This window comes from Apodemus sylvaticus, chromosome 17, assembly GCF_947179515.1.
Source record: "Apodemus sylvaticus chromosome 17, mApoSyl1.1, whole genome shotgun sequence".
In the NCBI taxonomy this organism is placed as follows: domain Eukaryota; kingdom Metazoa; phylum Chordata; class Mammalia; order Rodentia; family Muridae; genus Apodemus; species Apodemus sylvaticus.
The window spans coordinates 69,507,513-69,648,514 of record NC_067488.1 but is presented as its reverse complement, the minus strand read 5'-3'; the positions used below and the strand labels follow the sequence as shown (position 1 = coordinate 69,648,514).

At 47.3% G+C, this 141,002-nt stretch overlaps 5 protein-coding genes, 1 long non-coding RNA gene and 1 other non-coding gene across 23 annotated transcripts; 2 read left to right on the top strand and 5 right to left on the bottom strand.

Annotated features, from left to right (window-relative positions):
* The first annotated feature begins 14,108 nt into the window (after positions 1 to 14,108).
* Positions 14,109 to 14,213, top strand: LOC127668299 (U6 spliceosomal RNA). The gene has a single exon (XR_007974070.1). It is a non-coding gene; the product is annotated as a U6 spliceosomal RNA (small nuclear RNA).
* Positions 14,214 to 18,427: 4,214 nt separating this feature from the next.
* On the bottom strand, positions 18,428 to 20,746 carry LOC127667396 (zinc finger protein 431-like). The gene is made up of 2 exons (XM_052160377.1): positions 20,708 to 20,746; positions 18,428 to 18,666 (listed from the first exon to the last, which is right to left on the bottom strand). The coding sequence occupies exons 1-2, from the start codon at positions 20,744 to 20,746 to the stop codon at positions 18,466 to 18,468; spliced, it is 240 nt and encodes a 79-aa protein (XP_052016337.1). The 3' UTR covers positions 18,428 to 18,465.
* Positions 20,747 to 26,468: 5,722 nt separating this feature from the next.
* On the top strand, positions 26,469 to 37,026 carry Letmd1 (LETM1 domain containing 1). Of its 5 annotated transcripts, XR_007973934.1 has the most exons (10): positions 26,469 to 26,884; positions 27,301 to 27,452; positions 29,493 to 29,608; positions 30,208 to 30,290; positions 33,045 to 33,231; positions 33,328 to 33,429; positions 33,525 to 33,677; positions 34,767 to 34,863; positions 35,659 to 35,953; positions 36,066 to 37,026. XR_007973934.1 is itself a non-coding variant. In XM_052161096.1 (9 exons), the coding sequence occupies exons 1-9, from the start codon at positions 26,763 to 26,765 to the stop codon at positions 35,727 to 35,729; spliced, it is 1,083 nt and encodes a 360-aa protein (XP_052017056.1). In that variant the 5' UTR covers positions 26,469 to 26,762; the 3' UTR covers positions 35,730 to 37,026. The 5 variants fall into 5 exon arrangements, 4 of the variants coding, with proteins under 4 accessions (XP_052017056.1, XP_052017059.1, XP_052017057.1 ...); XM_052161096.1 differs by having other exon boundaries at positions 35,659 to 37,026; XM_052161097.1 differs by having other exon boundaries at positions 26,472 to 26,777; positions 35,659 to 37,026.
* A 399-nt stretch (positions 37,027 to 37,425) lies between these two features.
* Positions 37,426 to 53,120, bottom strand: Csrnp2 (cysteine and serine rich nuclear protein 2). Of its 2 annotated transcripts, none has more exons than XM_052161087.1 (5): positions 52,878 to 53,120; positions 46,900 to 47,131; positions 45,629 to 45,888; positions 42,194 to 42,490; positions 37,426 to 40,559 (listed from the first exon to the last, which is right to left on the bottom strand). In XM_052161087.1, exons 2-5 carry the CDS (start codon positions 47,048 to 47,050, stop codon positions 39,660 to 39,662), a joined length of 1,608 nt encoding a protein of 535 aa, XP_052017047.1. In that variant the 5' UTR covers positions 47,051 to 47,131; positions 52,878 to 53,120; the 3' UTR covers positions 37,426 to 39,659. The 2 variants fall into 2 exon arrangements, with proteins under 2 accessions (XP_052017047.1, XP_052017046.1); XM_052161086.1 differs by having other exon boundaries at positions 52,934 to 53,120.
* Positions 53,121 to 59,606: 6,486 nt separating this feature from the next.
* Tfcp2 (transcription factor CP2) lies at positions 59,607 to 95,415 on the bottom strand. Of its 5 annotated transcripts, none has more exons than XM_052161092.1 (16): positions 95,365 to 95,415; positions 94,749 to 94,905; positions 83,234 to 83,385; positions 82,698 to 82,774; positions 80,710 to 80,815; positions 77,786 to 77,892; positions 75,873 to 76,025; positions 73,997 to 74,107; positions 73,661 to 73,749; positions 70,531 to 70,579; positions 69,892 to 69,985; positions 68,748 to 68,838; positions 67,816 to 67,940; positions 67,284 to 67,426; positions 63,511 to 63,562; positions 59,607 to 61,248 (listed from the first exon to the last, which is right to left on the bottom strand). In XM_052161092.1, the coding sequence occupies exons 2-16, from the start codon at positions 94,868 to 94,870 to the stop codon at positions 61,211 to 61,213; spliced, it is 1,509 nt and encodes a 502-aa protein (XP_052017052.1). In that variant the 5' UTR covers positions 94,871 to 94,905; positions 95,365 to 95,415; the 3' UTR covers positions 59,607 to 61,210. The 5 variants fall into 5 exon arrangements, with proteins under 5 accessions (XP_052017052.1, XP_052017055.1, XP_052017054.1 ...); XM_052161095.1 differs by lacking the exon at positions 95,365 to 95,415 and adding an exon at positions 95,315 to 95,363; XM_052161094.1 differs by lacking the exon at positions 95,365 to 95,415 and adding an exon at positions 94,998 to 95,304 and having other exon boundaries at positions 59,607 to 61,285.
* A 3,319-nt stretch (positions 95,416 to 98,734) lies between these two features.
* Positions 98,735 to 100,098, bottom strand: LOC127667784 (uncharacterized). The gene is made up of 3 exons (XR_007973935.1): positions 100,034 to 100,098; positions 99,584 to 99,655; positions 98,735 to 98,822 (listed from the first exon to the last, which is right to left on the bottom strand). It is a non-coding gene; the product is annotated as an uncharacterized LOC127667784 (long non-coding RNA).
* A 14,596-nt stretch (positions 100,099 to 114,694) lies between these two features.
* Pou6f1 (POU class 6 homeobox 1) lies at positions 114,695 to 140,533 on the bottom strand. Of its 8 annotated transcripts, none has more exons than XM_052160622.1 (11): positions 140,242 to 140,533; positions 135,238 to 135,402; positions 132,257 to 132,452; positions 126,154 to 126,275; positions 124,974 to 125,199; positions 124,248 to 124,507; positions 123,341 to 123,469; positions 122,237 to 122,440; positions 119,694 to 119,835; positions 118,690 to 118,858; positions 114,695 to 117,980 (listed from the first exon to the last, which is right to left on the bottom strand). In XM_052160622.1, the coding sequence occupies exons 2-11, from the start codon at positions 135,295 to 135,297 to the stop codon at positions 117,635 to 117,637; spliced, it is 1,854 nt and encodes a 617-aa protein (XP_052016582.1). In that variant the 5' UTR covers positions 135,298 to 135,402; positions 140,242 to 140,533; the 3' UTR covers positions 114,695 to 117,634. The 8 variants fall into 8 exon arrangements, with proteins under 8 accessions (XP_052016582.1, XP_052016583.1, XP_052016584.1 ...); XM_052160623.1 differs by having other exon boundaries at positions 135,238 to 135,343; XM_052160624.1 differs by having other exon boundaries at positions 135,250 to 135,402; positions 140,242 to 140,532.
* Between the last annotated feature and the right edge of the window lie 469 nt (positions 140,534 to 141,002).

The following is a 141,002-nucleotide window of genomic DNA, read 5'->3' as shown; positions in this document are numbered from 1 at the left end:
CCACAGTGAGACTGGATCTCAGCCTGGCTTTTCTCCAGGAGGATTAAATAGTGTGCTGAGTACTTGAGATAACGATGCTATACAAGCTTCATTTCTACGTCACCTTACAAGGTCTAATTATTCAGGGCTGGAGAGATGGGTCAGCAGTTCAGAGCACTGTCTGCCTTTGCAGAAGACCTGGATTCAGTTCTCAGCTCCCATATAGTAGCTCACAAACCCTGGATCTGCAGCCTCAGGGGCTCAGACGCCTTCTTCTGGCTTCCACAGGTACTGGGCATGCACACTGTACACAGGCATGCAGACAAAACTCCCAAATGCATAAAATAAGGCAAGTCACTTTAGATATTGTAAGAAAGTATCAGTAGCATTTGCTGTTGAGCTTAGTGTTTTGGAGACTGAACCTAGGGTCCCACAGATGCTGGGCAAATGCTCTGAGCTGCACCCCCCTTCCCCCTTTAAATTTCTTTATTTTATGAGAGGATTTCATCAAGTGCAGGCTGTCCTGAAACAGCTTGTCCTGACTACTGTTAGCAACAATAGCCCAGCCAGCACACCAGTCACTTTTTTTCGAGACAGGGTTTCTCTGTGTAGCCCTGGCTGTCCTGGAACTCACTCTGTAGACCAGGCTGACCTTGAACTCAGAAATCCACCTGCCTCTGCCTCCCCAGTGCTGGGATTAGAGGTGTGGGCCACCACTACCTGGCCCAGTAACTTTTAAAAACAAGTAAATGTTTTGTTTGCTTTGATACAAGGTCTCATTTAACTCAGGTTAGCCTTGAACTTACTAAATAGCCAAGGATAACCTTGAACTCCTGAGACCCTTCTTTCAGTCTTCCAAGTGCTGGGAGGACAAGTGTGGAACAGCTACTGTGTGTGTGTGTGTGTGTGTGTGTGAGAGAGAGAGAGAGAGAGAGAGAGAGAGAGAGCGCCTGTGTGTGTGTGTGCATGAGTGTGTATGAGCCTGTGTGTGTGAGCATGTGTGTATGAGTGTATGTGTGAGCATTTGTGTATGTGTATGAGCCCGTGTGTATGAGTGTATGTGTGAGCATGTGTGTGAGTGTATGTGTGAGTATGTGTGTTAGCCTGTGTGTATGAGTGTGTGAGTATATGTATATGAGTAGGTGTGTGAGCATGTGTGTATGTGTGTTAGCCTGTGAGTGTGTGTTAGCCTGTGAGCTTGTATGAGTGTGTGAGTATATGTATATGAATGTGTGTGAGCATGTGTGTGTATATGTGTGTTAGTTAGCCTGTGAGTGTGTGTGTTGGCCTGTGAATGTGCAAGTGTGTATGTGTGTATTTATGTTAGCCTGTGAGGGTATGAGTGTGTGAACCTGTGTGTATGAGTGTGTGAACCTGTGTGTATGAGTGTGTGAACCTGTGTGTGTGTGTGAACCTGTATGTATGAGTGTGTGAACCTGTGTGTATGAGTGTGTGTGAACCTGTGTATGTGTGTGTATGAGCATGTGTGTGTGACATATGTAGTAGGGCGTGAGTCACAGCATTCATGTGGAGGTCGGAAGCCCTCAGGTGTCTGTCTATACTCTGCATTTGGGCCTTTTTTGTTTCTTTTTGTTTTGGGGACAAGGCCTGTATCCCCTGGCTGTCCTGAAACTCACTCTGGCTAGCCTTGAACTCACAGAGATTCACCTGACTCAGCCTCCCAAGTGCTGGGAGGAAAGAGGCATACTCTGAGTTTGAGCCTGGTCTACGTCGTGAGTTCTAGGACAGCCACGGATACGTAGTGACACCCTACTTTTTAAAATATATATTAAAACTTCGAAGAATTCATGAAAAAAAAATGGGATGTTGAGTACAGTGGCACAAACCTTTAATCCCTGCATTACACATTTAATCCCTGCATTACACATTTAATCCCTGCATTACACATTTAATCCCTGCATTACACATTTAATCCCTGCATTACACAGAGAGGCCCTGTCTCAAAAAAAAAAGTAAAACAATTTTTTTCAGCTCAGCATGTCTGTGCACATGTAACACATGTGTTACATGCCTGTCATACAACAATAGGGAGTGGAGGTTGAGATAGGGAAATCCCTGAAGCCCATTGACTTGCTAGAGTGGTCAAATCTATGTGCTTTGGGTTGTCGAGAACTGTCTCTCAAAAAAATTAAGTCCAAGCCTTTGATCCCTACACTACAGCAGAGGCAGGCAGATCTCTGTGAGTTTGAGGCCAGCCTGGTCTACACAGAGAGTTCCAGGACAGCCAGGATTATGCAGAGAGACCCTGTATCAAAAAAAAGAAAAAGAAAAAAAGAAAGAAAGAAAAGAAAAAAGAAAAAAAGAAAAAGAAAAAGAAAAAAGACAGCAAACTTCATGTCTTCACATGTGTATTCATGACAAGAACATACACAACCTATACACAACACTCATGCATCAGTTCACCAACCCCAAAGAAAGCCCCGGCGAACCTCTGTGGGGATGGAAGCTCAGTGAGTGAGATGCTTGCCTTGTGAGCGTGAGTGTCGTCCCTGGACCCAACAGTACGATGCTGGCACGGTGGTGGCACATGCTTGCAGTCCCGGCACCCGGGGGCAGAGAGGGCTCACTGGCCAGCTGGCCCAAGCTGCTCTGTGAGTTCAGACGAGTGAGGTCCCATCTCGGAGAACAAGGCACTCTCATATCACTGTGAGGGAACAGGTGACCACGGCAACACAGAAGGTACGCTTGGGCTTATGGTCCTCAGGAGGGACAGCACAGTACTGAGCAAGGGCAGGCTGGGGGCTGCTGCAGGGAGTTAGGTCCTCACATCCCAAACTGAAGGAGACAGGGCTGTCATCCATAATGAGACCTGATGCCCTCTTCTGGTGTGTCTGAAGACAGCTACTGTGTCCTTACATATAATAATAAATAAATCTTTTTTAAAAAAGGGGTAGTTGGGCTGGAAAGATGGCACAGCGGTTAAGAGCAGATCCCAGCAACCACAGGGTAGCTCACAACCATCTGTAATGAGATCTGACGGCCTTTTCTGGAGTGTCTGAAGACAGCTACAGTGTACTTACATATAATAATAAATAAATTTTTGAGAGAGAGAGAGAGAGAGAGAGAGAGAGGGCTGTTTAGTTGCAAACCTGCTCCTCAGCAGTTCTGTGCCATCTGGGGACTGCGTATTCAAAATACCACATATGGCTTTGAGGAATGACACCTGGGGGTTGTTCTCTGGCTTCCATACACACATGCACACACACACACACACACACATGTACACACCTGTACACTCACACTCGTGCACACACACTATATACATCATTAAAAAACAAAAATAAAATCTCAATAAAATAACACTATGAATTTGCATAGGGACCATGCTTTTACCTTGAATATCCTTGCCACCTTAGTGCATGTGTTGCAGAGTACTCTAGTGTATTTATTTGTTTATTTTGGTTTTGATGAAACAGGTTTTCACTGTGTATCTCCAGCTGTCCTCAAACTCCTGAGTAGACCAGGCTGGCCTCAAACTCACAGAGATCCGCCTCCCTCCATCTCCTGAGTTCTGGGATTAAAGGTCTGCACCGCTGTGACAGGCAAAGCTTCACTCTTGATCCAGGGCAGGGATTTTCAAGCTGTGGGTCATGATCCCTTTGGGGATCCAACGACCCTTTCACAGGGGTGGGGGTGGGGGGTGGCCTAAGACCATTGGAAAATACAGATGTTTACATTACAATTTCTGTTATGAAGTAGCAACAAAAATAATTCTACAGTTGGGGTCACCACAGCATGAGGAAGTGTATTAAAGGGTCGCAGCTTTAGGGAGGTTGAGAACTAGGGATTTAGGGGGGGTTGCACAGAGACAGGAGATACACATGGTTTTTATTCTAGCACATGATAACTGTGTTTTTTCCCCATAGGCTAGGATAAGACCTCACAGTTAGTTTTTGTTTGTTTGTTTGTTTGTTTTGCTTTGCTTTGCTTTGTTTTGTTTTTTCAAGGCAGGATTTCTCTCTGTAGTCCTGACTGTCCTGGAACTCACTCTGTAGAAAGACCTCACAGTCTTATTTATTAGTCTTAAAAGAACTGTTGCAAAGGAATTGAAGGCAGAGAAAGAGGATTATAGACCTGGATTATAGATCCAGGTCATTGAGTTCCCAGAATGCAGCGGGGTCTGTCGTGTAAACAAAGATTTTACTGGGTAATGGGGATTAAATATGTGCACAAAAGTCCTGTGAGGTAAGAAAGAAGGTTTGAGTTCTTTGCCCTAAACACAAGTGTTATAATATTTGACGGAACATCACTAACGCTACTAACCGTGCGAACTGCTCAACAGCTGGTGAGCAGCCAAGGTTGTACTGAATTGCTGTTCCTGCAGCAATGAGACCGCGTCCCAGCATCAGATGACACTTACAGTGATCCAAGTAGTAATCGATTCTTACAGGTCAGATAAAATAGTGCATGCCCTCAATCCCAGCACTTTGGGAGACAGAGGCAGGCAGATCTCTGAGTTCAAGACCAGCCTGGTCTATACAGAGCAATCCAGAACTGCCAGGGCTATGTACAGAGATCCTGTCTCAAAGTGTATTACTTTGACATAGAACATGGAGACACAGTTTTCCCTGATGGTTTTCGGTCTCCCTTTGCTTTCTTTTGGAGTGGTAATGAATATATTCTGTGCCATTGTATGTTGGAAGTATGGAATCTGCTCTTTAATTTTGATTTTACAGAGGTTACAATTAAGAGTCTCAGAGCCAGGGGTGGTGGTAGCACATGCCTATAATTCCAGCACTCTGGGAGGCAGAGGCAGGCAGATTTCTGAGTTTGAGGCCAGCCTGATCTACAGAGTGAGTTCCAGGACAGCCAGGGCTATACAGAGAAACCCTGTCTATACAGAGAAACATTCTCTGCAAAACATACTGCCTTGAATTCTTTTTTGAATAGATTTGCTTTCTGTTTCTCTCTCTCTCTCTCTCTCTCTCTCTCTCTCTCTCTCTCTCTCTCTCTCTCATAGGTTCAGCTGGGTGGTGGCGGCACACACCTTTAATCCTAGCACTGAGGAGGCAGAGGCAGGTGGATCTCTGTGAGTTGGAGACCAGCTTGGTCTACAGAGTGAGTTCCAGGCCATCTGGGACTATGCAGAGAGGCCCCGATTCAAAACAAACAAAAGTTTTATGTTTGCATGTATATCTATATAGACATAGATATAAATATATGTGTAAGTACATACATGTGTTTTGTATATTTATATACAATATGTACATGTGCGACAGGATCTTCCCTTTAAGGGTGGAACCTCATTATATTCCTTGTTTACAAATGTTCTATGGCAGGAAATGCCTGCTTACTCTCTGTAACTTGGCCAAAGTATCTACCTGATTACAGTATCTCTAGATGATAACATTTTGCTACAGCTGGCGGCAGCGGGACAGCAATTGCCTTATCACTGGGGGAAAGAAAGAAAGTCTTTAAATAATGCCTTTGAGGCAAATCAGACCCATAACCCATTGCAGCTAACCCGCAGGCGGCTCAGTTTCCCTGTTCTGCTCCTCCGAAAGCCCTTCCCAGCAGCAGCCTAGACCTGCACGGCTTTAGTCTGAAAAGAAGAGCTACCAGTTGTGATGTGTAAGGATGCTTGTCACAGAGCGTACCTTAAACTACATGAAAGCTGATAAACAGCCCACATGGTGCTGCTGGGCACACTGTGTGTGTGTGTGAGAGAGAGAGAGAGAGAGAGACAGAGAGACAGAGAGAGACAGAGAGAGACAGAGAGAGGAAGGGAGGGCCGTTTGTGTGACCTATGTATGTGTACACAGGCACAGACTGGAGAAGGAAGCGGGTGCCCTACTCTACAGCCCCCTTACCTTATTTCCTTGAGACAGTCCCTCCCCCACTGACGGGGGATTGGCTGAGACAGTCCCTCCCCCACTGACGGGGATTGGCTGAGACAGTCCCTCCCCCACTGACGGGGGATTGGCTGAGACAGTCCCTCCACTGACCTGGGATTGGCTGGCAGGCAGCAAGCCTTCTCTTGCTCCTAAAGCCCACAAAGCAGGCTCTCAGGCATGCATAACCACGCCCAACTGTTTACACCGGTGCTGCAGACCGACTGGGTTTTACTGCCCATATTCACAGCAAGCCTTAACCTATTTTGGTCAGTCCTTGTCTAGAAACACCTCCACAGACACTGAAGTAAATAAAGTTCACTACAGCTTCTCGTATCCTGTATCCTAGACTAACTATTGCAGACTCTAACTAGCCTGCAGTTGCTCCTCTTAGCTGAAGCCTTGAAAGTCGTTTAGAAAACTTATCACATCAGCCACATCAGCATACCCAAGACCACTGCCTCCCAGCCCGTCTGCCTCTGCTGCGGAGGGGAGGGCGGTCTTTCCACTTCATTTTCTGCATGTTCAAGCGCAAACAAACAAGTGAACCGATATGCAAACAGAGCAAGGAGCATGCCTTCTTAAGAGGTATTACGTTTCCACACAAACAGAGAAGCCAGGCATTTAACAGTAATGCTGGAAAGGAATGTGGTATTCAAGGTCACAAGAAGTTTACAGAGTATTCAGAGTCCCCGGGGAACTAGACGGAAGTGGGGGTTGGTGGGGGGAACTAGACGGAAGTGGGGGTTGGTGGGGGGAACTAGACGGAAGTGGGGGTTGGTGGGGGGGACTAGACGGAAGTGAGGGTTGGTGGTGTTATGCCTGCCTGGAGCGTGTGGCACTGAAAACCCATCTTTGAGATATGGTTCCAGGCTGCTGCACTTGATGCAGGGATACAGGCCCATGTTGCAAACTGCTGGCTTTTACCTGGGTAAGTGCGATCAAACCTTCAGACATGGCTGGTGATACCTACGGACACCGCCTGCTCCCTGAGAGGACCTGGGTTTGATTCCTAGTACAACCCTCTGTCAGTCTGATATCAGGGGATCGCGTGCCTTCCTCTGGCTTCCTTGGACAAAATGTGCACAAGGTATCCAGACATACATCCAAGAAAAACACCCACAAAATAAAGAGGAAAAAAAAAAGAGAGAAAACCTACCAAACATTTAATCCTGTTTTTATTTGGTTGTTTATGGGATCATGGCTGTCTGGTGAGGGGCTTTCTTTTGTCAAGCCTGAGGTTTGCTTAGACAAGCGCTCTACAGCTGAGCTACTCTGTCTCAAAAGATTGTTTCTCCTTAAAAAAAAAAAAATCAATTGGTCACAACTTAAGGCCTGAAAACATTGAGTAATCAAAGTGAAGCCATGGTAGCCAGGTATAGCGGCACACACCAGGGGCTGGGGAGAGAGCATTGTGAGTTCAAGTCCACCCTGAGCTACAGCGCAGGGCACTGTCAAAACGTTACACTTTTTATTGTTGCTTTTGTGATACTAGGGTGTAAATTTGGCAGCACATTCATTCTTGGCAAGCACTCCACCACCAAATTACACCTGAGCGGTGGGCTGGAGAGACAGCTCAGCAGTTAAGAGCACCAACTGCTCTTCCAAAGGATCCTGAGTTCAAATCCCAGCAACCACATGGTGGCTCACAACCATCTGTGATGAGATCTGACGCCCTCTTCTGGTGTGGAGAGACTGGAGTGAGCTAGGCCCCCCAAGCTACAAGTCCTTGAGACCGTGGTAAATAATATTATTCACAGTGAAAACAGGAACTGGGTATAATTATATACCTATATTATATAGGAAATGTCATGATAAAATCTATTATTTTATACCAACTAAAGAATTAATAAAAATTATACTGTGCATGCATAGCTACAATAGCTGAGATTTCCCTAGGAACATATACTTACATAACTATTTCATCGTTTACTTGCTCATTAGAATTTCCTAAGGGACCAGGCACGAGATTCGTGCCTATAATCTCAGGACTTTCAAGTTGGAGGTAAGAAGACCAGAGTTCAAGGTCCTCCTTGACTTCATAGCGGTTCAAGGCTAGCCTCAGGGCTCATGAGATCTGCCGAAAATACACATAAAATGTCCCAAGGGAGAAGGAAACAAGTAAAAGGTCTGTAAGAGAGTAGAATAGGGCCAAGAGCTGGGATGCGGTGGGATGCAGCGTCACACCACCGCGCCTGATTTAGAGAATCCCTCTGATGAGAGAAGTGGAAACCGTGGAAACCATGCCGACAACTATGGGAGTCAATATGGAGATTTCTCAGCACAACCAGACACAGGAGCAATTTTTTAAAAACTTTTTGATTCAGCTGGGCAGTGGTGGCGCACGCCTTTAATCCCAGCACTCTGGAAGCAAAACCAGGGGGATTTCTGTGAGTCTGAGGCCAGTCTGGTCTACAGAGTGAGTTCCAGGACAGCCAGGGCTACACAGAGAAACCCTGTCTTGAAAAACCAAAATAAATAAATACATGAATAAATAAAATTTTGAGTCGAGTTCTTTCTGAGATAAGGTCCCCTATGTAATGAAGGCTGGCCTGGAACCTCCTATGCAGTCCAATGCTGGCTTCAAACCACAAACTCTCCTGCTTTGGCCTCACTGTACTGGGATTACAGGTGTGCATTGAGAACTGTATATTTTGGAGACAGGTGAGGTAACTCGGAGGTAAGAGTGCTTGTCACACAAGCCTGGCAACCTGGGTTCGATCCCTGGAACCCACGCAAAGATGGAAAAAGAAAACCAACCCCACAAACATACTATGGCACAGTTAACTGCACCCCCCCCCATTTTACATGCAAATAATAAACTAAAAAACTGTTTTAAAAGAAGTCTATATTTTTTAAAAAGAGGCAAACCATCTTGGCATGTAGCTGTAATCCCAGTAACTGAGAGGCTGAGGCAGGACAACCACGAGCTCCTGGCAGCCTAGGCTAGAGATAAAACTCATGTCCTGGGGCAGCTGGAGAGATGGCTCAGTGTCTAAGAGCACTGGCTTCTCATGCAGAGGACCTGGGTTTGATTCCCAGCATCCACGTGGTAGTTTACCAGGGTCTGTAACTACAATTTCAGAGGACTGGATGCCCTGTTCTGACCTCTGTGGGCACTAGACACACGTGCACATATATACTTGTAGGCAAAACACCCAGGAATAAGCTAGTAGAAAGATGATTATGCAAATGAGCACACATGTTATTACCTCTTAGCTATTCTGAGGGGAGGAACACAGAAGCTTCTATTCATTATCTAACAAAGCATCCAATCATTTTGTGTGTGTGGGGGGGGGGGGGTGCGCGTGCGCGCATGCCCGTGTGTGCTTGAGACAGGATTTTACTATGTAACTCTTGATGTTTTGGAACTTGCTCAGTTAACCATGTTGACAGCTCTTTGCCTGCCTCTGCCTCCTGAGTCCTGGGAAAAAAGGCAGGTACCACCACACCTGGCCTATACTCACCAATTTTACTACTTAGAAAAAAGCAAAAAAGTTAGTTTTCAAGTCGAAGTATGGTAATAATGTGATCTTATGAGTCTAGTTTATATGTTGCTAAATGTCCATTCAAATGTGTTAAAAGTCCGTTTGAACTATTGACACCTTTATTAGGGACTCATAGGAGCTCAGTACACTGGAGCAGGGCAGCCACCTCACATCACATTAATAACAAGGGCTAATCACAACTGTACATATGTGTGTATACATGTATGTGTGCATGTATGTATGTGTGTGAGTATATATACATGTATGTGTGTGTCTGTATGTGCATGTATGTGTGTGCATGCATGTGTGTGTGAGTATGCATGTGTGTATATACACATATGTATATGTGTGTATACATATGTGCATGCATGTATGTACAGGCATGTCTGTGTGCTTATCTGTGTGTGATTGCATGTGTGCATGTATATGTGTATATATACATATGTGTGAATGTATGAATATGCATATTTGTGTGCTTGTGCACTTATATACCTATGTATATATGTGTCTGAATGTGTATGTACATGTGTATACACATATGTGCATAGCGGTATATACATGTGTCTGTGAGTACATGTGTATATGTGTGTGTGCTTGTGTTTGCATGTATGTGTGTATATACATATTTGTGAATATTTATGTATATATATGCATGTCTGCATGCTTGTGTATAGATATATGTGTGTATGTATGTGTATGGATGTATCTACATATGTGTCTGTGGGTGCTTGTGTGTGTATATGTGTGTATGTATGTTGATATGTGTGTATGTATAGGTGTGTGTATGTGTGTGAGTGATATGTGTGTGTGTGTGTTTGTGTGTGTGTGTCTGTGTGTGTGTGTAGGAGACCCTATAGGGTCTCCCTATGTAGCCCTGGCTGGGTTGAACCTTGCTCTGTAGACCAGGTTGGCCTCGCATCTACAGAGATCCTCCTGCCTCAGCCTCCCCAGTGCTGGGATTAAAGGCGTGCTGTACCACAACTGGCACTTTTCACATTTAATTTTTTTCTATTATATTTTATGATTTTTAGACTCTTTTCAGTTCTATGTTTTTAGACATTTCACACGAGCACACCAGCAAAACCTGGCTTTACCTGCTGTCACTGGAGGACTTTCGTTCATGCAAACAATGTGTTGTGCCCAGAGTTCTCTCTTAGTGAATGCCAGGCAGGACACGGGGATGTTTTTGACAAAGTTGATGCTATACCTGTAATGGCTAGTTTTGTGTGTCAACTTGACACAGGCTGGAGTTATCACAGAGAAAAGAGCTTCAGTTGGGGAAGTGCCTCCATGAGATCCAGCTGTGGTACATTTTCTCAATTAGTGATCAAGTGGTGAGGGCCCCTTGTGGGTGGTACCACCTTTGGGCTGGTGCTCTTGGGTTCTATAAGAGAGCAGGCTGAGCAAGCCAGGGGAAGCAAGCCAGTAAGAAGCATCCCTCCATGGCCTCTGCATCAGCTCCTGCTTCCTGACCTGCTTGAGTTTCAGTCCTAACTTCCTTTAGTGATGAATTGCAATGTGGAAGTGTAAGCTCAATAAACCTTTTCCTCCCCAACTTGCTTCTTGGTCATGATGTTTGTGCAGGAATAGAAACCCCGACTAAGATAAATTGGTACCAGGAGTGGGGTATTCCTGTGACAACCTGACCATGTTTTGGGGAGGATTGTGGAAGGACTTTGGATCTTTGAGCTAGAAAAGCTGTGGGAAGTTCTGTAGGAGCTTGGAAGACAATGTTACAAACAGTGCAGAAGATGGAGGCCTGGCCTTTGAAATTTCAGAGGGAAGATTAAAGACTCTTAAAGTGGCCATGTTTTGATTGTGAAGATTCTATGGTTTTGGTTAGCTGGGGCTGAAGAATCAGCTGTGAGTAACAAGATACCAGAACCACTAAAGCAAACCATTGTGTTACTGTGACTATTGATGCTGGTTAGCTGGAGCTAAGAAATTAGCGGTGATTAAGAAGAGACCATCATCATTGAGATGAAATCTTCTTGGAAGTGTTTTCTGAGAGCACAGAGAGTGTGTTCCAGAGATAGCCACAGTTGTATTTTGTGCTGTGGTTGGACTTGGTACTGTGTAAGAGTCATCCAGATGGTACTGGTTTTGAAGGTATGAAGGGGTCATGAAGAGCAGCTGAGGCTCTTGGCACAGTGAGAGGCCACGGAAGGCCATTGGTGAAGGTGCAGCCTCAGTTGCAATTGATGGCCCAGGACTTGAAGGTGTCATGCATAGGAGCAGAGGCTTGTCACCCTGATGAGAGCCTATGAGAGGCTATTGGTGAAGCCTAATTACAGTGGAAGATAGCAGCATTTTGGAGATGCCAGTACCATGTGATGACCATCAAGAACAGCAGCAGCAGTGGAGTACAGGCAGCTGGAGCCTAGAAGACAAGCTGTGTGCTACAAATGGCACAGCTGGAGAAGTGACCCAAGCCCTTGGAGGAGCCCAGAAGATCGTGAGTTGGATCCCAGATATTGAACCATTGGAGTTTGAGTTTTGCTTTTGGTTGTGACTGTGCCCTGATATGTTTCCCTCTTGAAGCCCACAGTTAAAAGACTTTGAATTTTTAAAAGACTTTGAATTTTAAAGATATTGGACATTTTAAGGTGACTGGACATTTTAAGGTGATTGAACTTTTAATGTGTAAAGACTGTGGGACTTTTAAAGTAATTTAGATCTTGGGGATGAATAAGAAAGTAAGGGTTGAGGCTTAATAGTGATGTGTTTGTGTGTCAAGTTGACAAGGGGTCAATTGTACTGGCTAGTTTTGTGTGTCAACTTGACACAGGCTGGAGTTATCACAGAGAAAGGAGTTTCAGTTGGGGAAGTGCCTCCATGAGATCCAGCTGTGGAGCATTTTCTCAATTAGTGATCAAGTGGTGAGGGCCCCTTGTGGGTGGTGCCATCCCTGGACTGGTGCTCTTGGGTTCTATAAGAGAGCAGGCTGAGCAAGCCAGGGGAAGCAAGCCAGTAAGAAGCATCCCTCCATGGCCTCTGCATCAGCTCCTGCTTCCTGACCTGCTTGAGTTCCAGTCCTGACTTCCTTTGGTGATGAACTGCAATGTGGAAGTGTAAGCTCAATAAACCTTTTCCTCTCCAACTTGCTTCTTGTTCATGATGTTTGTGCAGGAATAGACACCCTGGCTAAGATAATACCCATAGAATAATGAAATGCCACACTGCTGGGAGGACAATTTCACCATTACAAATGCTCTGTTGAAGGAATGCTAGTGCCTTCCACCTGGGCCCCCGGTGAGAAGCTGAGAGGCCCGCTGGGCCAGCCTGGGCAAAGGCCAGTGCCACCTCAGCTGCTGTACAAGGAGTTTCCTTTTGCTCTTGTCTCTTCGGCCTTCTCCAGTCACAGCCAGAAAAACCTCAAGATGTCAGTCTCCTGACAGATCCTTGTCAGATCAGTTCTGGGGACAATGATGGTGGAGGAGGGCAGCTAAGAGGGACCCTGCAGGCAAAGTGCCACCTGCTATTTTGTGCTGTGTTAACTGGGGGGCTAAAGACAAAGTGGATTAGTGAGACACAGCACGTTTACCATTTATGCCCTATAATGTCCTGAAACTCACTCTGGTGACCAGGCTGGCCTCGAACTCAGAGATCTGCCTAGCTCTGCCTCCTGAGAGTTAAAGACGTGTGCCATCTCATCTGACATGACAGGCTGAGCTTTTGATTTTTTGAGCAAGATGGCAGTAAAAATGTCTTTAAGTGTGTGGAGGAACAGAAGTCATCCCTCAGCCAGAAGGAGAGCTGGCCGATCAGTACCCCCTCGGGGCTGTCCCTGCTGCTGCCTGATACTAACAGCTGCTCTAGAAGACTCTGACTAATTCATCTCCAGACTGGTGAGGTTTGGTAAGCACCAGCACCTCAGCATCCCCATAAATGGCTCTAAGAGCAGTCCGCTGACTTTACAACAGCGACACCTACCGACCCGCCGGAGTAGCGGGCGGAGGTGGCTCTAGGAGCGGTAACTAAAGAGACTTCTCCTAAGTCCCTTCCGATTGCCCGCCCTTCCCTCAGAGCCACATGAGAACATCCCATATTTTATTACTACCCTCTTAGAGGAATCAAATGATGGTCTAACACTTTGTTCTCAAAAGTGAGCATTAGGAATGCGCTGTGCTGACAGATACTGAATCTGAAGCTATTCTCTTCCGTGCTGATTTCTAGTACATTGTAGCAATCCAGTGGTGCCTAGTCTTTATTTTCTTTTAACTACATTATATCTATTTATCTATCCATCCATCCATCCGCCTGTCTGTCTGTCCGTCTGTCCATCTGTTCATCCATCCATTCGTCTGTGAGCAGTGTACACATGCTGTCGTGCATGGCCCTAGAACTCGGGAGCTGAGGAGTCACTCTCCACTGGATACTCGGGATTGAACCTGGGTCTTCAGGCTAGGAGGTTCATGCCTTTCCCCACTGAAGCATCTCTTGGGTCCCAGGTGGAGTCTTTTTTTTGGGGGGGGGGTTGGATTTGTTTTTTTTCAAGACAGGGTTTCTCTGTATATAGCCCTAGCTGTCCTGGAACTCACTCTGTAGACCAGGCTGGCCTCGAACTCAGAAATCTGCCTGCCTCTGCCTCTCAGAGTGCGGGATTACAGGCGTGCGCCACCACCACCCGGCTAGGTCGAGTCTTTTAAACATTCCACATACACATAACTGCCAAAGAGCACTCCGTGGGAGGACCTGAGCACACTGTTTACCATGTCTGGATAGTGCTTTTCAGTAGTGAATACTCAGCTGAAGACGGTACAGTTATATTCTACTATTACAAAATGCTGTGCTCTCTTCAGCAGTACATGTACTAAAATTGGAATGATACAGAAGATTAGCATGGCCCCTGCGCAAGGATGACATGCAAATTCGTAAAGCATTCCACATTTTTTCGGCCACCCAGACACCCCAGGACTCCCAGGGATGACTAAACCATCAACCAAGAGGTACACATGGTTCCATCCAAAAATGTGGCAGAGGAAGGTCTTGTGGGCATCAGTGGGAGGAGTGGTCCTTGGTCTTGTGAAGGCTCAATAGATGCCCCAACAAAGGGAAATGGGGGGGAGTGGGTCAGGGGGGAGGGACATATACTTGGAGGCAGGAGGTGAGGAGAGGGGTGGGAGTTTTGGGGGAGGGGGAAACCGGGAAAGGTTTTAGCATTTGAAATGTAAATGAAGATTATATTTTTAAAACAATGCCATTTAACAGGGATGAAAGCCTACGGTTTCAAGGACCCAAGAAAATGCTATGAAGCTTCCTCCTCTGAGGGAAGGCTTAAAAGGTGACTAGAGAGCACACAACCTATAGGTGGCACTGTGTGTCCATTTTCCCCCTTGTGGTGCTTCCTCATCCCTTTTAAGAAACCCCGAGCCTGGCAAAGATGAACATCTCTTAATTTCATTTTATTATGAATGGGAAAACCCTGAACAAACTAAACTTGACAGATCTGGAAAGATGTCTCAGTGGTCAAAGCACTTGCTGCTCTTGCAAAGTCCCTGAGTTTGGTTGCCAGCATTTATGTAACTCCAGCTCCAGGGTATCCAGCGGCCCCCTTCTGGCCTCCTAGGGTATCTGCACTCAGATGCACACACCCACACACCAGCAAAGAAGGGAAAATAAAATGAATCTTTACTGAAATAGTGTACATAAAAGTATTGCTCAAACTTTTATTCTTTTTTAATAAATTTTTTTGAGGGCATAGTAGTACACAGCTTAAATTCTAGCATTTGGTGGGCAGAGAGAAGCTGGTCTTCTGAGTCTGAGGCTACCTGGGGGTTTTGTCTGCAAGTATGTAAGTGTACCACATGTGTGCCTGGTACCTGAGGAGACCTGAGAACAAATCTAATCCCCTAGAATTGGAGTTGAAATTTATTGTGAGCTGCCACATGGGTATTGGAAATTGAGTCTGTGTCCTCTGGAGGAGCAGCTCGTGCTATCAATCACGGGACCATCTCTCCAGCCCCATGTTATCTCCTCTTCTTCCTCTTCCCCTTCCTCTTCCTCCTGCTTCTTTTTAAGACAAGATCTCTGTTTTTGTTTTTTATTTATTTATTTAGTTAGTTAGTTAGTTAGTTTTTTTAGAGACAGGGTTTCTCTGTGTAGCCTTGGCTGTCCTGGAACTCACTCTGTAGACCAAACTGTCCTCAAACTCAGAAATCCACCTGCCTCTGCCTTCCAAGTGCTGGGACTAAAGACATGTGCCACCATTGCCTGGCCCACCCTGGGATTTTTACTGAGTGCTGTAGATCTGAACTCAGTTCTGCACACTTGCTCAAGAAACAATTAACCAACTAAATAAACTCGCTAACCTTCCATTATCTATTCTGTGTGTATGGATGTTTTGTGTGCCAGTGTACTGTGTGCATGCAGGGTCCGTGAATGCTGAAAGAGGGCACTGAGTCCCGTGGAACTGGAGTTACAGACAGCTGTGAGCTGCCATGTGGGTGCTGGAACTGAACCTGGGTTCTCTGGAAGAGCAGCAGTGTCCCTAACCTCTGAGTCATCTCTCTCCCTCTGTCTTTTAGTAAAGATTTATTTATTTTATGTATATGAATACACTATAGCTATCTTCAGACTCACCAGAAGAGGGCGTCAGATCCTATTACAGATGGTTGTGAGCTACTATGTGGTTACTGGGAATTGAACTCAGGACCTCTGGAAGAGCAGTCAGTGCTCTTAATGGCTGAGCCATCTCTCCTGCCCCCACCATCTCTCTAAAATTATTTATCGTATGTGTGTGTGTGTGTGTGTGTGTGTGTGTGTGTGTGTATGTGCATGGACACTCAGAAGATTAAGACAGGAAGATCATGAGTTCAAGGCTATTCCAGGCTATATAGCAAGTTCTAGTCCAGCCTGAGCTATTCAGTAAGAACTGTCAAAGAAACAAAAGACAGGGGCTGGTGAGATGGCTCAGCAGTTAAGAGCACTGACTGCTCTTATGAAGGTCCTGAGTTCAAATCCCAGCAACCACATGGTGGCTCACAACCATCCGTAAAGTTATCTGATGCCCTCTTCTGGTGTGTCTGAAGACAGCTACAGTGTGCTTACATATAATAATAAATAAATCTTTTTTATTTTAAGATTTATTTATTATATGTATGAGTACACTGTAGTTGTCTTCAGACACACCAGAAGAGGGCATCAGATCTTATTATAGATGGTTGTGAGCCACCATGTGGTTGCTGGGATTTGAACTCAGGATCTTTGGAAGAGCAGTCAGTGCTCTTAACCACTGAGCCATCTCTCCAGCCCAATGAATAAATCTTTTTAAAAAAAAAAGAGCATTTACATTTGAGCTAATACAAAACTCAAGGTAAACACAGCCCAGAAATGTGTGACAGTCCTTTAAGAAAGAAAGAAAGAAAGAAAGAAAGAAAGAAAGAAAGAAAGAAAGAAAGAAGAGACAGAGAGAGAGAGAAAGAAAGAGAGAGAGAGAAAGAAAGAAAGAGAGAGAAAGAGAGAGAAAGAAAGAAAGAAGAAAAGAAAGAAAGAAGGAAAGAAAGAAAAGACAGGCCATGTCGGCTCGCACCGATAGCCCCACTAGCCAGGGGCTGAGGGAATAGGACTGCCGCTAGTTTGAAGCCAACCTGGATTTCACGTGTATTCCAGGCTTATGCAGCTACAGAGTGAAGCTTTGTGTAAAGACAAAACAAAACCCTGTAAATTCTAACCAAAAATACCAAAACTCTAACAAAACAAACAAGAAATGAATCAGAGGAGAAATGAATCGGGTAACACCAGTTCTGTCCCAACATGGAGTCTGCCTCACACCTCTCAGCCCTGGGTGAGACACTCAAGCAAGACACCTCTCACGCCTGCCCCCACAAACCAGCCAGCAGCCTTGGCAATGCTTGCGGGACTGTCCCTGACACTGACCAGGGTCTAAACAGATTATGTGGTGTCTGGAAGATCCTGCTGAACCTTGCAAAGAGAGCAGCTTTTACCACTGCAAACCCCTCACTAACGTAACCCTCTCGAGTGCTGACGTCATTGTGGTTTGTCTTTTAAAATGCTGGCTGTACCATGAGCTTGAGCACAAAGGGACTTCTCAGAGACAGGAGGGAGCCTGCTCTTGGTCTGGACATCAATTAGGAAAACAGCTCGAAACTTATAATTGGCTTAGTCACATGGTTGTCAATAGCTGTCTCCAGTTGATCATTTGATAAGCAATCCAGAAGAAACAGGTTTTAGAAAAAAAAAAAACTGGCTGTCCTCATCAGTTTCTGTTTTTCTTTTCCTTTTTTCTTTTTTCTTTTTGACTCCTCCCAGTCTGTGTCTAGCTCAAAGGTCAAAACCAGTAAGGTGAGCAGGAAGAGGCCTCCACAAGGAGACAGGAGGCTGCCAGAGGCCCGAGTAGGTAGGAGGCTGCCGGTAGGTCCAACCTGACAATAGGGCAAACCAGCAAAAGCTGGGATGGGTCCAGGCTGCCTCTGCCCCAGACTGACAGCTGACTGGGGTTTGGGGGGTGGTGGTGGGGGTGGGGGGAATGGGAGGTAGGATGGGGTGTTGAGGCTACAGATCTATTTCCTCTGGGCTTTGATTGTCACTGCTTTCTGCCCCACTCTTCAGTTTGCCCCAACATCCGAGATTACTTGTCACCTGGTTTATTCATTATTTGCTCCCTGGCTTTTCAGAAAGATGTTTGGGTGGAGATGGAGACAATGAAGATGCTGGCGACCAAGGGAATAAACAGAGCAGCCCACGTCAGCGGGAGGTTCTCGCGGTTTCTCCGACCTGCTGCTTACTGACCTGTCCAGACAGTAAAGCTAAGAGCTACTGTTCCCCACCAGTTCTAGAAAAACTCGTAAGGACTCAGGACTTTGAAGACAGCTGACAGATCAAGTGCGCAAACAACAAAAATACCAAAGGAGCCAACACCGACCTACATCCCAGCTTCCTAAGCAAGTACTCCTGGCCCCTAACGGTCCAGGTCACTGCTGGTTGCAGGGCATGGCACTTTCAGGCTGGAAGTGGGCTACAGACTTCCCCTATGTTTTGTTTGTTTTTTTTTACATGAATTTGGAAGAACTTAATAATCATCAATACACTTTCTGTTTACACTGTTGTTGTTTTTTTTAAAAAACAAACTTCCAGGACATTAACATTTCTTCAGAGGCATATTCACACCAACTTGCACATGAAAATTACCTTCCATGCTTTCTAGAACTTTGACAATGTTCTTCAATATTTTGGTCTTCCCAATTGTAGCCTATAGCAGTAAGGTTCTCCAGCATCATGTTGCTGTCAAGACTCTTCTGTGAAGGATCCAGCAAACCCCATTCTTGCCGAGTAAAGTCCACATGCACATCATCACAAGTCACTGCATTCGTGTCACAACTTCGGGGCTTGCATGAGTTGCCTCAGAGCTCTCAGCAGCGGGGCTCAAATCACAGAACATCTACCTAATCATTCAAGCACTTAGCTGCTCCCTGTGTTGTTTTTAAAGACAGAGATGGCTCAGCAGTTAAGAGTACCGATTGCTCTTCTGAAGGTCCTGAGTTCAAATCCCAGAAACCACATGGTGACTCACAGCGATCCTTAAAGAGATCTGATACTCTCTTCTAGTGTCTGAAGACAGTTACAGTGTACTTACATATGATAAATAAATAAGTCTTTAAAAGAAATTTAAAAAAACATAATTTCAAATGTTTGATTTTACCAACTGAAGACTTGGGAGTTAGACCCTGTGGTGGAAACCTGCTAGTTCAGAGAGGTAGAAAAAGCATCCAGTTGATCTTCTTCCTATACTACCATCGTCCCAGAAGGAAAAAGTTCCTTCTCCTTCTCCTCCATACTGTCTTAAATATCCTTCAACTGAATGACCCTCCTTTCTGTTTCCTGTCAGCTGGTTGCTGGCTTCACCTACAGTTGACTTCATTTAGTTCTTGGATTAAAGGCGTGTGCTGTATAGGATCAAAGGCTGTGCCACCGTTCGGGACAGGTTCTCACAGTCCACAGTGCGATGGCACACCCTGCACACTCTATGCCTGGCTGGCCCTCCCAGCCCTGGGATGGACTAAGCAGGCTGCTGGGGAGAACTGCCATCCACACTGTCAGTCAGCTGTTGGCCCTGCACACAGCCAGGCAAGAGCAAGACATGACTGTTTTAGGGGTAAGCAACCAATAACTTTCTGATTGGACTTGAGGCTTGCCCCACAGAAGGGCATTCGTGTCTGGTACAGTAAACATGGCCAGAATCTTGGAGGAGAAGCTACTGCTATTGTTTTGCTAAGAGGTTCCCGCCACATTGCCTTCCAAAGGTTTAGGGTTATGCCGGTAAGCTGGTAGTACTGTGAGGTTTCCAAGTGCACTGTGGTTACTGCAGAGACACACAAGTGACCTAGGTTCTGAGAATCGGAGCGGAGCCACACTGAGGCACTGACCTTGGGTCTTTCCCGAAAACTCAGGGATGTGCTTCTCCAAAGCAAAGCAGGTTCTGATCCAAGGTCCCCCATCACAGAGGGTCACAGAGGCCAGTCAAAAAATTACAAGCTCTGTGGGTTTCACTCTCTAGGAATGTACTCGAGCTGGCTAGATGGAGAAAATGGAAGCTCGCTGCTGCCCAGTACTTCAGTCCTGTGAGACATTCATCATGTATAAGCTTTTCCATTTGGTTTTTGGCTGTTGCTAACAAACACACAACACACAATCACCAGCCTTGCTGAGCCCTCTTACTCTCTGGAGGCTGAGTCCCTGAGTCCCTAGCTCTGCTGAGTGATGTCTGCTTTCTGGAGAGTCTCCGAGATTCACACCCAGCTGCCCTATTCCTCAACAAGAGGTGCTGGCACCATGCTCAGGAATTCCCCTTCTGAGTCCCACAGACCTTCCTGGAACGGGAGAGACCACGTGTACTGCAGTCACTGCCTTTTAAAAGGTCTGTGTCCAAAATAAATTGTCCACGCCTGTCGTCTCATCGCTGTGGAGGAGGGGCTAGAGTTCGTGGCCAATGTGGGTCACCTAGCAAAACCTTGTCTAAAAGCAGAACCCAACCCAAACAAACACTAAATGCATACACACACACTGCCTAGCGAGGCGGATAGAGAATATTATCTAACGAAGCTCAGACAGCCAGCGCTGTCTACAACGGTGCGGGAATGGCTACCAGAGGGGACGTCTCAGGCTAACGCTCCTTCCCAGCACTCAGCTCTGCGCCTCACCTCACCTGTAATTAGCTGCACTCGCAGACTAAATAGTGTGGCTAGATATAGTGTGGCCTGGGGGACCTCTGGCAACAGCCCAAGGGATTCAGGGCAAAGACTACTGAGAAGGTTAAAGTCTTTAAGGAAACAGCAGGCACAAGCAAGCAGCAGCAGCAGTAATAATAATAATAATAATAATAATAATAATAAAATGCCAGGTGGCAGGGGAGTGCCCTAAGCACTTTACCTGTATTAACAACACCAACAGCCCTGTCAGACCCGCCATCGCCCTCACTTTAAGTGCGCGGAACACAGGAAACCTTAAGGCACCCGAACAAAAAGTTAACATAGCCAAGAAGTGATGAGACTCGGTCAGGCTGGAGATGCCATGAGGGACAAGGTGGACAGCTTGCCACGGTTTCCTCACGGTCACGTAGAAGTCATATGTTTGCTTTTGCTGCCTTAAATCACGCCGTTGAAAAACAGAGGATAATGAAGTGTCTCCATTTTATACAGAGGAAACTCAACTCCTGTCCTGAGGATGCCCTCCCAAATATGATGTACCAAAGAAATGGACAAAGAGTCCAAAGGTGGACTACCAAACACAGCCAAGGTGGGTGTCTATATAGAAAGACACCCACCCCATGCCGCCCATCTAAAAGGAAGGAAAGGACCTGTAAAGCCAGAGATGAGGTGCATCCACGGTATGCAAGATAACCCTTAGAAATATCCCAGATGTAGTGTGAAAGGCACAGAGACCACCAACAGTCCAGAGACTCAGGAGGCGTTCAACCCCGAGACCCCACCCCAAGACCCCACCCCGAGACCCCCAGGTCTTCCCAGGAAGGGTTGGCTGCCGAGCAGCGACTCTGGCCTCTGAGGAGTTTTCTTAGGCTTGCTGCCGTCTGCTTGAGATGCCAGGAGTAAAGGCAGAGATGGGCTACATAATAACCAAGCCTGGGCTACAACAGTAAGACTCCGGCTCATAACAGAAACAAAGAAACGAAAGTGCCAGCCTTGACTCTGCGTCTTTGGAAGCTGTACCTTTAAAAATGCTGGACTGCCAGGCTCAGATCCCCGAGGACCCTCTCCTGCCCCTCGTACAATTACTCTCCAACAGCAGTTTTCTCTTCTGAGTTCTGAGTGTCAAGAGAGTGGCCAGCCTTGTATTTGCCTTTATTTTCCTGAAACCTAGCAGAATAGCTACAACATCTAGGTGAAAATCGAACAGCAAAAGCTCACGGTAACCCAGGGATGAGTAAATAGGTCTAAGGTAGCCTCCACTCAGCTACAGCCAAGGATGACCTTTAAAGTTCTCAGTATTTTTTATTTTTTGGAAGCTACAGCACATGCCACCCCACCTAGTGTGTAAGGTGCTGGGGATGGAACCCAGGCCTTCAATATCCTAGGCAAACACAGTCCTAACCCAGCTACTCACCAGCTGGTCCCCGTTTACTGAATCCTAAGTCTGGGACCATTTAAAGATACCACCTGGGGGCTGGAGAGATGGCTCAGTGTTTAAGAGCTTGGTGCTTTTGCAAAAAACCAGAGTTTGGTTCTTCACAGTGGATTACAATCTTCTAAAATTTAGTTCCAGGGGATCCGGCGCCCTCTTCTGGCCTCGCTGGGTACAAACATTCAGACTAGTGTGCTTGGGAGCGTCATGCCACAGTGCCCCCCCCTGCCAGATGGCTTTTTCCTTCCACCATGTGTATCTGGGAGAGAGAACTCCAGTGTCTTTACTCACTGATCCATCTTGTCGAGCTCTCTTTTTTATACTTTTGACCTTTGAGGCAGGGTCTGTGCGTTGCTGACTGACCAGGACCTTGGTTTGTAGATTAGGCTATCCTGGAACCCAGGTGCCTCTGTCTTCTGAATGCTGGGATTCAGGGTATGAACCCCCATACCCATCTCTCTTTCTTCTAAAAGCCTCTATTTGCTCATTAATTATTGAATTTTTATTTTTTCTCCATGTAACAGCCCTGGCTGTCCTGGAACTCTTTCTATAGACCAGGATGGCCTTGAACTCCAAGATCTGCCTCCCAACGGCTGGGATTGAAGGCATGTGCCACCACAGCCTGGCTTAATTTTTGTTATTTCTATTGATTTATTTGTAGGTGTGCATATGTGTATATGAGTGTGGTATCTATGCGTGTGCTTTAGTGTTCACCCGGGGACAGAGGAGAACGGCCCGTGTCTGTCTTTATCACTGACCATCGCCATACTTCTTTGAGGTACATCTCTTCCTGATCCTGATGATGACAGAGACACACACCCAACAAACAATGTATATAAAATACAAAAGATTTATTTATCGAAACAGGGTTTTACTATATAGTCTGGGCTAGCCTGGAATTCACTAGGAAGACCAGGCTGGCCTTGAAATGCTGAGATCCTCCTGCCTCTGCTTCCCTGGTGTGGTAGGATTAAAAGAATACACCCACCACAGTGGCACACACCTGTGGTTCCAGCTCTGGGGACACAGATATATATAGGCTACATATGGTCGGGGAGCCTAGGTCCAGCCTGTGTATGCTCTTTGATTGGTGTGTCAGTCTCTGAGATACCCAAGGATCCAGGTTAGTTGACTTTGTTGGTCTTCTGGGTGAGAGCCAGGATCAACTTGGGACCTCTAGGCATACCTGGGGTGGGGGTGGAGATTATCTTGATTAGGTTGATGTGGCAGGCCAGGGTCAGTCCTGGGTTGAGGTCATGGACTGTATAAAAAGGAGAAAGCGGCCCTGTGGGTGTGATGCACACCTTTGATCCCAGGACTGGGATCTCTGAGGTCAAGGCCAGTCTGGTCTACAGGGCTAGGGATACTTAGAGAAACCCTACCTGGGGTGGGGGTGGGGTGGTTGGCTGAAAACAAACAGTTGTCCCCTCTGTCTCCTCTCCTGTCGGTACCTCAAGCTCCCGTCCCGGACTTCCTTTCCAGAACAGACAGTAACTAAGCCAAAATAAATGATTTTTCCTCCTGTTGTATAGAGGGCATGAATGCTCACAGATAAGCATTAGAGAAACCAGGAATGTCGATCACACCAGGCTGACTCCTCAAACAGTATGCCTGTTTTCAACTTGGAAGGCTTGGCATAGACATTGTTTATGACGTTTGCTATCTGTGGGGCCAGACCTCACCCAAATCCCCAGAATGTTTATCCAACTCTCTATCCCTAGACCTTTATGTTTAGCTTTCTTGGTCAATAAGCCCCTTCTGTCTTAGGGTTTCCATCGCTGTAAAGAGACACCATGACTAAGGCAGTCTTATGAAGGGCATTTCACTGGGGCTGGCTTACTGGTTCTGAGGTTCAGCCCGTCATCATCATGTTGGGAAGCTTGGCGGCATCTAGGCAGGCATGACTCTGGAGGAGCTGAGAGTTCTACGTCTCGATCCAAAGGCTGCAAGGAGGAGACTGGCTTCCAGAAAACAGCCAGCAGGAGAGCCTCTCTTCTGCACTAGACAGAGCTTGAGCATTAGGAGGTCTCAAAGCCTGTCTACACAGCAACACAGTTCGTGTATACATATACGATATGTCTTCTAACTTATTTGAGACAAGGTCTCACTGTGCAGTCCTAGATGAACTTGATTTACTCTGTAGACCAAGCCAGTCTCAAACTCATAGAGGTCCTCCTGCCTCTGCCTCCCAGGTGCTGGGATGAAAGGCACACGCCACTACGCCTGGCCCCAGTTTCTATAGTTCCTTTAGCATGCAGTTCTATGGAAATAAATGCATCAGTATGTCACAAGTCAGCACGGTGTTGCCAAGAGACAAATCATCTGCCTTGTGTCTTATTAGCTTTGAAGTTCTGTACAGACGAGCCAGCCAATATTTTATTTTTTGTCCTTGCATCTACAATAAATTGTCCACTCCCCATTTATGACCTTTAGCTGCCAGACAGTGGTTTCACAATTCACCTAGAAGGAATGTTTTCCCTGATTGTAAATTTGTTCCAAGCCTGCTTTCTTTTCCTAGTGCAATTAACTCAGGCACATGAAGGTTTACAGAGCTCTAATTGCAAATTTTATTCTATAGAGGACTTGAAATTACTTATACCAATTTAGAAATTCAATAAAATAACCATCAGGATTATGAAATCACCAACTCGTCTACACAGCATTACTACATGAAAGTACATCTTTTTTTTTTTTTTTCTTGGCTGGAGAGACAGCCACGGGTGCTGGGAACCGAAGTGTATTTTTGGTTGTGAGCCTAGCCTTTAACAGCTGAGCCATCTCTCCAGCCCTGAAAGTGCATCTTCATATTGATCCTGTCCAATAGCGTGGGCTGATGCCCAGGAATCGTTAGGCTGTGTGACAGTGACAGAAAAGCATCTCAGCAGTGAGAAGCAACCCTGGGATGAAGTCTCAGAGGGCCCAGCTGTGGACATTCTCACTTTAAAAGCCTCAGCTCAGTGAATAGATCTCCAGTGTCTACAAGGCCTCTCAGCCGTCCTGACTCCGGCAGCTGGAGTTCCAGTTGTTCTCTAGCTCACGTTCAGCCATGCGTGCACACATTGTTCAGCCCTGAGCCCGGCCGGCTCAGCCCTGGCTTCCACCTCGCAGCTCTGTATTTCCTGTTTGTTTTAAATGTTTATCTTTGTGCATGTACGTGAGCATCCGTGTGTGTGTGTGTGTCCCCGTGTCCGACTGTATGTACTATGCCACATGTCAGTCAGAGGACAACCTGAGATGTCTATCCTGTCTGCCACTTTGAGAAAGGGTCTCTTCTCTCTCCTTTTCCCCTATAGGGTGTTCCAGACAAGCTCGCCTTTGAGATTCTGGAGATTTTCCTATTTCTACCTTCCATCTCCCCCATTTGAATGCTGGGACTATTTGGGGTTGGAGGGGCAGGGAAGGAAGGGAGGAAGGAGGAGAGGAAGGAAGGGAGTGAGGAGAGTGTGTGTGTGTTTACGTGCATGTGCACACTCAATACCTGTGTGTCAGTGGAAGGGAAAGGGAAGAAGAAATACTCAGCAGCTATGTGAGGAAATGAATCCCTGTCACGTTTTTTCCTTTTGTAGTTCATGTACATGTTTGCACATGCATGGTGCTAGATATGCTCATGTCTGGACTGCCTTTGTCAATCTCCTTTTTTGGACAGGGTCCCCTCTGCCCCTGGAACTTGCTAGTTTGGCTAGACTGGCTGGCTAGCAAGTGCCAGGCCTCCTCCTCCTGCCTGGACATCAGCTCCACAGAAGCTCCCCTTTGCCCTGCATGGGGGGGAGGGGGGGACGACACAGGCACACACCACTGTACCCAGCTTTTGGCATGAGAGTCAGGGATCAAACCCAGGTCCTTAGGCCTGCTCAGCACTTTACCCAGGATCCCCTCAGCCCCCCCACCACACAGAATGCCTTCCCTCTAGTTTGTCCTCCCAGGCAGTGCCTTTCCATTTCTCTTACAAAAACTGTCTGTGACTCTGTGCACTCTTGTCCCTGTGAGTTCTCCTGTTAGAAAGCCCAACTTTCTTGGAGGAGACACTGCAGTTGAGGGAATTAGAAGTTACCTGAAAACCGAGAGAACCCATCTTTTGGTCACTTTCTATCCTACCTCCCTCATCTACCCAGTCCTTGCAGAGAACAGCTCTGCAACTGTTAAAACCACCAGCCCTCCTAACACCAAGACATTCTACAGACAGTGGGAGCTTTTGCAAATATTTCATCCTTGGATCTTCACAGAATTCTATGACACACGTACACTCCTCAGGAAGTGCGCTGGAGTGACATGTCCAAGTCCCACATGCTAAACCTGACTTCAGACACATGGTTTCAGCATGCTTCAGGTCGGTTGGACACGAGACAGCAGTCAACTCTCGCGGACCGCTGGACGCTTAGAAACCCTGAGTTTCAAGTAGTCATTTATCCAAAAATATCCACCGGGCTCCTACTATGTGACAAGGGCGCATATCGGGTTCTACACCCGCAGCCCGATGGATGGAGAGCGGAGCCCGCCCACCGCCGCCACTAGAGGGCGCTGCGCAGCCCCGCGCCACCACCGTCACCGTCGGGGCCAAGGCGCCGGGCGCCCGCAGAGGTCAAGGGCAGCGCCCGAGGCCCCAGGGACCGAGGAGGGCACTGGGTCCCTCAAGGAGACGCCGTCCTCGGCTCATGATCGCTACCACCGGCTGGGCCCACGCGCGCGCTCCCTCGGGTCGGCCTGCTTCCGGTCCTGCGGGCGGAAGCTTCGCCGCGTCCAATCCGCGTTCCCCGCACGGGCTCGCACGGGGGGCGCCGGGCGGCGCGTGCGTGCTGCGGGGCGCACTCTGACCCGGAGACGACCTCCCCGCTCCCTCCCTGTGAAGATGGCGCTGTCCAGGGTGTGCTGGGCTCGGGCTGCTCTGTGGGGTTCGGCCGTCGCTCCTGGACCCTTTGTCACCCGGAGGCTGCAGCTGGGCCGCTCTGGCCCCGCGTGGCGAGCCCCTCGGTGAGGGCCCTGGAGAGAGAAGCCTTTGCAGCGGCTCCGCCTCCGCCTCCCGGGATCCCACGCCTTGGGCCCTGGGTTTTGCTTTTTTCCACGCAGGATCCCTACCGTGAACGCCTGTCCCTGACTCTCCCCGTGCTTCGTGCCCACCGATCGTCCCCGCACATCCCGAGCTCATCTTTCAGCTTCCCCTTCTCGCCTCTCCATGGCCTCAGCTTGCATTCTCCTGGCCCCGCAGGCCTGGCGCACACTCCACGCTCATCACTTTGCTGCATGATCTGCCCCGCCCTGACCAAAGAGCTTGGGTTTTCAGAAGAGTTCTGGCAGTCGCTCTCAGAAACTTGTGTTTTACAGTAGGGGCCCTAGGTACGAAGTGGCTTCTACTAGTTCGCAGATAGTCTCTTTGGTCTTCCTTGTAGGTCTTCAAAGCTTCACCTCTCTCCAAAGGCGGACGTGAAGAACTTGATTTCTTATGTGGTGACCAAGACAAGAGCGATTAACGGAACGTACCATCGTTTCTTGGGGCGTCATTTCCCCCGCTTCTATGCCTTATACACAACCTTCATGAAAGGTAAACGCTAATGTTAAAAACCCGGAAGATTGCAATATGCGGGGGTCGCTGCAGCGCTGTGAGTTGGAATGTCTTCTCTTCCATCAGTGTTTGGGCATTAATTCTTACAAATTGTCACTGTCACCTCTTAAATATCTAGAAGGATGTTATGGTAGACAAATTCTGACATTATAGGAGAGAACAGAGGACAGAACTACAATGTAATTTCCTTAGAAATTCCTTGTCCTGTCTAAGAGCAGGGAACTGTGGCAGTGCAGACCAGACCCAGGGATTGTTATACCAAATCTAAATGCTATGTTTTTAAACTCTAGCTCCTTAACACCAGGGCATCATGGCCAGTTAACCCTATGTGTTCCCCAGCCAGATGTTAACTTACTGCTTTCTGGGGCATGTTTATCACATGACCAGATTAGATAACTTGTGGAAATAGAACTATATACACTTGGTTTCTGAAAGTTTCGATTCAAAGTGGAGGTTCCTTAGCTATGTTGAAATGATACCTATTATGTCACATGACCACCCTGGAACCAAAATGCCGGATTCAGGTCCCATTTGTGACTTAGACTGTGCACTTGCACTAGTGACTTACATGGTTTGTCCCTTTGGTGTCTCATCTGTAAGGAAGTAATAGAACTTACCTACTGATTACCTAGTTATGAGTATTATTTAGTTATCTAGAAAGAATGTAACTCAAGCTGGCCTCAGACTTTCTGTGTAGTCGAGGATGACCTTGAATTTCTGGTCTCCCTGCCTCCACGTTCTAAGGGTGCTGGGATTATAATCCTGAGTCCCCACACCTAATGGTGAAAATTAAGTCAACATATATAAAATGCTTAGAACATGGCCTGATCTATTTTAGTATGGTTGCTTTATATTAAATGCCCAGTATGTGTTAGCTGTTACTATTATTGTATTCTATACTTTTATCCACTAATTTAAAAAATAGAATGTTGCCAACTTTGAATATATATAACTATTAACTTCATGAATTTAAAAAATTACCTATCTTTGTCTATAAAGTATCTAAAAAGCCATGCTGGTTCTGTGTCTACAGTCCCACAACCCAGCATTCCAAGGCAGGAGAATCAGGAGTTCTAGGCCAGCCCCAGCTACATAGCAAGATCCTGTAAAAACAAAAACAATAAACCCCCCTGAAACAAAATACTTAATGACCACCAATCATATATACACATTTATGCCCTGTATTATTTGAAGCCAATCTAGATAATATTTTGTCCATAAATATAGAAGCATTAAAAGTGACTTTATTCATTTTATGTGTGCGACTGCTTTGCCTGCATGTATACATGTGCGTACCTAGTTTCTCTGACATCAGAAAGCATTAGATGCCCTGGAGCATGAGTTCTAGATGGCTGTGAGCCACCATGTGGGTGCTGGGAACTCAGCTTAGGTCCTCTGTAAACACAGTAAATATTTTAAGCTTCTGACTCATCTCTCTAGCCCCAGAGGCATTTTTTAAAAAATAAATGCTGTATAAATATAAGGATTGTTATATAATGAAGGTCAGAATGGAGTCCTACCAATGTGTCAAAACATGCAACTTATAAACACCCCCCAGAAAGCAGTAAGTTAACATCTGGATGGGGAGCACACAGGGTTAACCGACCATGATGCCCTGGTGTTGAGGAGCTAGACTTTAAAACCAAGCAATGAAGCTGGGCGTAAGCCTGTAATCCCAGCACTCTGGGAGGCAGAGACAGGCAGATTTATGAGTTCGAGGCCAGCCTGGTCTACAGAGTGAGTTCCAGGGTAGCCAGGGCTATACAGAGAAACCCTGTCTCAAAAAAACCAAATCCAAAAAATCAAAAGAACTAAAACCAAGCAACGAGTCAGGAACTCCACAGTAGGTGGTAATTCAGCTGGGTAATATGCTGGGGGAAAGGATTGGGAGGTCCTCAAGGCACATGCTTCCTCATAGGTGGAGCAGGGGGGGGGCCGGTGTGTATGCATGAGCATGACCACGGTAGGAGATTCAAACCCGGATAACACCACGTTCTGTCCTCCACTTTAACGGGGCAGGAATACAGATGTTATGGGCTGATGGCAAAAAGGCTAGAAGAATAAAGGCAGACATGTGGAAACAAAATCTAAAGTTTCATCAACTCTCTTACCGGGAGATGGAGCATTTGAGACAGGTACGGGCCAGGGACAAACACCCAGAAGCTCTAGGTAAGGTAACTCACCCAGAGCTCAACTCTGCTTCTTTCCTTTACTGTTGATCACTGGTGTCACATCCCCCCTTTGCCACGTGGGCGTCCAGTTTCTGTCAGAACTGGGCTCTCTGAGAATGAAGTCCACAGCAGGGCTACATGTACTCCCCTGCGCACAGTACTCCCCTGCGCACACTCTGATTAAATCTCTAAGTAATAAAACCCAGTTTGGTTTTTAACACACAAAGCTCTGCATGGAGCCACAGCGAGCGAGGGCTTGGCAGCGACTGAGGGGCAGGCTGAAGCTGAGGGAAGAGCCCAGGAGACATTCTGCACACACGCCAAAGAGAGTTCACATGGGGTCTGATAAAAGGCCAGGCCTGTAACTCAGCATTTGGGAATGACAAAATTAACATCCGAGGTTCCACCTTCCCATTAGGAGGCGGAAGGAAGCATGGTCCTTTTGTAGGCGCTCCTGTAGACGCTCGCGGTGCAAGCTCATTTTAAGTGAGTGGGATGGAGGGATTGGCCACGTTATCAGGAACTCACTCAGGTTAAAAACGGGATCTGTTATTTCTGTTTAGTTCCGACGAGATATCACCAAGTGTCTCTTCGTGGGCCTCATCTCTATCCCGCCCTTTGCCAACTACCTGGTCTTCCTGCTAATGTGAGTATATGCTACCCGCAGCTTGAAACTATACATTTAAAAAGAATACCGTATTATTATTTTATGTGTATGGATGTTCTGTCTGCATATATGTCTGCACCACAAGTGTACCCGGTGCCCTTGGTGGCCAGAAGAGTGTGTCAGATTCTTTAGAACTGGAGTTATGGATGTGGGTACTAGGAATTGAACCCAGGTCCTCTAGAAGAGAAGCCAGTGCTCTTAACCTCTGAGCCATCTCTCCAGTCATTGAACTATAGATTTTTCATAAAAATTAAAAATCGTTTTGTCTGGTGTAGTGGCACATAATTCTGGGGCTTGGGAACTGGAGACAGAAGGTTGGGAGTTCGAGGCCAGGCAGGATTATAGGATGAGTCAGAGGCTAACCAGTGCTACACTACACGAAACCCTTCCCAAGCAAGCAAAGAAAAAAACAGGAGCCGAGGAAACTATGCACTTTTAGTTACTTTTTCATCTTTTATTTTTATGTATATGTGGTTGTGTGAGCATAATTATATGCATGCAGGATCCTGGGAGCAGAAGAGATACTGGGTCCCTGGACTGCAGTCACAGATGGTTGTGAGCCACCATGTAGGTGCTGGGAATTGAACCCGGGTCCTATGGAAGAGCAGATAGTGCTCTTAACCCCAGCGCCCAAGAAAATCATTTTAAAAACTTTTCATTTCCGAAGTTCAGAGGTCATTAAACTTACTGTTTTGGGTTCTTCTTTATCCCAAGTTTAAAAAAAAATAGATTTATTTATTTTATTCTATGTCTATGAGTGTTTGGTTTTGGTTTGTTTGTTTGGTTTTGGTTTTTCAAGACAGGGTTTCACTGTGTAGCCCTGGGTGTCCTGGAACTCACTGTGTAGACTAGGCTGGCCTCAAACTCAGAAACCCACTTGCCTCTGCCTCCCAAGTGCTGGGATCATAGGTGTGCTCCACCGCTGCCCAGCTGGCCATGAGTACTTTTCCTGCATGCATGTATATGCAGCATGCAAGGGCCTACAGACTACCGTATGCCATCACGTGGTGCTGAGAACTGAACCTGGATCCTCTGTAAGGACGGCGTGTGCCGTTAGCTGCTGAGCCACCCACCAACCCTAGTCCCAAAGTTCCTTGGAAATACTCAGTGACAGCACAGTGACAGGTGTAGGTGGCTCAGCTGGGTGTGGTGAAGTAACCTTCGTGTCTTCTCCACCCTATGCACAGCGTCTCACTCTCCAAGACAAATGGCACAGTGGAAAATGTTTTCAGCAAAATAATCATTTTCACATTCCGATACAATGGCGTCAGTATTTGATAGCCAGAGATGACCCTTGTAAACTGGAACCCTGTGTGGTGTCTGAGCCATTGACTGCTGGGTAACAGCAGAGTAGATGAAAACCACTCTTCAGCCAGGGGGGGGGGGGTGGCGCACGCCTGTAATCCCAGCACATGGGAGGCAGAGGCAGGCGGATTTCTGAGTTTGAGGCCAGCCTGGGCTACAGAGTGAGTTCCAGGACAGCCAGGGCTACACAGAGAAACCCTGTCATGAAGAACCAAAAAAAGAAAAAAAGAAAAAAAGAAGAAAACCACTCTTCACAATTTCAGGGCCTGAGAGCCCAAGTCTGCTTTCCAGCGAGATTCCAGGGATCTGACACCCTATTCCCGACTTTGAACAGCTGCACTCACATGCACAACAATCAAAAATAAAATAAATATACTAAGACTTTAAAGATAGTATTTGGATAGGGCTCAGGAAAGTGATTGATTTTTCTCATTTGGGCGATGTTATCAGGTTCAACAATGACGTTTGGCTGTTGAGTGAGCCAGGTGGAGGGCCCAGGGTCCCTCAGTTTGGTGCTGTGATGTGGATGGTTGAGAGATGGATGGGCTTGCCTCTTCAGGATGGCAGTCTGGAGTGGTGGAGCTCCTTCCAGCACAGCCAGAGCTCGAATGAGTATGTGACCTTCTTAGAAAACAAAACAAAACAAAACCCAAGGTCTCACCGTATAGACCTGGCTGTCTTGGAACTAAGTGAGAGAGAGCGGCTTGCCTCTGCCTCCCCGTGGTACTGCAAAGGTGTGTGCCTTCTCACACCTAGCCTGGCCTTGTGATCTTTGTCTTAGAGGTCATAGACTCATCTCTGTTGTTGTATGAATTAATCACCCAGAGTGGAAAAAGAAGAGGTAAACAAACCTCGCCTGCCCATCAAAGTAGTACCAGAAGATTCTTAGCGAAACTAGCTGAGTTAAAGAGCACATCACAGGGCTGGAGAGATGACTCAGCGGTTAAGAGCACTGACTGCTCTCCCAAAGGTCCTGAGTTCAAATCCCAGCACCCACATGGTGGCTCACAAGTGAGATCTGACTCTGACGCCCTCTTCTGGTGTGTCTGAAGACAGTGACAGTGTACTCACATATAATAAATAAATAAATCTGATAAAAAACACAAAAAACAAAAAGCACATCATGGCTTTTTCCAGACCATGTGACTGCGCCGCAGTAGGTGGTCCGCATTACACACGGCATCTAGCTCCATATTGAAACTCTCCAGAGCATGTACTTGACTGCTGCACACCAAACTCCCTTTCCATCACATCTCAGTAATACCGCTTGCAGCTGTGGGAGACATGGGTGAGACTCACAGGAGAGACTGCTGAGTGCAGAACAGTCTCTGCCGGCTTCCTAGGATCCTTGACCGCTGTGTGCCCAGCTAGCCCGCCCTGAAAGATGCCACTGTCAGACAGCAACTTTATGGTTCTTTTTCCTTTTAGGTACCTGTTTCCTAGGCAACTGCTTGTCAAGCATTTCTGGACGCCCAAACAACAAATTGATTTCTTGGACATTTATCATGGTCTCAGGAGGCGGTCCCACTCGGCAATCATCACACATCTAAGAAGGGCCAGCGCTTTTGTTTCTCATGAGAAGCTCCGGTGGCATCTGACAGACCTGTGCACCAAGGTATCTCTCCATCTAGGGCTCCGGAGGTCCTGGGCTCTAAAGCCAGTTCCGAGCAACTAGTCTGGGTCTTTCTAAAATCTACTCATTTCTTGCAAGGTGCAGAATGGCACCCACCCAACAGCACACGACATCCTGGCCCTCAGAGACTGCTTCTCCTCCTATCCCTTGGGCCTCAGCCAGCTCCAGGCTTCTCAAATGGTGAGCACCTCGAGACCTTTTGCATCCACAGACTCACCATGTTTGAGGCTGTGAAGTAAAACTTGTCCCCTGTCCTCCCCGCCCTGCTGCCACAGAGAGCCTTGAGTCAGGCCCTGCTCCTCACTCCTTACCTGCCTCCGCCCTTGCTGAGATGGCGTCTGAGGAGCCACACCACTGTGCTTCACCAGCTGGACCGCGCTCTGGCAAAGCTAGGGGTTAGCCAGCTGACCACCCAGGAAGTGAGATCGGTAAGAGGCTGACTGCTGTGTCAAGCAGGGTTCCGGGCAGGGCTGGAAGCTTACTGGGCTCCTTATCTTGCTCAGATCAAAACGCAAGCTCTGTGTCTGGGTTGCTTTAGTTGTTCTGATACAGGATCTCCCCATGTGGCCCTGGCTGGCCTCAAACTCTTTGTAGATGAGGCTAGCCTCAAACTAAGTGCTAGAATGACAGGCTCAGGGTGACATTCTGAGACCTCCCTCGCATTCCATGTAGTATAGGCTGGCCTCAGACTTAAAGCAATCCTCCTGCCTCAATCTTCCAAGTGTTGGGATTATAGGCAGAGCCACTACACCTGGCTCTTGTTTTATTTCTGGGGACTTTTTCTTAGTGAACATAGATAGTGTGGATGAATTTAAGAAGCAGGGACCGGGCAGGGTAAGATGGCACAGGCCTGTGACTCTAGCACTTGGGGTGAGCCCCAGGACCTGTTTAAAAAATGTCAAGGACAATATATTTTAAGCCTGCTGTTTTAGACTATAAAGGAAGTTTCCTTAAAAAAGAGGAAAGTGGGTTTTTTGTTCTGGCTCACAGTCTAGGAGGGTTTAGTATTGATCAGTTGGCCCTGTTGGCTGCGGGGCCATAATGAAGCAGAGCATCCTGGGAGTGTGTGGTAAAGCAAAGCTGCCCATCTCCTGTCAGCTGGGAAGCAGGCCTGGAAGAGGGCTGGTGTCGGCAGTGCCTTTCAGGGGCACCTCTCACAGGCTTCATGTCTTAGCTCCGCCCCTCCTTCCTGGTAGAGCACAGAGCAGGGAAAGAGCCTCCTGACTCACACGCCAAGCTGAGGCTGTTGGTGACCTGGCCTAGGCCCACACTGGGACGTGTGTGCAGGCCTCGTGCAGGCTGCTCAAGCACTCTCCCTGGGACTAAGCCTCGAGCGTGTGGGCCTTGGCAGGACATGTAGCAGTGGGCACACTAACGCCATCTACAGTGGACACTGCATGCTGGGGCTTTCCTGTGGGGATGAGGTGATGGCTTCTTCAGGAGATCCAGTCAGTTGTGGAGTGCACTTCTGTGGCATACTCTGATTCTTAAGGACGTCTCTCTTCTGAGTGCTACAGGCTTGCTATCTTCGTGGCTTGAACTCTAACCACATTGCTGACGACAGGTGTCGAACCTGGCTGGGGGAATGGTTGCACATCTCCTGCAGCCTGAAAGGTAAGGCAGCCTCTGCGGCCAGCCGCTGAGATCTAAGCTTTAAAACAAAACAAAAACCACAATAAGAACCAACCAAACAAAGAACAGGGGCCCATGGTCCAGTTCTGGCTGGTGTGGAACTATGTCCAAGATTGGCTTTGAGCTTGTAGCCATCCTCCTGCCTCTGCCTCCTGATTGCTAGGATTATAGGCAGTGCACCACCACACCTAGTTCATTTGTTACTTTGTGGGTTACTCCGGTATTATGAAGTTTTTATCTAACATAATACGTATACGTGTATGTATATATATAGTTCAAAGGGCACAAACTCAGGAGCCTACTGCATGTGCAGGCACAGCCTGGCCTGTAAGACAGGGGCCTGCTTCCTGCTTTGAGGCAGCGCCTCACAGCCTGGGTGCTGTTGGCACTTGTCTGGGGCACTCCCTGTACACAGCAGGGTATTTAACACGTACCCTTGCCTAGGCCCATTCCATGCCAGCCACGGCCCTGATACTTGCAGACACTGCCAGGCGTTCCTGAGTTGGAGTGGTGGGGGAGGGACAGGTGTCTGGGGTGAGACGTAGTCTTGAAGCTGAGAAATGGTCTTAGAGCAGCAACTTCTACCATGAGGTAGGCGATTGCCATTGTGAGAACCAAGGCGTAGTGGATAAACAGTGGAAGCAAGAAGAGTGTGCTTTCAGGGCCTGGGGTGAAGCAGAGACTGGAGAACAGCCTGACGCTGCTGTCCTCCCTGTCCCTGGCTCTGTTAGAAGGTGGCTGTCCCCTAGCAACCACTAACTCTGATGGTGTTTTCAGAACCTGAGCTGTCCCTCTTGCTGCACAACGTGGTCCTGCTCTCCACCAACTACCTTGAGACAAGGCGCTGAGCCACGGAAGGGATGCAGTGTCCTGCAGTCTTCCTGCAGCCGCGTAGTGTAGTGGTGTGGGACCAAGGAGCACTTACCAGCGCCTGTGTGCACCGCTAGTGTGGGAGGCAGAGGAGCACGCTACCCATCTGGGAGCTATAGACATTCCTTCACAGCTTGAACCTAACAAGCCCTGCGCTGCCATCCCCTTATGCTAACCTGGGGCTGGCAAGCACCTCTACCTGGTACTAGACTTTTACTGTGATGTAATCCTATAAAGTCAGCATTTGCCCAGGTGGGAATCATGTGGCCTAAAACTCACGACTGCCATGTTTTTGTTTTTGTCTTTGTTTTGAGATGAGTCTATGTTGCCTGGGCTGGCCTCAGATTCCTGTGCTCAAAGGATCCTCCTGCTCCCGGCTCGGGTGCTGGGGTGGCACGTCCAGATCGTACCGGCCTCACTGCCATGCTCTCTCCTGCATCCCGTGTAGCTGCGGAGGACCTGGAAATCAAATCTGGTCTTCCCACTTCCACCCCCTAGGTGCTGGGACACGGGCATGCAGCTCCACAGAGCTCTGGGGTGTTGTCTGGGAAACTAGGTGAGTGCTCCTCACTGAGTCTTCTGCACTAGAGATCTCTGGTGCCCAGAACAGTGCAGCTTAGCCTGGAGTGAGGGCACCTGTGCCTGGCCCTGGCCACGCCCTGGCAGCGACTCTTCTTACACACACCCCTTTTCTTTTGTTGGCCTTTTTGAGTCTTACTATGTAACCCAGGCTGGCCTTTGATTCCTGGCAATCCTGACAATTCTGCCACAGCCTCCTGGGGACTGAAAATAAGCATGAGCCACACCCATCCTTTCTGGTGAGACCAAAAGTAGGGGTGTTTTCCCCATCACTATCATGGACTAACTTCTACCCCTCCTCTCAGTATTCTCTGGATGCTTTTTTTTTTTTAAGTAATTTATGGGAACATTCAAAGGAGGTGTGAAGAAAGAATGGCTGCTGGCCCCTCCCTGCGTTTGTTCCCAGCGTCTTACTTTCCAGGCTGTGTCACAGCCCCTGAGGACCTTACATGTTTGCTACCTCCGCTGTGTTACACGAGGCCCTCACTGTAACCAGCAGTGGCCGCCTTCTCTAGGCTGTGGGTCAAAACGCACAAGGTACTAATTACTGCCCAGCCCTGGGAGACCAGATTTGCACCGAGATAGTAAGTTGGGCTTAACTGCTGTGTGTCCATCTATGCCCTGTCGTTTTGTAATAATTTACTGTAAATGCATGAAGCACTGTTTTTAAACCCAAGTAAAGACTGCCTGAAACCAGTTTTTGGCAATTACTTATGCATATTCTACTTACTTTCCTAAGGCTTTGTTTATAAGAGTGATGTAACCTAACTAATGGATACTTAACTGGTTGGAACAGACCTTTCTGATGGAAGGGAAGGAAACATTGAAGGATCAGACATGCTAGAATGAATGGTAACCAGGGTTAGAGAAAAGTGTAACCATAGACAGCAGGGGTCTAACAGGCCAAGTCTGTCTGAAGTGGAATAAGGAAACCTCACAGGACAGGTTTTCAAAGGCAATGATCTGCATTTCTGTCACAAACTGTTCCTGTTATTGGCACTATCTCCTAAATGACCTGGTTGGTTCTAGATACACAATGAGTGAAGTGCCCTCTCTCTTACCTGCAGTAACATAAAGAACCCCACACCATTCTTTCCAATATTTCTTTAATATTACATTTAAATATTCTCTTTAAATACAGCATTATTACAATGTAAAGAACCTAAAGAACAAAAGTTGTTTTCAGAGAGCCAGATGAGCTTTGGGTTCACACTGAGAGTCTGACCTGTGTGTAGAATCCGAGGGGATGATGTGTACAGGGGCTGCAGCAGTGCACCACAGTTCTAGGCCTGGACTGAGGCCCAGCCCTCCCGGCAACCAGGAACCATGAATCCTGTCCGACTCAGGTAGCACCAGAGCTGAGGCGGACCAAGTTGTACAAGGGGTTCCTTGCTTGACATCAGTCAGCACTAAGTTCAGCACTCAGATGTTGGGGTCAGTTTGAATCAACATGGAATTAATGAAATGCATTTAGAATAAGAAATTAGTTATAGAGAAGTATCAAATATCTTGGGGTTGACTAATCTTTATGTTTCTTAATGAAAACCCAAATCTAAGAGCTAAGAAAGTTGGAGTCTTAAGGAGGGAAGGGGCTGAGTCCCCTCCTGTCCAAGAAACTTTCAAAGGGTCTTCTTTCCATCAACACGTCTCAGCTAAGCTTGAGTCTTTGAGTCTGAGAGTTCTAGCTAGGGGTCAGAACACCTTGACCTCTTCAGATAACTAGTGAGACTGGAGAGAGGGCTTATGCACTCACTTAAGAACCCCAACAAAAAACCTAAGCAAACTCAAGAAGGGACAGTGGCAGAATGGGCTAAACACCAGCACCTGCATTAACTACAAGGTCCTCCGGCTTGGGATTTAGGGATTTTTCAGGTGTTTCTGCTGCCACATACACTAAAGTTTGTTTATGACACCAGGGCTTTATTATCTCACCAAAAAGAAGTAAATAGATAAAGCTGAGTAAAGAGATGCATACCTGCAGTCCCAACACTCAGGATGCATGATTAGGATGCATGATTAGGAGGCCACCACAGGTTGGAGGCCAGCCTGGTCTACATAGCAAGTCCCAGGCCAGCCAGGGCTATTTAGGAACACACTGTCTCAAAAAAATAAAATAAAATAAAATAAAAAAATCAATACAAGTTTGTTTTCTTTCCTGGTTAGTAGAGAATGGTAAAGAAAAGAAAGTGTTTTGTTCCTTTGCTCCTTCTGCCTCCATTTAACCAGGAGGCAGAGGGTAACATTGCCAATAAAAAGGTCAGTGCTAGGATTGGACCTTGGAACTCCCCGAGCTCATGGAAGCAGCACTTCTGCTGAGGTAAGTGTTGAGTCTGAGTCCCAGGCATCCATTTCATTATTATAATGAGGTCCTGAATCCTCTGGAATGTGGGACTCCTATGTCCTAACTAAGAAGCAGTTTGATTTCCAGTTCTCATGAACCTCCAAGATGGAAGGTTCCAATAAACACCTGCCACTCTTGGGGTTCAACTGTAAACTCTAAAGAGCTTTCTAACCCCACACAACCAAGAATGGCTGTGAGGGCAGGTACAGAGGAGAGTCCTCAGTCACGATGACCCGTAGTGCTGTGTTCAGAGCAGAATCAAGATCTCCTAAAAAGAGAGAGTGTGTGTGTTTGTGAGTGTGTGTGTGTTGCACTAGGTGAGAGAGCAAACTCGACAAAGCCATCTTCCAGACTGAACCCCGCCTGATGCACAAGTCTCCCTCTGTACCACATCCCTACCCAGCCTGCATTTCCCCTTCCAAGACAGAAGTTTCACTGTCGTACCAAAGCACATATGAAAGAAAGATCCCAGGTATAGACCAGGGATCCCCAGTTTGCAGATCAGGTCAGGGAACACCAAACTCATTGGAAATTAACTTATTATCAGTTAAGGGGGCAGGGAAAAGGCAGAATCAACGTCTAGAACTCCTGGGAGTTTTATACAGAAGCAGCAACTCTTCTGGAACCTCCCCTCCGTCCTACACTCAGCTGAGTGGCTTTGCACTAGTGTGGCTGCTACAAGAAGACGGCTGTCTGAGGAGCCAGTGTGTAGTGCGGGGAGCTGCTCGCATCCTTGGTCCTGGCACTAAGCATGAGGAGCTGCTTGAGCTGCGCAGCTCTGTGATTGACATCTTTGTTCTGGTGGCCCAAAGAGCAGTCATGGATACTGCAGCTGGGGCTGGTCTCCTGGGAACGCTCTCTCAGAAAACACGTGACTAACAATCCTTTCCTACCCATTTCCTAAGACTTCCAACAAAGTAACCTGGGAGCAGCAGTCTTGTTCTGAAATGGCATTAGATAATAAATAGAGAATGGACACTGTCTCAGGTCACACTGCCAGAGGGAGTTCCGGGGCTGAGTCTTCAGGGGTCCGGTCCTCACTCTGCTGGGAGTTGTGCACTCCACAGCCTTCTTCATTGTCCGTTCGGAAGGGTAGGCTTGAGGGAGACCACGAGGGGTGCGAGCCTTCCCTCTCGGGCTCCTTACGGTTACAGTCGTCGGGCAAGAGTTTGTTGAGACTGGGTGTTTTCCCCACCTCTGATTTGCAGAGAGCAGCTGAGTCAGAAGGGCTGCAAGCCACCAGTGAGGTAACAGGGAGGGAGAAAGCACTCAGATCTTTCTCCCTGGGGAAGGAGGCTGTGCCTTCCTCTGAACCAGACTCTGCTTTCGCTCCCAGGACTGGCCTCTGCTCTACCTGGTAGTACAGCAGAGGCCCGCTGTTGAAGTAAGCCGGGCTGCTCATCGGGGAGGCAGCCGGGTGTTCCGAGCTCTCAGTAAAGCACAGGACAGAGGAGCCTGGGGGCAGCTGAGCCTGGATGAGAACAGGGGCTGCGAGGCCCGGGCACAGCTCCTGGGGAACAGCCAGGGGCTCCTCCAGGATGCACACGCCCAGGCTCTCCATGCTGGAGTCCAGGCTCGCGCTGGAGCCGCTCGAGTCCTCCTCAGCCTTGAGCCGCTCCAGTTCCTCGGCACTCTGCAGATGCATCACCGCAGTCTCATTCTCAGCGATGAACTCCTGGAAGTCCTGTGTCTCCGAGCTCCGTGCTCCCGGCAGGGGCTCGTCCTCGGCGGCTGCTGGGCGGCTCCCCTGCCGCTTGCTCTCGAGTTCCAGCTTCATGATGGTGTGGAGGTAGTGAGTCCGCACTCGGATCGGGTTAAACTCAATTCGCCCAGCCATGTTCCCACAGCCATCCCTGGAGCAGCCACAAGGGAAGGACATTCGATCCACCTGAGGGGGGCACACGAGGGTGTGGCAAGGTCAGACCAGAGCTCTGACAGTATAGATAGATGGTGGCCTTAGTTGGCACACACAGGCGGCTGGGACTTGAGACGCCACCAATTCACAACATACCATGCAGCTCAAGCTAACAGCACTAGGCTTGGTTATCAGACTATCTGCATTTCAGCTTCAGCGCAGCCATTAATTAGTGGTGGCATCTCAAGAGAGTCATTTATTTTCTCCCCTGGGATTTGTTTCCTTTTCTAAATAAAAAAGAATCACATCAAAGGCTCCTTCCAGTTAGAAAGTCTAGTGCTCCCTCTGAATGCTGAGGTCTCAGGGCAGAAGAGGTTTGTGCCTTCCAGAACTTACCTGGTTCACTGAGACAAAAGGCTGGGCCAAGCCTTCTGCACGACAGGCATGGAAAGTGAGTGGAGATCTTGCTACTTCAATGCAATACACTCTAGGGAAACTAAACAAAGGTGCCTTAGTGCTCAGGTGCTAACTTGAAGGCTCACACTGTGACCAGCACCTCACCAACTGCTTCTCCCTGGAGATCAACCAGCGTAGTTTTGAAGCAGTGGCCAAGATAATTACTTACTGCCAGGGATCTTTAGAAAGGAGATGTGCTGGTGCGGTGGCACATGCCTTTAATCCCAGCACAGGGTGGGAGAAGGCTGAGGCGGTTGAATGTAAGTTCCAGACCAGTCTGGGCTACACAGTTTTAAAAAAGAAAAGAGAGAAAAAAAGAAAGGAAGAAAGGAAAGAAGGAAGAAAGGTGCTATCTGTTTCTTTCTCTCTCCTTAATATCAAAACAAAACTCAGAAAAATTACACAGCAAACAGTAAGAACACACCTTCTACGATATCACCTTATTAAGCTCTTCCCCGAGACCTGAGGCATGGCGAATTTGGAGGTGGAAGCAGGACCAAGAGTTCAAATTCCTTGGTTATAAAGCAAATTCAGTTCCCAGACCAGACTGGTTCCCCTCCCCCAGAAGAAAGCTTCCCCAGTCCCACCAATTCCTAGGACTCTTCTCAGTTTGTCAATAACAGGCTGAACATGAGACTTCGGGAAAGAAATGTTGGCTAGATCTACTACAGCTTTCTTACGGAATAAAGCCAAGGAGAGGAGTTGAAGGGTTCAACAGCAGGCTCCTCAGCAGGAAGTTCACGTAGTTCATTGTCTGGGCACTGAGGGCTTCCAGGGAAATGGGAATTCCAAACAGTCTCTTAGAATGCCAACAAGAAGATTCATTGAGGAAACTAAGGATTTAAGTGCCAGCTCAGGTCTGGTCCTGAATTAGAGAATCTCAAAGCTATTCTGATTTTTATAAAATTGGAAAAAGATGCCACATTGCAAAGTGAGTGCACAGGCTACCTCATTTCTGTCCTCTTACCTAACGGAACCCCTACTAACCGGACACTTGGCAAATGTAAGCATAGTGGCCCTGCTCTTCCTTCTGCTGCTGCTGCTTGTCTCCTCTGAGGCAGACAACAGCAAAGACAGCAGTCACGTCCACAGCTGAAGGACCCACTCTGCTTGTTTCTCTGAGGGCTGTGGATCCCTCACCCCTGATGAGAAGGAAGCTTTCTATCTTGCCTGGCACCCAATCACACCCCCGACCTTGGTGTATGACTGACCTGGCATTTAATCCCAGCCTGGCTACAGGCACATGCTTCAGGGTCACAGTACAGCCGACAGTCACAGCCACACTCCTCCCGAGACAGACGGATGGCTCTAAGTTCCTGCTTCTCTTCGGCATCAATCCGGTGGACCCCAGAAGCCCTCAGCAGCGCCCGCCGCCGTTTGGTGGGCAGGGGCTGAAGGAAGAAGTAGTCGTCCACCTCCACGTTTTCCACATCAATATCTTCATCTGAGACGTCATCAAGTGTCAAGCCGTCGGCCTCCACTGACTCCACGGTCCCATTCTTCGTCAGCTGCCGGGAGACAGACAAGGTCAGCTCTGGAGCATCAGCAACCGTGACTAGAGGGTCCCGAGTGCTGCAGTGACGGGAGCTGTGCTGTCCCGTAGCTGAGCACCACAAGTGTGGAGACCGAGGAACTGATTTTATTTAATTTTATATTTAAGTAGCCAAAATAATTAATGGTTGCCATACTGGATGCCCTCACCTTTCTGAGTTCTAGGTCCTCAAAAACCAGTCTCTGCCAGGTGTGGCAGCAGAGAGCTGCCAACCCAGCTGCTCAGGCCCCTGAGCACCACAGCAAGAGCCTGTCTAGAGGGTGTGAAACACGCCTCCGCTTAACATTTCCACAACGTTCCCTCCATTTCTCAACTGTCACCTGCACTGGAGCCAGTGGTGGACCAACGGCTGGGTGTTCCGCGGCGGACAGTGGCAACCTTGCAAAACACCCTCAATGTGAACCCTGTAGAACCCGAAACTACCTTCAAAGAAAAAGGGTACACTGGAGGCAGCACCAGCCCCCCCCAGGTGCTTGTCACTGGGGTCCCCACACTGTAGATCATCATCTGTGCTCAGAAGAACTGCATCTATCTCAGTGCTGAGGAGGCAGCTGCCATTAACATTACGAACACCACTCCAGCACAGCTCTAGAGAAGTATACTCCCTCCTCCTCCTAATCCTTGTTTATATGACATCAAAGAAAACAGTGTGAGGCAGGGCGGTGTGACCAACACCATGTGTGCCATCTAGGAGCAGAAAGCTGGGTTTTCTACACCAAAGTGGACAGAAAGGCAGGCAGGATTCGTAGAAGGACAGGCTGGCGACAGTTTCTGGCTGAATGAGTTCTTCAAGCTCACTAGAGTATCTAAGTAAAGAAAATGAGGCCCAGCCCTGGGGCTCTGGAAGCTGCTAGCAAGCTGAGAGCTCAGCAGCTGGAGCCTTCAGCTTATTTCATCAGACACCTCAGTGCTGGGCAGGACCAGCTCCTGAGAGAGGTGACGCAACAGGCCTGAGCCGAGCTGAGCACAGTGAGCGGTGCACCTCACTGTTCCTGCGAAGCACTGAGTGGGGCACACAGGCTTTTAGTCTTGTTTCCTACACACCAGGCAAGCAACTGCCAGGCTCCCTTCTGTAGACCTTAGGATTGTTCCCATTTGTGTCACAAAACTGGCTCGTCCCCAGCACTCCAGCCGTTCCCAAAGGAAAGCCCTCAGGAAGAGGAGAGACTTCAGGTCTCCACAGGAGCACTTCAGAGCAATGCGTCCAGTCATCAGACGGTGCTGGGACAGCTAGATATTTCTGGGGAGAGAAGAGTAAGGGCAGGTGTGGGTGGCTCATGTTTAACATGCCAGCACTCAGGAAGTGGTAGAGGCAAGAGCGCTCGGCAGAAGGGCAGAAGTTCGAAGCCATCCCCTGCTCCACAGCAAGTCCGAGGCTGGCTTGGACTCCAGGAGACCCACCTCCAAACAAAACCTGACAAACACCCACCACCCAATCCAAACCACTTACAGTAATAAATCCCATATGGACAAGCAAAACTGAAATATTAGAAAATTATATGTAAACCGGGCAGTGGTGGCGCACGCCTGTAATCCCAGCACTCTGGGAGGCAGAGGAGGCGGATTTCTGAGTTCGAGGCCAGCCTGGTCTATAGAGTGAGTTCCAGGATAGCCAGGACTATACAGAGAAACCCTGTCTCAGAAAAAAAAAGAAAGAAAGAAAGAAAGAAAGTTATATGTAGTAAAGGCTACAGTGCTCTAACAGATGACTGAAAGGGCCCCAAAGGGAAAGAACTATTGAATGACACCAAGACACACGGTATGTATGTAATTCCAAGACTGTGCCCTTATAGGTGCTGAGGACAGGACGCCTTGCTGGGGAGGAAGGCAGGTTCCCGCCCTCCTCTGCCAGTGCACTCAGTGTGGCCTGCTCAGGAGGCATCCCTCCCCTGCCTCCCGTGGGGGAGCTGTCTTCTAGGAAAGGGGCAGAGGAACTTCACTGCAAAGCACAAGCATGTTTATTTGTCTAGCTGTTGCTATAGAAACAGAAAGGTGACAAGGTCAGTGAATTCCTCAGAAGAAAGGGAAGGCCGAATGTCACTGTTGTTGAGGAACAGGTGTAAGGACTTAGGAGCAGACTGAGAGCTTGCAAGGAGTGAAATTAGTGAGGCCTGGTGTCTACCCTCTCCTGCCATGGTGGTCCTACTCTGCCAGGCCTCAGTTTGTCTACACCCTAGAAATAATGCAGCTACCTCGTGGCTGGGTCCAGAAATTCATCCTCGTTCATATTTTCTAACCCGAGGCTTCAAGCACTCCAGGTGAGTGCTCTACCACTGAGCTGTACCCTCATCTCTGGGGAATCTAAGGACTCACAGAAACTGACAGAGTGTCACAGCGCTAAGGCGGAACGTGGGTGTCTGAGATGAGTCGTCTGGGGCTGCCAGTGTGCTGTATGTAGTAGGTGGGCCTTCTTTTCTTTTTAAAGACTGATTTATTTGGCCAGGTCTGGTAGTGTATGCTTTAATATCAGCACTTGGGGGAGAGGAAGGCAGATATCTATCAGTGACCTGAAGCTACCTGGTCTACAAAGCAAGTCCGGTCCAGCCACGTGAACCAGCATGTGAGCGCTGTGGACCAAACCCAGCCGTTCCCTCTGTAGGAGCCACAAATGCTCTTAAGTGCTGAGCCATCTCTCCGGCACCTACTGGTGTCTGTGTCTATGAATCTAGTCATGGAATAATGCTACTCTCTGCTCCGAGGGGACTGTGCCAGCCTCCGGGATGATGATGTGTAGACCACGGAGGGCAGCACAGATTCATAAAAGACCCGGAACCTGCTCTACTCAGAACAACCACTGATACCCCGAGATTGGTGTTTTCTGGGTGACAGACCTGAGAAGTTTTGCGTATTCATGTCATGCTTAAAAAAGCATTCTTGTAACAAGAAGTCAGGGGACTGTGCAGAGAAGGTAGTTTTTACCTCTGGTGGACACTGCCATCAGAGAGGACAAGAGGAGACCATATTTGAAAAGCTGAGACTTCTCCTTAGAAACAGAGCTTGCACTCTCTGCTTGCCAAGATCAGCCTCACTGGACACAGGGTTCCCACTTAGCCTCGACACTCAGGAAGCACCAGATCCCACGCCCCACACGCACCTTCATTTTCTTGGCATGAAGTTTCTCCTCCTTCAGGTGCTCCCGAAGAATCTCTCTATGGTTCACCTCTTGTTCTTGTGCAAACTCACAAAGTGTGTAGCTGCGTACGGAGTTGTGGCGTTGGGCCATTCCCAGGGAGCTCCCACCCTGGCTGGGCACGCTGGTGAAACCTTGTCGCCGGGCGAAGTAGTACACAGTCACCTGGTCAAAGCGGACACTCTTCCTCCGCAGCTGCTTCTGCCGCTTCAGGATGGACGTTGCTGTGAACAGAGCACATGGGGTTAATCTAGAGGCAGCGAGCTCAGGACCCTGCCCGCCCTTGGCCAGCCATTAAGGCTCTTGACGCTCTCCCAAATGTGAGGCTAGTTCCAATCTTAAGTCATATGCAAAAGTGGAAGGAGCTTTGAACCTCAGCTGGTTCATCCTGCTGCCTCCAGACTGACTTCATCTACATAGCTAGCCACAAGACCTATTTTTAGACAGCAACTGGGGAATGCTAGGTGTTTATTTCAGGAGAAAAGAAAATTGCCATGTGATAATTTAAACTAATTAAAACTAAATTTTAAAAATTCAGCTCTTCAGTTTGTATTTCAACAGCCACATGCGACTAATAACTACCAGTGGACTGTGCTGACAGGAACATTTCTACCACAGAGGAAATTCAACTGGACAGTATTCCTCTACAGTGGGGGATCTTCTCTAATTGGCCTGATGATAAATATTTTAGGCTTTTTAGGCCATGCGGTCTCCGCTGCAGCCACTCAAGCACACCGCTCACGCAGGCAGACAAGCCCAGCAGTGGCCTGACCCTCACTCTGAGCTTGAGAGCTGTGAGAAGCCACTGTGCCCAGGACAGGTGCCACTGGCAAAGCTGCCAGGTGTGCTCTGTTGAAGCAGTGGCACCGCTCAGGGCTTTCAGGTCAGGGTTCAAACCCTTGGAGATCTATAGGATGGAGACAGCAGGACTGCAGACCTCTGGAGGTGCTCGGCATCCAAATCAAACACTCCTGCTCCAGCTGCAGTTTCTGAACCCCTGGGCAAGTCACTTGAGGTAAACATAGAGCTCTGTGCTCCTCTTCCTCCCCCAAATCCCAACCATCAGGGCACCCAAACCACAACATAAGTAGACTAAATTACACTTTAGCCTCTGCTATCGGAGCAGTGAGGTTTTCCAAACACAAGCCCATGTCGTGGAAAGGGTGGAGTCCCTGGGCTGGCTGCAGGGGCTCCCTGAGTGGTGTGGGAGCAGGCACAAGGGGCAGCTCACTCACGGGTGAAGCTGGCAGTCGTAGGAGGGTTAAGGCTGTCGCAGCTGTCTGCACTATCACTGCTGGACATGTCATCATCTGAGTTGGAGACTGACGAGCCCACGTCCACATCATCGAATTTCCTCTTGAGGCCTGAGCCTGAGAAGGCATCCATTGGCTTCCAAAGTTTTCCTCAGGGAGCCAAGCACGATGGCCCCCAGCTGCTCACCACCAGGTAGCCAGGAGCATGAGGACTCTGCCCAGGGGAGAACAATAGTCAGCAGTGTGGTTCCAAGACAGAGCTGGCAAGTCTGTCCCCACAACACGCTCACCGCAGACAAGCTGAGCAACTGGCCCAGCACGGAAACCGGCTTCTCTGACCGGGCCTTTCTCTGGCCTGCGCCCTCTTACTTGCTTCCTTCAGCCCCTCAGACCACAGTTACTCTTAGAACAATCCGTTTGCAGCAGTGCCTTCCCAGTGCTGGGATGGCCTCACATTCAATCCTGCTAGCCACAGGAGTCACTGGCCCAAGCTCCCGCTCACTGCCCTTCTGATCACACGGGAGAGCACTCCAAAGTATCACTGGGAGACTAGATCAGAAACAGCATAGCCTTGGGTCAAAGCCAGACCCAAGAGTTAATCCCAGAGATAATATAGTCTGGCAGGTCCCCGAGAGTGTATCTTAAATACACTAGTTCCTTGGATATTAATAGCCTTTTGAATGAAACTAGGACTTCTGTATTAAAATAGTTTAGAAGACTACTTAAAGCAGCACCTCTTAGGGGTTTTTAATACACATATCATCATGGTAAGGGCTGGAAGAAAACTGTGGTGTTTCACAACCAGATTCTGGAACCCACTGTTTCCAAGGCATGTTAGGGGGCAGATAATTTCTGGAACACACTTTGGGAAATCCTGCTCCAGGCTCTCAATTTTGAAGGACATTGGCAGTCAGGAAAACCCTTGACCCAGATCTTCACAAGTGTGAAGTGTCTCATCAGCCTCCCAGAAAGGGCAAGTTTAGTACTAAAGGAGCCAAGATTAGAATCTGTACTGGCTTCAAAACCCAGAAATCGGGGCTGTGGATGCAGCTCAGTGGTAGAGTGCTTGCTGGTGTACCCAAGGCCCTGGGTTTGATCCCAGCACAACACATGAAACAGAAACTAGATTCTCTCAGTCTCTGACACTCTCTCATCCTTCTCTGTGCACAGAGGAAAACAGAGCTTCACACTCTCTGGCCTCTGAAAAGAAACCATCAAAGGAAAGCAGGAAGAGAATTACCTGCTACACAGACACGGCAAGCACAAGCCTTTCCCTTTCTCCATCTTTGGGTGTAAGCTCCTAAAGGAGACAAATCTGTCCAGGAAAAACGGCTGAGAGACATCCCACACACGATGAGGCACCGGACTCTCTGCACCACGAGCTCACTAGTTGCTAATTATGCAGCAGGATGAACAGCACTGCCCAGAACATGCAGACATGGCTGCATCACTGCAGCGCTGCTGCCCAGCATGCACTGTGGTGACAGGAGGTATTTGCTACATCTGGATTTTCTGGTCTCCATCTTTTAGTTGCAATTTCGATCAGCTCTACAAACTTAAACCAAACCTGGTGGGCGCTTTGGGAATTTCCTAAAATATCTACTCAGATCACATAAAAAAAAATTCTACACTTATGTCACAAAGTGAACTCAGGTGCCTTAACCTTCAAACAAGCACATCCTTCAAGGACATTTAACTAAGAAGAAAAATTAAAGTCAAGAGCTTGTTAAGGCCGGGCGGTAGTGGCACACACCTTTAATCCCAGCTCTTGGGAGGCAGAGGCAGGCAGATTTCTGAGTTCAAGGCCAGCCTGGTCTACAGAATGAGTTCCAGGACAACCAGGGCTACACAGAGAAACCCTGTCTTGAAAAAAAAAAAAAGAGCTTGTTAAGCATTATAATCAAGGCTGGGCAGTGGTGGCACAAGCGTTTAATCCCAGCACTTGAGAGGCAGAGGCAGGTGGATCTCTGTGAGTTTGAGGCTAGCCGAGCCTACATAGTGAGTACTAGGACAGCCAGGGATACATAGAACCTGACTAAAAATATTATATATAAGTTAATTAAGGGCCGGCAGTCAGCAGTTGGGAGTGCTAACTGCTCTTCCAAAGGGCCAGGGTTCGGTTCCAGCATCCAACCCTCTAACTCCAGTTCCATGGAATCTGAAACCCTCTTCTGGCCTCTGCAGGCACCATGGTTCACAGGCATACATGCAGATAAAAACGCCACTATACATAAAATCTAGGAGGTTTCAAAAGAATCAAATGAGCTATGAGCTGTGTTCCTAGGCTCTGCCCACAGGTCAGGTCAGCAAAAGACAAGCGGTAAGAGAGTGAAGGGACTTTTTATGGTTTAAGATCTTAGCTGGGCTTAAAGATGATCTCCTTCCAGCTAACAAATGTCTCATTCCATTCTATTTTGGGTGAAGGAGCATGGGGGGGGGGGCACCTTTGTCATTAAATATTCATGTGGATACTATAGCGGGAAGGAGGATATTGTCTGCTGAATTCCCCTCCCCCATGCCTTCTCAACTACATGAGAAACCAACAGAGCAAAAAAACCCGCTTTCTCGGAAAAAGCATAAGTGCCCCTTCAAATTTAACCGAACTCTAGTTAATACTTCTAGAAAAATGGCTGATCCTCAACCCGGAAGCACTCAGGGACTTATGACTGGAAGTAAATGTTCGCTCTGCCTCTTTCCTTGGGCCCTCTGCTTCCGGTGGCGTGGATTTCCTTTAACCATTTTTTAAATCACATGGATTTGGATCTGTGCCAAACGCATCGTAAACGCATTACTAAAACTCTCCCAAATCTTAACCCAGCTGCCCCTGAGGGTACCCGGTCAGGTCATCGGGGATACTCGGTGCCCTTGAGCGTCTGAGCCCTTCCCTCCATGTCTTCCCACCTCTGAGGTTGTGGGTTGGGCAAATGACAGAGGTGGGCAGGAAAGCAGGAAAGGGAGGGGAGGGGAAACTGTAAGATGTAAGAAGTAATTTTCCTTTTTTTTTTTTTTTTGGTTTTTTGGATTTGGTTTTTTGGAGACAGGGTTTCTCTGTATAGCCCTGGCTGTCCTGGAACTCACTCTGTAGACCAGGCTGGCCTCGAACTCAGAAATCCGCTTGCCTCTGCCTCCCAGAGTGCTGGGATTACAGGTGTGCGCCACCACTGCCCAGCAAGAAGTAATTTTCTTAAGCTGCCAAGGATCAAGGATAGTCAGGTGTAAATCGTGTGTATACTGACCTATATGACCTATTCTATTAAAGGACGGGGACATAGCTCTGTAACGCAGTGGCTGCCTGTCATGCCTTTGAAGCCCTCTCTGGCTTCAAATTCCCAGCACCACAGAACAATAGCAGGTCCATCTCACCGATGGCACTCAGGAAAACCCAAGACTCCACTGTTCTGGCTCTCCTGACCCACTCAGGATGTGAGCAGGACTTCCTGTAGAACTGACTCTTTTCATTGTTTTAAGTTAGCGGCTAGCTCAGCTGCATGAAGTTCCAGCTTGCTTCTCACTCGGTCCTCTTGCTTCAGCCTCTCCAGGGTGTGCACCAAGTGTGGCCCTCCAGCCCTGAAGGTTTCAATCCCCATCATCAACTCCTGGCACACAGTGCAAGCTTATGTTCCAACTCAGCCTTCTCTGGTGCGAGCCTGACTTGTTAAAGACGCTCATGGTAACACGAACGTCCTGCCTAATTCCACACTGCCTAGAAGAACTCTTAATTCATTACTATGGTAACCACGAGAACAAGTTCCATATTTTTTTTTATTCACATTAACATCCTCTTAAACCCAAAGTAGAAACAAGTTATTCCCACTGGCTCAACGATTCTCTTAGCCGTTGGTAAAAAGATCAGTGCCTGAGTTCAAAAGATACTCTAACCCTCACATGATGGTTTCTGCTAGTATTCCCAGCACTTAAGTGCAGGAGGAGCAGGAGTTCGAGGCCATCCCTGGCAACAAAGCCAGTATGCAACTAAGCAAAACTACACGAAACCCTGTCTCAACTCCCTCCTGCCCCTCCACTTTATTAAGTTTTATATCCAAGCACTGAAACCTGTACAGAAATGACCAAAGTAAGACTAGAAATGCGGGTCAGAATAACCGTCTAAATAAACATCTCAAACAACAAATAATGTACCTCTCTCTAAAAGCTTTCACACGCCCGTGAAATGAAGTCAATGACACATTCTGACGACATGCCTTATGGTGTTTTCTGTTTCTGGTGGAACAGTTCCCGAAGGTTCATATATAGTTCACAGCTACAGCACGAAGATGACAGTAGGCCAGCACCAAATAAAACCGGCCTGTATTTTTCAGTACTAGGTCTGAGCTTTCTTCAGGCGGATAAGGGCTCAAACCTCAAATCCCAACTTATATAAGAACAGCAAAAATCGGGTGTGGCAAAGCATGCATTCTCCCAGCATTCAGCAGACAGAGTCAGGTGAATCTCTTGTGAGTTCCAGGCCAGCCAGGGCTACATAGTGAATTCCAAGACAGCCAGGACTATGCAGAGGAGCACTATCTCAAAAACCATCGTCATCAACAACAACAACAACAAATACAGTTCAGGGAAAACTGGACACAAATGTGTTTATAAAGTTTGGGTCATATGAAGCTTTTTCTTAAATGACTCCAAAATCCTAACACAGGCTACACCTCACAGGGAAGAACCTTTCCACCCAACTAGAACCCAATATTCTGCTAAAGGTCAAGGAACCTCTTACAGGATTGTTAGGACTACCAGCCACGACTGGGGTAGAGAGGCTGCTCCTGTTGCACCACACAGTAAACTTGAGTAAAATGCTCTACCCTGTTCCCCCTTTCTAAGATACTGTGAGTGATTCGAAAATACTATCTTATAGCTCTATGTGTCCTTGCGATCACCAAGATGATGGAAGTGGAAAGGCACTCAGTGTGAACCTCCTACGTAAGCTAGGCATCTAAGGAAGGCTCCTTCCCACCCCCACTCCCCAGGTTTTACCCGTTTACTAACACTAGGTTAGAATTCGGCTTCCCACATGTAAGCCACATCCTAGGGAAGACACAAGAGCTTTGTGAGAGACCTAGAACATGATGCTGCATTAACTCTCCTCTGAAGGATATCGCCATTTATAACTCTCCCACATACCAACACCCTGGTTTTAGAGATTTGTAAAATTTAAAGCCACCGAAGAAAAGGAGAATGTGAATCGGCTGGGGTTTTAACCATAAAAAACTGGAGGACAAGGGGAACAGTGTCATCTCTTGGGGATAACTTCTAACCTTTCATACTGAAGAATGATTTCTGTGTCACACTGTCCCTCTCAACCCTTCTAAAAGGGTGAATCAAGACCATAGCACTCAAAGGATGGATGGCAGGCGGCTGCGTGTTTAGGCCTGTGAAAAGGATCAAGCTAGCAACCGGGACAAGTGATGCTCTCATTTTTGCACACAACGCCAGAAAAATGGGAGACATCGGGAATCAAGAGCAGAAGGGACATGCCAAGTCACCAGTTCCCCTCAGCACCGAGGAACCCTTCAGCTTTCAACCCACGAATTCCCGCTACCCTTCCCGCTCATTTCGATCTTCTGCAGTCCCCACAGCCTTCCACATCCTCCTGCCTGCTACTCACAAATTCCCAACCACTCCTCCCACATTTTCCTCCAGTCCCCCTCCCCTTCCTTCACTTCCCTCCATCCTACATCACTGCCCACTCCATTCCGAACTCAGCCGTCAGCCGCAATCCAGCCGGCTTCCAAGCCGCCCATCCGTCCCTCGAGCTAGCCTGCAGCCCGACCCGGCGTCCCCGGCGCCCCTAGCTCCCACGCCTCTTCCCAGAGGCGCCCCGGCTCCCGGCTCCCCGCCCCCCGCCTCCACGGTCCGCACAGCTCGGCGCCGGAGGGCTGCTTCACTGCTGCCCGAGAGCTGCTGCCAGGCAAGGACGAGGCGAACCCCTCCGCCCCACACCCCAGGCCCATTACCCGCCCCGCCGCAGCCGCTTCCCCCGTCACGGTCTCCGCTGCCCCCCGCTGCCTACTCAGTCCGTGCAAGGAGGGGAGACTGAGGCGTGCCGGTTCCAGGGCCTTTCGCGTGGATCCCGGGGCTGCAGGGTGTGTGGGCCGGCCGGCAGGCGGCGGGGGGCGGACGGGTCAGCACTCCGACTCCCCGAGCAGCGAAGACCAGAACCATCCCGGCTCCGGCTAACAATAGGCTCCGGCTGCAGCGCTCTGCCTCTTATAGGCGCCGGCGCGTCGTGGCCGAGGCCCGGGGCAGCCTGGGAAATGGAGTCTACACCCGGCCCACACCCAAGGCATGCCGGGAGTCAGAGGCGCCCAGTGCAGCAAAGTCCTCGCCCTGCTGCGAACCCCGGGAGAGCGCCTGTAGGGCAGCTGCCCGCCTTGAAGCTGGAGGCTGCGGATCCTCGGCTACCCATTGGTCGATGGGTACTAACCCTACTAACCACATGTGTTCTATAAAGCCCTGCTCTTCCTAGCACCAGGACCTCCATACCTGGGGAACGTGATCCTCATGGGGTTGTCTCATATGACTTGCTGCAGCTAGCCTAATTTATAAAAGAAATTATGAGCAATGACCTATCTATTTATATGATGGATCAATTTCAATTTTTTTCCACCCCAAACGGGGTCTCTCTCTACATGGCTCTGGCTGCCCTGGAACTCACTCTAGTCCAGGCTGGCCTCGAACTCAAGAGATCCACCTGTCTCTGCCGCCTGAATGCTGGATAAAAGCGTGCGCCACCAGAAGGGCTGATTTCTTCACGTTCTTAAATTTTTCTTTCTTTCTTTCTTTTATTATCATCTCTATTATTATCACTGTTTTTCAGTACATCTTTAAAATGGGCAAAATATGGACCAAGAAGTTATTTGGGACTTGTCTAAAATCTATAGCCTTCCTTTCTTATCCTGTTTCTCTGATGACCTATAAGGCAAGATCTAGGTCAATCCTGTGGTTCCTCCTCCCATAATCTGCCATCTTGCTTCCTTCTACTCATCTCATTCCCATGTTTTGCTTCGAGAACCTGGCTTTACCTGTAGCTCCGTCAATATTCATGCTCCTACCTTGAGTTTTTTGCCTATAAAATCATATTCCATGCAGCCATATAGTGGTTCATTTGGTAACTATTCACGTCTTCATATTAGAGAGGTTACACATTACACTCTCTCTCTCTCTCTCTCTCTCTCTCTCTCTCTCTCTCTCTCTCTCTCTCTCTTGAGTGCTGAAATGAGAGTCATGATTTGAAATAACTGCTTCTTCTGGTCTCTTTCTCTTACTTCCTTGGTATCTGCTACCAGTTGTATTTGTTGTTTTTTAGTCTTCTGTCCTGACTGGATTCCATGGAACTTGAATTGAGTTGTTTTATTTATTGTATTCTCAATACCAAGTTTAAAAAAATCTGGTTATTTGACATTCAGGAGCACAGTGAGTATTTATTGGCTAGAAGGATGCACGGCAGTATTAAACTATGTAGGGTGTGTGTGTGCGTGTGCGTGTGTGTGTGTGTGTGTGCTTTTCAAATCTTTTCATGAAAAAGTGCTGGTTCTAAATCCTAGTACATTTTTCATGTAACCAAGAAACTATAAAGCCAGCACAATTGGCTACAAAGCCCTCTCACCTTTAGAGATGAGACTCTGAGTGACTTTGAAAAAGTGCTATGAATTCCAGTTTTCTTAATTATGTGACATCGGAGGCAATAGCACAAAGGGAGAAACAATAGACCATGAAAAAGCATCTTTGGGATTTCAAAAGCGCTGTCATCTATCTGCTGGAATTCAGAGGCAACAGGATGAAGTCCGGGGATCCATGGGCCGCATTGCCTGAAGATCACCCTTCTCTCTACCCGTGTACGCTTGTCCTGAAGAAGTTTGTCTTCCTGAGCACCCACATGGTGGCTTACAATCATCTGTAACCCCAGTTCCAGGGGATCCTTGCTTCTGGTCTGTGCAGGCACCTGCACTCACGTGCACATATGCACACACACACACACACACACATACGCACACATACACACACCTACGCATGATTAAAAATAATGAAAAATAAATCTTAAAACGAACAACCCAGCCAGGAGTGGTGTGACACACCTTTAATCCTAGCACTTGGGAGGCAGAGGCGGGTGGATCTTGGTGAGTTCGAGGCCAGCCTGGTCTACAGAGTGAACTCCAGGACAGCCAGGGCTACACAGAAAAACCCAGTCTCAATAAAACATAAACAAGCAAACAACCCAAAACCTCTGAGCTGTGAGTGGTGCCATACACCTTGAATACCTGCAGTGGCAGATCTCTGCAAGTTGGAAACCAATCAGGTCTACATAGTGAGCTCCAAGCCAGTCACAGCTACACAGTGAGACTGAAAGTAAACAAAGGGTCATGTTCATGAGAGAAAGGCTAGGTAGCACTTAGCAGTGACCTGCTTGCATTACAAGGGGAGAGTTGTGTGCCACAGTGTCCCACTAACAGACTTCTTAATCACTGATGTGGGCAAACATCCTTTTAAAAAAGATTTTTAAAGCCGTTTTTAAGGAATTTTATGTTTATGTTTTGCTGGAATGTTGCACTTTGGGGTGACTTTCCCTCACATATCAAATGACTTGTAGGTGTGTCCCAGGTATTTTTATTTATTTATTTATTTATTTATTTATTTATTTATTTATTTACTTTTGGTTTTTTCAAGACAGAGTTTCTCTGTGTAGCCCTGGCTGTCCTGGAACTCACTCTGTAGACCAGGCTGGCCTCGAACTCAGAAATCCGTCTGCCTCTGCCTCCCAAGTGCTGGGATTAAAGGTGTGCTCCACCACCACCAGGCCCAGGTATTTTTAATTGTCAGTTGCTGTGTAGGCAGAGAGCTAAGTGCTGGCAGGATAATGGTATTGTCTTTTCAGCAGTCCATTACCAGCTTTCTATATGTAAAAGCTTGTCCTTTCGTACCTTCCCAAAAGATGATTCTCTGGACTTATTGTATTCAAAAGTAAGTTGCCATGAAGAAGCTCATATAGCCCTTCCCACAGGGACCCAAAGAGATGGACTGACTGGGCGCTGTCCTGCTGCAGACTGGTCTCGACTGAAATGTGGCTTTTTAAAGAATTAAAAGAGTTGGCAGCTGAGCTGGGGCAGAAGGAATAGCAGAAAGGAGAGTCAGGAAGGCAGGGATGGATCTACCGGACAAGAGGACAGAAGCAGGGAGGTGAAGAGAACCACGCGGAGGGATGCAGTGGTAGGAAGTTGGGTTTAATCAGCTTGTAGCTGGGAGTCAGTCCCAGTAAAAGGCCAATAGCCATATACTATACAAATGTCTCTGTCTTTACAATTAGACCTCAAGGGAGATCCCCAAGAGCCCCTGCAATATATGCATACAGAGGTCAGAAGAGAGCACCAGATTTATTCCCTAGAATTTCAGTTATAGTTGGTTGTGGTCTGACGTATGTCTCTCTCTCTCTCTCTCTCTCTCTGTGTGTGTGTGTGTGTGTGTGTGTGTGTATTTTGGAACTAAACCCCAGTTCTCCATAAACACAGCAAGTGCTCTCTTAATCTCCAAGTCGCTTCTCCAGCTAGAAAAGGGCATCAGATCCCCAGGCACTGGATAGACAGCCGAGACCCAACATGGGGGTGATGGAGAAAGGTAAATGCCTTCAACACCGAGCCAGCCCTCAATGCAGTGCTCAGTGAAACATTCTCACCAGGCCATAAAATTGGACAATCTTATTATTGACAATCAATGCACTTAGTGACTGTGCTAGATAGTTTTATTTCAACTTGACACAAGCTGAATCATCTGAGACAGAACCTCAATTGAGAAAATGACTCCATAACATCAGGCTCCAGGCCAGCCTGTAGAGGTTTTCTCTTAATTAGTGTCTGACGGGTCCTGCCCGCTGTGGGTGGGGCCATCCCCGTGCTGGTGGTTCCGAGTGCTCCGAGGAAGCAGGCTGAGCAAGCCAATAAGCTGCTCCATGGCCTCTGCATCAGGTCCTGTTAGAGTTCCTGTCCTGCCTTACTTTAATGATGAACAATACTGTGGCACTGTGAACCAAAAAGATCCTTTCTTCTTAAAGTTGCTCTAGGCCATGGTGTCCATCAAAGTAAAAGACCTAAGTCATGACTGATAATTCTTAAGAGAACTGTAGTGACCTTTCTTCCTTTTATTTCTTAATAATCACATTTAATTGCTATGTTTGTATACATATTGTGGTGGTTGGAATATTCTTGTCCCAGGGAGTGGCACTATTAGGGAATGTGGCCTTGTAGGAGGAAGTGTGTCATTGTGGGCATGGGCTTTAAGACCCTCATCCTAGCTGCCTGGAAGCCAGTCTTCCACTAGTAGCCTTCAGATGAAGATGCAGAACTTTCAACTCCTCCTGCACCATGCCTGCCTGGATGCTGCCATGTTCCCATCTTGATTATGGACTGAACCTCTGAACCTGTAAGGCAGCCCCCCAATAAAATGTTATTCTTTAGAAGAGTTACCCTGGTCATGGTGTCTGTTCACAGCAGTAAAACCTGAACTAAGATAGAAGTAAGTACCAGGAGTCTCATTTCAAGAGAAAAAATATAGAGAACACTAAGTCAAATAGGATAGAATTACCACTTTTCTGAAAGATCTAAATTCTACCTATTTTGCTTGTCATATAGCCTCTTTTGAATGGGAATGTTAAAACTATTTAATATAAATATCAATCATCGGTCACATAAGCATAAAATTCTATCGGTTTTTGTTTTGTGTTTTTGAAGCAGGGTCTCATTGGGGCAAAGGATGGCCTCAATCACTGGCTGTATTTGAACTTCTCACCCTTCTACCTCCAAGTGTTGGATTACAGGCATGTCTGCTGATTTTATGTGGAGCCTGGGACTGAACATAGAGGCCCCTGGATCTCCCATTCGATGTCCAGCCACCATCAGATCTTGCTTTTAGAATATATCTGAGTTATGTGCAAAAGCATAGAAAGGAAACCTTTCCAAATGAGTTTAACTTAAACAGCATTCTGAGAGGGGTAAAAAGGGATGTGTGCACTAGAATAGAGCAGATCTCATTACGGATGGCTGTGAGCACCATGTGGTTGCTGGGATTTGAACTCAGGACCTTCGGAAGAACAGTCAGTGCTCTTAACCGCTGAGCCATCTCTCCAGCCTCTTCTGCCTCAGTTTTAGTTTCCTGAGTATTGAGAATGTGGAAGTAAGCCCCCCAATCAATGACCACCTTTTAAGAATAGGGCTAAAGAGAAAAAAGCTATATCCTTTATTATTTATATTTATGATCATTTTAAATGTTATCTTCACAAGATCAATTTAATTTTTTCATTTTTACTGAAAAGGTCAATAATGGAATATGCATTGTAAATAATCACAATGTCCTGTTGTTAATAGTCACAGTGAACATCTTAAAGGGTGTTGTGGGGGGTGGGACTCAAATAAAGCCTAAGGGGAGCTTCTGGTGACTTTAAAGATCTGAGTCAAGTGTAATTAACCCTAGGATTTGAGCAAAAGAGACAGAAAGGTCAATGCAAGGTCCAGGCCATCCCAGTACCACTGGAATCCCAAGCTAGCCCTAACCTTTAAAAACAAAAACAACCCAGGCAGTGGTGGCACTTTTTTGTTTGTTTGTTTTTGGTTTTTTTGGTTTTATTTTTTGAGACAGGGTTTCTCTGTATAGTCCTGGCTGTCCTGGAACTCACTCTGTAGTCCAGGCTGGCCTCGAACTCAGAAATCTGCCTGCCTCTGCCTCCCAGCTCGTGGCACATGCTTTTAATCCCAGCACTCAAGAGGCAGAGGCAGGTGGATCTCTGTGAGTTCAAGGTGAGTCTGGCCTACAAATCACGTTCCAGGAGAACCAGGAAACCCTATCTCAAAAAACAAAAATTCTAAAACTATAATGATATATAAATTTACTTCCGTAATTTTGAAGACTACTCCAATAAAAAGCAACTTTAAGTAAAAATTAGGACATGTAATTTTTTAAGTTTTTAAATTATTCTTTTATGTATAGGGGTGTATATCTATATACACATGTGTGCCTGGTGCCCTTGGAGACCAGAAGACAGTATCAGGTTTCCTAGAACCGGAGTTACAGGTAATTGTGAGCCATCGTGTGTGGGTGCTGGGAGTTGAACCCAGGTCCTCTGGAAGAACAGCCAGTGGTCTTAACAGCTGAGCCATCTCTCTGGCCCCCTAATGCATGTAATTTATAACCATTAACAGAATTATATGCATCATTTGTGCCTCATAAGAATCAGATTCATGTATTTGGAAGGAAGTCCAGGCATGGCATTAAATACCTTTAATCTCAGCACTGTGAGGCTGAGGCACTAGTTCAGAGCAGCCTGAGCTGTGTATCAAGCGCTAAGCCAGCCAGAGCAGCAGTAGATCTTGTCTCACACAACACAGGCTGTTTTCCTAGTTTACCTCTCCCATCTGCCAGTGGGGCAAGGGAGGGGGTTGTCCGCCAACAGTGACTTGCCAAGTACAGGGGCGGCAACTGCACTGAGTAGAAACCAGTCCTTGGAACATGATGCAACTAGAAACATCCCCTCAAAATGGGATGTGGGGTGAGCACTCACTAGGGAAGCATCTGCTATGTCAGGCTGCTTGCATCACTGGGAGGAATTTTCAGCTTTCAAGGTTTTAAACTTGTTTCAGACCAAAAGAAATTAGAAACCACATCACAGGTTGATTTTAATGGATAACAACAACAACTACAAATCTATTTTAAAAATCTAAGCTTTATTAAATAATTCAAAAACACACATAAATTCAAATTTAATACAGTCTTCTAACATTATCTTTGTTCATCTCAACAAAATTTAATTTCTGGTAAAACTTTACATGTGGCCTGACACTGGTGGTACACACCTTTATTCCCAGCACTTGGAAGGTGGATCTCTGAGTTAGTTCAAGGCCAGCCTGGTCTAGGGACAGCCAGGGCTACACAGAGAAACATTTTCTTAGAAAACCAAGCCAAAACAAACTATGTGAAAAAGGAGGGCCTAAGTGCTTTAAAATTCTGCACATGCACATGGATACAGTCACTTGAAAGGCAGAACATAAAACAATATGCTTGAATGGGAAAAGCATGGATTTTTTATAAAGCTTACATTAAAAAAACAGAAAAAAAAAACACTATGCCAGAACAAGACAGGGGAGGGGAGAGCAGGATGGAGTAGCTCATTTACTTAAACAGCTTGAGAGTATCATTCACAAACAGAGAAACCTGGGGTCAGACACTCCTATCTCTCACCTCCTGCTGCGCTGAGGTTAGTGTGACTGAGTGACTGTTCTGGGGCTTCCTAGCACTACACTCAGGTATGTTTGCCCTCCTTCGGGGCTAGCCCATCAGTTTCCAGCAGAGCCCCAGAAAGAGCTCATGTGAGCACAGGCAGCACAGGGTGGCACCTACTGGTATCAGAGAGCCTCACCACTTCATCTGTGTCTCCTCGGCCTCAAGTCACTGATGCCCCAGTTGTTTGGGTTTATTAAGGGGATAGAACAAGATAATAATAAGTCCATGGGACTTATCATTCCATCTGCTCCAATACAAAGTAGCCAAAATCACTCAGTTGTGGTATTGCAGGTGAACCAAATTAGAAATCTGAAGACTGTCTTAACACAAAAGGGAAGGCCTGCTGGAGCTCAGTTGGAGAAGTGCTCCCCTCTAGCTAGCTCACTCACTAGCATGCAAGGCTCTGGGTTAAGCCTAGCACTGCAGAAACAGGCCAGCTGGCAAAAGCTTGCACGCCCAGCTCTTGGGAGGTGGAGGCAAGAACATGAAACCCTGTCTCAAAAAAATAAAAAAGATGACAAGAGATTCTGTGTCTCCTCCTTATAGTTGTGAACAGAGCAGAGCTGACAATAGGCTTGATACAAAAAAGATAGCTTGGTTTTGTGAAGACAGATGTTCCCTTTTATATTAGGAAAATGTCAGCTCTATATCACAAAATGAAACATCTTTCCAGATAACATCACACGCCTCCCATTACCACTCTGCCCTCTACAAACCCTAGTGACAGGGTTTCTTACTAGAATCAACAGGGGCCAGAAACCAAGGAAACTGCTTATCTCCATGTCTGGCCATTGATCTGAGTATGTCATATAGTAGGGGCCAATGCAGGGGTCTGGGATTCCACATTAGGGCCTGCTCGCCCTGCACTGGACATCCCACCCCCAACCCCACCCCCAACATTCAGATGTGCCAGGTTCCTGAAGACCTTTAATCTCCAGTCATGTCCCCTTCAAAAGGGGAAGAGGTGAAGGCAGTCGTCAAGAGGTGAAGGCAGCAGCAGCCATCAACTGTGGGGGCCTCCCTTGTCCTACTTGAGAATGACATGATAGCTTTCACTGGTTTCTGCTGTAAAGATGGGATAGAGAAGGTGATCTTTAGCCTCCTGTAAAACAGCAAGGGCACAACTCTCTTGTGAGAGGGAATAAAAAGTCAAACTGAGCCAGGTAAATGGTAGACACCTTTAACCCCAGCACTCGGGAGGCAGAGGTAGTGGATCTCTGAGTGAGAAGCCAGCCAGGTCTCCAGAGTGAGTTCCAGGACAGCCAGGAATAGATGGAGGAACTCTATCTTGAAAAACCAAAAAGTCAAACTAGATGGCCAGGTGTGGTGGCTCACAGGAGGCAGAGGAAGGTAGAATAAAAACATAATTACAATCTTGTACTTTTCCTGGGCCAGAGATATACAGAATGATGCTCTTTTTTACAATGAATGGTACACAGTGACAATTCACACCAGGCACAAGCTCACCAAGACGGTGTTCTACAATGAATTATGTTGTGAAGTAATGTTAGTGAGATTAGGTATAGTAAATGCTTTACAAATATTTATCATTACACTTATTTTGGGGGTGGGGTGCCGTGGCATGTACTTAGAGGTTGGAGCAGACTGTGGGAGCTGATTCTTCCCTTCCACTATGAACTCAGGCAACCTGGCTGGGTGCCAAGATCTTCGCCTACTGATCCCAGAGCCCTTACATATTTTTATGTTTTAAAGATTTACTTTATGGGCTGGAGAGATGGTTCAGTGGGTAGAAGCACTGACTGCTCTTCCAAAGATCATGAGTTCAAATTCCAGCATCCACATGGTGGCTCACAACCATCCGTAAAGAGATCTGACACCCTCTTCTGGCTATCTGAAGATAGCTACAGTGTACTTACATATAATAAATAAATAAGTAAATAAATAAATAAATAATTTTAAAAAAGAAAAAAAATATTTACTTTATTAGTGTGTGTGTGTATGTGTGTGTGTATGTGTGTGTGTTGCTTGCATGTTTCTATGTGTATCACATGAGTACCTGCAGTGCCCTCTAAGGTCAGAGTGCTGGGTCCCCAGGAACTGTAGCCATAGGCAGTTAGTATCCACCAGAGATATTATCCATATCTGTTATTTACAGAGAACAGTGTCCAGTGACGACACTTACCATCTCCTCAAGGAGGGAAACACATTCCTGGGGATGATGCACCTGCCTTTAATCCAAGTTTGCTATTCTGAAGAAGCCAGCCTCCATTTGATAGAGACCATATCAAAGAAGGGTCTCTATATTTTACCTCAAAATAGGTAAGACATTAAACATATTTTTGTTGTTTTGGAATTGTGATCAATCTCATGACCTTGTATATGCTAAGCAAATTAAGCTGAAGTTAAAACCCATAGTCTGGAAAAAAAACAACTTTAAAATTCCTTACAAAGGGGGCTGGGGAGTCAGCTTAGCTGGTAGCTGGTAGCTGCCCCTGATTCCCAGAACAAATGTGGTAATGCCCTGCACTGATGGTGGTGGCCACTGCTCATCAGACTGCTGGGACTCAAGAGGCAGATGGATATAAATGAGTGTGGCCCTGGCAAGCTCTAGACAAGTGAGAGAGCTTGTCTCAAACCAAAACTCAAAGAAAAAATCCCCTATGGGGCTGGAAAGCTGACTCGGTGGTAAAGAGCTCCTGCTGTTCTTTTGAGAGGACCTAGGTTCAGTTCCCAACACCCATATGGAAGCGCGTAACAGTTTTTAACTCCACGTCTGACTGCCTCAGTCCCCTGCTTGAACATGGTGCACATTATATATATACTTAGGCATACATATGCGTGTGTGCACACGCACATGCACACACACAATTTTTTTTTTTAAAGGTGAGGGTCTCAGTGGTTAAACGCACTGGTTGCCTTGAAGGGGACCACAGTTCACTTCCCAGCACTCATATGGTAGCTCCAACCTCTAACTCTGGACCAGGGTGTCTGAGGCCCTTTTCTGACCTCTGGGAGTACTACAATATAATTTTATGTTGTAGATTTTATAAAGTAGATAGTACCTAAGTAACAACACTTGGGGCTGTCCACTGGCTTCCATATGCACACACATACACACTCACACACACATGCACACACACACCCCTTCTAAGAGAGACATTCATTTGGGGCTGGCCATACAGCTCAGTGGGATACGGCACTTTCTCCCAAACCTAATGATTTGAGTTTGGTTCCCAGAACCCACATGGTAGAAGAACAAAACCAGTTCTGCTGGTTCTTTTATGATCTGTGTGTGCCCTGGCATGTAATAACCCATCTCGTACACACAAACAATACATGTTAAAGTATGTTTTACTGTTTTATTACCTTCCATTGTGTCCAGAATAAAGCAGGCTTCTTCCTGGAAGTTCTGTACCATCTGAAAAGATCAACAAGATTTGCTGATGAATAACCTGGATTTGCAGAGTTTATTTTGAATATGACACTTTTCATGACATGAAGTATGTGTAAGAATTTTGTGGCTATAGCTGAGACTGTGAACACAGGAAGGATACCTTGCACCTCAGCTTAGTTCAGAGACACCGTTAGTCAGCAAGCTTCAAGTTAACAAGTCCATAAAGGTTTGTAGGCAGAACAGCAACTAACTGAATACTACCTTACTAGCTCCTCTTACTTGAAAGGTACTGGTAACATCTGAAATAAATTCAAGAATTTTTCAAAAGTAAATTATAATTTTACAAAACTAGCTTAATGTTCCAAAACAACATTAAAGGAAACTAGGTATTTTGGAAAATGCCAAACAAATCATGTTAAAAAATAAATGTATTGGGCTGGAGAGATGGCTCAGCTGTTAAGAGCACTGACTGCTCTTCCAGAGATCCTGAGTTCAAATTCCAGCAACCACATGGTGGCTCACAACCATCCGTAATGTGATCTGACACCCTCTTCTGGGGTGTCTGAAGATAACTACAGTGTACTTTCATATAATAAATAAATAAATATTAAATAAATAAATAAATAAATAAATAAATAAATAAATACATGTATTTAATTTCTGCCTCAAATTAGTCCACTTTCTGATCCACAGCTTTGAAGGCAAAGAGGATGGAGCAGTGGCTGCCCCACCAGCACCGTAAGAAAGAAAAGAGAGCTGGACTCGGCCAGCGTTCTCTGTCTGAGGCATAAATGTCTCAGTGCCAAGGCAGAATGACAAAGATGAAGTTTAGGAAGGAGAACAAACCCACGTGTGAGTGGCAGGGTGTCTCTAACTCAAGAGTGATTACATTACAACATCATCCATTCCCATCCTTCAGTTTAGAAATCAAGTTCCAGTCCTTCCATGTGGAGGCAAAAAGCAGGATAGAACCGCTGCTGATTCACAGCACTCAACTGCAGACAAACTACCCTGGGCTAGCACAGGCAAAGGCACTGAGGGATTCCATCAACTACTCCTCGGCAGATGGAGTCCAGGGCTAGGTCTGGGCTCACTTGATGCAGAAGTGGTCCACAGTGCGTGAAGCCTGCGTTTGCCCCCAGCACTGTATAAACTGGAAGTGATGCTAGTGCATGCTGCAGGACAGAGAGGCAGGAGACCCAGAGGTCAAGATCATCTGACAACACTCTGAGTTTGAGGCCAGCCCGCTACATGAAGTCCCAGTCCTTTTTTGTTTGTTTGTTTTTCAAGACAGGGTTTCTCTGTGTAGCCCTGGCTGTCCTAGAACTCACTCTGTAGACCAGGCTGGCCTTGAACTCAGAAATCAGCCTGCCTCTGCCTCCCAAGTGCTGGGATTAAAGGTGTGCGCCATCACAGCCCACGAGGTCCCAGTCCTAAATGAACAAACCCAAACCAAAACTAACCCCAAACTAACCCTGCCGGCCACACAAGATGCACATTTCTTTTTCTCTGAAGGATTAAATCCAGTGCCTTGTATATGCTAACCTTGTTTTACCTCTGAGCTACACCTAAACCTTTTAACTTAGTGTTTAAATACCAATTTGTTATTAATTATTTCTGTAAGTGTGATGATACTTCTATTCAGAATGTTTCTGACTTTTATTGAAGCAAGTTATTTGGCCAAAACATAATTTTGATTTAAGGAAGTACAACAGGACAATCAGATTTTCAAGCATAAAAATATTATGTAAAATTAAAAACCATGGGGAAGGGCTGGACAAATGGTCAAGGGTGCTTGCTGTTCTTCCAGAGGACCAGAGTTCAGTTCCTGCCACTATAAGGCAGCTCAACACTACCTTTAAAACACAGAGAATGCGCGCGCACACACACACACACACACACACACACACAAAATCACAGACAGACAGAGAGACAGACACACACATATCATTGGTCATCCGTCATTATACAAGGGGTTTAAGACTATCCTTGGCTCTAAAAACCCTGTTTCAAAAATGCACAGCCCATATAGACAGCCAAGGGGCAGAAGAATGGCCAAGTCGGGGTAAATGCTTGCTGTGCAGCCTGAGTGCAGACTCCTAGCAGCTACATAGAAAACCTAGCAGTGGAGCATGCCAGCAACCCTCTGGGCTCCACACGCACATGCATGGAAGGGAATGAGCCTGAATGCATATGTGCACACACAAAGCACACTTGAATTTTAAAAGTGAGTGATTGTAGAAACTCAGTATGTCATTTTTTTTAATGTGCATGAATGCTTTGCTGCCATGTACTTCTATGTCATGTGTCTGCCATTACCATGAAGGTTAGAAAAGGGAATTATGGGTGGCTGTGAGCCACCATGTGGTTGCTGGGCACCAAACTTAGGTCGTCTGGAAAGGCAGCCAGTGCTGTTAACCAAGGACCTGTCTCTCGCTTCTAAGTCACCGTGTAAGTTGACTTCAGTTCCAGGACTGGGAGGACACAATGACCTGTGTTTGGGTTAGAAGTGTGATCAGAGTAATGGCAGCCTCCTCTCCTCTGCCTTAGGTCGGGCACTGAGCTGCCCAGGATGACATTCCTGCCTTCCTCCAAATGCTGGGATTATAAGAAACAGCTTGACGTGTGTGTGTGTGTGTGTGTGTGTGTGTGTGTGTGTGTGTGTGTGTGTAGGAATGCGGGGGTTTTTACATTTTTTCAAGTGATAAAACTTTTATAAATTGCTAAAATTTAACTTTAACTAAAAAATGTGTTTTGCTTGTGTGTGCCCATATGTCTTGAGGTGTACGGATGTGTACATACACATGTGTATGAGCATATAATCACACAGGAAGGCCAAACTCTATTATCAGTGTGCTCCATCCCTCCCACCTTGCTTTTAAAGTGGGTGTCTCATTTCCTGATCCCTCCCCCCATCTAGGTTGGCAGAGTTCAGGCTCTAGTGACCTCCTGTGCTAGGCTACAGCCATGTGTGGGACCACATCCTTTTTTAATTGAAAATCCTGGGCTCTAGGATCTGAACTCTGGTCCCACCTGGTACAGCAAACACTCGTAACTGCTGAGCCTCCTCTCCCTCTCCAGTTTTCGACTTGGCTTTTTTTTTTTGTAGTAGGCTACGTAGGCCGTGAACCTACTATATACCCAGAGATGAACTTGAACTCATGATCTTGCCAAACTCTGTGCTAGGGCTATAGGGGTGCATTACAACCCCAACTTTACACTAATTTTTAAACCCTAGTAAGTAGAGGCTGGGGAGATGGCTCAGTGGTTAAGAGCACTCTTCCAGAGGTCCTGAGTTCAATTCCGAGCAATCACATGGTGGCTCACAACCATCTGTAATGGGACTGGATGCCCTCTACTGATATGTCTGAAGACAGCGACAGTGTACTCACATACATGAAATAAATAAATAAATCTTTAAAAAAAACCAAAAAAACAAAAAAAAACAAAACAAAACTAGTAAGTACGCAAGCAAGTAAGCAACAAAATCTAGGCCAGACATAGTTGTTCATGCCAATAGTCCCAGCTACCCAGGCAGGATGCTGAGGCAGGAGGATTATGTGAACCCCCAAGTTCAGGGTCAGTCAGGCCAAAATAGCAAGACCATTTACCTGTTAAGAAAAATTAAAACAGGACAGTTAAGCCTCTGTGTGGAAAGAGAACTCAGCCCCAGCAGCACCGCCCTTACACTGCACAGATGCTGACAACCTGTGGGATGGCGATGCGACTGTCCTGAGAAACCAACCTCATCGCTGATGAGCACATGGATTCCTGTTGGCCCTTGCTTGTAAATCTGGCTGATCTGGTGAGGAGAAATACTGAAAAGCTGAGCAAGTTTTTCTGTTAATTCCACAGCTGTCAGCTCTTCTAGATAGATAGCGTGGTACACTGCAAAAGAAAAGTACAGCCATCAGGGCAAAGGCGTGCGTGCACACTGAGGGCTCTGCCCAGCTCCAGAGACTCAGACCACAGCCCCTGGCTACAGTCCCCGCCTCAGCTTCCTTTCCCCATGTGAACCAGAACTCTACAAGCCTAGTTGCTCCCCCTTTCTAAACACTGGAGAGGACATGTAAATCTATAGCACTATGGACATTACTGGTTTCAGTAGGTCAAGCTCAGAAAGAGTACTGCAAATAACATTATGGATTAGGGCTCAATCGACACGAGCAGCTGGTGTTCCTTCTAGAACTCCGCCAACGCTGCACAGGTCTACACTCTCAGCACACCTGCGTGAGCCATTTCCTCTCCTTTCTTCCTGCTCTCCCAGAACAACCTACCGAAGAAAGTACCATTTGAATCTCCTTCCTCCTGCTTCTGTTGTGGCTGCGGCTGCTGCTGCTGCTGCTCCCGCAACTGCAATGACTCCTGGCAGACATAAATGGTTAGCCTTGGACGCACCATCCTATGTGGAGAAGGAAAAGGACCGTCAGCTTTACACAAATGAAATCCATTGACACTTGGGCCAAAATCAATTTACTTGTTTCCATATCTCTTATCGGTGGGCTTTGTTGTTCTTTAAGCTGATTCTTGGCAACAGGAGGCGCCATTTAAGCTTCTAAACTCTGGCTTTCACTGGAAAGTTAATGTGTGGGGGTGGGGGTGGGGCCAAGTAGCAGACTGTTGGCCTGGCAAGCTCAAGGGCCCAGGTTCCATTCTCAGCACTAAAAGAGGAAGGGGAGAAGCGAGATGGTAAGAGAACACTGCTGCTGGCTTAGGCCTGCAACTCAGGGTCCTCACTCTCCCAAGACTTCACTGAACCCTAGACTTTGTTGAACCTTTACCTGACCATGTAGCTCCTGCAGTCATTGCGTTTGTGAGCTTTGAAGTAATGGTTAGAAATATCCAAGATGCAAGAGTGACTTTTATATGAGGGTCAGGTTCTAGATATGCTGTTTGTTTACAAATATTACCACACAGTGGGCAACACGGCTCAGCTGGTAAAGGCTCAGCTGTTGGTAAAGGCTCTTGCCACTTGACTTCATGCCTGTAGGAGGCGCATGTCAGTGTACACGTGGAAGGAGGGTGGAGGTCAAAGAACAACTTCTGAGAGCTAGCACTTTTTGTCTACCATGTCTTTACCCACTGATTACAATTTCTCTTTTAATGTTTTGACAAGACATACTTATTTGTGCAGAGTACTGTGAAAAATTCTCGAATGTAAACTCATTTAAAATCCATTCTCATTGGAATCTTATCAGTAAGTACACACCGGCCTTTTAATGCGTTGAAGAGTCTGATTCCGTCTGCAGGGCCACAGATTTGGATCACATCATCTCTAGTTAGTTTCAGTAAATCTGCCCCTGGGATAAACAGAGAAACACAGGTTAGTGATAAAGGCAAAAACACTCCAAGCACACCTCAGGATGTTACAGTCATCACCTCATGAGCAGCACGTTACAATCTACAGTATGTTATATCTACGGCAGATAAAGCCCCTGTGGCCCAGCCTCTGCCTCATCTTCTGTCTGATTCTCCACCTCACCCTATGGTTCCAGCCTGATTGTGCTGAGCAGGCCAGTTGCTTTCCCTCTCTGAAACACCTTTCCACAATCTGACAGGCTCACACCAGCCTGCTCCAGTCTCACCTCACACACTGTGTGTGCTCATCTAGTGTGTCTTCTTCTGACTGGACTTTTCTCTTACACAGATGATGAAAGCGTCTACTCAGGACATCTTATCAACTCTATGTTCCTACACAGATGTTCACAGAAGGCTGCACAGAAGTGCACCATGCAAGTAATATGTACAGTGGTGGTGGTGGGGTCAGTCTATTTGCTCCTTGATCAAAGTCGTCTGTTGGTCTGTTTCCAGGGTTAGGCCATCCTGGAACTCACTACGCAGACTAGGTTGGCCTTGAACTCAGAGACCTGACTGCCTCTGCCTCCCAAGTGCTGGGATTTAAGATGTGCCACACCACATTTTTTTCAGGGTGGTGGTGGTGGTGGTGGTGGTGGTTTTGAGACAGGGTTTCTCTGTGTGGCCCTGGCTGTCCAGGAACTCACTCTGTAGACCAGGCTGGCCTTGAACTCAGAAATCCGCCTGCCTCTGCCTCCCAAGTTCTGGGATTAAAGGTGTGTGCCACCACTGCCCAGCTGTGACACCACATTTTAAGAGTGCTATATAGAATAAACATTTTAAAGTTTAAATGAGTTCTAACTAACAGCTTCTTTGTTTTAAGGACTCACAGTACCATTATAGCTGGCAGTAAAGTCTGAAGTGCTTCATAAAATTCATTTTATCAGAAAAAATAAACTGACACACTCCTGGACACATCCCACATGGGACACAGAGAGGACCTGAGATGCGCCTGAACTCCCCATGCTGCAGAAGCCATAAGGAAAAGGTAATCTAACCTGAGAAATTGGTGAAAAGCCTCGTGAACGTGGAAAAACGGTTTCGATGCAGCCATTGCTGGGCTTCCTGAGGTGTGGTTGTTGGCAGGAGGTTCTGGAAGGAGAGCACATTCTTTGGTATCTGAGTAGTCTCATCTGCTACCTCATCAGAAAACACACAACCAAACACTTCTCCCACACCCTACAGTCACTCTGGCTGTTTCTGCCACACAAGGTCTTCTACTTCCTATCAGACTGAACATTCTTTCTATTCAATGGACAAGGGATCTGATCAGGTGGGTAGTGGCAGGTGTGTGAGAAACCACACTACACCAGCCTGGGCAACAAGATGAGCGCCTCAGGGAGAAGAGGGAAAAGCAGCCAGCTGAAGCTGTGGGTGCCTGAGGCCCAGCACTGGTGAGGCAGAGATGGGTGACCATTCAATTCAGTGCATCCTAAGCCAGCCCGAGCTGCATGGTGAAGCCTATAAATGACAAACACAACACCTCAAGATCCTGCCTGCTTCTAGTCTCCAGGACATCTCCAGGTCGGAGGTGAAATTCAGGAAGCGTTTGTGAAGTGAGTGAACAGCATGTGACAGAATCAGTCACCACAACACTCCTACACACTACAAATAACTGACGTTGGCTTTAGACTTACGTCTGTGACTGGAGGGGGTGGCTCTGGCTGGTGGTTGGGTGAGCCGTTTCTAAGGAGAGACAGTGAAGATGAAGGGTGAGCCCATGGCACTCAGTGTACATCACCTCACGGTTCACTGTCACAACAACTCTACTTAGAGAGCTCATGAGAGTCTCCACTCCATCTTAAACACTCTTCTTTGACACAGTAAGCTGTGTGCTGATTAACTCAAACTTCAGGGGAAGGGAAGAAGCTGTATCATTTGAAACATTTGTTTTTATGACTGAGGAAACTAGGAAAAAAATATCAAAATTTCAGTAAATAGAAACTGATAGACTAAATTATGGTATAATAAATACCTGTGCAGGGGTGGGGTGCCTCAGAGAGAAGGGGGGGATAGAAATATAGTTTAGCGGAAAGCATTTGTCTAGGATGCATAAGACTCTAAGTTTAAAAAGAAAAAAAATACTGGAATATAAAAGTCCTAGTATATATCACTGTTATATTAAACATATCAATAGTTATGTGTATATATGCAGGAAGATTTAGAAGAAAATGTATACTATGATCATATATAGGGCTGGCATGGTAGCTCACACCTTTAATACCAGCACTTTGGGAGGCAGAGGCAGGTAGATCTCTGAGTTCAAAGCCCACCTGGTCTATATAGCCAGTTCCAGGACAGCCAGGGCTACATTATATGATCCTGTCTCAAAATAACCAAAGACAAACAAACAACAAAAAGCCCTGATTTTGCTCTTCTGGGAATTGAACCCAGTTCTTTTCTAGCATGTGCCAGCAACTGCAATACCCTGTACCACCATACTTCTGAAAAGATATAATTTTTGTGAGCTGCCATTTGGTGCTGAGAACTGAATTGGGTCGTTCAGAAGAGCAGCCACTGGTCTGAACTGCTGAAGCATCTCTCCAGCTCTCTGGATTTGCTTTTAAAATTCTGATTTATTAAATTTCTGATTTATTATTGATGTACCTGTGTGACACTGGCAAGAAGACAGCTCTCCTTCTATCCTTACATGGGCTCTAGGGATCCAAACTCAAACCACTGGCCTAGAGAGGCCAGCCCAATTCATTTCAGATTTACTGACTTAGCCTGTCTGTCTGTCTGTCTGTCTGTGTATGAGTGTATGAGAGAGAGAGTATTCAAAGATACGTCAGCATCTATATCTGAGTGTGGAGGCCAGAAGAGAGAGAGCACCAGATGCCTTGGAGCTGGAGTCCCAGGAGTTTGTGAGCTGTCTGGTTTACTTCATGGGTATTGGCATCCTAGAGCTCTTGTTCTCATGACTGAAAAATAAGCACTCTTACCCATAGTTCTAGCTCCCCAACCACTGCTGTTAAAGATGATTCAAAATTAGTGCTAATCTGTGATTCAACATTTATCTCCACACTTTCCATTTGTCTTAAAGCTTCTTTAGGTTTTTTGGTTGGTTTCTAAAGACAGGTTTTCCCCAAATAACAGAGCCCTGGATGGCCTCCAACTTGGAGATTCCTCTGCCTCTGCCTCCGGAGTTCTTGGATTAAAGACCTATACCATCACACCCATCTAGTTTCCTGCCTCCCTACCTCTACCCCCTCTGTTTTGTTTCTCACACCTTTCCAGTGTAGCCCTGGCTGTCCTAGAACTCACTCTGTAGACCAGACTGGCTTGAACTCAGAGATCAGTCTGCCTTGCCTCCCAAACTCTGGGATTAAATGCCTATGCTAACTGGTTGGTGAACCAGTTATGTTTATTTTCTTTGAGAGAAAAAAATTGAGAAAAAATGTAAAACATAACCCTTAACTGCAGACATTTAAAATCAACTCTAGTAGACAGCATCATCATAAGAATAATAAGAAATTCTCTTCTTTGGGAAGATATGGTGCCAGTAGTCAGTTGAGAGCCTGAGGCAGGAGAATTATTTGGCTCCAGGAATTCAAGGCCATTTTAGAAACACAGCAAAAACCTCATATCCAAACATATAAAAACAAAGGAGACTTGGTGTGATAACGTTATGGCACACCTCTAATCCCATCAGCTAGGGAGCCAGCAGGACTCCTGGCAACTCAGGGGTGCCCTGCATATAGTAACTCAAGGCTAGACAGCAATACACAGCAAGACCCTATCTTGAACAAACAAAAAAAACCCCTTTCTTCTTCATTTCTGTTGTAGTTAAAAAATTTGATATTCAAACTTGGCAATGATGTTAGGGTATAAACAGAGGTATTCCTTTTATAACTAATACCACAAGAAGAGGTATTGGTTCTTAACTGTTATTTTTCAAACATTTAAGCTACTTTTACACCTTTTAAGAAGTAGGTTGAACACAGAATAAATAAAGCCAAAACCAAAGCCAAACAATCGCCTCCTTTTATGTGTTTCTTAATTGTGATGCTGAAGACCAAATTTAATGCACGGCAGCTAAATGCGCTACTACTGAGTCACACTCAGGGCTCTACAGCATTCTTTTTCTCTCAATCCTATGTATTTGATTATTTCATTTTATATCGAGCTCACTGCCACCACTCACCTTCTCCCACAATCCTCCCCCCACCCCTTCTGAGAGAGTGGAGGCCCCCCTGGATATCCCCCACCTTGGCACACCAAGTCTCTTTGGGGCTAGGTGCTTCCTCTCCCACTGAGGCCAGACAAGGCAGCCCTGCTAGAAGACATCCCACAGACAAGCAGCAGCTTTAGGAATGGCCCCGCTCCAACTATTTGGAAACCACCTAAAGACCAAGCTGCTACATATTCTACAAATATTCTTGACAAGAAAACAAACAAACAAACCCTGAGTGCCTGTGCAGCCTGCTTCCAATGCCCAGTCCCCATTCTCTGGTGCAAGCATGAAACATGAAAAAAACCACAAGGCATACAAGATAAGGTGGATCAAGAGCCCAAACCCTCATCACTAAAAATCTCCAGCAGGAGCTGGGACTTGACATCGTCTGATGCTACCTGATACTGTCTAAGGGGGAGAGTTTTTACATAAAACTTCATTTTTTTGCAGGAGTCCAAACCTCAGCCAGTACAAACACTGGTCAAAGACTGACCAATTGGAAGCATTGCTTTGGAAAGACCTTGCTGATGAAAATGTAATAAAAGGATCTATAGTTAGTACAAACATAATCCAATTGCCTTTCCCAGACTTACCCTTCCCCAAGAGAGAAACTGCTATGGGAGCTGTTGAAGCCAGGGGATGGGGAATTGTTGACGTAGGTGATCTCAGGCCAGGGAGAACACTGAAAAGAAAGGAAGACGTAGTCAACAAGAAAGCACCATACTTCTGCCCAGTGCTCTGCTCTCATGTCTCTAGCGCTTCTGCAGTCAGGAAAATATGGTCAGAACCAAGCTCAGGTTGGAGCTGTAATTCAGTGATAGCATGGTTGCCTACCATGCACAAGGCTCTAGGTCCACTCTTAAGCACGACAGAATGAATGGATAAATAAATGACTGAGAATACAAATATGAACTGAAAAATCCTTTTACCTCTGTGAGTATGGTTGTCTCATAAGAAGGTTGGTATTTCTCTTTTTCATGGGGCGTCCGTTTCTCCATTTTTTCTCTATCTATTTTTTGTTTTCTGTCTGCACCCTTAGGCTGAAATGAGAAATTTGTTGCTTTAAATTCAACCTTTGATACCAGCACTCCAGAGCCAGAAACAGGCAGATCTCTCTGAATTCAAGGTCAGCCTGGTCTACAAAAGCCAGAGAAACCCTGTCTTTTAAGGAAGGAAGGAAGGAAGGAAGGAAGGAAGGAAGGAAGGAAGGAAGGAAGGAAGGAAGGAAGGAAGGAAGGAAGGAAGGAAGGAAAAGAGATGGGGAGGACAAACTGATGGACAGAAGGACTAACTTACACTCTGACCCAGAAATACTACTTTAAAACACTTAAATATTCACTTAGAACAAATGTGTGTATGGTAATTTAGAGGCTGTGTGTATCACCTGCACTGTCTGAAAATAGGCTATTTAAATGCTTTAGCTAGTTGGAAAGATTAGTAGATGGAAAGCCCTCTAAAGCATATAGCTAACTGGGAAAAAAAAATCAAATCCCAAAACAACCCATACAGCATACTCCCACTTATGTTTCAAAGAAAGGAGAACATATGTGGACGTATGGACGCATGTCCATCCATGTCATGTGTATGTGCAGCAAACTGTGACAACAGTGACCTCTGGAGGGAGGCTAGGGACTCAGGGGAAGAGTAGTAAGTGAGATACAGTGCAGTGTCTCCTCCTTCCCTGCTTCCTTTTCCGTTTGAATCAGAGCCTAGCCATGCCCCAGTTCACCTCACTAGAGATGTGCTCACACTGGTATGGGCCTTGCAGTGATCTTGCTTCAGTGTTTCCACAGGGCCGAGCCACAGCACTTAGGAGTAGTGACACTTGCTGATAGTGCCAGGACTTAGAGGCCTTAAGCAGGAATATCACGAGTTCAAGGCCATTCTTGGTTGCTTAGTAAATCTGAGGCAGCGCTAGGCTACTTCTAAGCCACGGCCTCACAACTACCCCAGAACAACAAAAACAATAAATAGAAAAATACAAACTACTAATGTACCTTAACCAGTCAACTTTGCATGATTTCTGCGATATAGAAGAGCTTACAAGTTCTAACAGGCTTTATCCAGTTTAGCCCGCTGTTCACTTTATAAGTTCTGATTACCACCCCCCACCCAAACTCCATGTAAACTACATTTGTAAGAAGGAACCAAACTGAAGCCATTTTGAATAAAATTTCCACTCTAAATAGGGGTCAAATAAAGTTTTAAGTTCTCAAGATCTCTCTGGGTAACTGACAGAGACATGGACATGGTAAGTGACATCTTGGTTGGCAAGATGAGACATAAATGCCAGACAAGTAACCAGATGTTTGTGAATTTCAGGATTTCACTCTGATTTGGGGTCACAGTTCGAATCCCACAGTTCAGCTTCTGCAGCCCTGAGTGATCAGTAGTGATCTGAGCAGAATTAACCTTTTGTCATCTGCTTAAATAATTAACTAAAATGAGCAGTTAGCTCCTGAGTCTGTGCTGTTGGCCCAGACTGGTCAGTTTTTGATGCCTAATTCTTGTGACTGCTTGGATTGTTTTTGATTTTCAGACCTTACCACATCAAGATGTATTTCAAAGGTGGTCTCACTGACTCTGCTCAATTTGTAGTTTTAAAAACAAAGGAGTTGATTCACAACCATGTCAAAACACAATGAGAAAGGGCTTATAGATGGGTGTGGTGGCTCACGCCTTTAAGTCTCCCAGCAGAGGCAGGTGGATCTCTTGAGTTCAAGGCTAGCCTGGTCTACATGGTGAGTTCCAGGGCTACACAGAGATACAAACACACACAGAGAAATGGCTTTCAGGCCGGGACACCTTAAAGACTTTGATCTGGCAGCTGGCTGAGTGTAAGTGCTCTGTGTACTCTCCGCCCTCATTCTCCTTGAAGGTGTCAATCTGCACTCGGAACGGTACGCCCTTCTCCCCGCCATGCTTCCTCATAGTGAACTCAGTGCTGATGCAATGCACCTGAAAGCAAGCGACAGACAGCAAGTCAATGCCAATGGCCAGACCAGAGGCAAAACCTTTCTAGGCATTTATCACATCTCTTAAATTCTTTCCATTTCTTACTCTCTAATGGAGGAAACTGGAATCCTTTTAGCAATTCACAAATGTAAACAACTAGTGACTATCAAAGACCCTGTCTCAGGGAGAAGACTGCTATGAAGAACCAAAGGCATTTAACTCCTCTGACAGCAGGAAGCCACAGACAATGCCAGCAAGTTCATCTAGTTTTGAAAGGGAGGCACTATCAGGCTTAGAACCCAGAAGGTTCAGGTGACAGGAGATTTGCTGGGTCACCACTAAAGTCTAGGCCAGAGGGTCAACTGTCTAGCTGTAAAGCTTGGATTAACTGCTCCATCACTCTAAGCCTCAAACACTATTCCTGCTGGCTGGACAGACCCGCAGCAGTTAAGAGCACCTCTGTTCTTTCAGAGGATCCAAGTTCAGTTCCCAGGACCCACAGCAGATGGCTCACAACCACCGTGATTAGATGCCTCTGGCCTCTGTGCACATCTGCACTCATGTGCACAAGCCCACACTCTAACATACATACACATCATCTAAAAATAAATATTCCAAAGGCTATTCCTATTTCAAGGGACCAGTATTAAAAGTCCTAATACCTTGTATACATGATTTTAACACAGTGACAACCTCAATGGTAACTATCTAGTCAACCATTGGTTGAAATGATTACAAATGAGCAGGGCAGTGATGGCCTAGTCTTTAATCCCAGCATTCAGGAGGCAGAGGTAGGTGGGTCTGAGTTCCAGGACAGCTAGGGCTACACACAGAAACCCTGTCTTAAAAACCAACATCAACAACAACAACAAAAAGAGGAATAAAGAATTCTGAGGAGTTTGCCTAAAGGACAGAATCACATATGCAAATCAAACTTAAGTCTCTATGCATGTTCAAAATAACTTTGTGGCTAACAATGGAAAAATAAAACAATTTACATGTTAAATAATTGTTAGGCAAATTATCTATGATCAAAGAATGGTATATAATGCAGCCAAACAGCAAACATTTTAGATATTTAAGTAAATAAACTGGGAAATTAGAATAATTCAAAACTCCTCATACTAAGAAGCCTGAACTTGAGAGGCTAGAATCCAGACAAACAGACGCAGCTCAGTACAAGAACTTGTTTACTGTGCAGACTTGTACACGAGGACTCTGACACACACACACACTCTCTCTCTCTTTCACAAACACACACACACACACACACACACACACACACACACACACATACACACATGCTCGCTTTGTTTTTTGTTTTGAGACGTGGGTCTCTCTATGTAGCCTTGGCTATCCTGGAGCTCTATATGTAGACCAGGCTGGTCTTGAAATTCATAGATACCTGTCAAGTGCTGGAATTAAAGGCATGCATTACCATGTCTGCCTGCACAAAAACCATTTTAAGTTTCATATACCTTATTCTTTTTTACCGTTACTTATTCGTTGTTTTAGGACCCAGCTCACATAACTCAGACTGCCTTGAACATACCATGTAACTGTGATCTTTCTACCTCTCCTACCCTGGTGCTGAGAGTTGTGTTGTGTACGACCACACAGGTTTCTGGGGTACAAAAGCTCAAATGCAGGCCTTCTGCATGCTAGGGAAGTACTCAACAGTTGAGCTGCAGCTGCAGCCCTGCTATGCTTCATGGCAGTAACTGGCAGGCTTTCCGACTACTGTGATCACTGCAGTGCCTTACCTGAATGAACACAGACGTCCTCTTTGCAGGGTCCCACAGGAACTCCACTGTGTTTAGCTGGGTAGGATTGGCCCTGGGATCAATTACACCCACAGACATTGGGATATCTGAGAAATACAATGGGAAGCACTCAACAAATCTCAGGGCTCCTTGTTTTGTTTCTAAGATGGGGGTCTCAAAGCAATGCCTGGGCTCAAATAATTCTCCTGCTTTAGCTTCTGGAGTAGCTGCGACTATAGACATGTGCCACCATGCCCGTGGCTACCATGGTTTTAAGTAAGAAAGTAACCAATTGTGATGGATTAAGTCTATATACTAAGTTTTTTTTTTGTTTTTTGTTTTCTTTTGGATTTGGTTTTTTCAAGACAGGGTTTCTCTGTGTAGCCCTGGCTGTTCTGGAACTCACTCTGTAGACCAGGCTGGCCTTGAACTGAAACTAATTTTATACTACACATGATATAACTCAAATACCACTTTCTGTTTTTAATTATTAACATTAAAATTGGGTCCCACAGGAGGACCTCCTCCTCTGGAGGAGCAGAGGTGACACATACCTTTAATCCCAGTGCTCAGGAGGCAGAAACAATGGATCTAAGTTTTAGGCCAGCCTGGGCTACAGAGCCAGTTCCAGGATAGCCAGGACTACACAGAGAAAACCAAAACCAAACAATAACAACAAAATTTAGGAACAAGCCTGGGCAATATTATAGATGCAACTATTATATAACTACACTACTGTCTGGACAACAGTAATTCAAGTGAGAGAACACTGAGGCCCTGTGCTGCCTGTTGGTTATGTTGGAGTTATCCTAAAGTCAGTATCATAAAGATTTTAGATTATCTGTATGATAACCGGTGTTTTCTCGGGAAAAATTAGGAATAGTTAAACTTGTTTTATAGCTATGCTATGTAGCTATACAGAAAATAGTAATCACCCGTAGAGCAAAGACACGTGTCAGGATCTAATACATACAGAGAGAGGCTGCAGGCGGTGTTTGCAGAGATCCTATCACTTAGGGAAAACAATATTTAGTATACCAAATAGGAGAAAAACACCTCAACTGCAGACTGAGCGGTGGAAAAAAACTCACTCTGGGAATGTAGGCGTATGAGTGCGGCCCCAGCACTTGCAAAGCAGAAACCTAAGGACTGGATTCAACACCAGTCCGGCTGCTGTATTGGGTCTTATGTGGCCACATGACATAGCCAGGAAAGGAAAGGACTTCCTACCAAGCCTGACTATTGAGTTCAATCCCTAAACCCACAGAATAGAAAGAGAAAGGCCCCCAGGTCAATTCTCGGCACCTACACGGCAGCTTACAACAGTCTGCTGTTCTAGATCCAATGGATCCAAAAACCACCTCTGGCTCCCCTGGGCACCAGATGTGTGTTACAGAATCGCATATGCAGACAGAAGTCCTATACACATAAAGGAAAATAAGAAAAAAACAAAACAAAAACTGGTTAAGTTGGGCGGTGTATGCTTTTAATGTCAGCGCCAGGGAGGCAGCAGAAGGCAGATCTCCATGAATCTGAGGCCAGCCTGCTCCACATAGTGATGCTAGGACAGCCATAGTAAGACTGTCTTAGAAAAATAAACACATACATAAAACAATAATAAAAAATTAAATTAAAATAATAAACCAGCCAGGCATGATTAAGAATACTTTTAACCCCAGCACTTGTCAGGCAGATTATTCTAAATTCAAGGCCAGCCTGGTCTACAGAGTCAGTTCCAGGACAGGGCTATAGAGTAAGACTGTATGAAAAATAAAGTAGTAATATTAAAATAAATACTTAAAAAAATTGAGGCCGGGCTGGAGTGCGGCTCAGCAGTTAAGAACAGTGACTGCTCTGCCAGAGGTCCTAAGTTTAATTCCCAGCAACCATGGTGGCTCACAACCATCTTGTAATGGGATCGGATGACTTCTTCTGGTGTATCTAAAGACAGCCACAATGTACTTATATACATAATGTAAATAAATAATTCTAAAAAAAATTGAGGCCATCCATAATTCAGCTGTAGAGCTTGACTAATATGCAAGACCCTGGGTTCTATACTCAGCACCACAGAAAAGAAAGGAACAAATATTGTCAAATAAGGAGAGAACATGAAGGCTACTGGTAAAAAGTATTACAGGCATTTCTCTATAGAAAATTAACAGTAGAACTGCACACGGCCCAGCACTCCCTCTTCTTAGCGATAGGAATGGAAGCATCAAGTATGTGGTTCTTGTCAATACGATCACCATGAGTCAGCCTGGGCCACAGAACAAGGTCTTGCTTCAGACAAATAAGAAACCAAAGCAGAGACTCAAACAAATATTATCATATCCATGTTCATAGGAACATTACTCCAAAGAGCCTAACAGTCAGAGCTACCCCATCCTTCAACAGTCAGGATGTGATGTACACTGAATGAATACTGTTTTGCCTTAAAAGGAAAGAAATTTTGACATATGCAACAACATGAATGAATCTCAGAAGACATTATGCTAACTCACAGAAGCCACTCACAGAGGACAAATACTAAATGAGGTCCCTAGAGTAGACAGTGACAGAGCAGGAAGAGTGGTTACTGAGAGCTAGGGAAAGTGGAATGAAAAGCCACTACTTAAGAGATGACAAAGTACACACACTTAATTTTATTCAGCTTTACATTTAAAATGGAAAAAATGAGGTATCATATACATGAACACAATTCAAATGAAAACTTTTTGAACTGCTTTGGAGCCTACTGTTCATGTCCTACTTCAATCCCACGGCTGCCCTACACACAGCTTTCTTACACCTAGGGAAAACCACATCAACATCCCTGCTAACTCAGCCTCTGAAGCTCACGAATCAAATGGAAGAACGAGTAGGGAAGCCAGCTCTGGGAGCGTAGGCGCTTTCACCTTCTGAGTGACGGCGTCTCGACTCACCTATGTCCAGAATCCGGTCTCCCGGCCGGTTCCACCTCCAGCCCTCCAGCTGCTGGTGCTCGGTGTACTGCAGTCTCCTGTCGTGGAACACGACCCGGAATATGCTCTAAAAGGAGGACAGCGTCAGTCCACACACCGCTGGAAAACCAGTTCGGACAAAGAAAACTAGCAGAGTTAATGCTGGTTAGTTGGTTTCAGTGCCTTTTTTTTTTCTTTAATTTTTTTTTGAGACAGGGTTTCTGTGTTGCCTTGGCTGTCCTCAAACTCACAGCTCTGCTTGCCTCTGCCTCCCCAGGCATCAGCTATGATTAAAGGCGTGTACCATTGCAGCCTGGCATTTGTTGGTTTACTTTTTGTTTTCTTAAGTCTTATTACATGTCTGTCTGTCTGTCTTTCTGTCTTTGTTTGTTTGTTTGTTTGTTTGTTTCTGGGAGTGTGTGCACACCATAGATTCTCTCCTTACACCTCTTGCGGACAGCACTTTTCCCTGTTGAGCTGTCCTGCCAGCCTTGAGAGGCATTCTATGCACACATTGTAATTCAGCATAATCCTTCAGGTGCATACCTGCCAATTCTATGCACAACCTGTAAGTACTGGGGGTCACAGGCTACTTCTAGCCACTGTCCCTGCACTCCTCTCACTTTGTGAGATAGCTGCCCATCTTTGCAACTCCTTTACAGCTGCTGTTAAAACTCCTGTATCCAGTGTTCTTTGAGTTCTCTAAATCCTTACTGTGGAAAAAAAAAAAAAACAGAAACAAAATCCTCTATCCATCAACAGTAGCTGCTGAGGTTTTGGTTTTGTTCTCATTATTTTCCATTTTACAGACAAAGGGTGTGTGGGTCTTCTTCACTGGATAAGGTAGTCCTGGGTGGTGCATGCCATTTAGCAAAGTCAGTATTCTTTTTGTCCTGCTCATTGGCTCACACACTACCTGAATCTTCAGACCAGACCACACAGGTCTAAGCAGACGCGTGTCCCCAGGAGACCCCAGAAAAGCTGCTGCAGACTCTTCAACACTCAGGATGTAGTAAGACAGAAGGACAGACATCAACAGTAGTTTCTGGGTTTTGTTACAAAGGCAGGCATCCAAAGAAACTTGACAGGTAGGGTTGTATGTAGCTCAGTGGTAAAGCACCTGCCCAACATGTACTAGGCTATGGTTTTGATCCCCAGTAACACACACACATACACACACATTATTAAAACTGAAATCCTCAAGGAGCTGATTTTATCCCACCAAAAACAACTTCACTGGGGGCTGGAGAGATGGCTCAGCGGTTAAGAGTACTGACTTTTCTTCCAGAGGTTCTGAGTTCGATACCCAACAACCACATGGTGGTTCACAACCATCTGTAATGGGACCCAATGCCCTCTTCTGCTGTGTCTGAAGACAGCGACAATATATTCAAATATATAAAAAAAATAAATAAATCTTTAAAAACAAAAAAAAACCCCAACTTCACCAAGAAGCTGTCCAGAACAAGGACTTGCAAGCCTGCTGCTTCTGCAGCTCTGAGAACCATGGGAGGTTCAGCAGGTAAAGCCATTTACTTAACCTTGAATTCAATCCACGGGACCCATATGGTAGGAAGAGAAAAGATGTCCTCTGACTTGGCATGTGTACACAAGCAGAGCCACATCTTTAATTTGAACCCATGAGGACAGCGGGGCTTGCACTGACCCCAAAGATCATTAGTTTGTCTCTTTGCCAGGCAACAGTGGCAGAAAAATGTATCATTAATCTCTGCTTCTAAGGATCCAAAAGAACATGAAAAAGAAAAAACGAAATCACGGCCATATATAATGGTGCACTTTTGAAATCCCAGCACTACACTCTGCTAAACTGAGGCAGGATACAGAATTCAAGGCCAGCCTAGGATATATAATAAAACTTTGTCAAGAAAAAAAAAAACAAATACAAAAATAAAACCAAACCAAACCAAACCCACTCCTCTCCTAAAATGTACAAAATACTCTGTGTTTACCTTCACCAACTTGCCGTTGAGTTCTGGAAGCTCTCCCAGTTTTCTATTGTCTAGCATTCGGATTTCATAAGACTGTCCTGAAAGAAAAATATTACAAATTACGCCTATCCTGACTCACATATTTAGACTCAGAAAGAAAGAATACAGCTACAGAATGTAGAAGGTGACACTATTACCACCAACTAGAGCTAGTCCCTGTGCAAAGCACTTTCATATCCTGTCCCGTAATAGACATAACTTTCTACGTTATTGTCAATTCATTTTACAGATAAGGAAAGTGAGACAGATGTCGAGAGGCTTGTCCAGGACCCTGTGGCTGGTGAACAGTAGACAGGAAAAAGACACCAACTAGGAGAACTGAGGACCATGAGCTGGAAATGGGCGGCAGGCCAAGGAGCTGGGAACACAGGTCAAACGTCTCCTAAGGTCTAGTTGACAGGCTACACTGCACGTCTCCCTCTGACATACAGGCATGTCTGTCGCATGCCGTAGACACAGCAGCTTCCAGTGCACTAGCAAGCGTGGACGCATCTGACCTTGGTTGAGGTACGTCAGGGTCTCGTCGTGTAGCTTCACTGCTGGAGACGTGGCAGCACAGAGCACATACTGGAAAGGCAGGATCTCGTTCTCACTGTCAGGAGGCAAATTGGACTCTTCTTGCTTAAAAATGGGCAATGCAAGGACATCACTAAAATAAAACAAATGACTTCTATTAATGTCTGACAATGGTGCAAAAGCAGATTTGTTAATGAAAAATTAACTAGTAAAGTCTTTGAAAAGCCCTAAGTACTATTCACCTGGCAAAGCTTCATCTAAGCCATCATACAGATTACCTGGGACATGCCCTACAAAGACAGTAATGACGAATAGTCTCTGTTAAAACCATTTATGTGTCAAAGGCTGTGTTTGTTACAGGACTCACAGAGACTGAAAATAATATCCAGAATCCCAAAATGTTAATCTACAAAACTGAGGGCACTGTATCTACAATGGGGAGTTTACCCAAGAGCTGTGTTTGGTCTGGCAACTCAGACAGGAGAATTTTTGAAAAGTGAGTCAGATACAAGATGAAGGAAGGGGGCTCCTCACTCAGATAGGAATAAAGTAAGAAACAGTTCCCAATGGCAGGGTTGTTACAAAGGACATCTCTAACTTTCCCCTTTGAGTGCATTTTTCTCACTAGTCATAAAAGCCTGTAACCCCAGTTTTAAGGAGGTGGAGGCAGGAAGATCACTTGAGCCCCTAAGTTCAGGGCCAGTATAGGAAAACATATCAATATTCCCATTTCTTAAAAAAATAAAAGAGCAAAAATGTACTTTTTCATCAAACTCTTACATGCCTTTGCTACATGGCACTACCCACGGAATAGAAAACACAGTGGGAAAGATATACTGAGAACACGGCCATGCAGGCTGGCCAGTCAGAGTAAGAGCAGCCCAGGGGGAACATGGCAAGTCATTCATTATCTCGGGGCTTTGTTTTTTCGAGACAGGGTTTCTCTGTGTAGCCCTGGCTGTCCTGGAACTCACTTTGTAGACAAGGCTGTCCTCGAACTCAGAAATCTGCCTGCCTCTGCCTCCCAGAGTGCTGGGATTAAAGGCGTGCGCCACCACTACCCAGCGAAACTCTCGATTAATATTTGAAACTCCCAATTAATATTAGTTACCACAACAGATACAACTTTAGAAAAAAGGTTTACCTATAAACTCATTGAAGTTTTTGTTTTTTGTTTTTTGTTTTTTTGGATTTTGTTTTTTCTAGACAGGATTGCTCGGTGTAGCACTGGCTGTCCTGGAACTCACTCTGTAGACCAGGCTGGCCTTGAACTCAGAAATCCGCCTGCCTCTGCCTCTCAGAGTGCTGGGATTACAGGCGTGCGCCACCTCTGCCAGGCTCTAATTGAGATTAAACAGAGACATTCTACATGCTGCTCCCAGACATGGGCTATTAAACAAAAGACTTCAGAGCCAGTCATGGGATCCTTTAAGTAATGTTTAGTCAGGGAGGCTCCAGAGGCCCCCAAATTAGCATAGGCTATGGCCATAACTAGGTGAGGAGACCCTGGTGCTGAGGACAGCACATATTTTCACTGAAGGATATAGAAAAACTGGCCTGGACCTGGTCAGGAAACGCCCCCCTTGGTGGCTAGCTTTCCTGGGCTGCAGGGTGCTCTGTCAGCTGCTGTGTAGGGGGAGAAGATATCATCTTACTCTGCCCTAGACCTGCTGGTACAACAGTGGCATCATGGCTATGGTGACACCCAGCTGCTTTCTACACAGATCTGAAGTCTACTCCTCATGAGGGCAGTCACACATGTACTGTGCATCTGCTGAGCAGAAGCCTGAGTGAGGAGACCTCACGTCCTCACAGACCCTATAACTGCTGTTTGGCTAAATGACCATGCAGTCAAACTACTTGCTAAATACTATATTTAATTTCACAGATTTGTGCTGTTATCAGCCTTCATCAGAGGAGCTTTGTACAACAGGCAACAGTTGACACAGAAACTCAAAACTGACCCAAGTCCTGAGAGTAAGTGACTGTCCTTACTAAAAAGGGAACGTATACAAATCCCATCCCCAAGGCTCAAGGAAGATTGCTGAAGAGGAGGGAAAACCTGTGAGATGTGAAGAGCTCTGAATGTTGTCTTCTGGACATGGCATGCCTGCTGCACTCAGGAACTCAGCAGCTGCGGTCAGCATAAGAACGACGTGAGGTCAAGCCAGTCAAAGTACCAGCATAGTGCAGGAGCTCACAGGCTGGTGGCTCCCTGAGGTGATAATGGCAGTGACAGCTCTCAAGGAGGGCAGACCTTTTTATTTGGGGGTGTGGCCACAGACAAGTCGCCCATGCTCCAGTGAATGGTCCCACACCCATGTGCACAGAAGAAGAACAAACTAAATTCACTGGGTTGGGTGTGGGGGACATGAGGTATCCAGGGGAACATAGGTTAGGGGAAGAATTAGAGAAGAAAATGAAGGTGACCGTGACCAATCTATATTGTATACATGTATAAAATAGACAAGGGGGGGGAATGAAGAAAAAGAAAGCAATTAAAAGGCTGGAGTGATGATTCAGCAGTTAAGAGCTTAAGCAGTTAAGACAAGCTTGTTGGTCTTCAGGAGGACCAGGGTTTGAGTAACAGCACCTGAACTCCAGTTCCAGGAAATGTAACGCCCTTTACTGACCTCTACAGGCACCAGGCCCACCTCATGGTACACAGACATTCATGCAGGCAAACATCCATACACATAAAGTATTTATCTTTATTTAGAGAGAGTAAAAAGGGAGACCGGTAGAGGCATAAATGCTACAGTTCATGCTATGGACCGTAAGACAAGGTGCTGGGCGAGCACACAGGGCTCACTACCTTACATGTTTACCTTGTTATACATTTGAAGCTTTCTAAGAGAAAAATCCTAGCCAGCTGTGGTGGGATACACAAGTCCAGAATGACAACATGGAGAGGCAGAGGTCTGCAGAGGCAGGTGGATCTCTGTGAGTTTGGAGCCAGCCAGGGCTTTGCAATGAGACCCTGACTTAAAACACAAAACAAAAACAAACCACACCCCAAAGCAACAAAACCAAAACAAAAATCTTCAGAGAAAGGGAACGGTACTGAGAAATTTTTGTTTACTTGCATTTAAAAAGGTATTTATCCTATAGGTATGTGCAACAGCTGTATGGCTGGAGCTCTCAGACACCAGAGAAGGATCCCCTGCCACGGGAAGTTACAGGAATTTGTAAGCAGCACATATAATCTCCACTCTCAGGGCACTGAGTCTGCTGTATGTAAAGACAGGATCTCCTTCACAGCTGGAGTTGGCCCTAAACTAGAAAGCCTCTTGCCCCCATCTCCAACTGCTGGGACCAGAGCCCTCTGTCACTACACCCGGAGACATGGAAGGTGCTTTCCTCATCCTCAGGCCCATAACTGTGTATTCTGTCCAAATGGGTGCAGTTAAGAGTAGAAAGTGAGGTTGGAGAGAAAACTCAGCAGTTAAAAGTACTCACTACTTAGTACCTTATAATGTGGCTCACAACCTTCTGTAACTCCAGTTCAGGGGATCCAATCCCTCTTCTGGCCTCCTCAGGTACCAGGCATACACATGGTTCATGCATACATGCAGACAAAGCTAGAGAGAGGGGGGAGGGAGGGAAGGAGGAAGGGAGGGAGAGGAGAAAGCCCAGTGTGATGGCACACACCTGTAATTCCAACACCAGGGAGGCTGAAGGATCTCAAGTTCAAAGCCAGTGTAGGCTACCTGAGAAATGAGAAACTCTACCCTTCCTAGGGCATGCCTGCCAGGGAGAAAAACTCTTGGTCCTGTAGACAAGTGCAAACCAGACACCATTTCTATAAGAGAAAGTTAAGACCAGCTACAACAAGCATTGTAGAAAACAAGACAAATTCAGAAACAGTGGTGGGCCTTGGGAGACTTCACTGTGACATCATCCTCAAACATCATCTCTGCTGGCTTCTTTGAAAGATTAGTGATGATTACCAGGAATCAAGGTAAATTGGATTTTGACATAGCAACAGCTCAACCCTCATTAACGTAGGCTGGTACTCTCCTCCTCAAATCTCAGTGTCTAGGGAGGCTAAGATGCAGATCCCAGTCTCAGCAGTATGTGGCACTCCACGTAACCCTACGTGACTAAGCACAGACTAAGATCTGTCATTTAAGGTTGAGATTCTAAAATTAGTCAAAGCAGTGCATACCCCAGATATGTCTACATTCATAGGAGGTTTCATTCTTTAAGTTACATTTAAACACACACTGCACGTATGAGGGTTGGAGACTTAAAGATCTTCTAGTGTAAATATACACTAGGCCCCTGCTTATTCTTAAAGAAAATATATTCAAAAGAACCAATCTGGAAGTATAAAACCAGTGTACTGGCTAGGTCAAAGTTAACACAAGCTAGAGTCATCCATTTTCTTAATTAGTAGGGGAGGGTCTGGCCCATTGTGGATGTTGCCATCCCTGGGCTGGTGGTCCTGGATTCTATCAAAAAGCACACTGAGCAAGCCATGGGGAGCAAGTCAATAAGCAGCGCCCCTCCATGGCCTTTGCATCAGCTCCTGCCTCTAAGTTCCCACCCTGTGTGAATTCTTGCCCTGATTAGCATAAGCTAAATAAACCCTTTCTTCCCCAAGTTGCTTTGGCCATGATGCTCCATCACATAGCAACAGTAACCCTAACTAGGACACCCAGTCCTTGTCACACACTCATACACATGACAGAGAAGTAGAAGGACGAGTTGCAAAGGGAAAGGATCCATGGGAGCAGAGTAATGCAGGATAAAGCTTTCAGAGGAGCATGCCATAGGAAACCAATGTCCTGGATAATTAACGTGCTGATGCAGGGAGAACGCCTGCGCTCTCTCAAGGGAAAGTTGCTTACGAGTCAGGAAACCCATTCTGAAGACTCAGTAGTGTCTCCAACGTGTCAGGATTGCTTCATTCACTGAGTTCAGAAAAGGGATCTGAAGGCCTGATAGTGTGTGTTACTGATGGGACTTGATATTTCTGCTTCAATTCTGCAGAACCAGGGCAATGGACACTGTTGTCAATTTGGCACATCAATGTTTTAGGAGGAATTGTTTTTGGGGGGGCGTTGGGATTTTTTGTTTGTTTGTTTTTAAGACAGAGTCTCTCTACCCAGTCCAGGATGTCCTGAACTCACTCTGTAGACACACACACACATCTCAGAATAAGCTGAAGCTGAAACTCACAATGTTCTGAGACCTATGGCACAGACTCACTCTGATATAATTACTAATTAATATGAAGCAGATAGGACCTCTCTTCCTGTTTTTCTTCTGTTTTCTGTCAAGATCATTTTTATAGAAGAAAAACTGCTAACACACAAAATAAATGAGTAAGAGACAGATACCTATCATGATGTTCAAACTCTTTAAAACTATTATTTTAGAGATGGAAAAACATTTTATTGGCAATATGGTTATAGCATTAACTTGTTCTTTTAAAAGAGAAGCTGGGCGTGGCTCACAATACAGTCCCAACTCTCTGCAACATAGCAAGAGGACCAGCTCAAAGCCAGCCTTTGGAGGCTAAGTTGGAAGCTAGCTTAGGCTACCTAAGACCCTAAGACCTTTTCTCAAAAAAAAAAAAAAACAAAAAACTTAACACCAAAATGAAACAAAAGATAATACAGGCAGACACTGAGGCTTGTGCATTAACCTGAGTATTCGAGGGAGACTTGGGGTAGGTCACAGATCTGAGGGCAGCCTGAATTACACTGAATTACACAGGGAAACCTTGTCTTACAAAAGCAAACACATCAATATTAATAAGTAACATAAGCTGAATTGTTATACTATATTATGAGATGGTGATGTGTTTTAATTCCTTAAATAACGTAAGACTTTTTAAAATACACCATGTTTTCTCTCTCACTCTGTGTATGTGTGTGTGTGCTCGAGTGCTCACATACCTTAATATCTTCCATTGTATATTCATTCATCACCACTATTAGGTTTTGTTGGGAGCAAAGAACTCTGTAGAGGCTTACCTGCTATCTTAATAAAGAACAAAATATTCCCAAAACATAATGGTTTGGGAAATAATTTACAGCTGGTGTATCTTTAATCCCAGCATGGTGTGGATCTCTTAAGTTCAAGGCAGCCTGGTCTATAAAAGGAGCTCCAGACCAGCCAGGGCTACACAGACGAACCCTGACTCAATTCCCACCCCACACCCATAAGAGGAAAAAACAAAAATCAGAAAGTGCACAAATAATGGCTTAATGATGCAATTCAAAAAGCTAGAGAAACAAGAACAAGTACAAACCCAGTTGATGGCAAGAAATAATCAAGCAGAAATAAAAGACAAAACAAAACAAAACCAGAAACAAAGAAAACAGTCCAAAGAATCATTAAATCTTAGAGCTGTTTTCTTTAGGAAGATAAACAAATTCTATAGACCCTTGGCCTAATTAACAAAAAGAAATAGAGGACTCAAATTAGCAGAGTCAGAAACAAACAGGGAAACACTACAACAGACATCCAAGAAATTCAAAATACTACACAGGAGTATTTTCACTCAAAGCTGTGCATGGTGACACACACCTTTAATCCCAGCACTCAGGAGGCAGAGGCAGGCAGCTCTCTGTGAGTTTGAAGACAGCCTGGTCTATAGAGTAAGTTTGAGGACAGCCAGGGCTACACAGAGAAACCCTGTCTCAAAAAGCTAAATAAGCAAACAAACAAATAAAGCTTCTATTCCAATTAAGCAGTAAAACATAACAAAAAAGGATTTCCAGACTCAATTCACCAAAAGGAAACCAAGAAGTAAAACAACCCAGGTAATTAAAAATCAATCAATCAATCAATCAATCAATCAAAAAACTTCCAGCTAAAAAAGAAAAAGCATTGAGGGCGAGATGGATTCACAGCAGAATTCTACCAGGAAGACTAGCTGTGGCTATTTAAACTATTAAGAATAAAGGAAGAAACAGAAGGAGCATCCCCAGACTCCTGCTGTATCAATCTAATACCTACACCAGGGACAGACATAGCAACAACAGCAAAGAAAACTATAGACCGATATCCCTGATGAACAAAGACTCAAAAATAAACAATAATATGCTTCCAAACAGAATACAGACAAACATCAAAAAAGTATACACTATGATCAAGTTGGTTTTATCCATGAAATTCAGGGATGGTTCAATATATACATGCTAATAAATGCAATAAACTACATTAATGGCCTAAAGACAAAAATCACATGATTATCTCAATAGAAGCAGAAAAAGCCTTTTATAAAATCCAGCATACCTTGGTGATAAAGGTCCTCGGAATGAAGGGCTAGAGGGACCATGATGCAAAACATCAGAAGGTATATACAAGAAACCCATAGCCAACTGCATCCTCAGGCAGTGGCTCCCAACCTTCCTGACGCTGTGACCATTTACTACAGCTCCTCAGACTGCGCTGAGCCTCCCCCCCACCCCCAGCCATAAGCTTATTTTGTTGCTACTTCATACTGTCATTTTGCTACTGTTATAAATCATAATGTAAGTATCTGATATTGGGGTTGTGACCCACAGGTTGAGAACTGCTGTCGCCTGCCCCATGGAAGTCAGGACAGGACAGACACCCACTATTCTGTTCCTTTTCAGCTCTCTGTTGAAATCATTATCTGGAGCAGCAAGGCAGGAGGTCATCAGCCTATCCCTGTCTGCAAGATCCCAAAAGTCTACCAGAAAATGTCTAGAAACAACAAATCCAGGAATGTGGCAGGATACAGAATCAACTTATGCAAATCAGTAGCTTTTCTATATACCAACAATAAATATACAGAGGAGATCATGGACACATTCCCACTCATAACAGATTCAAAGAAAATAAAGTATCTAGAAATAAACCCAATGAAAAAACGCAGGACCTCTTTTAAACGTTAAACCTCTGAAGGGATAAACACTAGAAAATGGAGAGACATCCCATAAAACAGTGTTCTACATGATGAAAGGTGTAGAGAAGGATGCCATCTCCTAAGAGGTAAGGGCAACTGAGAAGTGGGGCTTCGTAAAACTAAGAAGCGCGTGCACAGTGACAGACAATACAATCACCTGGGCTGGAGAGAAGGCTCTGTGCATAAGGGCACTGGATGTCCTGAGTTTCAGTCCCTGTTCCCACATAGTGGCTCACAATCACCTGGAACTCCGGTCCTAGGGAGTTTCTGATTTCCATGAGGAAATCTGACATCAACCTCTGACCTCTACATTACATGTGCACGAGCACCTCCTCCGACATGCACACCACACATAAACACACATGAGCACACATGTGCAAGAGACACACAGACAGACAGACAGACACACACACACACACACACACACACACACACACACACACAGACCAGGGACTTGGGATACAGTGGTAGAATTCTTGCCTAACATTCACAAAGCACTGGGCTTGGTCCCTAGTACCACATAGCCTGGGTGTGGTGACAAAGGCCTATAGTCCCAGAACTCAGCAGAGGCAAGTGGAGTTCTATGAGCTAGAGGCCAGCCTGGTCTACAGAACAACCAGGGCTACACAAAGAAACCCTGTCTTGAAAACCTCTAGACAACTTAGATAGCATTATAGGTTTAATGAAAAAAATGAGTCAGCCAAGGCTTACCTTGAAACATGCTGAGTATAAGCTCATTTTCTCAGTTTAAGTGCATACCTTACAGAATGAGCTCTTCCCAGACTACTAACGCCATTCAAGCGCTGCTAACTGACGATATCACCAGTGGCATCACTATGAGGCACCTCAGTAGAGGGAGAGGATAGCATAACCATATTATGTTAAATGAAAGTTAAATATTCCAGGGAATGACAGTTTTGATAGGCAACAGGACTCTGCATTTGTTTTCTATTAACTAAGAGACCACAAATTTAGTTTGTTATAGTGTTGCCCCTTAAAACTTCTTTTTCTGGCTGGAGAGATGGCTCAGCGGGTAAGAGCACTGACTGCTCTACCAAAGGTCCTGAGTTCAAATCCCAGCAACCACATGATGGCTCACAACCATCCAAAATGAGATCTGATGCCCTCTTCTGGTGTGTCTGAAAATAGCTACAGTGTATTATAAATAAATCTTTAGACTGGACCAAGCAGGGGCTGGAGCAAGCAGAGGTCCTGAGTTCAATTCCCAGCAATCACATGATGGCTCACAACCATCTGTACAGCTACAGTGGACTCATATACATAAAATAAATAAATCAAAAACAAAAACAAAAACAAACCAAACTTTTTTCTTTCTAGGTCAAAAAAATCCCACAAGTTTACAAGTTTTGTCTTCTTTATCTTACATCTTTCTTCTTTGCCCATGAACATAAATAATTTTTTAAAAGAGATATAGGAAGTTATAGATGATGTACCTTTGATAAAGGTGATTAAAGAGAAAATGTGTTTAGATGAAAATGCCATCTCATGTGTGATGTGTGAAGGCAGAGATGGGCATGTTCTGCTCTAGCACTCATCCTTTGAGGCAGGGTCTTCTCACTGAACCATTTCTCCAGACTGACATGCTTAGGCTGTGAGCCACAGGGATCCTGGGGTAAAGAGGGCATGGGGCAGCTATTCCTGGCTTTTTCATGGGGTTTCATGGGGTTGGTGGGGATTCAAACACAGATGCTCTTGTACATCATGCTTGCAAGGCAAGGTCCAATGGGAATCTCCCCGGACCTAAAAGGGGATTTATTTTATTTTATTTATTTATTTATTTATTCATTGGATGTTTGTTTGTTTGTTTGTTTATTTGAGACAGGGTTTCTCTGTGTAGCCCTGACTGTTATGCAACTCACTCTGTAGACCAGGCTGGCCTCAAACTTGCAGAGACACACCTGCCTCTGCCCTCTTGAGTGCTGGTTAAAGGCATGTGCCACCATTACCAGCAAAATGATTTTAGATTGTAGTTTGGTCCTAAGGATTTTTCAAAATAGAAAAGTCAGGACAAAATGGAGCATAAGTACATCACAAAAAGTCTGACTGATTCATGTAAAAAAAAAAAAAGACTGTATGAAAGATAAACCTTAAAGATTCTCTGTGTGTGCACATGAATGTATGCTGCATTGGGTGCATTGCTACGTGGTCTGATGTCCCAAGCAACGACATCCTCTATTCCAGATTTCAAAAAAAACGTCTCTAAGCTTGAGCTTTCTCATGTTCTCCTTAGGGTGGACAAGTCGAGACTTTTGGTCCCTGCACAGGTAGGGTCTGCATCACTACCCAACACCAAAGCAGTTGTAGAAAACAGACTGTTACCCTTAAAAGTCTTAAAGGGGGAAACTACTACAGGAGAGAAGACAATAAAATTTACAGGAAAAAGGAGTGAGGCTAAAGAATCAATTAGTTGATGATTCAAGGCCCTTGCCACCAAGTCTGAGGTTCTGAGTCCCATCCTAAATCCATATGATGGAAGAACAAAGTCAATTCCTGCAAGTTGTCCTTTGACCTCCACAAATCGCACGTGCACACGCACGTGTGCACACACACATAGAAATGGGAGGGGGAAAATCCTAACATATATTTTGTGTGAAGATTATCAACATAGAAAGACTATCAACAAAGAGATAAAATTATTTTATATAGAGAAGACTGTTAAAACAGTAATGGTCTATGTTTAAGACCTAAGCCTACACTATCTTCAAATATGGCCTTCCTACTTTTTCAGATATTTTCTGCGAATCCCAATATAAGGCTAAATCTTTGTTTACAGTAAAAACATCTTATTTTCTGAAACCTTTGGGACCTAAGAGTAATCCTATGCCCGAGCCACGACCTCCTGTAAGGTTTCTTTCTTTTTTCAATAAAGATTTATTTATTTATTATATGTGAGTACACTGTAGCTGTCTTCAGACACCCCAGAAGAGGGCGTCCGATCTCTTTACAGATGGCTGTGAGCCACCATGTGGTTTCTGGAATTTGAACTCAGGACCTTCGGAAGAGCAGTCAGTGCTCTTAACCACTGAGCCATCTCTCCAGCCTCCGCTGTAAGGTTTCTTAAAAATTCTAAGTACAACGTCAGGCGCCACCAAAAGCACTAAATATAGTTACCGTAAGGATAGCTGTGATCCCTTTGAGAAGCCTGAACCCCTCTCAGGTGTGTTTCTTTGCTGAACACACTTCATTTTGCCTTAGTCCCTATGCTTCAATGGATGTTGAAGACCTTTTCATAAACTTCAACTCTGTTTCATTCATTGTCCTGAATTCTTTTTCTGTGGCACAGTCAAAATCTATTCCTTAGATATCCCTCACCCGCCCCTTCTTCAGGTGAAGCCAGACTTATCCACGCATACATACACAGTCAGTGCCCAAGTCTCCCACTCCGTCTGGATGCTAGGGCCCTACAGAGTTGACTCTTCCTAGAGTCTTTTTCTATTTCTCCCATACCACTACCACTCACACCAAAGGGGGGAAAGTCTGCCCACCACGCTGCAGGCGGTTTTCTTAAACTGCACAGCCGCCCTCCCACCTTTCAAGATCCTGCCTTTGTTACAGAGAAGGTAAGGTCTGGGGGATAGCTCACTCACCTCATACTATAAGCGCCAGCACCCAGTTCCTGCCCGATGCCTGACAGGCTCGCATCGAAGTCCTGCACCAGCCCCGACTCGATCACCTCGTCAGCCAGCGGCAGCTTCAGAGCCCAGGCCATCCCGGCTTCTTCCCTGCCCCAGCAGGCTCCGGCTCCTGTACAAAGACGCGGAGAGTAACTACCGGGCAGGACTGCACAGTAGCGGTCAGCTGCAAACCCAGCTCCTCGCGCAGCCCCCAAGCCTGACCTACGACCGGCTACTCCTCAGGTGCCCCGGCGACAGGAATCCCTCCCGTTCGGCTCTCGGGGGCGTGGGGCGCCGGGTCCCGCAGGAGCTCAGCGGGACTCGGGCTTTCTGAAGCCCACCGGTCGGTCGCTCAGCGTCCTCCGCTCAGCCTCAAAGCTGAGACGCGCAGCACGCTGGCGGCTCCCAGCGTCCCCTCCGCCCCTTTCGGTGGACAGCTCCTCCCTCCGGGCATCCTCACTTTCCCTCAGGCCTCGCTTCCGGTCAGTTAGATAACTTCCGGTCGCCTATTCTCCCCCTACTCAGCCCTCAGAACAAACCCAGGGTTCTGCGGAGCGGTTCCCACGCCCTCCTTAGCCCCCACGACCACCTGGAAGCGTGGACAGCGAAAGTTCGGCGCAGACTCGAAGTGCAAACCCGCCCCAGCACCAACCAATCAGGACGTCCGCTGCAGCCCTTGCGTGATGTCACCGGCCATTTACCAATGAAGAGGAGACAGGCTCTGCCTCCCGCAGCGGTGATAGGCTATCGACGCGAAGGCTTCCGCCCCTGGAGTGGTGGGCGGGCTCAGTGCTTAGATGTGAACCCGTGTCAAGTGGAGCTGCGGTTCTATCTTTCCGTTGCCCACTTCCATACCCGGGGGGACTTTCGTTCCTATGTGTCCCGTTCTAAACTTTCCTCATTTGCCTTCTCTTCACCTTTCTCCCTAATGCATTCGCGCACGAGACAGGGAAAACTCTTGTTTTTTTTGGTTGATATTGTTTGAGGCAGGGTCTCTAGGTAGCTTTAGCTGATCCAGAACTCAAAGACCCACACCCGCAGCCCGAATGCTAGGATTAAAAGCATGCACACCACGCCTATTGTTTTTGTTTTGTTTCTGGTTGGTTGGGTTTTTTGTTGTTTTGTTTGTTTTAGGCAATGATGAATGAGTGTTGGGGAAAGATCTGCAGAGCAAAGTCAGGGTTGGCATCTTTATAGCTTAATAAGAGTAATCTCCAAGAGCTTTAAATTTACCAAATTGTAAGTAAAGAACAACCATAGCCAGGCCTTGTGACTCATACACTCCAGAGACAGAGGCAGAAGCAGACCTGATTTCCAGATGAGCCGGGACTAGATAATGAAGACCCTGGAGCAGGGGGTGAAATCGTACCAGCTCCACCTTGCTCTTGAGGATTAATTAATTACGGCCATTTTTAAAATTAAGCACTGGCTATATACCTGTATGCTATGAACAGTATTGCAAAAGTCCTCAAGACAGGGTTGTAATTAGGATCCCTAAAATGGCATTGTGGTATATTCCTAAAAACTTAGCACTCAGTAGGCTGAAGCAGGAGGATCTCCACAAATTCAAGAACAGTCTAGACTACATAGCAATTTCCAGAGCTGCCAGGTCTACCTACCATTTCTAGTCATTGTTTACATGTTTGTTAAGATAGAGTTCTTTTTGTAGCCTTGCCTGTCTTGGAACTCTGAATAGCACCAGGGTCAGTCACCAGACTGGCCTTGAACTCAATATGCCTGCCTCTACCTTCCATCTTAAAAAATTCTAAAGGTAGCCGGGCAGTGGTGGCACACACCTGTAATCCCAGCACTCTGGGAGACAGAGGCAGGCGAATTTCTGAGTTTGAGGCCCGTCTAGTCTGTAGCTGCCCGCGGCCACATGCGAACTGGTCCCGTTATCCCCAGAATTCTCTTCCAGGTAATCTGGTTTGCATGTGGCCGCGGGCGGCTACACTAGTCTACAGAGTGAGTTCCAGGACAGCCAGGGCTATACAGAGAAACCCTGTCTCAGAAAAACCAAATCCAAACAAACAAACAAACAAAAACAAAAAAAAAAAATTCTAAAGGTAAATGTCACTTATTTTACCAGAGAGAAAACAGGCTAAGGGCTTAAGCTGGCCAGAACTAAATTGTCATAATAAATATGACTCCACCGGAAGACATCGCCTATCTGTGAAAGTGTGCTTCATTCTTGTATCCCAACACAATACCTTTACAGTATACTTGGACTTATATTTGTATATAACTATACACTGAGTTTCTACCTGCGAAGAGATAGGGAGAATTACTTGGTGTGGTAGCTCACATCTTTAAATCCCAGAATCCAGATACAGACACATCAGAATCTGTGAGTTTGAGGCCAGCCTGGTCCACAAGGGCTCCATAGATGCTGTGTTAAAAAAGAACAGGTAAAAAGCTAGGCCTCGTAGCATTGAGAAAACGAGGCATGAGGCCAACCTGGACTGCATAGGAAGTTGGAGGCTAGCCTGCACTCTAGAGTGAGACCATGTCTCCATAACAAAAAGGAAAGAAAAAGAAGGGGCTGGAGAGATGACTCAGCAGATAAGAGCACTGACTGCTCTTCTGAAGGTCCTGAGTTCAAATCCTAGCAACCACATGGTGGCTCACAACCATCTGTCATAGGATCTGATGCCCTCTTCTGGTTGGTCTAAAGACAGCTACAGTGTACATACATATAATAAATAAATAAATAAATAAATAAATCTTTTTTTAAAAAAGAAAGAAAGGAAGAAAGAAAGAAAGAAAGAAAGAAAGAAAGAAAGAAAGAAAGAAAAAGAAGAGAGACAAAGAAAAGAGGCGAAGGCTAGAGAGATGGCTAAGTGATTAAGAACAAAAGCTGAGTCTGGCCATGGTGGCACACACCCTTAATCCCAGCTTACTGGGGATGGGGGGGGGGGGGCCGTGGTCTGAGTTCAAGGCCAACCTGGTCTACAGAGGCAAGTCCCAGGACAGCCAAGGCCACACAGAGAAATACTATTGGCGTATTTGTTTAGCTAGTTTTTCGGTTCTTATATCTACCATCCTTCCAACCCTTCTTCCACCCCAATCCCTTCCAACCCCCCCAACACTAGATAGGAGGTGAAGATGGGGGGGGGGGGAGAAGGGAGCACAGACCTCTGTAGGCTACATTCTGCTGATGAAAGGCATCGGGGTCCATGGGGCAAGTCCAAACTCTGTTGTTAAAATATCCAGCAATTTGGCAATAGTAAACCAGCAACCTGGCAAAGCCAGTGGAGTGGGGGGCAGGGGTGGGCAGCAGTCACAGGCCCTCTCGGGGCTCTATCCCGTTTGTGTGCTCTCTGGAGTCCCCAGAATTAAATTATCCGAAGCTGGCAAAGATCACGCCCTTGCTTGTGAACGAGGCAAATCACAATCACCAGCTGTGAAGCAGACGCTTATCCCACACCTGGGGTTAAAACAAAAATACATTCACCTGACATAACTGGGTTATTTAAGAAACAAACATTCTCAGCCAGGTGTTGGTGGCACATGCCTTTAATTCCATCACTTGGGAGGCAGAGACAGGTGGATTTCTGAGTTTGAGGCCAGCCTGGTCTACAAAGTGAGTTCCAGGACAGCCAGGGCTCCATAGCTTTTGACCATTGTGAGCGTGTGCGTGAGCGCGTACATACACACACCAACACACACACAGTTAATAATAAATTTTTAAGGGGGCTGGAGTGATTGGCTCAGTGGTCAAGAACACTGGCTGCTCTTCCAGAGGATGGGGATTCAGTCTCCAGCACCCATATGACAGCTCACAACAGTCCATCACACCAGTCCCAAGGGATACAACATCCATCCGTTCTGGCCTCCTGAGGGCACCAGGCATACACACAGTGCACAGACATACTTCAGGCAAAACACCCACGCACATAAAATAAATGTTTTAAAAAATAAGAGATTATAAAAAAGTACAGGTACTCACCTTTGCTCTATCTGCTCCCACAGTGGAAAACCTGTGTGCTATCCTGAGAGTCAGGGTCCTGTCAGTGAGTAGGGCTTCCAGTGCAGGGTGCCTGGGAGCTAAAGAATACCACAAAGTCACACGAAGCAAGAAACCTCACACAGGAGGTTCTCTGGGGAGACACACAGAATGGTGGAGGTCTCTGAGCAGGAGCAGAGACAGCAGTGGGTGGTGCAGAGGACACAGGCTCCAGGGAGGAGTATGCTTGCACGGGGAGGAGTCTGCCTGCACAGGGAGGAGTATGCCTGTGCAGGGAGGAGTATGCAGCCAGTATTGCTTGGTTATTAACCCTGAATCACAGGGATGAGGATTTCCATGTCCTGGGTTCGGGGACAGGTTAGCACAAGGTAATTTTCCATTGGCCTGGTACCACCACCCCCCTTGGACTAGCCAGAATGTTCAGAGAACTCAAAAGTACCACCAGTTCCTCCTGCTCCGACTGAGGAGATAGAAATTCCACCTCCTTCCATGCCAACGTGACCAATGGGGACAGCACAGGAGGCCAGGAGAGATTGACTACCTTACGAGGGAAGCCAGGAGGCCACCTCTACTACACCTGGCCCCTTCACACCAGGAGTTGCTTCACATGGGATCTGAGGCTACAGGAGCATGCCCTATTCGTCCCCTAAGGGAAGCACTACCAACAGATTCTGGTTACACACAAATAGATGGGGATGTGGAGGAGAGACCCTTGCCCCCACTCGTGGTTGATGTCCCATTCTATGCCAGTGACTTGTATAGTTGGAAGACCCCAAGCCCTCCACTCTCTGAAAAGCCACAGGCCCTGACCAGTCTATCGGAAACTGCCTTTTATACTCACCAACCAACCTGAGACGACTGCCAGGGCCTCTAGGCCACCTTATTCACGGCTGAGGAATGGAACGGGATCCAGCTGGAAGGCAGGACACTGGCTCTGAGGCTTCGCAGGTTCCGTGTTAGACACTGAAGCACACACAGCAAACCTTCCCATCCTCCCCGCCAGTTGGGACCCAGCGCCAGTGAAAGTAAGGGGGCTTTGGACATTTCAACTGACACTATGTGGGGAGCTAAAAGAGGCAGCCAAAAACCCACCAATCTGTCCAACACGGTAAGTCGCGTACACCAGGGATCTGATGGATTGTGCACTGGGTCTCTGGAAAGGCTCCTTGAGATATATAGGCTATTTACCCCTGTAGATCCAGATGCCCTCCTGGCTAGTCAGGGTTTCTATTCCTGCACAGACATCAGGACCAAGAAGCAAGTTGGGGAGGAAAGGATTTATTTCGCTTACACTTCCACACAGCTGTTCATCATCCAAGGAAATCAGGACTGGAACTCAAGCAGGTCGGGAAGCAGGAGCTGATGCAGAAGCCATGAAGGGATGTTTCTTATTAGCTTGCTTCCCCTGGCTTGCTCAGCCCGCTTTCTTATAGAACCCAGGACTACCAGCCCAGAGATGGTACCACCCACAAGGAGCCCTTCTTCTTTGATCACTAATTGAGAAAATGCCTTACAGCTGGATCTCATGGAGGCATTTCCTCAAGGGAGGCTCCCTTCTCTGTGATAACTCCAGTTTGTGTCAAGTTGACACCCAAACCAGCTAGTATAACCCCAACATCAGTGAGCCACTGCTACTGCCTTAGTCGGCTGCAGAGATAAGGAGAAAGCTTCAGAAATGAGAGGGATTTAAGGGGATGAATGGGTCCCAACTTTGGGAAATTGTTCAGAAAACTAGAATAATTGAGATTCAGCTGAAAACAGGAGGGACGGAAACTCCTGAGTGGTGATTAGAAAATAGACAGGAGGGCTGGAGAGATGGTTCAGTGGTTAAGAGCACTGACTGCTCTTCTGAAGGTCCTGAGTTCAAATCCCAGCAACCATATGGTGGCTCACAACCATCCGTAATGAGATCAGACTCCCTCTTCTAGAATGTCTGAAGGCAGCTGCAGTGTACTTATTTATAATAATAAATAAATCTTTGGGCCAGAGTAAGCAAGGTTAACCGGAGCGAGTGGGGTTGACCGGAGCAAGCAGAGGTCCTAAATTCAATGCCCAGCAGCCACATGAAGGCTCACAACCATCTGTACAGCTACAGTGTGTTCATATACATAAAATAAATAAATCTTTAAAAAACCAAAATAGACAGGAGAGGAAATAGACCAGGAGAAGGAGAAAGAAAAGATTTTGGAGAAGGACCAACGTGCCTATTGTGAGCAGATGGTAACTGGAAGAATGAAGGTCCTTGTGGGAAAGAAAAAGAGAGAAAGGGCTGGCCATCGCATTCTCCAGCTAGCTTAAAACTGACATGCCGAGGCTCCGCACACCCTAGCCCCTGGGAGCCCAAGATGACCACAAGGACGGAGGCAAACCTGTTAACTTCCCGATAGACACTGGGGCAGCTCACTCTGTCTTGAGAACCTCTTGGAGCCCCTCACTCACTTCTAAAACAAACAAAACAAAACAAAAAAAGGTCAACATAGCAACAGACCAAACCACCAATTTCACATGGATGACCTCCTGTAAACCCAGGAAAAAATACTGTAACTCATTTTCTTCTAGTTATATCACATTGATCAAACCCATTGATTGGAAGGGACTCATTAGAAAAACTCAGAGCCATCGTCTTTTTGTGGGGGAGAACTTGGCTAGTCTAGCTTAGGACTCAGGCCAAGTTCCTACCAAAATTCTGGTTACCTGCCCTCTGAGAAGTACTTCTTCTAAGTCAACACCATAGAGGATAAAAACCTGGATCATAACCGTGTTGAACTGCAAAGCAACTCTGAGGAGCCTGAGACCACAGAGGCTCTGAGAGAAGCCGAGGCAACAGCAAAGATGTCTGCAAGGAGTCTGCAGGGCCCTTATAAAGGACAACATTTCATTGGGGCTGGCTTACAGGTTCAGAGGTTCAGCATGGCAGCATCCAGGCAGGCATGATGCAGACAGAGTTGAGAGTTCTGCATCTCTATCTGAGGGGCTGCTAGTGGAAGACCAACTTCCAGGCAGCTGGGATGAGGGTGTTAAAACCCACGCCCACAGTGACACGCCCACCCCCAACAAGACCACGCCTACTTCAACAAGGCCACACCCACTCCAACAAGGCCACACCTCCTAATAGTGCCACTTCCTAGGCCGAGCACATACAAACCATCACAAAATTGGAAAGAAAGATTGCAGAGCAGAGATAGATCTCAGAGGAGAATGGTACAACAACAGACCTCAAAGCGATGGTCCACGCTGTAGCCAGAAACCCTGTGGAAAACCATGATCTGGGTGACTTCTGGTGATAAAAGGAAAGGAAGCTTCTACTGTGGTGGTGGTATGAATGACCGCAGAGTCACAGTTGAGAATGAGAGACTTCTGGAACAACCTCTCCCCCCTCCTGGCCCCCACTCCCAAAAAGAAACAGTCTAGACTGGAAAACATTGACAAGAACTCTTAAAAACTGTGATAAGGATGCTGACATATAGCTCTTCACTACTGATGTCTTCTAGCAGGGTTAGGAGTTGGGAGGACACAGTTTTCTTTAAGGGGCTAGCCACTGGGAATTACCATGCTCCAGGGAGTATGTGAACAATACAAGTTGTATTTGGTATTTTTTTTTCTTTTTTGGTTCTTCTTCTTCTTTTTGTTTTGGAAAAGGTCATAAGGGCAATGCGTTGGACCCGGGAGGACTGGGAAGTAAGTGTGATCAGACTACATTATGTGAAATCTCCAAATAGTCAATAAAAAAAACATTACGTTAAAACACACACACGCTACAGCAAAAGCTGGGAAGTCAAGCAAGGAATTGCCGAACACATCTACCAACTAAAGAAGGCAAGACTCCTCGTTTCCTGCCAGTTCCCATGAAGAACTAACTCCCTTGCTCCCTGTCTTAGTGTGGGTTTTATTGCTGTGAAGAGACACCATGACCAAGGCAGCTCTTATGAAGGAAAACACTTAACTGAGGCTGACTTACAGTTTCAGAGGTTTAGTCTGTTATCATGAAGGCAAGAAGGATGGAGGTATGGAGACAGACATGGCGCCTGGGCAGAGCTGAGAGCTCTCCATCTTGATCCAAGGCAGGCAGGAGAGGGTCTATTCTGCGGAAGCCAAGAGAAGACTGTCTTCCACAGACAGCCAGAAGGAGACTGTGTCACACTGGGCAGACTTGAGCATATATATGAGGCCTCAAAACGCACCTCCACAGTGACACACTTCCTCTAACAAGGACACACCTCCTCCAATAAGACCACGCTTCCAAATAGTGCCACTTCCCAGGAGTCAAGCGTATTGAAACCACCCCATTCCTCCTCACACTGAAACTCAGTACTCAAGACTTTCAACTGGCACAGGACTTGAGGTATGTCAACAAACTAATGGAAACCATCCACCCCACAGTACTGAGCCTGCACACCCCCTAAGCCTGTTGCCCCAGAAAAGAAAGGAATATCTAAGCAGGGGCGGGTGGGGGTGGGGGCAGCGGCTGCGGGCGGTGCACACCTTTAATTCCAGAGCTTGGGAGACAGAGGCAGGCAGATTTCCAAGTGAGTTCCAGGACAGCCAGGGCCACACAGAGAAACCCTGTCTCGAAAAACCAAAACAACCAAAAAAAAGAAAGAAAGAAAGAAAGAAGGAAGGAAGGAAGGAAGGAAGAAAGAAAGAAAGAAAGAAAGAAAGAAAGAAAGAAAGAAAGAAAGAAAGAAAGAAAGAAAGAAAGAAAGAAAGAAAGAAAGAAAGGAAGATCTATAAGGTCCTGCATCTAAAAACTGCTCTGCCTCCCCAGCCTGTAGGGAAAATGGGCAGGCAGGGCCCACGTACCCATGTAGGGATGGTGAGCGCCCGTGTACCTGCAGAGGAGGCCACCCAGTTAGAGGGGAAGGCCCCATATACCTGTAGAGGAAGCCTGGTTAGGCGAAGTCTTTAGTCCGGTCTGGTGGCTGGAGACACGGAGGCCTGTTCCATTATTACTCCTACACAGCAGGTTTTGATAAAAAGAGGTAGCTCCCCGGGCGGTGGTGGCGCACGCCCGTAATTCCAGCATTTGGGAGGCAGAGGCAGGCAGATTTCTGAGTTCGAGGCCAGCCTGGTCTACAGAGTGAGTTCCAGGACAGCCAGGGCTACACAGAGAAACCCTGTCTCGAAAAAACAAAAACAAAAACAAAAACAAGAAAAAAAAAGAAGAGTTAGCTCATAGTTTCAAAGCTTTGTCCTAGAGAAATAGGAAAAGAAAAGAGATAGAGAAGTAAAGAGAGAAAGAAAAGGTAGAGGGGTGAGAGCTGACCATGACCACATGGAAAGAGGGGAGAAGAATGGGGAAAGAGGGGGAACAGGGGGAACAGGGGGACAAGAGCTTAAGGACAAGAGAGAAAAAGCAAGAGAGTTAGGAGGGGCCTGGCATCCTCTTTGTAGTGGGCTGGGTCACCTGGCTGTTGCCAGGTAACTGTGGGGCAGAAAAAACCTGGCTGTAGCCAGGTGATTATAGGGGTGGAGTCTAGCCAGAATGATGGCCACAGTGTTATGCCAACACCAGCCAACCCATTTGTTATAACTGGAGGTGGATATACTGATCAACTAAGGGCTCAACATCTCACCAACATTGCTTGATGAAACCCTGAGTGTAGACCTGTTGTAATTTAGACAAAAGTATCCACAAAGTGCCTTGGTCCAGTAAATGATCTCCTCCTAGCCTCCACCACCACTAAAGAGGACTGTAAACAGGTAACAGGCTATTAGACAATATCCAAATCCTAGGATACAGAGTCTCTGCCAAAGAGGTTCAGCTGTGCATCTCTCAGATCACAGACCTAGGCTACAGCTTAGAGCAGTAGTTCTCAACGGGGGATTGTGACACCTTTGGGGTCAAAAGACCCTTCCACGGGGGTCATGTATCAGATTTCCTATATATTAGATACTTACATTATGACTCATAACATTAGCAAAATTACAGTTATGAAGTTGCACAAAATAATCTTGTGGTTGGGGATCAGCACAGCATGAGGAGCTGTAGGTAAGGGCTGCAGCAGTAGGAAGGCTGAGAACCCCTGGCTTAGAGGAAGGCGGGGAAACACTTTGCCATGACTGTATTTCACACTCTGCGAACCCATGCTCCCACGTTGGCTTAGTTAGGATTTTCATTGCTGTGAGCAGACCATGACCAAGGCAACTCTTTTAAAGGACAACATTTAATTGGGGCTGGCTTACAGGTTCGTCAAGGAAGGAGCATGACAGTCTCCCAGCAGATATGGGGAGATAGGAGGAAGGTCTCCAAGGCGACCCCCACAGTGATATACTTCCACCAACAAGGCCATACTTCTTAATAGTGCCACTCTCTGAGTGGAACATATTCAAACCACCACACACATCAAAACAAAACAAAACAAAACACCAGGAATTTCTAAACTATGGGTTTTGGATTGGATATTGCCAGGTATTGATAATGGATTTGCTGAGATAGCTAAACCACTCTATGCTAGCACACCCCTTAGAATGGGCTGGGACTGAGCAGAGGGCCTTCAGGCCTTGAAAACGGCCTTGTGTTTGCCCCAGCCCTGGCCCTCCCAGGCATTACTAAGCCATTCTACTCATAGATGGATGAGGCCAGAGGCGCTGCCCAGGGAGTCCTCACACAAACCCGGAGACCCTAGAAAAGACCAGTGGCATATCTAAGAGACTTAACCCAGTTGCAGGCAGAGGCCTGCATGTATAAGAAGGGTTGTAACTGCCACCTTCCTGCTGGCAAATGAAGCTGACAGTTGACTTTAGGGAAAGAACTGTTCCTGACAGCCCCACAGTCTGTCAAAGGCCTCTGGGCAGTGGGCACCCAAGACATGGATGTCAAAGGCCCAGGTGACCCAATACCAAGCTCTACTTCCAGATCAACCCCGGATATCTTCCCATAAGACATCAGCCCTCAACCGTGCCAGTCTCCTGGTGGACAATGAGCCCATGGAACCCTGGCATTGCAGCCTTGAGTTGGCTGCCTTGATCCAGTCCTTCGGGCATGATCTGATTGATGTCCTATTGGCAACATCAGACAAGGAATTGTTCACAGATGGGAGCAGTTTCATCCAAGACAGAATCAGGGACGCCAGAGCACCAGTGGTGACCCAAGATAAGACTATCTGTGCGTGATCTTTAAGCAGGGGACCTCAGCTCGGCGATCTGAACTTTTGGCGTTGACTCAAGCACTCCACTTAGCGGAAAAACAAGGCTATCACTGTGTTCACTGATAGCAGGTACGCTTTCATTATGGTCTGTATTCCTGGGGCTCTACACGAGGAGAGGAGGTGGCTAACCTCAGCAGGAAAAGAAATAAAACTTAAAAAAGAAATCTTAGGGGGCCTGGAGAGATGGCTCAGTGGTTAAGAGCACTGACTGTGCTTTTAAAAGTCCTGAGTTCAAATTCCAAAAACCACATGGTAGCTCACAACTATTTGTAATGAGATCTGATGCCCTCTTCTGGTGTGCCTGAAGACAGCTACAGTGTACTTATTTATAATAATAAATAAATATTAAAAAAATAAAAAAGAAATCTTAGCCCTACTAGGTCTATCTAGGTACATAAAAGGGTGGCTATTGTCCTTTACACGGGACACCAAAATGGAGATTTCTCTAGAAGCCGCTGACTTGGCTGCTTGGGGAGCAGCTCCAGAACCAGATGAGCCTCTCCAAGCCTTGGTAGCCCAGACAGAGTACAATTTACTGAACCATCTGGGATCCTCCTCAGGTGATATTGACTGGACAGAAGCGGAACTGGCCACACAAGATGAACAAAGATGGTGGACACTGTCAGATGGCAGACTCATTCTTACCGTGTGTCTGGAAAGATAACTGGTTATGATCTCCAGGTCTCCCACCTAGAGACCACAAACAAAACAAAATAAACAAACAAACAAACAACAACAACAACAAAACGCTGAACTGCTCAGACACAACTAATATGTTCCAAATTTGGAAAGACTGATTAGAGATCCCATTTCTAGATGTACCATCTGTGTACAGGTAAACCCCGAAGGGAGAAAGTCCCTCGAGGGACCTGGGCCTGAGAAAATGGGCAGCGGTGAAATCGGGTTTCTCTGAAATCAGGCCTATGGTTTAGGGTTACAAGTCCCTGTTTGTATTTGTGGGCACCTTCTCGGGGTGCATGGAAGCCTACCCCACTCACACAGAGAACACCCCAACAGTAGTTATACAGGAGAGTCTTCAGGAGTTAGCCCCAGGTTTGGACTGCCCCTGGCTTTGGTGTTCAAGAACTGCCTGAGCCAGGAAGTGGTGGCGCACACCTTTAATCCCAGCACTTGGGAGGCAGAGGCAGGAGGATTTCTGAGTTCAAGGCCAGCCTGGTCTACAGAGTGAGTTCCAGGACAGCCAGGGCTACACAGAGAAGTCCTATCTAGAAAAACCAAAAAAGGGGAAATAAAAGGAAAAAGGAAAAAAAAAAAAAAGAAAGAACTGCCTGGCCTTCATGGCCAAGGTATTTCAGAGTTTGGCAAGGTGTTAACTATCAGTTGGAAACTGCATCATGCACACAGGTCTCAGGGCCGTGGTAGGTAGGAAGACTGAGTAAAACTTGAAAACTATCTCCCGTTCGTTTTCCCCAAACTCCAGGATGTCCCCAGGCAGAGATGCTTCTTCACTAATTCCCAAGATCTAGTGGGCTTTACAAGAAGCTTGCTGAGCCACTGTCTGGGCCATAAAGGAAATCCTGCCATCTCCAACCTCCAACTCTCCCCTCTGCTCCCAACACGCACGCGCACACAGACACACACACACACACACAGACACACACACACACACACACACACACACACACGCAGACACACACACACACACACACACACACACACACACACACCAGTTCCAACAGAGAGACTTGGTTTGGATAAAAAGGAACCAGGCTTGGACCCAGAACCTGTCTGGAAAGGACTCTACTCAGTTACCCTCACTACCCCAGCTGATGTCAAACTAGCTGTCTCATCCCTTGGATTCGTCACTCCCAGCTACACATAGGTCACAGAGGATGACGACCAGTAGATGGGTCATCTAAGAACCCCCAAGTCCTAGAGATAAATAGAGGTGTTGTGTTTCTTTCTTCCTCCTTCCCAGGGTATGACCCTACAACCCTATAGAACAGAAAATTGGACACAGGAACTGAGAAAGACAGGTAATAGAAATGATTCTCCTTAACATAACTTTCAGATGACCACCACCTTCTGGGTGGACCTCTGCGCTCTTGTGACCACGCCTCTTAGAGGGCTACTGGGAAAAAGAGATGTGCATGACAGTGTCTTAGGGTTTCTGTTCCTGCACAAACATCATGACCAAGAAGCAAGTTGGGGAGGAAAGGGTTTATTCAGCTTACACTTCCACACTGTTCACCAAAGGAAGTCAGGACTGGAACTCAAGCAGGTCAGGAAGCAGGAGCTGATGCAGAGGCCATGGAGGGATGTTCCTTACTGGCTTGCTTCCCCAGACTTGCTCAGCCTGCTTTCTTATCGAACCCAGGACCACCAGACCAGGGATGGTACCACCCACAAGGGGCCCTCCCCATTTGATCACTAATTGAGAAAATGCCTTACAGCTGGATCTCAGGGAGGCATTTCCTTGAGGGAGGCTCCCTTCTATGTGATAACTCCAGCTTGTGTTAAGTTGACACACAAAACCAGCCAGTACAGATAGGATAGGTTGTTGTACTGTTTTCCAGGCAAAGGGACTTCAAAACCTCTAGTTCAGTAGTTTTTGACCTGTGGTTCACCAATCTTTTGGGATTTGAACAACCAGCTGTTTTACAGAGGTCACCAAAGACCACCAGAAAACACAGATATTTACATTAAGATTCATAGCTGGGCTGGGCGGTGGTGGTGCACACCTTTAATCCCAGCACTTGGGAGGCAGAGGCAGGCAGATTTCTGAGTTCAAGGCCAGCCTGGTCTACAGAGTGAGTTCTAGGACAGCCAGGGCTATACAGAAAAACCCTGTCTCCAAAAATCCAAATCCAAAAAACAAAAACAAAAACAAAAAAAAAGACTCATCGCAGTAGCAGAATTACAGTTATGAAGTAGGTGAAATAATGAAAATAATTTTATGGTTGTCGGAACACCACAACAAGAGGAACTGTATTAAAGGGTTGCAGCACCAGGAAGGTTGAGAATCAGTGCTCTAGTTCTTTGACTGTCTGTGAATGGTCCAGGTCCCTGTCTAGAAGGTGGCAGTGTCCCTGTGTGGCCATGGAATGTAAAAAAGAATCCTCCTGGGACACAAAGATCCCTGTCTCCAGATTTAAAAAATGGAAAGTCCTCCTGCAATCTGTGGTGCTAGAAGATGAAACTCGGAGAGCATTAAACCCAGGGCCTGGGCTGGGGCTGGCACCTGCTATTGAATCACAGGGAGAGCCTGGGGAGTTAGGCTTTATATGCCCCTGGGAGAAACCTGGGTGACAAAGTTGCCATGTTTTTGCCACATAGGACTTGTCCTTGTGGATCAAAAACCTTGCTTGTGTGACGCTTCTTAACCCCCAGAGCCTGGTGCTCTGAAAAAAGTTGGCTATTTCTTTTCTTTTTTTTAATATGAATTTGTTATTTATGTGAGTACACTGTAGCTGTCTTTAGATACACCAGAAGATTACATTACAGATGGTTGAGAGCCACCATGTGGTTGTTGGAAATTGAACTCAAGACCTCCGGGAGAGCAGTCAGTGCTCTTAACCGCTGAGCTATCTCTCCAGCCCAAGTTGGCTATTGCACGAGACTTTAGTCTGCCTCAATGTTAGGCTCTGCTCTCCCAGGTTTAAGTGACCAACTAGATCAGTAAACACTCAACCATCTGAACCTGACCTAGGACAAGACTGTTGGCTATGTCTAGACCCCAGATCCCCATACTATGTAAGAGTTAGATTAAGTCAGACCTTTACCCTTCAAGAGATTCAACAGGCTGTGACTTGAATTATGCATGATCTTGGAAGATCTCTAAGGAAAAGGCACTTGCACCGTCTCCTCTAAATGACAGAACCAACTCCCCTTATGCTGAGACTCATAGTAACAGCCAACAACCCCCAAATGGAGGCTTGAATATTCCACCATGCTCTTGAGACCACCTGGCTGGCCTGCACCAAGGGACTCACTGAATGTGCTTCCTCAGATCAACTGGAGGGACACCTGCCACTCCTTCATATACCTGAGTGTGTGGCTCCCCAGATGTGCGTTTACAGCGGGGAGGAAGACAGGACACACCTCAACCTAGACTCAGAATGAGCAAGGACTGAAAGGCCTGTCCCCACCTTGAGCCCAACTTAGCAGGGGTAAGACTAGCTGGATCAGCTGGTTAGCACTTCTGCTCGAACCATAGGAGATTAAAAAACAACAACAACAACAAAAAACTCTCGATAACCATTGCCCAGATAGGTCTGGACGTAGAACAGCTAGAGGATTCCACCTCCAGATTAGAAAAACAGGTCAACTTCTTGGCTGAGGTGGTCTTACAAAAACCAAAGGAGCTTAGATCCCTTCATGAAACATCAAGACAGACTTTTGCATGACCCAGAGAAAAACAAAACAAAACAAACCTGCTGCTTCTGTGGCAACCAGTCTGGTGTCAAAGGAGAGAACCTTGGTCAGAAACAGCACAAGGGGAGGGGAAGGGCAGACATGACCTGTTCCTATTTCCTGGTCACCTTTGCTGCCCAACCTGGCCTCTGCCATCACTGACCCCTCAATCCTCCTCCTCTTGGCCTCAGCTGTTCACCTTTGTATCCTTAAATGAATGGTTAGTTATGTTAAAAAAATGTAGTCCTCTTCCCTAGGATGAGTCCATGATTTGACTCATGCCCACAGAACCATGGAGATGTGACAAGGGCCGCCTGCAAGGTGACTATGGTGAGTGTGTTTCTGTCCTGCCGAGTAAGCGCAGGTCATCAGAAGGAGGGAACTGAAGAAAAACAGTCCAGGAAGGAAAACAACTCAAGGGCGTGTTCCCTCTCTACGGATCAGCTTGACCCTGCCATTTCGCTAACTGCGTACTTTGGCTTTTGTAACCCCCAGAGTATAAATTTCAGTTTCAGGAAGGGAGCGTCAGGGACTTTCTAGCCACAATGTGGGATGTGGTTTTCTTGTTTAAGTATGGACCTCGAGAAAGGCTCGGGTCCCAAGGACCCAGATGTAGACATCAGCCAGCCAGAATAAAGACTTTTCAACCGACTCCTAACTGTATCTGAGTAGTCTCCTCTGGCAGAAGGCCTGCAGCAGTGGAATGCTGGCCCTGACTGCTGTAGCCCTCTACAGCAACGAAACATTGTTTCTAGAAATATTGTTTGCCATGAGCAAACAGCAGTCGCTGTAGTCTAGGCGCACACACCGAGCCGTTCTGAAGCGTTGGCGTGGCCGCCCTGGGCGTGTGCTCTCTTCTTCACTCTGCTCCTAAGAGAGAGAGAAGTAAACTCATCTTGTTGGCTGGGGGGTGGGCGGTGGCAAATGCCTTTAATCCCAGCATTCAGGAGGTAGAAACAGTTATATCTCTGAGTTTGAGGCCAGCCTAGTCTACATAGTGAGATCTGGGCCAGCCAGGGCTACACAGAGAAACCCAGTCTCAAAAAACAAACTTTAAAAAAAGAAAAATTTTTTTGTTGCTTTTTTGTTTTTTCGAGACAGGGTTTCTCTGTGTAGCCCTGGCTGTCCTGGAACTCACTCGGTAGACTAGGCTGGCCTCAAACTCAGAAATCTGCCTGCCTCTGCCTCCCAAGTGCTGGGATTAAAAGCATGCACCACCATTGCCCAGCTTGAAATATATTTTTAAAATATATAAATTTTTTAAAAAATATATCTTTTGGTCAGTAATATTTTCTCCTCCACAGAAGAGGAAAATGAACTTTTCCGAACCAGGGATAACACCAGCACTTTAGAAGAAGAGATAGCTCTGACATATTCAGGGACATCATGGGACTTCATCCTCTGAAAAATGTTTAGAGAAAAATAGACATTTCCAAGAAATGTCTGAGCCTCAATTTAAATTTTGAAGCACAATTAATATTTCCCAAAGGTACTTCTATTCATACATCTTAAAACAAGCTGAAAAGGCAAGAAATGCTCCTCAGCAGTGGCCAGGTGCTCCTCAGCACTGTCTAGGTGCTCCTCAGCACTGGCCCAGGTACTCCTCAGCACTGCCTAGGTGCTCCTCAGTCCTTGCCCAGGTGCTCCCCAATACTGCCCAGGTGCTCCTCAGCACTGCCTAGATGTTCCTCAGCAGTACCTAGGTGCTCCTCAGCACTGCCCAGGTGCTCCTCAGCACTGGCCCAGGTGCTCCCCAATACTGCCCAGGTGCTCCTCAGCACTGCCTAGATGCTCCTCAGCAGTACCTAGGTGCTCCTCAGCACTGCCCAGGTGCTCCTCAGTCCTGGCCCAGGTGCTCCCCAATACTGCCCAGGTACTCCTCAGCACTGCCTAGATGCTCCTCAGCAGTACCTAGGTGCTCCTCAGCACTGCCCAGGTGCTCCTCAGCACTGACCCAGGTGCTCTCCAATACTGCCCAGGTGCTCCTCAGCACTGGCCCAGGCACTCCTCAGCACTGCCTAGATGCTCCTTAGCAGTACCTAGGTGCTCCTCAGCACTGCCCAGGTGCTCCTCAGCACTGGCCCAAGTGCTCCTCAACACTGCCCAGGTGCTCCTCAGCATTGCCCAGGTGCTCTTCAGCACTGGCCCAAGTGCTCCTCAGCACTGCCTAGGTGCTCAGGTGCTCCTCAGCACTGCCTAGGTACTCCTCAGCAGTACCTAGGTGCTCCTCAGTACTGCCTAGGTGCCCAGGTGCTCCTCAGCACTGGTCCAGGTGCTCCTCAGCACCTGCCCATCCAAATGCAACACAGCCTGCCCTGAGGTACAGGCCACCTCAGCCTGACCCACTCTCCTCCCTCTCCCTTCCCATTGAAACTACAACTGAAATTGGAGTTCCAGGATTGGAAACAGGGATCCTAGGGGCTGTAACACCCCAGAAATTCTTCAATAGCTACCTTCAGGCCAAATGTCTGTACTCATTAATTCAAGCTGTAAAATCATGGTCCCTGTTGAACACAATAAACACAACAGAAGGCCCAAATGCCTTATTCTGTGGTGATGTTGGCAACGATTAAGAGTCTCACGGGGGAGTCTCTATCTCAAACCTCTTCCCGCAAAAGAAACTTAACCGTGGACAGTTCGTTTCCCCAGGTTAAGTTCTGAACGGTCTTAAAAGAGAGCGGCGAGGTCTATGCAGGGGTGTCCGTTAAGCAGGAGAAGCTCGCGAGAGCCCTCCTGGGTTCAAATCTCGTTCTGCCGCTCGGGACCAAGTGACTTTGAACACATTCATTTTTCCTGAAATGATTACGGTATTACTGTGAAAATCAGCGGAGGCAGTAAATGTTGCCAAACTGGAATAAAGCACAGCAAAGAGTGGTGGGGAATTTAGCTGTGATCTGGGGAAGGGTACGTAAAGAAACCCAGAGGCCTTTTGAGGATCGGCAGCTTACCTTTCCTTCACTGTCAGCCCCAGCTTCCCACAGGCCCCAGAGGCAGCCCCTCAGGTCTAGGGAACTTCTCTGAGGGCCCAGTGGCTGCAAGATTAAGAAAATCCTCACTGCCCTGCAAATTCCTTCTTCTCTCTTCTCTTAGTCCTGAAACCAGCCTCCTTGCCAGCACATTTTTTTTTTTAAATTCCCTTTCCAAACCACACATAGGGCAGTGACCTGCGACCTTCCGCAAACCTACCCCCCTTTCCTCTAAAGTCTAAAATGTTCAGGCCAACTGCCAAAAACCACTCTCAGCTGGTCTGAGGCAGCTCACAGGACTCTGCTGGTGTAAGCTGTCTGTCTCAGGGTGGGCCCCTTCATTCCCACACTCAAAGCCTGTCGTTGCAGAGAGCTAAGAACCCCGTGCCTGCTCTCCCCAGAAGCCTCCATCTTGGCTCTCAGTACTTCCTAGAAGGCAAATGGAGCAGGCATTTCCCATCTGACAATTACCGATCACCTACCCTGTGCCCGACAGGTCCTCACTGCTTGAGTGGCTAGCTAATCAGGGTTTGAGATCTAGGCAGGAGTAAGTGCTGGTGCTCCACTGTTTGAGGTACTACAAAATTCCTCTCATCCCAAGCCTTGGGTCAGAATCATGGATGTCCATTAACCCCTGGGGCATGGTCACAGAAGTGGATCTGAGTGATCTAGGACCCACATGGGGTGAATGGAATAGGTATTCCTGCCATCTCAGATTACACACTTCAGATGCATTCACACCAGGCTGGTGAGGAGTGGGAGCACTTCCAGGGAGGGAGACAGCATGGATGCCGCTGCCAGGGACCTCCTCCTAGCAGCTGTGATCTGGCTTTAAACTCAGAGGTAGGCCTGTCCCAAATATTTGCAGGCTGAGGAAAGAGTACAAATGAAGAGCTACCTAGCACACAGCCACATTTAAACAAAGAGCTGTGTGAATCGAGCTATTAATGCTATGATTAGGTCATGAGGGTAGAAAGCCCTTTAAAAGATGCCCGAGGGAGCTTGTGTCCCGCCACCATGTGATGTTTCTCGGGCTCCTTCAGGTAACTCCAGAGGCTCCAAAACTACGAGCAGGAACTTTGCCTTATTAAAAACTTCTCCGGATGAGGAATTTTGTTACAACCTAAGGCTATAAACAGGAAGTATCCCTACCAACAACATAATCTGCCCGCTGGGTCGCTGGGATGCAGAAAAAAGGGGGCACAAATGTAGGCTCAGCAGGAGATTCTGTGGCCCTAAGTACAGAAAGGCAGTTTATGAGGGAAAGGGCATGGCCCCTTAACCCTTCACACCGGCCCAGTAGGAGAGTCCAGGATTGGGGATCAAGAGAGATCTGGAGTGGCAATCCAGGCATTGAGCTGTAGCCACCTGCTAGGCAAGCCAACAGCAAAGGCAGCCATGAGGCATCCCTGGCCTCTGACACCGGCTCACTCATATTTGAAGGCAACAAAATAGGCAGAGAAGTACAAAAGCAAAAATACTGTTTATTCACACGCTACGGCAGTACGGGCAGTACACCCCACCCTCCTTCCCAGTTTTCAGTGGGCAGTGAGCCGCATGCTGGGAGACTGTTGGGATGTCACCCAGCAGGCGGGAAAGGAGTCCCGGGCATAGGAAGGTGACTGGATTTTCAAGAACGCGAACACTTCAGGTGTTCTCATTCCAAACTCACGCGCGCGTGTTCACGGTTCATGTGACCAGTTTCTTCTGTGGACTTTGCTTGGGTGAAGTGCCATAGTGCAGGGCCGAAGGGCGCGGCTGATCAGCAGGGCCAGACAGAGTCTTGGCTTCCCGTCCACTTAAAACAAACCAACCACACAGTCGAAGTACTTCCTCCCATTCTCCCCTTTCCAGGGCAAAAGAGTGCAGGCTTATGTCCAAGAAGGTGCTTTTAAAATAAAACTGCTATTAACACTTTTTTAAAGAGTCTAATGCTCCCCAGAATAACAGAGACTGTAGATCAGTGGCTCAGTTTGGGGAGCAGGGGCAGAGTTCAAAGGCCAAGGCGAACCCCACTTTGGGTACACTTTATACACTTGCATCCCTTACTTGACAAGTCTGCAGACATCTGGGCTCCAGGACCATTCTTCAGAAAGACCGATGTGTCTTTCCAACACAGGAGAAAATGGTTCATTCTAGCCCAGCCTTGGGAAGACAGATTTAGACAAAGGATGGGGTGAGGACGCATGGCCAGGCTTAATTTAGACCAGCGGTTCATGATTTTATTTTTCCCGTTATGCGCAGAACAGATGGCATCCTCTCCCATGTCCACAGCACTGTGTACCTCCTGAGTGCAGGTTCTGAGCAGGAAAAGCTGCACATAATTTTCTCAGGTGTATCACCTGGATAAGGTTCAGGACTCTAAGCATCCCTACTGAAAGCTTTCTTACAGGGCCCCTCCTGATTCCCCATCTTACGGCAGCAGGCTGATAACCACATGACCTAGAAATGCTCTGGGAACATATTCTTGGGAGGCAGGGTCAGGGAAGCTGCCTGCTTGTCTCCTTATACCTGACAGACCAGGAATGCAGTGGTGTGTGTGTGTGTGTGTGTGTAATCAGCACACAACTGCCCTCTCTTCCTCTCAGTGTCAGAGCTACTAGGAGGTCCTCCGCACTGGCACTGCAGGACCTAAGAGGGACTAGCAGTCATCAGGAAATGGAACAGAGTTCAGGAGAGGAAGCTGGGCCCTGGTGTCTCTGCACTGGGACCAGTGGAGATGGCATCGTGTCCTTGTTTGAGAGTCATTCCCTCAAGGTAGATCATGTGATGTCGACATCAGCCAGAGAGCAGGCTCTGTAAGGCTATGGGGTGGACAAGAGCCAGGCCCAGGGGCATTTGACTGCAATCCCAACACTTGGGAGGAAGAGACAGGAGGATCAAGTCATCTTCAACTCCAAGTTTGAGGTTAGCCCTGGGCTAAGTGTGATCCTATCTCAAGACAAAAAAAAAAAAAGCCAACAAGCAAGAATCCCAAAAGTAGTGAGATAGCCGATGCCTGCAGCTTGTAAAGGGGCTATCCAAGCAAACGCCTCAGCCCTTTCCTGACAGTTTGAAACCAAATACTAGTATCTCCTCAGTGCTGCAAACTGTCTCTCCCATTGAGCTACAGTCCCCAGCCAATGCACAGAAGTGAAAAGTCTGGCCAGTCTCTCTGTGGCTGGAAGCTGCTTGGTGGCTTGGATGTTATGCCAGGCCCCAGATTGCCATCACCTACCAAGGGAAGCCCTGACCTGGGCACTGTTGGCTCAGAGGTGGTGCAGATAGGGGGTTGCTCACACACACACTTGGTCTACAACTGGACAAAGTGAGGTCTTTGGAGACCTCCAAGACTTAAAGTTACAAACAAAACCAGAGTTGAGTCAGCCTGGACAAGACTTCAAAATAAGAACTTCCCGGACAATCATCCCTCTGGATACTGTCCCCCACGTCAGTCCCTTGCTGTCTGGCTTATGGTTCAATTTGCTCCTCAGAAGATATCTCAGGCCTGGACTGAGATGGGTATGGGCACAGAGAGGGAGAAAGTCGGAATCCGTGCTCCCTGCCACTGCCTGCGTAAGTGGGCAGTGGACATTTTCCCACACTTTAGCATGCTCTAATGTTAGAAGACAGCCACACATTTAGATTAGATTAAAATCTGGGTGGATGGCCTTGTTTACTTTATAAATTCCGAACCTGCCACAGACCTAAGACTCTCCAGGATGGGAGAGTTCACTCTTGCTTCCTTCCCACTTGGTTTGCAGAAGAGAACATTCTGACTTAGCACAAACCTAGCACCAGCAGGACCCAGGGAAAGACCTCGTGTAACTCCGGACCTCAGGCATCCGACCCCTCCACGTCACTTTGGGAACCTTCTGCCCTCGAGGCAGACAGCGGGTCTGAGCAGCACACCACACTCCCCTGGATCCCATCTCCTCAGTCCTTTAAGGGGTTCAGTGTGCCATATACAGAGTAAGGGAGGCAGGGTGCGGGTGCAGTCCCACCAGGTGGGTTTCCACATGGGCACAACCACAGAGGAACAAGGGGATGGGTAAAGGGTGCCACCCAAAACAAGAGCTACTACACAGTTGTTCCCAGGAGTTGCTACAGCCCTGTCCCAAACACAGAGCCTTTCTGGTTCACGACCAGAACTCACCCTTCAGAAACCACCTTGGCAAAGTGCTTTTCTAAGGACCCCACAAACCCCCTCCTCCTTCCACATGCCCAGCCCAGAGCCTAGGGCTCTCATGCAGCCCCTTGGCCTCCCCAGGGTTGACATCTGTGGGCAGAAGAGGCAGGCATTGACACACATGCACAGGTGGAGTCTCACAACTTAGGGCAAGCACAGCTTCACTTGGTGCAGCCACTGCAGTGGACGCCAGCTGCCTGCTGTGGGAAGAGCACAAAGTGCGGGAACACTGAGCCCTAAGGGATCTGAAAGACATTCAGCTTGCTGGTGTTCTTGAGTGTCTGGCGTCGATTACAGAACCAGACCCTCACCACCTCCCGGTCATAGTTGAGCTCCTTGGCGATCTCGGTGATCTCCTGGCCGGTGGGCAGGGGGTTTTTCTCAAAGTAGGCGTTGAGAGCCTCTATGGCCTGCGGTGTGAAGGATGTACGCCGCTTGCGTTTCTTGGAGGGCTCACCGCCCACAAACTCCATCAGGTTCTGCTGGCCTTCCTGGTTCCGGAGCTCCGCCTCCATCAACCACTTTTCCAAAACCGGCTTCAGCTTCTGGGCACTCTTGGGTGTGATGTCCAACTTCTCAAACCTGGGGAAGGGACAGAGGTGTGTAGCTGTCTCTTCAGTCCATCTCCCACTCCCACGGGGACAAGCAGTACTCACAGGGCAGTTCTCTGCCTACTCCGTGTCCCCGGCCTCCTGGCCCTTCAAAGCCTAGATTCCTCAGACTTTATATATCCCAAGCCTCAAGAGAGAGACTACACCGCAGCCTCCCCTAGGCAGGAAAATGATAAGTGTGTGCTAACTGTTCAGGAACCCCCAAATGGCTGGAAGTCCTTTAAAGAGTCACCCCGATGGCCCTCTAGCGATGAGGACCACTCTCCTCTCTCTCTGCTTCATGGCAGCAACAACAAAAAAGACCCACTGCTCCTTTGGGCCGGGCCGAGCTGGCAGGCATGGGAGGCAAGGCAGCCAGGAGCACACTGGGGTCCTGACCAGCACAGGGCCAAGACAGGCCAATGTACTAAGTGATACCCCCTTTTCCTGCTAAGCTTCTTCAATGGCCTTAGGACCAGGGCTCTCTCACAAGAACATCTAAATACTCAGGATTGGGGTCTGAGCTTCAGGAGGCCGGGTCAGTCCTTGGCTACTCCAAGTGTCTGTGCCCTCCCTGGGACAGTCTTCCTTATGTGGCGGGAAGCAGCACAGAACACGGGGAACTGGATGCCTGGATTCCCACCAGAGCCATCGGCGCTGTGAAGCAGATCCTGGCGTCATCCTGGGATAACCACGCTTACCTGCAAATGGCCGATTGGCTGTAGGCTGGCCCTTCTGTCGCCGTTAGAGCCTGGCCTACCTGGGTCTGCGTCAGACCCAGGGAGAGCCGCCGGATCTTAAAATTCTTGGCAAACTCCCGGATCTCTTCTAGGTTGATCCCGTCCTCTTCCAGACTTGGAGTGTGCGGCTCTAGGCCAGAGGGAGGGGCCAGGGAGAAGTGTGAAGATGAGGGTGTACTGGTACAGCAAAGGGAACTAGGGCACTTAACAAAAGAACCCCACAGCCTGAAGGAATGGGCCTGGAACTCCCACTGAAGCCGTCTGTTTTCAAATCCCCTTAGGTCTAACTGCTGACCCTGTCCCAGGATGCTCTGGTCTAACTGCCGACCCTGTCCCAGGATGCTCTGGTCTAACTGCCGACCCTGTCCCAGGATGCTCTGGTCTAACTGCTGACCCTGTCTCAGGATGCTCTGGTCTAACTGCTGACCCTGTCTCAGGATGCTCTGGTCTAACTGCCGACCCTGTCCTAGGCTCCTTGCTCCGGTCCCAGCCAGACACACCTGTCTGCCCTCTATATTCCTTAGAACTGGGTTAGAGGCTACACTGAGCCAGGCAGTGGCACAGCCAAGCAGCCCCCACCTCCACTGTGCTCACAGCCAACTCAACCGGAAAGGGGATACGAAAGTCATGTCTTGGTAGAGGCTCTGTGGGTAAAGACACTTGCCACTGAGCCTGAGGACCTGAGTTCTATCCCCGGGAGCCCCACACACACACTGTAGATACCCATGCCCCACCCCTGGCTCCCAGACAAATAAATAAACATTAAAGAAAATAAAACTCTCATCTTTCCACTTTTGAGCCTCTACCTTTTGGACACCAGAAATCTGTGGTTATGTTTGAGCAAAGTCTCACTAGGCTGTCCTGCAACTCCAGGGCTCAAAGACTCTCCTCTTGTCTCAGCCTCCTGAGTAGCTGGGACCACAGAGGTATCGGGTTTCCCAGATCCACATTTCTAAGTGGCTTACTTGATACCAACTGACTGACGGTCGGGGTCTCTGAGCAGGTGATTGGGATGGGAGCTGAGGCTGATGGTTTGAGTGCTGGGGCCGGGCTGGTGAGGATGACAGCCGGCTGGGGCACGGCTTGTGTTGGCTGGATTGGCTGCACCTACAAGAAAAGACACAAGCGTTACCCCTGCCTAACTCAGGGGTCAGACTCCCTGGTGAAGCAGCACCAGGGCAGAAGTGGACATGAAATTCTTACCTACCCAGGCATTTCCACCTGTGCTCATCAAAAAGCAAATTTTTAAGTATCTATTCATACCCACAATAAATGGGCTTTGATCTCTCTGTGTCTAAGGCTGACCTTAAATCTATAATCTTCCTGCCTGGACCTCCCAAATGTTAGGATTACAGGTATATATCACCACACTTATCATGATCCTTGTTTTTTTCTCTCATGTGTCTGTGCTGTATGTGCACACACGTGCATGTGTGTGGATACACACGTGCATTTGCAAGGGTGGGACCCTGAGCCTGAAAGAGAGGACTCCATGTTATTCACCGAAGCTGAGTATCTCAGTGGGGCCCAGCGCTCACTGATGTGGCTGGCTTGGCTAGCAGCCTGCTTCTGGGATTCTGTCTGTCCCTTCCAAGTGCTGGAATTAGAGATGGGCTAGCACACGCACCCAATATTTACCTGGATACTAGGACTGCGAACTGCAGTCCTCACATACACACAAGCACCTGCACCACTCACCCATTCCCCCAGCCCAATTTTTACTTTTTATATGACCCATAACATAATGTTCACTTAAGTTATACATCTTACTTACGGTCAGGAGAAAACTACACATACCTGAAATTAGCATTATTAGTATGATTTGAAAACAAAAACAGCTGGGTGTGATAACACACCTTTAATCCCAGCACTTCGGAGACAGAGGCAGGTGGATTCCTGGGAGTTCTAGGCCAGCCTGCTCTACACACAGCAAGTCCCAGGAAAGCCAGAGCTACACAGAGAGACCCTGTCTCAAAATAAAACCCCAATAGATCTAGGTAAGACCCAAGGGTGCGCTGAGCTGAGTTCCTGGATGACCTTTAGGCCTGTGATTGTCTAATTTCTCTTTAAGAAATGCAGATTTTGTTCCTGGATTTTCTGTTCCCTGCATTCTGCCTCCTGCTAGCTCTCAAACCTTAGCCCCCAGGTCATCAGCCTTAGTCTTTCTCTAGAATGCCCAAAGCTGAGGGAACAGCACAGCAATGGTGCCCTCAGCATGTACGAGACCCCAGACATCAGAGAACAAAAGGGAAACTGTAAGCAGCTGACTTAACCAAACACAAGAGTCCACGCTTCACCGCAGCAGAGCCTTGATTCCACCGAGTCAGGGGTTTCCAAGATACACACCAACCAGCCATGGAAACCTCAGCAGCAACTCCCTTATAACAACAGTCAACCACCACAAGCTAATTTGCCAGGCAGTGGTGGCGCACGCCTTTAATCCCAGCACTTGGGAGGCAGAGGCAGGCAGATTTCTGAGTTTGAGGCCAGTCTAGTCTATAGAGTGAGTTCTGGGACAGCCAGGGCTATACAGAGAAACCCTGAAAAAAAAAAAAAGCTAATTGTATACCCACATGTCAGCTCTGTGGTGTCACATTCGTAAACATCTAAATTAAGGGTTTTGTTGTTTTTAGACAGGATCCCATAACCCAGGCTGAAAATGAACTCCCTATATAGCCCAGGCTGAGATTACAGACATGCACTATACTTTAGTGGGAATTTCTATAACCCCTATCTTAAAGATGAGGTTAGGGCTTATTTAAAAGTTTCTTGGAAGCCACATATTAGACAATCACATGCCTAAATGACACCCCGGAGCTCAGTGCATCCTTGCATCTCGCTTAGATCTATTGGAGAATCCCGGCCCTGGTGAGCCTCGCGTGACATTCCGACTCACAAGTCGGAGAACCACGTTCAGTACGCCATGCTTGCCGGGGTTCCCAGAGACAACACACACTACATCCGGCTGATTCTCTCTCTCTCTCTCTCTGAAGCTATCCTGACCTCCGGTCTGTCACCAGCATCATGTGTGGGGTACTGCAGCCCCTTTATACACAACTCCTCTGTAGTCTTTCAGATGCTGACTTGTGATCATCGGCAACACTAAGTACCTAAGGCTAGTAAGCACATCTCAGTCCTCTTGCATCCTCATCACTCAGAATATAAACAGCACCCAAAATCTCTTCTAGAACATGAACCAACAGACATCCCAGTGTCTCGTGTGTGGCAGCGGGGTACAGAATTCACCACCCAGGACTTTTCTAGCATTCATTCACCCCGCGGATGCCCGAGCCCAATCTGCTTTGCTCACTGTCTCTGACCTCTGTGGCACGGCACATGTATGTGGTGTGTGGTGGGCTGAGAACGGTGCCCTTTCCCTGGGCAGGGCACATGTGCACTCACAGAAGCCTTCTTCGGGGGAGCGGGGAACACACCGCACTTTTGAGAGGTAGCAGTGTGACAGACAGGGTCTCCTTCCCATGCCCACCCACACCCCGAGTGCTGGTACCTCACTCTTAGCAGGGGACTCCGGTGTGTTTGGCTTCCTGACAGCCACAGGTTGAGGCAGGGGGCTGCTGGCTAGGGTTGCAATCACCTGGCCCTGGGCATTCAACAGGAGCTGGGGAGTCACGGCTTGGACCTGCAGGCTCTGCGCTGGTGCTGGTGTGGCCACGCTAGCTGAGTTCACTACCCACGGGAGTGCTCCAATAACCTGGGAGAGATGAGGCACGGACCCCGAGTATGAAGGGAGCACCCAGGACCACCCCCAAATCCCCACAGTTGCAGGCAAAGAGGCTGACTTGCAGAAACTGCTTACGTCTTCTGGCTTCCGCCTCCTCGGTAAAGGGCTCACACCTAAGGGCTTCCTTTCTTTACCGTCCCTGAGCTGTGGTGGAGCAGGCAAAGGCTTTTTGCGTATCAGCTCTTTGCTGCTCTGCCCCTGTTTAGCTATGTGGTTTAATATTTCTGAATTCCGGGGCTGGAGAGATGGCTCAGCAGGTAAGACTGCAATTCTAGGTCCTGAGTTCAAATCCCAGCAACCACATATAGTGGCTCACAACCATCCATGTGAGATCTGACGCCCTCTTCTGGTGTGTCTGAAGACAGCTACAGTGTACTTTCATATAATAATAAATAAATCTTTGGTCCTGAACGAGGGGGGCCGGAGTGAGCAAAGGTCCTGAGTTCAATTCCCAGCAACCACAGGATGGCTCACAACCATCTGTACAGCTACAGTGTACTCATATACATAACATAAATAAATAAATCTTTAAAAAATATTTCTGAATTCCACTCTTCTGTCCCATAAAACAAAGGACCCCCTGGTAGATTTGTCCTCAAAACAAAGTGGGCTGATGCATGAGAGAGAGACATGCCCACATTGGGCGATCCGTGAATTAAATCCCACAATTAGAATTAGCACTCAGGGTAGAGGGTCGGCTCAACCCCAACCTGGCCTTCACATCAGTGGGAAGCCACCACCAGAAGCTACAAGCAGCAGCCTGACACCCTGAGTTTTCTATGCCGTGACCCTTAAGCCAAGTCCTAGCCCCTTCCTCACCCACCGGCTGCCCTACAACCCCAGCCCTTGGTCCCAAACTTGACCACTTGCCTGCCCCTGAGCATTGGTGAGGATCTGACTGCTGATCCCGGGCATGCTGGGAATGGTGTTGGTAATAACCGGAGCTGTAGTGAGGGAGCCCAGGATCTGTGTCTGTCCTCCGAGGGAGGCTGCACTGATCTGTGGGTGGAGGAAAAGCCTTGCTCAGAGGCCAAGAGGCAAGAAAGAGCAGAGGGAGGGAAGAGGGCTGAGGGTACTGGGTGGTGACGGTGGGCTGCAGGCTCTAGTCCACTGGCTACTCAAGACTAGGGAGACAAGTACAGGGGGACAGCAGCGAAGTGGAGCACAGTCGAAGGGAAAGGGAGCACAGTCGCAGGGAAGGGAGCACAGTCTCAGGAAAGGGAGCACGGTCGCAGGGAAGGAAGCACAGTCGCAGGGAAGGGGAGCACAGTAGAAGGGAAGGGGAGCACAGTCGCAGGGAACAGGAGCACAATCGCAGGGAGGGGAGCAGTCACAAGGAAGGGGAGCACAGTTGCAGGGAAGGGGAGTACTGTCGCAGAGCAGTGACTCCTACTAATCTTACTAGGTCTGAGACTAGAGGGCCAGGCTAGAGGGACAAATGTTCTAGTCAGGCCTGAATTCTCCACTCCATGCCACACCAGATAGACGCCAGCATGAAGCTGTGAACCTCAGGCAGTTTACAAGTCTGCAGCCCCCGTATGTCCCTCCCCAAGGCCAGTCCAGTGATTCTGGTTTGGAGTTTCCCGAGCCGTCACTTGCTCTAGTCTGGGTAAAACAGACTGAGAGGCGTAAGGAGACCTCCGTGGGAGCCCATCTTTGCTGGCATGTCGGGAAGGGCTGTGTTCGAGGAGCTGGTCCTCCACCGTGGGGGACGTTCCACCCTTAGCCCAAGCTTTGGTCCATCCCTCATCAGCCCTGGGTGAGGGAGGCAGCTTACGATCCCTGGGCTAAACGCGAAGCCTGCAGGCTGGACGGTGATCTGCGGGTTGGCGTCCACTGGCTTGGGGGTGGGGGCAGCAACGGTGGCAGCTGCAGCGGTGGGTTGTGGGAGGATGGTAGGCGTGGTCTGTAGCAGCGGCTGGGTCTGGAACAGCTGCTGGGACTGAACTGGGGTCCGGGGCTGGGCGGGCGAGGAGGCCTGGACTGGTGGGGCAGCTTGTACAGGTGTCGGGAGGGCGGTGTTCAGCACGGCAGCTGCTACGGAGCAAGGCAGAGAGACAGAGGTGCTCAAGCGCCTAGCCACGACGCCGCACAGTTCCAGTCCAAGGGATCTGGCACGGGGCAGCTGCAATTCCCTTGATTCTCGAAGGGCTGGCACATGCAACATCTCTCATTCCCTCCCTCCCTTGGGTCAGTAGACGTGTTGAATCTTCTTGCAGTCTTTCTTGCTGGTCATGGGGTAGATACTGTTGAGGGGGAGGGGCAGTCTCAGGCAAGCTGGCTGACGGAAGGCAGGCCTCCTGGCCAGCCTGGTATCCTGGCCTAGAGTCCAGGGGCAGTGCAGCGGCTCTGTGGCTGGGTGCCTCTGACACTGAAGCCAGAATCCAGATTGTTTCCCCGGGGTGAGCAGTGAGTTCTGAGTCCAACATGGTAAATAACCACACAGGGTTTGCAGCATAGGGTGGTGGGGGCCTGGTGCAGTCCTGGGGAGAGTTGCAGTTACCTTGGAGACCAGCTAAAGGTGGCTTGAAAGTTCCCCCCATGGGAGAGGCCGCGGTCAGTCCGGGGAGGGCAGCCACAGTTGCTGTAGGGATTGTCCACACGGCCAGCCCCTGCTGCCCAGCCACTTGACCTGTAATACCGATGGGGATAAGAAGAGGTTGAGTAACAGCCCCTGCTGGGACCATAACTCCTGTCAGAACTGTGGCTAAGCTTTCCTGAGTCAAGACCTGCAAGAGCAAACAAGATTTCAAAAAGAAAAGAAAAAATAAAAGAAAAAAAAATCAACATCCACAGACAGCGCAAACGAGGGGTCTCTCGGACCCAGCTGAGTTCAAGCAAGCATCTGAGGGCACTGGGGCATAGGCCAGCGGCGAGCAAAGAGGCCCAGCAGAAGGCCTAACCCTGCAGGGGCCCAGACCACACTATGCCACGTGCAGAGAACTTGCCCAGGAAAATGCCCAGGCCTGGCTCCAGGGCAGAGCAGGGTCCCCAGGCCTAGATATACACATATGATATATATGTACACACATGTATATATGTGTGTATGTATATATATGTACAACCTCCTCAGTCTGTTTAATGTCGTGTGTGTGTGTGTGTGTGTGTGTGTGTGTGTGTGTGTGTTTTCAGAGCTGACCATTTGGTATGTTCACTGTTTTGTGGTCAGGGACCAGGGACCCGAGGCTGCAGCCAAGTGGTGAAGGGTCCACAAAGGCCTCTAAGAAGCTCTAGTGGAGGGCGCCCTTGACCAGAACAGATCAGCACGTGGAACAGAGGTCAAGCGGGCCCTGCCGGCCTCTGGGATTCTAGGGGCAGCTTTTCATTGGCTGGGCAGTTTTATAACTTAACTGAAGACTATTCATCCATTAACTTTTCAAGGCATTAACCTGTGCGCAGGAGGGGCTGACAAGGCATGTACTCATTACACCGTTTGATAAGCACAAATCCTCTCACGAAAGAGTCAACGCCGGTCCTGACAGGACCCAAGGAAACTGCCCAGCAAATGCACACCCTCTTTTCTGATGGGCCTGCTCTGGGACAGGGGTAACCTAGAGGGACCTAGCAAGGCAGGCCCCTCCCTCAAGCCACAGCCTCATGCGTTCCCAGACCCCATGCCTCATGCATCTCCCTGCTTGCTCCTGCCCACTGCCCTCCGTCCAGCTCCCCTGTGTGGTCCTTACCTGGGGGGCAGCTTGTACGGCCAGCGGCGTCAGGGTCTGTGAGGCCTGAGGCTGGCTTGGGGCTTGGCTGAAGGTGGCAATGGCCGGGGCGGGACTCGGAGGGATTCCAGGCAGCGACTTCCCTTCACACGGACAGAGGGAAAGAAGAACGAGAGTGAGCCTGCTGCGAATGAAGGTGGCCATGCTGTCCTCCTGCAAGTAGCCTAGGAAGAGCGGGCGGCCTTCCCTGGCCACGGCAGCTTCCAAGTGTGGCTAGTAGTGACTGGGAATCTGGGTAGCCCTGGGCCAGACCCACAAGGTCTCTCTTTCCACACTGAGTGGAAGGAAGTGTAGGTCTCTGCAAAGGTGGCTCCTGGCTCATCACTGCCTGGTTCTGTAGGACACTGTGGTCTGTGCGTAGCAGCCACAGAGCTGAAAGCAAATGCCTGTGAGGGAGGAGGAGCTGTCAGGGCGGAGAGGCTAGAGCTGACAGAAAGAGGCAGCTACCCTTCCACTTCCTCTTCCTCCCCCTCCTCTTTCTCTTCTTCTTCTGATTTATTTATTTTATGTATATGAACACACTGTAGCTGTCTTCAGACACACCAGAAAGGGCTTCAGATCCCATTACATATGGTTGTGATCCACCCCGTGTTGCTGGGATTTGAACTCAGGACCTCTGAAAGAGCAGTTGGTGCTCTTAACCTCTGAGCCATCTCTCAAGCCTCAACCAAACTGTTCTTTACCCCACATTCAAGCCATGTTTTTAGAAGCTTGGGGAAGGGGCAGGTCCTGCAAGTGCAAACCCCCTGAAAACCGGGCATGTCACTGTCACAGTGCAGGGTCACAGGAGCTGCACAGGAGCTGCACAGGCCACTCAGCTTTTCCCCACTACGCCGAGAAGACTGAAGTGAAGACGGGCGGTTTTTACCGGCTTCCAAAAGAAACATTTGTGAACCGCAACCTTTCACCTCCTCTTGCTTGCTCAATTCAGGAACTGGGTGCCCTGCCAGGAAACCACATCACGGCCACAGAACAGCAAGACAAAACCTATAATTTTATAAGCCAGACAATAACAGGAATCTAAGGCTAGGGGTACAGCATGATGGTAGACTGCTTGCCTGGTTCAATCCCCAGCACTCCAGGACAGACAGACGACAGATGATAGATAGATACATAAATAAGCAACATAGATTGATAGATAAATGATAGATAAATAAATAGATGTAGATAAATAAGTAGATGATAGATGCACAGATAAAGACAAATACATAGCTAAATAAATATAAATAAATAAATTAATAAATAAATAATAGAACCTAGCTGTCGGGTGGTGAATGTTGGACACATCGGTGGCTTCTGGATCCAGGCCTGAGTCAGAGTGTGAGGAACAGACAGCAATAGTCATCAATCAGTCGATCTCTCTTCCTCTTACCCTCCCCCATTCCCCATCTCAAAGCTCCTTTGTAAAACAGTACTCAGCAGAGTGGGCGGCATTGAGTTAGACCTTAAGAGTTCTGTCTAATGTTTTGTTTGTTTGTTGTTTTGTTTTGAGACAAGGGTTCTCTGTGTAGCCCTGGCTGCCCTGAAATGTGCTCTGTAGACCAGGGTGGCCTCGAACTCACAGAGATCCTCCTTCCTTTGCCTCCCGAGTGCTGGGATCAAAGGCGTGCGGCACCATGTCCAGCCTCCGTTTATGCTTTTCTTGTGTTTGGGGGATTTTGTTTTTGGATCAACTTAACCTAAACCTATAGTTAAGTTCCCAGAACTTAATAAGACCCAGAATGTTGAAAGAACTAAAGACACACACTGACACGTGCCTTACAAACTCAAAAGCCACGCATCTGGTTTCTCTTCTCTGTGGAGGGAGACATATTGGTAACTGCTGGGGAAAACCAGAGACAGGCCGGATGTTCTGAATATAGGAAAACTGGAAAGAATTTTGTTGGACAAAATATAATGAAATATAAGAACATAGGAATGTGGGGTTGCCAAAATGGCCCAGCAGGTAAGAGTTCTTGCTGACTAGCTGGACGACTGAGTACAGTCCCCAGAACTACATGGAAGCAGGGAGAACCAGCCTTATATGTTCTCTGGCCTCCACGTGTGTGTATGCCGTGCTTGTGTACGTGTGCGTGGACACACATAAATAACAAATCATCCTGTGGAAAGAAGCCCAGGAAACGGGTAGAAGCTCACCAGCTAGGGAAGCGGAACACTTGCTTTAAGAGGTCCTCGTGCCAAACTAGGAGGATAGGCACAGTGTGTGTCACATCCCTAGTCCCAGCATACAGGAGGCCCAGGAGAGAGAATAGAGAATTCAAAACGAGTTCAAAACCAGCCTGGGCTACGTACTACCCAGTAAGACAAAACCGTGCTTGGGGGCACGCTGGGACTGATAGTGCACACCTGTGAGCCCACTGCTGGACTTCTCTATCTCCAAAGAACAAAGCTTAACAAAGTAGAAAACACACAGGGTCCTGCAGACCGCTTGACAGAAAGGCAGCACATCCCAGAAGCACCAGCAGGAACCTAGTTTCCCCACTGAGTTAATTAGCTAGCTTTTGTTTTCTCCTGTTGAGATGAGGATAGAGGGGGATGGGGGGGGGGTTCTCCCTCTGTAGCCCAGGCTGGTTTTGAACTTAGGCTAGCCTTGAATGGTTGCAGGCTATTTGATCACACTATGAGATTGTATTATTTGGAAAAGAAAAAAGAAAAACTGCAGTGTGGCTCAGCTGTAGCTTTCTGTTTATTGTAGAAAGGGTTAAATAAAGTCAACCACAGGTCAACAGGTGGGACAAGTTAACAGTAAACTTAGAAAAACCACAGAGAGTGAGAGGAAGTCAGGAGGATGGATAGAGAGACACGCGGGGAGCAGAAAAGAGGGACATTCACATTGAGAGTTTTGAGCTAGAGAGGGAGAACTTCCTTTTCCTTTTGGGATGCCAGCAGTGGAGGAAGGTCAGCTGGGTGCGTTCTCTGCCTCTCTGAGCTAGCAGGCTTTCTCCACAGCATCTGGTGCCTGAGTTTCCATTGATAAAAACGAAGGACTGAGATTTTGTTTAAAAACAGCATTAAATCCTCAGCAGCCCTCTTGCCTAGGTCCTGCCTAGTGCCCGAAGGTCGGGGATCCCAAGTGTGGGCCACTCACCTGTCCAAGGGCTGGGATCCCAGGTGTCGGACACACCCCTGTCCAAGGACGGGGATCCCAGGTGGGGACCACACACCTGTCCAAGGGCTGGAATCCCAGGTGTGGGCCATGCACCTGGTTCCACTTTTATCACTGTGCTGTTCCTTTGACTTGCTCAAAGCCCTGGTTGCCTCCACCTTCCACTGGCTGGGATTGCAGTGGTGTCTGAACCCAGTTATGTGTGGTGGAGGGGACTAACCCTAACCTCAGGCCCTTCTCAGTGTTTTCCCTGGCTGAACGGGGGCAACCCTTTAAAACCAATTCCTCCTCCTCCTTTTCCTCCTCTCTCTCTTTTCTCTCTCTCCCTCCCTCCTTCCTACATCCCTTCCTTCCTTCCTTCCTTCCTTCCTTCCTTCCTTCCTTCCTTCCTTCCTTCCTTTATTGAGACAGGGTTTCTCTGTGTAGCCCTGGCTGTCCTGGAACTCACTCCATAGACCAGGCTGGCCTGGAACTCAGAGCTCTTTCTGCCTCTGTCTCCTGAGTGCTGGGATTAAAGGTGTGCACCACCATGCCCAGTTCATCTCTTCTTATTAACAATATGTTTTTTTTAATTCCTATGTAATAATTTCCTTCTGTATCTGCAGGCATTTTTCTTCTGAGACACCCTGTCACTCCATCCCACGTTGTCCTGGAACTCACCAGCTAGCCCAAGCAGGTCTCAGACTCAGCTCAATCTCTGCTTCAGCAGCCTCTGTGCTGCATTAAGCCATGTGCCACAGCACTCAGCTTCAACAACTAACTTTTCTTCAAATGAATTTAAGTGGACTATACAACAGCAACAACAACAACAACAATGCAAACATATTAAAATAAGTACTGTTGATGAGATTAAAAAAAATTTTTTTGAGAGTGGCCAAAATCAGAAGCAAATGTGCAAGACTACATCAGTACAGAATATAGGCACAGCAAGGGGCGGAGGGTGGCTGAGCAGTGGGGAGAACTGACTGCATTTGTAAAGGACCCACACAAAAGCCGCTCACAGCACCGTAACTCCAGCTCCAAGAGCTCTGACATTTCTCTCTGACCCCAGAAGGTTTCAGGCACACATGCATATGTGCAGGCAAAACACCCACACACGGAAATAAATCTAAGAAGATAATAGGCTGGGCTGGAGAGATGGCTCAGAGGTTAAGAGCACTGACTGCTCTTCCAGGGTCCTGAGTTCAAATCCCAGCAACCACATGGTAGCTCACAACCATCCATAATGCGATCTGACTCCCTCTTCTGGTGTGTCTGAAGACAGCTACAGTGTACTTACATATAATAAATAAATCTTTGGGCCAGAGTGAGCAGGGATTCGGTAAACCGGAGCGAGTGGGCTGACCTGAGCAAGCAGAGGTCCTAAATTCAGTTCCCAGCATCCACATGAAGGTTCACAACCTTCTGTACAGCTACAGTGTACTCATATACACAAAATAAATCTTTTTAAAAAAATGCTTTTTTTCCCCTCAAAAGAGAGACTAGTAGTGGCCGGGCCGTGGTGGTACACGTCTGTAATCCCAGAACTTGGGAGGCAGAGGCAGGCGGATTTCTGAGTTCAAGGCCAGCCTGGTCTACAGAGTGAGTTCCAGGACAGCCAGGGCTACACAGAGACAACCCTGTCTGGAAAGAGAGAGAGAGAGAGAGAGAGAGAGAGAGAGAGAGAGAGAGAGAGAGAGAGAGAGAGAGAGAGAGAGAGAGACTAGTAGTGATGTCCTGGGCTCGCAAAAACTTGCCTGTGACGTCCAGTCTATAGAAGGACAAGGAACAGAAGGACCAGCTGTTGGTCACAACATCAGTGACCACATTCCCCAACAGAGAGACTTCTTTTTACAGTGGGTGGCAGCTAGTTCAGACACTCACAACCATGGAAGGGTGGAGAGTGACAAAGCTTAGGGAATGTCTCAAAAGAGGCATATCCGTATCACTGCTTGAAGGCTTAGGGAATGTCTCAAAAGAGGAAGCTGGAAGAATGTAAAAGCCAGAGACTGTGGGCAGGGCTGTGAAATGATGTTTTCTGGATCTGACACAGCTGTTGCATTTAGGGCCTAACAGAGCTATTGTTACTTGCACAAGATCTACACAAGGTGAGGCCTGTTGCCATTATGTCATGCATGTGCAAGGGGTTTGTGGGGCCTGGCCCCTTACTAAGGAACTATGACCTGTTGGTACTGGGCAGTCACTTTCTTCAGTGGGATTGCCTCTGGTAAATTGTCCACATCCTAGAAACTAATCCTTCACTCACACTCATTATGCAAGCAACCACAGTTAAACTTAGTAGGTTTAAAAAAAACAAAAGAAGGGCTGGAGCGATGGCTCAGCGGTTAAGAGCACTGACTGCTCTTCCAGAGGTCCTGAGTTCAATTCCCAGCAACCACACGGTGGCTCACAACCATCCGTAATGGGATCTGACGCCCTCTTCTGGTGTGTCTGAAGACATTGACAGTGTTCTCACATACATACATATAATAAGTGAGTAAATCTTTAAAAAAAAAAAAAAGAAAAATTTTAAAAAGTGTTTTTAAAAAAAAAACAAAAGAGGGCTGGAGAGATGGCTCAGCGGGTAAGAGCACCAACTCTTCTTCCAAAGGTCATGAGTTCAAATCCCAGCATCCACATGGTGGCTCACAACCATCCATAAAGAGATCTGACACCCTCTTCTGGCTGTCTGAAGACAGCTACAGTGTACTTACATATAATAAATAAATAAATTTAAAAAAAAACAAAAACAAAAAAAAAACAAAAGAAAACACAGCCAAGTAGCCAGAGGCTTGCTGAAAAGGGAGTTCAGTCTGTCATGGACCTGGGTGAGACCACAAGAAAACACAATTCCAGATACAACAGGGGCAGGGTATTCCTGGAAACTGGCCAGAGTTATGGCCAGAGGCCACGTGGGCAGAAGGACAAGACCCTGATGCCACCTGGGCCCAGTAGCAGATTAAAACAATAGCCTCATACCAGTTGTCTCTGCAGAATGGTCCAGGTCACAGGAGCCAGCTTCACCGGCAGGTCCGCTGGCTTCGGTGGGGCCTCCACTCTGGGAGCCACCAGCTGCCACATTCTCCAGGCCTTTGCCCTCCTCCTCAGCTGGGAGCTGGGCGTCCACTCCAACTTCCAATACTCGGATGGTCTCGTGGCCTGACATCACAATGACCTGCAAAGCAGAGGACGGCTGCAGTGAGGGGAAGGGGCCCACACCTCTGCTGGGAATGACTCAGAGAGAAATGGGGTGCTCTGTGAGACTGACAGAACCTCAGCAAGGCTACTGTCCCTGATTTCCAGCAAGGAGCTGTAAGAAGAAGGTAGCTCAGAGGCAGAAAGAAAAACCACCCACTAGGAGGTGTTTCTGTTTGTCCCCTGTCTCCTAACTAGCTCAGGAAGTGGGAAAGGGTTCATTCGGCAAGTTTGTGAGAGCATCTGCTCAGCTGCCGAGATATTAGTACTACTCATAACAAGATGGAGACCCAGCAGAAGTCCTAGGGTCCTAATATCCCTAGAGACCAAGTGGAGGCTCCCCAGGGGGAGAGTGTGGGAAGTGCATGCTCTGTAGTGCTGAGCACCTTGAGATTGTATTCTTGATGTGTGTGTGTGTATGTGTGTGTGTGTGTGTGCATGTGCGAGTGCACATGTGTGCGCGCACACACACATGCGCACACCAGCCACAGTGCTCTGTGGGGTTCAAAGGCAGCTGTCATGGACTTGTTCCCTTCTGCCTTGCTGAGGTGGGGTCTCTCCCTCCTGCCAGGCAGTGGCCCCTTCAGCTTCCAGATGCTCTCTGAGCTCGGGGCAGGAAGGCCAAGATGCCGACACACAGCAGTGTGTGTGGGCTCTGAGGATCTGAGGCTCCCATTGTCTTACACCCCAAGTGATTTTACCCATGGATCCATCTCTCCAGCCCTTGAGAAACTTAAACTCGGGATACGAGGATTTCCCTGCATCTCAAGAAGTCAATCAATAAAGTGCCGGTTCTCCTGCCTCACCCTGGCCTGTTCCTGACCCTGTGGGCTGTCCATTACAGACATTCTTAAAGACCAGTGTGCCCTCCGTGAGCCCTGCTCAAACTGCTGCACTAAGATCTTTATACAGTCGCTTAAATGTGCCATCCTGGCCCTTAAGAATCCTAGGTGAGGGCTGGAGAGATGGCTCAGTGGTTAAGAGCACTGGCTGCTCTTCCAGAGGTCCTGAGTTCAAATCCCAGCAACCACATGGTGGCTCACAACCATCTGTAATGGGATTTGATGCCCTCTTCTGATGTGTGTCTGAAGACAGCTGAAATAAATAAATCTTTAAAAAAAAATCATTGTTCTTCCCATGGGACTGTAAACCCCTTCAGCTCCTCTGGACCACCCTCTACATCCAGGCTCAATAGATACTCAAACAAAGGGAAATCCAAGTGGGGGAGATGGGACTGAGTTGAGTGGAGGGGCATATACATGGAGGCAGGGGGTGGGAGGAGGGGTAGAGGGTCATTGGGGAGGGGAGAAATTGGGAAAGGTTTTACCATTGGCTATGTAAATGAAGATGATATTCAATATAAATAAATAAATAAATAAATAAATAAATAAATAAATAAATAAAAGACTTTAAAATATTACCAAAAAAAAAAAAAAAAAAGAATCCCAGGCAAATTCCACAGGTGAAAGGTTTTGTGTCAGCTTCCTTGCCACAGTAAGAAGTGGCTGCAGTCATTGACTATACTAGAGAAGGCGGCAGGGAAAATCATGGAGAAGAGTGAGCATGTACCAAAGTGTGATCCTTGGGCAGACCTTGACCTGTGAGGGACTCCACTCTGATTACATTTCAAGGATGCTGGTCTGTTTTTAAGGAGTAAACAGGGGGCTGGAGAGATGGCTCAGTGGTTAAGAGCACTGACTGCTCTTCCAAAGATCCTGAGTTCAATTCCCAGCAACCACATGGTGGCTCACAACCATCTGTAATGAGATCTGATGCCCTCTTCTGGTGTGTCTGAAGACAACTACAGTGTAATATATATATATATATATATATCATACATATATGATATATCTTTGACAAATAAATAAAATCTTTTAAAAAAAGAGTAAACAGCCATTTCATAAAACATAGAAAGTATATAGAAGCATTAAAAAAAACTAAATCACATATTCAAACACTTATTAGTATTTGTGTATTTTAATAGGTTCTTTTTTAGATCTTACTTTTTATTTTATGTGTATGAGTTTTTTGCCTGCATGCATATATTTTGTACACACACCATGTGCATATAGTGTCCTCAGAGGCAGGAAGAAGACCTCGGACCCTAACCCTGTTGCAACTTAAAAATCCCAAACTTGGGCTGGAGAGATGACTCAGCAGTTAAGAGCACTGACTGCTCTTCTGAAGGTCCTGAGTTCAAATCCCAGCAGCCACATGGTGGCTCACAACCGTCTGTAATGAGATCTGACGCTGTTGCCCTCTTCTGGTGTGTCTGGAGACAGCTACAGTGTACTTACATATAATAATAAAGAAATCATTGGGCTGAGTGGGCAGGGCCTGAGCAAGCAAGACTGGAGAGAGCAGAGGTCCTAAGTTCAATTCCCAGCAACCACATGATGGCTCACAGCCATCTGTACAGCCACAGTGTACTCATATACATAAAATAAATAAATCTTTAAAGAAGAGGAGGAGAAAGCAGCAGCAGCAGAGGAGGAGGAGGAAGAGGAAGAAGAAGAGGAAGAAGAAGAAGAGGAGGAGGAGGAAGAGGAAGAAGTAGTAGTAGTAGTAGTAGTGGTGGTATAAGAAGGTTGACTATTAAAAAAAAATCCCAAACTCAACCCCTGAGTCCCTAGCTGACACTTGCTCTGGACAGGTGGACTGGGATGACCATAAACTTTAATAAGAGACAAATGAGGCCCTATTATGTCTGCCTCCCTTGGCCACACCACACCTCAGTCAGGACCCTCACCAGCCCCACTTCTTACCCCAGAAGATACCTGCTCATTGACAGTCAGAGATGAGTCGGATCCAGCTCCAGGATCCATGGTCACTGCAGGGTGGGGGCGGGTGCCAACCCACACCTAGTGCCTCCTGGGTAGGAGGGGTAGAAAAGCACAGGCTGATGTGACAGGATGCGATGTTCAGACTCTCTAGAGAAGTCAGAAATGTCAGAATGTCAGGAGGGCAGAGGGCCAGGCTCTCCCAAGAGCACAGGGAAAGGGAAAGCAAGAGTCTAAGACTGTCAGACTCCCACCCTAGCTGGGCAGTGGCGGTGCACACCTTTCATCCTAGTACTCAGGAGCCAGAGGAGGGTGGATCTCTGTAAATTCAAGGCCAGCCTGGTCTACAGAGCTAGTTCTAGACAGCCAGACTACACAGAGAAACCCTGCTTTGCGGGGGTTTGGGGGAGGACAGGGGAAAGACTCTTCTGTTAACATCCCAGAACACTCTACCCATGTTTTGGATGGCAAGGGGAAAAGAGGAGCAGATATCCATCACTAGGAGTTCCTCCCCTCCACTCTGTCCAGTGGGTGACAGCAACCCAGCAAAACCCAAGGTGAAACTAATGAACACCCAGCAGCACCCCGGGCAAAGGGAGAGGGGTATTGTGGGTCTCAGTGTTTCCCTGGGCTGGTTTCCTGAAGAGCAGCGGAGACAGAATCACACTCTGTCATCTTTAGGAGCTATTCCTAAAACTCCCGCTTCCTAGACTGCTTCTTCCAAGTTCCCCTGGAACCTCTGATTCCATGGTGGGTTCCACAGAGCCATCCTCTCCAAAGCAGTGGTTCAAGGGCCACGGTGGCCTGTGCACAGGAGGGAGTATGTTCCCAGTGGGCCATGGCCTGCCCGGTGCAGTAAGCAAGAGTGGGTGAACCCTGTGTAAAAACGGGCTTTCCCACTGGAGCCGTTATAAAAAGGAAGGAAGGGAGGAAGGGAGGATGGATGGGAGGGAGGAAGGAAAAAACAAAGGAAAAAGACCACCAGGTTAGACGTTTGTGTAAAAGGACACTAATTGACATTCAGTTTGGGTACCTGACGAGTGTTTATGTAATACATATTACTCAGCCCTCTACTCTGGGAGAATGGGGCTTACTGTTACTATGTCACGGCTGAGGAAACCCAGGACACTGTCCTATGTCCCTAACTTAATTTTTTCTTTTTCTCCTGTAAGAATTTCATTTTGTTTTTGGCATTATGAGGACTAGGTCCAAAGCTCTTGAGCATGCTGGTCAAGTGTTGTACACAGAGCTCTAGCCCCAGCCCCACGACCCCTTTTAAATATAGGCAGAACTCTGCTGTGGTCTGATGTTTGTACCCTCTCCATTCCTACGTTAGAGTCCTGAGGTGGAGATGGAATCGGTGGGAGTCCCCCTCTCCAGGAGGGTTACAGCGGTGAGGGCAGAGTCTTCAGAGCGCAACAGCACTTGTCTTCAAAGAAGCAGGTGTTCCCTGGACAACTTTACCTCGGACTGTCCAGCTTGCAGCTGAACTTTTATTGTTTACCAGATACCCGATTTATGGTATTTTGATATAGCAGCCGCAACAAATATAAGTTCACACGATAGAGAACTCACCAGTTTAACCGTTTCATTATATGATGCATCTATTTACCATGCTGGAGAGAGAACTCTAGGCTCCACGTGTACTATGTATAGCCAGTGCTCACCACTGAGCCCCGTCCCTGACATACACTTTTATTTTTGAGAGAGACAGAGAGACAGAGAGACAGAGACAGAGACAGAGAGGGTCTCACTAGTTAGCCTTAGCCAGGAACTCAGTATGTAGACCAGGATAGTCTAGAACTTCAGAGAGTCACCTGCCTCTGCCTCTCCAGTGCTAGGATTAAAGGCCTGGGCTACCACTTTAATCATTTTAAAGTGTGTATCTCAGAGGGATGTTATACATTTACAATGTTGCCCAGCCATTAGCACTTCTAGCCCAAGAGCATTTCCAAGGACCAAAAAGGAAATTCTACATCCCCAGTACAAACTCTGCCGGCACTCCCCTTTCCAGCCTGGGAACTCCCTCACCTGTTTTCTCTGTGGATTTCCCTGCTTTGGAGTTTACAGGCAGGTGGGAGGGGCCCTGTGGCCGCTGGGAACAGAACCTGGGTCCTCAGCTAGAGAAGCAAGGGCCCTCAAAGATTGGGCCACACCCCAGCCCCCATGGTAACATTTTTCTGACAGGGTTTCTCCTTGTGACTAGGTTTAGTCATGTGATCACTATACTCCTGTGCCACTATAATTGATATGCTTTGAACTGCTAATATTTATGCAAGATAGAGGTTCTCAACCCTCTCGATGCTGCAACCCTTTAACACAGTTTCTCACGCTGTGGTGAACCCCCCACAACCGTAAAATTATTCCATTGCTATTTCCTAACTCTAATTTTGTTATTGTTATGGATAATGATGCAAATATCTGATGTGACCCTTGTGAAAGGGCTTGACCCCTGTTCAAATGGATTGAGAAGCACTGATATCAAGCATTTTCAATAGGGCCTAACAGCAAACACTGTTTAAGTGTTACTATTGTTTTCGTTGATTTGTTTGTTGAGACAAAGTTGCAATGTATTCCAGGCTGGCCTGGAACTCCCAACACAGCTGAAAATGATTTCAAACTTCTTGTCCTCCTGTCTCCCGGGCCCAAGTGCTGAGGTTACAGGTACACACACTTAGCTGATGGGGCCCTGGGAATGGATGGGTGGGCACTATCCCAGTGCAGTTACAACCCCAGTCCTATTATTTCTATTATTTTAACTGAAATAAAGCTTGTATACACGATGTTTTAAAATCATAAAATGTTATGAAATGTGAAAGATTCCCATTATAATTTCATTTACTTGTTTATTTATGGCCCTGGGCATGGGAGCAGGTGCTCTCTGGTGGAGTCACTGCCCAAGTACTAAAGTTACGATGTCAAAATAAGTCTTGGGGAGGAATATGAGTTTATTCCAGTTTTGGTTTCCTTCTCCCTCCCTTCTCAGAGACAGGGTTTCTCTGTGTAGCCCTGGCTGTCCTGGAACTCACTCTGTAGACCAGGCTGGCCTTGAACTCCCAGAGATTCACCTGCCTCTGCCTCTCCAGTGCTGGAATGAAACCTGCACCATCACCCCTAGGTTTTTTGTTTTGTTTTGTTTTGTTTTTAACAGACAATTTTTTTCTTCTTGAAGCAGAGAACCCTTAGAAGACACATTTCTTTCCTTTCTTTTTTAAATTTTCACTTCTGGGGTTTGAGTTCGCCCTTGTGCATGCTAGGTAAGTACTGTACCATTGAGTACCACACATAACACTAACGGCTTCTAATTTGTGACAAGTATCTTGTCTTTAGTGTGTATGCATTTGCATGTGTGTGTGTGTGTGTGTGAGAGAGAGAGAGAGAGAGAGAGAGAGATTTAACTGATGAACAGATGAACAGATAAATGTAATGCTCTCTGTTCTGAGCTCCATCTCCAGATTCTTTTCTCCCATTCCTTTTTTGTTTTATTTTGTTCTGTTTGTTTTGATTTTGTTTGTTTCATTTTTTGAGGCAGGTGTTCTCTATATAGACCAGGCTGTCCTGGAACTCAGAGATCCACCTGCCTCTGCCTCCCTAGTGCTGGGATCAAAGGTGTGCACCACCACTGCCTGGCCGTTTTTCTTTCCCTCCTCCTCCTCCTTCTTTCTTCTTCTTCTTCCTCTTCTTCTTCTTCTTCTTCTTCTTCTTCTTCTTCTTCTTCTTCTTCTTCTTCTTCTTCTTCTTCTTCTTCTTCTTTTTTCTTTCTTCTTCTTCGTCGTCGTCTCCTCCTCCCTCTTCTCTTCCTCCTCCTCCTCCTCCCTCTTCTCTTCCTCCTCCTCCTCCTCCTTCCTCTCTCTCTCTCCTCTCTCCTCTCTCTCTCTCTCTCTCTCTCTCTCTCTCTCTCTCTGGCATTACCTGATCTGTAGATTTGTTTTTGTGTCTGTGATCTGGGCTTGCTCATCGCAGGACAGGTGGGGGTGGGGCTTTGTCTGACTGAGTATGGTACGGGTGCTCGCTGGCTGGTTTGGTTTTTTTTTTTTTTTAACCACAGAAGGAATGAATGTGGTTCTGCTTTACATATGTAAAGAGGTTCCCCTATCACAGAAATATCCTGAGCTAACTTCAATCAAAGTGGAATACACACCCAGCATGCCCTTTTGCAATGCTGGCTGTCTTAGATCACTGGTATGGAACTGGGGACCAACCTTCTATTTTGTGAGCAAGGAATTTGAAAGCTCAAACAGGCTGCATACAGTGTCTCTGTGTCTGCTAGGCGCTTCCTGTCTTTGGCCTAGTGGAGCTTCTGGACAGACTTTCATTTTCTCCTGCCCAGGCTCTGCGACTACTCTGTAAAGGTTTTGGGTTCCCATCCAAGCCCGAGGAGGCGATCTTAACGCTGAAGTGCCTTAGAAGCCACTCCGGAGATCCTCAGCCTTGCCAGGTGCAGATGTCCCGGGAGGAGATACTGGGCCCGTTTTATGACATTATTAATACTAATACCGTCATTAAATATTTATGAAGTGCTCACGCTCTGATCGACGGCGACCCTCCCACCATTCCCCCATCCTTCCAGCGACAGCGAGGTCTCTGCCCCCAGAGTCCCACCAGCCCTTTCTCCAGAGTAGTGGTGACAGGTCGCCAGGTCCCGGGATCCAGGGCTCTGCGTGCCTCTCCCCGACACCCCGCCCCTCTCCAGGACAGGGTGTCCACCCAGCGGTCGCCCCTCCACGAGTGTCCGCGGGGACCGGGAACCAGGGTGCGGCCTGGGGTCTGCGGCCCCAGGTGGGCAGAGCGCGACTGTCGACTCCCAGAGCACCAGCCTCCCGGGCCGCAGCCCGCCGCCCTGGCCCCGCGCCTTTTTCCTCTCTTTATCATAAATATATAAATTATGCTAATTACGGACATTGCATATTAACCAAATTCGAAACCTCCCCTGCCCGGCCCCCTCCCCCTCCGTGCAAAGCCCTCCCCGCCCCGGACCCCGCTACTCACCGGAGCCCGAAGCCCAGCCTCCCGCTCCCCGGCTGCCCAGCGGCCACCGGCTAGACACTCATCCTCCAGCCCGGGCCCGGGGCCGCGGCCCGGGCGGCCGCCCGCAGACAAAGAAGCCGGAGCGGCTCGGCCGGGCTCGCTCGGCCCGGAGCCACTCGGGACCCGCCGCCCCCTGGGCCCCCCGCCGGGGCTGGCAGAGCGGAGCGGCCGTGGGTTGCGGGCCACGCGCGGGCCGGGACGCCGGGGGCGGGGGCGGCCAGGTGCAGTCCCCTCCTCGCCCCCTCCTCCCTCCCCCCCTTTCCCTCCTTCTGCTACTTGGATTTTTTTAGCTGCTGCGTCATGAGCATAATTTATGCAAAGCGCTTTGCCGCATGCTGCACCTCCCGCGCCAGCCGCCGGGGGCGGCGGTCAGGAAAAGGAGGGGGGTCTGGGGAGCGGCGAGCGGCGCGTGGGGGTGGGGAGAAACCCCAGGCTCCGCCGGGACTTGAACCCAGGGTCTGTGGGGCCGCTCGACTCAGCCCCCTTCGAGAGCAGGATTGGCGTCTTGATCGGGGACCCCGTGTCACTTTCCCTTCAGCTGAGGATAGGGCAGTGACAACCGTGACTCTCTGGTGGTCAACTGCTCTTCCCAAAGGCCAAGCTCAAGTTCATGTCTGCCCTCCAGGCTGGGAAAGGAGAGGGAACTCGGACGTCACTCAAGCTCAGGGCCTCCGGAGCCCCTGTGCCCATCCCAGAGGGACCGGGGTCCTAGACGTTTTACT

Excerpts from the sequence above, each read along its gene's own strand:
- LOC127667396 (XM_052160377.1), bottom strand. The coding sequence starts at position 20,746 with ATGGCGGGTCTGACAGGGCTGTTGGTGTTGTTAATACAG. Across the intron at positions 18,667-20,707 it reads TGTTGGTGTTGTTAATACAG|CCCCGAAGTTGTGACACGAA; the intron begins GTAAAGTGCTTA and ends AACTCATGCAAG.
- Pou6f1 (XM_052160622.1), bottom strand. The coding sequence starts at position 135,297 with ATGGATCCTGGAGCTGGATCCGACTCATCTCTGACTGTCAATGAGCAG. Across the intron at positions 122,441-123,340 it reads TCACCAATGCTCAGGGGCAG|GTTATTGGAGCACTCCCGTG; the intron begins GCAAGTGGTCAA and ends CATCTCTCCCAG. Across the intron at positions 118,859-119,693 it reads CGTCAGTCAGTTGGTATCAA|AGCCGCACACTCCAAGTCTG; the intron begins GTAAGCCACTTA and ends CCTCTGGCCTAG.
- Csrnp2 (XM_052161087.1), bottom strand. The coding sequence starts at position 47,050 with ATGGATGCCTTCTCAGGCTCAGGCCTCAAGAGGAAATTCGATGATGTG. Across the intron at positions 45,889-46,899 it reads TACGACTGCCAGCTTCACCC|CAACGTCCATCCTGAAGCGG; the intron begins GTGAGTGAGCTG and ends CTCTGTTCACAG. Across the intron at positions 40,560-42,193 it reads AGGCTGGGATTAAATGCCAG|GTGGATCGAATGTCCTTCCC; the intron begins GTCAGTCATACA and ends TGCCCCCCTCAG.
- Tfcp2 (XM_052161092.1), bottom strand. The coding sequence starts at position 94,870 with ATGGCCTGGGCTCTGAAGCTGCCGCTGGCTGACGAGGTGATCGAGTCG. Across the intron at positions 83,386-94,748 it reads GCTGGCGCTTATAGTATGAG|TGATGTCCTTGCATTGCCCA; the intron begins GTGAGTGAGCTA and ends GTTTTATTTTAG. Across the intron at positions 67,427-67,815 it reads TTCAAATGGTACTTTCTTCG|TGTACCACGCTATCTATCTA; the intron begins GTAGGTTGTTCT and ends TTTCTTTTGCAG.
- Letmd1 (XM_052161096.1), top strand. The coding sequence starts at position 26,763 with ATGGCGCTGTCCAGGGTGTGCTGGGCTCGGGCTGCTCTGTGGGGTTCG. Across the intron at positions 30,291-33,044 it reads TACCTGGTCTTCCTGCTAAT|GTACCTGTTTCCTAGGCAAC; the intron begins GTGAGTATATGC and ends TTTTCCTTTTAG. Across the intron at positions 33,430-33,524 it reads AGCTCCAGGCTTCTCAAATG|AGAGCCTTGAGTCAGGCCCT; the intron begins GTGAGCACCTCG and ends CTGCTGCCACAG.